Here is a 121,896-nt window from a genome sequence, read left to right on the forward strand (position 1 = left end):
CTTCAGTAATAAAAGAACTACCAAGATAAACCAAGTCCAGTTGACTTTGATCCGTACAGTCAGCCTAAATGACTATTTCTAACGATTGGCCTGAATAGAAAAAGGATCTACTTATTTGCTCCCCATGATTTTGATTTCTTCTTCCTTCTGGTGAATTAACCCTTGTGCTATCTTAGATGACCCCACCCTTACATTGACGTGTTCTCCCTACCATGACAAAGGTGGATAAAGGTGGAAAGATTTCATGTAATCCATGGACACCAGTGAAGATCACAAATCATTGAAGACAAAAGGTTCAGAGCACTGTCTAGTGGGTCTAGATGACCCCAATGTTAAAGTGCCTAGGATAGCACAAGGGCTAAAAAGTCCATCTGTTTTTTGGTGCCACACCAGGACTCACTTCCAAGCTAATGAAACACAAGTGTTTCAGACATTTCTGGGTTTTGTTCCTTGGTCCACATTCTTCTCCTGAAGGTCTGGCAGTCCAGCTCTAAATTTCTTTGTGCATTAACCACCAAATGCTGGTCCCTTAGTTTATTGATCTTGTTTCTGTTCCTAAGGTCGTCACTGACGGTTCTCATTCATCCAGGTGACGTTCTGAAATTGTTTCCATGGTTGTTTGTTCAGACCCTTGTAGGTTCATCCTTCCGTCCAAGGTTCAAGCGGAAAACCATCCAAGGACTTATCCGACTCCCACCACCTGCTTGGTAGGGCTCATCCTCACTGTTAAGAGTTTTCTCTACACTGAGAGGGGAGTATCTGGTATTTGTTAGTTTAAGAGTACTGTGGAGGCTTTCTGTACCATTTCACTTGATCTTAAGGCCGTGTCAAACAGCCACAACGTATATTTTGCGCATTTTCCACGTGTGAAATTTCTGTATTTCGTGTTTCATGCACGATGCACGTAATTCCTAAGTGTTTCTTGCACTCGTCATTCGTTGATATGCACAGATTTGTTTTTTTTTTAGCTGTTCAAATTTTTGGGTTGTTTATGAATGACACAGTTTATGCATATTTTACATAAATCTTACGCAATTGTGCGTGATTTTTGCGAGATGCATTTGCAAGTTTGTGGCTTTATCGCTTTCATTGTCATCCATGCGATTTAACGAAGTAAAAAGATTTTGACAGGTAAGACGTTGCACGACTCCTGCAGGAGGAGCCTGAACAAATACTTTGAAGTAATTAATGAACACACAAGTAAACAGGCGGTGACATTTTTTTAGATGTGATTGCATATACTTCCTGAAAAGTCTTTTCTCTCAGAAGGATCTCCTGAAAGAATTAACATCTGAACAGGTGAAGTAAAACAGTGATTTCCACAAGTCTCAAATGCTTCTAATAACTTCATTAAGCATTAGAAAATAACAAGCCTAAAAGTTCCACCTTTTTTTTTTTTTTACTTTTTTGATTGTCAATTACCTGAGGACAGTTGGGTAGAGCTCAGCTGAGTAGAGGAACGCAGTGGTGAATGCCCCCTCAGAGAAACCTTTTGCCACCACGGCAACAACTGTACGAACAACTGTGTAATCTGCAAATCAAATCAAATCAAATCAAACTTTATTTGTAAAGCACTTTTCATATAAAAATATAACACAAAGTGCTTTACATTAAAACACAACAAAATATAAAAACAAGCATGATGATTAAAAAATAAATAAATAAAAATAAATAAATAGGACCCCCCTCCCAGTACCTAGCCCCCCACTCCTTCCACATCTCCCACCCCCTAACTGATGGGAAAAGACAATGAGAAATAGGCTGAGCACAAAAACAAGATGCTGGAAACGCTGATAATTGGAACCTCCCCCTCTGTGAACAGCCGCATAGACAGCCAAATGCAGCATCCCAGGTGGGGACCGCTCCACCACAGCTGAGCAGTGATATAGGTTCCCATCTAGAGCCGTAGTGGCTTAACAGCAGCCGACCCAGAGGGAGAGGTTCCAGCTGAGGAAGCACCGGAAATAAGAAAATGAATACAAACGAGAATCAAAAAGTAAACATATTAATAAAAACAATAAAACATTGAAATAAGGTAAATTAAAATAAGGCGTTAAAAATCTAGTTCAAGTTCATAAAACAAGATAAAAATGGATAAATAAATAAATATAAATAAATAATTAAATACATACATATAAATAAATAACTGAATAAATAGATAAATAAAAGTAGTGAAAAAATTGACTAAAAGCCAGGTTAAAAAGATGGGTCTGTAGCCTTTTCTTAAAAGCATTAATGCAAGCAAGAGGGACAGCGTCAGGTTTTTAGGCTCTAAATGGAACGTCTGACCATCGATTGTGTGAGAGCTGGACTGCGTGACTCCTCCCCCTGTCTAGTTCCAAACAGGAAGTACCCGCTGGTTCCAAGAAGCTAAAATCTCACAGACTTCAACAGAGAAACAAGCAGCTACTCAATAATTCTCTTTTTTCCATCATATTTTTGTGTGTCCTGTTTTTCAAATTATAAACGGTCCAATCAGGTGCCTTAATAACAGTAAGTGGAGCCTGCTGGCCCCCACATCAAATGGTCAAAATGTTTATTTGACCGATTTCATGCAGCCCGCTGTCCAGTGGTAGGGATCGCTCCTGATTGGTGAGAGTGGTTGCCATAGAAATGTTGACTCAGACCAATCACTGCTTCCTGACGGCCTCTGGATCAAACATGGCTGCGTCCATATTCCCCCAAAAAGACGATCAAATTGACTTTTTGTCAAAGGTTAGCCATGAGTGATTTCACACTCACTCGGTCCAGTTCTAATTTACAGTCAATGGTCCTGACCTTCGGAACCAAACCCACCTAGAGGTACTGCTGTGTTAATTCCAATCAGAACACCTGTTGAGATCAGAAACAATGCCTGGCCGTTACGCCGGCCTATCCAATCAACAAGAAAGAAAGCCAGGATTTTGGCGGGAACTTCAACTGCTCCGTAGATGAACTGGGTGAGGTAGATGTTCACACCAAAACCCGAGATCCTAAAACTGATCCCGTAGTAAAGGAAGGCGACTGCAAACCTGGAGGTGCAGAAAAGTAGTTAGAATGAAAACAGGAAGCAGTTTTAGATCCACAGAGCAGACAGAAGTTCATAAAGGGAGATCTGGTACCAGAAAAACCCGGAGCAGAGAGTGATCTTCCTCAGTTGAGGAGTTTTTACCAAATCCAGGTACGTGTGCTTCTTTTTAGCAACTTCTGACACGGTTATTTTGGCCAAAGTCTGAAACACAGAAAGTAATAGCTGCAGGAAACTGACAGTGATGCTGCAGAAAGACAGATTATTGATCACTTTTCTAATTGGATTTGGTAAGATGAGGAGTGACATGGCTAGATGTTTAACTCTTATTAAGGAAAGTATAAAACTGAATGAGTGTCACAGCATTTTTGTCAGAAAAAAAACGTAATTTAAACGACAATTGGTCAAACTAACAAAACAAAACAAAATATCATCCAAAGGAAATCCCTCAGGCACTTAGAAACAAAAACACAAGAGCAATGTCCTCAACCCCCTCACCAATGACTGGTATGAGTGCTTGGGACAGTTCGTAATGGGCCACAGAATAAAAAAGAAATAAAAAGCGACCTTCATTATTATTTTGGTTTTATTTCTGATCCAAGAAAGTTTCTCTCCACCACATCTGACTTATTCTCATGTAAAGTCGCACGGGAACGTGTGGAAAATCGTGGTGTACCGAGCAGTTTAAGGCAAGGATAGCAGAAATTGTATCAAAAATCCTTAAATTTATTTTCAAAAAGCATCTAGGAGAACAAATGGGGGATCCGGGGGATCATCATTTTATTCCCAGATTTCTGCTTTTATCGTGAAATTCAGCAAAATTGAAATTTCATTTGACTGGAATCTCATCATTTGAGCTTTACCATTGAAATGTTTTTTTCATTCTTCTGCTTCTCATTATCACATCTTGCTCCTCGATACTCAAACTGTTGTCCAGTTTCCACCTTCGATAGTACTGGTTGGTGGTTCTTGTTAACTCAGACGAATCCAATAGGATTTGGTTCTGGTTTGGCTGCCATTACTGAGAAAACTCTCATTATTTACCAGATTTTGGCAAACAAGAGCACTGGATTGTGCCCCCTTGTGGTACCTGAAATAAAAGCGAAGTTATTTGTACAGAACAAGATTCACTGACTGCACCTCTGTATCCAGTTTGGCGGTGTCCTCTTTCCTCCCATTCATTTTGGCACACTGAACCAGATACTTCTTTGCTTCCTCGGTTCTGCCATGAGTCAGCAGCCAGCGCGCTGATTCAGGCAGCCACCTGCAGGCAAACACCAGAGCCTGTTTCCCCAAAACAACAACCGTCTGTGGTGTTTTTATTGAACAGCTTGATCCGTCTTACCACCAGGAGATGATGGTGAGAACGATGGGGGCCGTCACCACCAATGTTAGATGCCTCCAGTCTCGTATGAAGAAGGCCAAAAGGGCCAGAAGCATGTTCCCTACACTCCATGACAGACCAGTGATGATGGTGGTGAACGTCCGATGCTTTATGTCAGTCCACTCGATACCTGGAGAGATGTTTGATTTTTCGTTTTGATAAAAATTCAACCTTTGATCTCAATTATTTCTAAAATACCTAAGGTCAAAATTACCCAGAACGACACTAATGATGGACATCCCACTGAGGGCCATGCCACAGAGGGCTCTGGAGACGGCAAACATGACGTAAGAGGTGGAGAAGGCTGAGGTGGCTCCAAGCAAGGTGGAGGAAATAAAAGCCACCAGAATCATCGACTTACGTCCAAATCTGCAACACAAAAAAATAACTGAAGTTTTAGCAGAATCAGTTTCACTATGAGATGGGTAGGCTAATTTGTTTTGTCGGTTGTTTATTTGGTGTTCAGATCTGATGTGAAGCTGCGCTGAAAAGATAGAACAGAGCCGGAAAACAACTGTGCTTTTGGTGATCTTTATATCAAAAGAATAGATAGTTTGTTTTACGAATGCAAACATTTTTGAGAGGATTGTTCCTGTTGCTGTACAATTAGAAAAAACACCAAATTATTTTATGAGTACCGTATTTTATGGACTATAAGCCTCTAATTTTTTCGTAGGTTTTGAAATATGCGGCTAATACACAGGTGCAGCTATTCTGGGAATGTTTTCCTTCCGCCGCTAGGGGGCGCTCTAACCAGAGTTAAAAAGAAAAGATAATAGACAAAAAAATATATATGCAAAGGAGAACAGACTATGCTTTTTCTTTAGCAGATAGAACATGCAGATATCTGCGGCTTATAGCCCGGTGCGGCTTGTATTTCTTTTTTCAACATTTAAATATATTTAAATAGAGTGGATGTGGCTTATACACAGGTGCGCTCTATGGTCTGGTAATCTCAGGTGACATTTGCTTTAGTGCATAATGTTTCATTTAATACTTGGGAAATGTTCACAAAAGCAGGTTTTTGAAAATCAAATTCCTTTTTATTACTTTTCACAAGGACATTTTCCCTCACCTGAGTTCATGAAAGTAAAAATACAAGAACAATTTCCCCTTTTGTTCATGATAGGCTAATGTGTTATGATTTCATCTGTTCCCGTCTGTTCTCTGTCTGCAGGGGTTGGGTGGAGAGCTGCTGTCTTTGCTCCTACCCTGATCCCACCTTCTATGAACACTGCTGCAGTTTAAATACCCAGCTCATTCCCTGACACCATGGCAGATCGTCCAATGTTCATTCTCTGTGCCCGCCCGCCATACATTTCATCAACATTTTAATGTAATTTCAGCCTTTAAATGCTGATCTAAAGATTTGGATTCTTAAAATTGATGTTGTCTAAATTTAGGAAGTTATTCAACATTTTACCCTTTAGTTAAGGATTTAAAAAACAACAACATTTTTTTTTAATTAATACAACTGCTGCAGAGGGCCCCATGTTATTGTTTACCTGCCAGACTGCTAAGTGCGCCACAGATATTAATGAAATGCATTGAAATTACTCTGTGGTATGAGGGGCCGTATAAGACATTATTTATTCTGAACCATTCACATTCATACATTCTTGCTCTCACAGTCATATATACTCTCTTTCGCATACATATATTCTCTTACGCATCCATATATTCTCTCTCTCACATTCATACATTCTTGCTCTCACAGTCATATATACTCTCTTTCGCATACATATATTCTCTTACGCATCCATATATTCTCTCTCTCACATTCATACATTCTTGCTCTCACAGTCATATATACTCTCTTTCGCATACATATATTCTCACTTGCACATCCATATATTCTCTCTCTCGCATGCATATATATTCTCTTACGCATTCATATATTCTCACTTGCACATCCATATATTCTCTCTCTCGCATGCATATATATTACTTTACACATACATACATTCTCACTCTCATTGTCACTCTTAAAAAAGAATGTATGTATGTGAAAGACAAGTATATATGAACGTGTGAGGAAGAGTTTATATGTGTGTGTGAGAGAGGAGTATGCATGAAACGGAAGTTACTTTGCATGAAAAGGAAGGCACTTTGAATGAAAAGGAAGGCACTTTGAATGAAACGGAAGGCAGATGATTTCTCGTGCTCTGATTGGACGAGAGGCCGCCACCTCCCATTTTGAACACACTCTAAACCCTATCACTTGTACTGACTCATAACTATTAAGGTTACACAACTTAAATGTCATTTTGTAGTTGATTCAACTATAAAGTATTAAGCTCTATCAAGATTTTTTCAAATTTAACTTAACAGTGCTAAATATTTTAAAGCTTATTTGTATCTGGCACTCAAAAATTTTAAGATCCGTGAAGTAGCGTCATGACGTCATCACGTACTGGTGGGAGGGTCTTTCGTTTTCTCTACGTTAGCTCAGGTGGCCATGTTGGATTTGCCGAATGCGAGTATGCGACGTTTGAAATTGAAAGTCGAGCATTTTATTATTCTGCAAAGCGTTGCGATTTCGTCCCGCTTCAAGACGCCCCAACCTCGGGTTTTTTATTTCATCCGCCTCATCGCTGATGGTGCCGTCTTGTCTTCAGCCCTGATTTAATTTGGTAAGTATCGTTCATGGTTTATTTTGAATGAATGCTTTAAAAATGCTCTTATACTACCGTAAATGTGGTTTACTGTTGTTTAAACATATGTGTGTTATGATTGTTTTAGAGATTAATGTGGAAATGTATACATGATTAGTTTGTCATAGCAGACGTATGGCGAGCCAAACCCAAACTGCATTTCTGCCCGTAAGTTACGACAGTGATGAGGTTTTTTTTTTTTTCAGAGGTAGAAATGATCTGTTATGCTGCAATCACACTAAACATGATCCGCGTGTGAAATTCGCGTTGGAGGCCTCTGTCTGTGGCTAAAGTTTGCTGCTGGACATTTGTCCAAAAATGTCACTCAAAGCCTCTAACGGTTGTGTGGGAGGAGCTACCGCCAACAGTTTTAAGCCTGGTTGCTACATGGAAGCATTGGGTTTTGAATGCAGCTTTAAGCTTTTATAAATCACTGATCTCCGTTATAAAAAAGGTTTTTGTAAAAATAAATTAATCAACGTGCTCGTGTTGTGTTCAGGTACCGAACTACAGAGTGTTCAGTGTTTCACCTCCAGGTAGACGCCAAGGCCAGCGAGGTAACTTGTCTCAGTTATTTGTCTAGAGCTATTTTAAAAAAACAAAAAATGCAATAGGTTGTGTAGTGCAATAAATGTTTTTTGATCAGAATATAATTGAAACATTTTTTAACATTGAAAAATCTCTTTTGGACTTTTTCAGATACTGAACTTCAGAAAGTTCACCAGAAAGTCACCATTTCACCAGAAAAGAGCCGTCAAGTGGGGGAGTTTTATACTTATTTAATACATTCATCCTGAACTATTACCATTATTAGATTTATACGGCAGCATGGAAACATTTATGCACATTTTAACTAGCCAAAGGTCTAAATAGAGCTGAAATTATTTACATTTGAACTAAACATATTTAGATTGCAGGCTGAAGGTGGCACAATGGAATGGAGGTGCAAGTTGTGTTCTGTTACTTTGGCACTATGCAGTACTACATATAATACTGCAGTACTACATAGCCAATATTCCAAAGTGTTTCCACTGCCATGTATGTGGAGACACTTTGGAATATTGTCATGTCTTTATGACAGTATATTACAATAATAAAATGATGTTGCATTAGCACCATTCCATCATTTGAAACCATGAAAACTCATCTGTCAAGATCTGAAATGGATTTATGTAGAGTAGATGCAGTCAGAGGAAATTGTGCAGTTTTTACATGTTTGTGTAACTTAAAGCTGCCCTTTTCTGAGACTAAGTCCACCAAAACAGACAGGAACTGGCCAGCTTGGTTAGGATTTATGACCTCCAGGTGAATTTCTAATGTGCATAATTCAAAAACGGATAACAAATCATTTGTAAACAGCTGTAAGAAGCCACGGTGTAACTTGCCTTCAAATGACTTTGGGTCTTTGACCTGAGGTGGATCATGACATAAACACTGTATTGTCCTCTTACTAGAAATAGACATCTAGAAAAGGTATCATTTTATTATTTCTTAAAGTTCCTTAAGTAAATATTGGAAGTGTTTGCTCTGCATTTGCTTCAAAGGTAATGGATATTTCTTTTTATTCTTTTAGGACCAGCGTGACGTGAACATGAGACGGGCACTTGTCCTCCTTGCACTTCCTGTTTATCTGCATGAAGATGCCTCCAACTTCTTCAAGACCTGTACAGTAAGTGCACACGACTCCCTGTCAATGGTTTTCACTAATCCTTTAATATTGATTGAGATTTTATTGAGTGACATAATAAATAGGGCAATTGTTTGTAGTTTGTAAACTGAGTGATATTTTTAAATGGTTTTAAAAATGAGACGGAAGATGAAAGGCGAACATCAGGGACTCCTGATTGGAAGGAGTGGGAACCTTTTCGTTTACCTTTTCTGCTCCTGATCCATCATTATTTGAATAAAGAAAAATGAAGCTTTAGTCTTAAATTATTTTATAAATGTCCTCCTTCAGAAAAATGCTAAAGAACTTTTTAAAAACACAATTTTAATTGGAGTTGGTCCTTAAAACATCATAGCCAGTTGATTAAAAGCTAACAGAATGTTAGCATGAAAAGATTCCTATTGACAGATGGCAGGAATGTCAGTTTTGTACATTAGTGTGATGAATATCTTTGAGGGTCTGAACTCATCTGTGTTTTTTGTTTTGTATTTTCCAGAATACCAGACCTCACAGACACTTCTGTGGGTATCTTCTCAGTTGTCGTGGTGACGCTCCGGATGCTGCCGTCAGTGGTCCCACAGATCTGGCTGACTAATCTCTTCTAACTCTTCGGGGACATCTATGCTCTGGACCTACAGCACCCCAAAAAACTTGAACTTGCCTTCATATTTATTCAGAATGCTGTCTTGAGCCTTGAGGACAGCAAACCACTGAAAGGACATTTATTGACGCTGAAGAATGTTTCGTTGAGTGAGTCTTCCAGAATGGAATATTTGTTGGTTTAAGTGTTATGTAACTAATGTGTTTTGTTGTGATCATTTGCTTTTTCTGCCGTAAAATACAAAACCAACTCTTTTTGTCAATATGTTGTGTGGCACTCTTATAATGCAGTTTTATTGCACTTATTGTTTCTTCATCCTCTTGATATTTGTGCTTTTTTTTAAAGAGCAATTAAAAAAAGTGTATTAAGCAATCACTATTGTGTGGCCTTCACGTTTGTTGGTTTTTATCAATGTTAGCCTTTAAAATGTAGTGGGGCAGTATCAATATCTCTGTTTAGAATACATTTTAAGATGAAGAATTTTAAATATTTTCAATGCTACACATTTAATGAGTTAGAGAATTTATAAAGCATTTGAGTGAATTTTACATATTTTATGAGTTGAGTAATATAAAAATATAGTTAGTTAAAGCGTTTTTTAGTTGGAAAATATTAAAAACTTTAAGTAAATAATCTCTCTTTTATAAGTTGAGGAATCTTAATATTTTTTATATGAAATAATACAAATGTAAGCCAACTGACAATATGAATTTTAATAAATGTTAACTTAAAAGTTTTAATAATATAACTTAACTGTTGCGTAATCTGTTACAAAATAATTTTTAAGTTCAGTCAACTCGCTAGGGATTACAGTGCAGACGCTAACATGAACAAGCAAGAAATCCCAAATTAACAGACTTGTGGTGTGGAAAGGTATGTTTTTCAGCTAGCAGGAATAATCAAAGTATCTGTTCTCTGTTTCAAAATGAGATTGCCACAAAACCGTATGTTATCTCATACTGGAACAGCTTTGGATGTAGAATTCAGTGGGAAAAGGTTTGGACCCTGCCACAAAAGTATTTCATCACCAATAAAATCAGAGAAATTTCTTTCAAAATTCTTCACAAATTTTATCCAGTGAAACATTTCTTTACTAAGTTTAAAAAAGATCTGGACATAAACTGTTCATTCTGTCATTCCTCACCAGAAACTGTGCCTCATCTTTTTTGGTTTTGCTCTTTCACTCAACTATTTTGGAAAGATGTGATACATTTTATAAGAACTCATCTATGTGAAGATTATAGATTATTTTACGAGCATATTATTTTTGGATATTTTACACAAGAAAGACTTAATGCAGAAAAAATATATGTAGTTAATTTACTTATAATTATGGCTAAATACTTTATACACAAGTGTAAATATGCCAACAAAAAAACCGTGTTTTATGTTTTTCAGAAAGAAATGGTTTTGTATGTGAACAGTATTAAATCTTCCACTAACAAAAAAGCTGTCAGAACAGTTGAAACATGGTCTCTCCTGAAACTTTAACAGATTCCTTTGCCTTATTATTTTTGTTTTCTTTTTGCATAACCTGTTTTACATGGTTATCATTATGTTTTTTTGTTCATTCTCATGGCGAACGTGAAGATTGTATTTTGCACAAAGTGGAGTTTTGTGTTTGGTATTGTGTATGTGCAAGATATTGTTAATAAAGTTTATTTTTAAAAAAAAACGAACCGGCAAGAAGTAGCCACGGGGGTCCTGCAGCCATCGGAACCTTAACACATATTTCATCTCCACCTCACCGTTGCCTTTTTTAAGAAATGACAGCTGGTTTTCCCACATTTATATGTAGTTATGGATCGAAAACAAGAGGAATTTGTTTTAATGTAAATGCGTGTTCCAGCGTCTACAGGAAGTGTCGCCCATAATTCACGCAAAGGCTCATGGGGGCTAGGAATAAGGTGGATACGGATTTTCTGTTTCGGTGGCACTTCTATTACCATTATTGGTATTTGAGACATTCCTTTGTGTCTCTAGAGATGCAGACAGATTTGTGACCACTTGAGGTGAAGATAAAATATTTCTTAAGGTTCCGATGGCCTTCTTATTGGTTCATGTTAGCGTCTGTTCAAAATGGGAGGTGGCGGCCTCTCGTCCAATCAGAGCACGAGAAATCATCTGCCTTCCGTTTCATTCAAAGTGCCTTCCTTTTCATTCAAAGTGCCTTCCTTTTCATGCAAAGTAACTTCCGTTTCATGCATACTCCTCTCTCACACACACATATAAACTCTTCCTCACACGTTCATATATACTTGTCTTTCACATACATACATTCTTTTTTAAGAGTGACAATGAGAGTGAGAATGTATGTATGTGTAAAGTAATATATATGCATGCGAGAGAGAGAATATATGGATGTGCAAGTGAGAATATATGAATGCGTAAGAGAGTATATATGACTGTGAGAGCAAGAATGTATGAATGTGAGAGAGAGAATATATGGATGCGTAAGAGAATATATGTATGCGAAAGAGAGTATATATGACTGTGAGAGCAAGAATGTATGAATGTGAGAGAGAGAATATATGGATGCGTAAGAGAATATATGTATGCGAAAGAGAGTATATATGACTGTGAGAGCAAGAATGTATGAATGTGAATGGTTCAGAATAAATAATGTCTTATACGGCCCCTCATACTGTGGACTTGTTGTGTAACCGACATTTAGGGTTTTGTGTGTTTGCTCCGGCCTCATGGGCAAACACTGAGTAGTTTGTTGGGAGCACAGCGGCAGCTGACTGAGTAAAAGACGCAGATGAAAACACAAATCACATGACAGCAGTGTGAGGAAGGAGCCTGCTCCGTAGAAGCACATGTGAGTGGAAAGGTTTTTTTTCTTCAAAGAACCGCTTTAAAAAAATTATGATTTTGGCTCATGACTTATGACTGATGGGATTTCAAATGTTATAATGTGGTCAGTTTATCCCAACATTTGCAGATGAATTCTGAGCACCATATAAATGATACAAAAAATAATAACTTTGTTCTAAAGCTGAGGCTGAAAACAGATGGTACCAAGATCCTGTGAGGTAAAAGCTCTATAGGGACAAACAGCAGAGGACTCTGACCTGAAGAGCAAAGAATATGAATATGAGGGACTTCAAGTTCTAAAAACCTGAGCTTGGAGGTAAGAAACGGTTACTCCGATGAGCCACTTTCAGAGGACGTTGTTGAAATATTAGAGGCAAATGGAAGAAGCTTTAGATTTTTCTTTTAAAGCAAAGTGGCATGTTTCTCCTCATCCACTTTTTGGCTCGTTCTTCCATTTTCATGTTCTGTTGATTTGGTTATACCTGTAATTGTTTACATTTTTTGGGGACCTGCTCTTTGTTTGTCCAATAAAAAGCACTGAATCACACTTCATGATTCAATTGAATGAACAGTTGAGTTATGGTAACTGCAGGAGGTGTGGAACAGACGTTTTTCTCTGAGGATTTACCCACAACTCACTTGTCTGAAAGTTGTCCAAACACAATGGCTCCGAACGTGACCCCGAGGAAGAAGTAGGTGGCGAGCGCTTGATTCAGATTTTTTTCATTACACACTAGATCCCACTGTAATGAAAAGTCAGATGGACAATTAATCAGTCAAGAAAACAATGAAAAATTCAGAGAAATTAGCACCTAACTGCTTAAAGTCCCTCTCAAAAAATCTTTGGATCTGTTTTCAAAGCATTACCAGTGATCTTATAATTATATGGATGTTGTTTTTAGGCAAAAAAAAAACCCAAAACGGTTGTTTTCTAGGACGGTTTCTGAAAAAATTCACCTCTGAGTTGTGGGCGTGACCATTGGTGTGGAGGAACCCCGCCCCCTTCCCATTACCCATAACTGAGAGGTGTCTGTTTAGACTCTCTCCAGCTCCTCACACTCCCAACCTAACATTGCTGGTTCAAAAAAAAATGGCGAGCAATATTGTAGCCACCCAGCCGGACAGTCTGGATCCAGATTCCAGCTTACACGAGGAAAACAAAGACGTACATGGATGCATCAGAATGGAGCGGCGCAAAGAGCTGGCCTCCCCAGCGTGTTTTCTGTCTGAATAGTATTAATAGTAATAGTAATTATTGAATAGTATTTTTGTCTGCTCCTGATTCACGACAATTTGAAACAAAGAAACACTCAGAAATAAACAGAAAAATACCACAAGGACACATTAAAACACCATCGACACATTTTTCAACAGAGTGAGTCTTATTATATTACTGTGTTATCTAGTAAAAACACATTATTGTTTTAGTTTTACTTAGTTTTTAAAACTAAGTCCAGATGACAGCCCCTAAACCTACTACTATGATGGAATCAACCTGGATGAATGAGAGTCTTCATAGACATTATTGCATAAAACAAACAGGAAATGCAACACAATTCTTCACAAAATAATTTTATATTGTGTTAAAAAGTTTGAGAAACACACCAAAAGAGATGAATAATTTTCAAAATAAAAACCAAATCATGATAAAGTTGCTGCTGAATGTTTGAACATGAAAGTCCCTCAAAAGCTGATTTTTATGTGATATCATTGAGTTGTGTTACTAGTTGTATAGGTATATTTTGTGTATATCATGTTACTTTTTCTTCATGTATTTTAGTTTATTAATAAATTAGGCACTAAATTCCTGACTGTGATCTCAGTCTCTCACCTTTAATTCTTCAAATTGAGGATATTTGAGAAAACATAACTTCAAACTCTAAACAATTAACTCAAAATCATTTGATTGTCAAAAAAAGTGAACATTTTAGTGGTACTTTTGCTAAATTAAACATCTTTTGTCAAAATGTTGCAGTGATGGAGTTACTGTATGGCAGTCATTGGAAAACAGAAGTTGGAGGTAAGAAATGTTACCTCAGAGGAAGTGGTGGAGCTTAATTCTGTCTGATCGAAGATCCAGCCGTGTTGGCACGGCACAGTGCCGTTTGCTCGGCTCAGGTTGCTGCTCAGCGGCAGCTCAAAGGCCCTGCAGGAGCTGAAGGAGCCGTCCTCCTCCTGGGGGATCCTGAGGGCCAGCACCCCGGGGTCGGTCTCCCAGCTGCTTCCATTCCTGTCCTCTGGGCTCCCGAGGGAGCAGCGGTGAGGAGGGGTGGCAGAGATGAAGTTGTGCAGTAGGAAGTGGAGGGGAAGGATGGCGCGGGGCAAACACAGGATGCTCAGGAGGAGAAACTGAAACTTACTGAAGCCTCCAATATCATCCAGGATTTCCTCAAACCTCATAGTGACGAGATGGAGGCTGATTTGCTGCTTCTCCAATAATCTCCAGCACAATCTGATTCCTCCCTGCAGTTAATATGTGGTCTCCCCCCTCAGTATGTGTGTGTCCTGTTCCAGTCACTTCTTTTAAAGTGGAGGGGGAGGTTCTGAGGGAAGGCTTTATCTGTGAGGTGTGTTCTAACATCTAACTGACCTGGTTTTCATTGATTATTTTTACTGGTGATTTTTTGTTGTTTTGGTCATCAAACAAGCAGTTTGTTCGAAACAGAAATCTAGTAAAATTCTCTACCTTAAACTTTTAGCTCTTGTGATTTAATTTACTAAAATGTAGCTGTTCATCCTGTTAGCATCTCCTAGATTTGTCCGACAGCGGCATCCGTGCCGTCGACTGTATAGGAGAGCTGGCGATCCGAACAGGAAGTAGCCGCTGCTTCCAAGAAGCTGAAATCTATTTTCTGTTGAGCAATAAACAGTTATTATTCACTAATTCTATTGATTAAAAATAACCATTCTTCCTCTCTTTTTCCATGTTCTTAATAATCCTTTTTTATAATCCTTTTTTATAAATCCTATAGATTTTTTCTATAGCAAATGCTATTAAAGTTAGAAACGGACCAATCAAATGCCTCAATAAAAGCAGGAAGTTTTAAATCAAACATTTAAAATATTTAACTCACAGATTTTGTGAATTTGCTTACTCCTGACTGGCCACAGTCGTTGCCATGGTTGCCAGTCCCTGCCCCTGTGCAGCCCCTCCTTGCAGAAGTTTTGTTCAAAACATTTTACGAACCATTTTTGGTTAATTTAGGATGTCATGTCGAGTTTTCTCTAAAAACTGTAAAGGTTAGAAAACTCTGAGACTTGAAAATAAGAGTGGCATCTATATTGATCAAATATCACTTCATCTCCATCCCTGTAGAACGACGCAGTATTAGGGCCAATTTACAAATAAAAATTGTTTTTCTTTCTTCAAATCACAACTTTAAAGTCCTAAATGTACAAGAAAGAAGTCATAACTGTTAAATTACGAGAATAAAGTTGCATATTAATGACTTTAAAAGTCGTAGTGTCAGAAGTGAGAGCTCTGTCTCCCCCTCTGGTCAGAGTTCTAGTCTCACACTTCCTGGATGCTGCACACCTGACGCTCAATCATTCAATCATCCACAGCACACTTAAGGTCTGCACTGAGTGAAGCGCAGCTTGTTTGTGCCACTCTGCTTTCCTTAGTGTCATATTTGGAGCTCATCTTCTGTTGTCTGACTCTGTCTGCCTCAACTCTCCTCTGATTATCTAATGCCTGTTATCGACTCCTGCCTGCCTGATCCCGATTTAGCTTTGTCGACTTTTAGCTGAGCTAATAAACCTGCTGCCTGTTCTTGTGTCACATAGGTTAAATTTATGACTTTTTTTTTTTTCTAGTAAATTTTAGTCTTACGACTTTAAAGCACATTTGCGAGAAAAAAGTCATTAATTAACAAGAAAAAAAACAACAAAGTTGCCTGTTTATTGGAGCTGTGCACAAAGATGAAAGATGTGGAGAGTTTTGTGAAGCTTTATTTCCAGATGGGGTTAAAAAAACAAAACAAATTCTGAACCTTTTGGCGAGTCAAAACCAAATTATTGTTAGTGTGGCCGGCTTTGCTGGGTTCAGTGTCAGAAATGCAGAGTTTCATATGTAAAATAAGGAGCACAGAGACACATTTAGGTGTAGATGATGCCACTTTATCCTGCTCTTTTCATTCACAAACCCAGAGGTCATGTTACGTAATCCCCCTCCTTCAAAGGAAATGTCTCATTTCAACATAAAACAACAAAAAGGAATGAAAATAGTCTGGTACATCAGCATAAGAACATTGAAAATGCTGAAAACTTGGCCTCTTCAGAACTTGTGAGACCTTCTCTTTCATTGAGGAAGAAAGGATTGAAGTGGACAGCTGCAGAGATACCGATGGTTTCATTAATGGGCTGCAGAGATCTTGCAAGCCACCCATCAATTAATAAAACATTAATAAACCGTATATCAGCTTCCACACATTTGTAACTGTCCGCTCTGCTGCTGCAGTGATGCTCACTTCAACTTTTATCTTATAAATTTACTATTTTTTTTGGTGTCCCTTTTATTTGTTTTTTTTACACTTATGTTTTACCAGAATCAGCTCAAACCAAAGAAAGTAACAACCAAAGTCAATGATCACAGCAGAAAAACTTAAAGAAATGCTACTAAAGGGTTACTTGAATTGTTCACAATTGTACTACTTGTATTGTGACTTCATGACCCATGTTTAACATTTCAGCCTGACCTTCCATTCTTTAAAGCTACTGTGACTAAAGAACTGCTCAGGACTCGGTCATGTGCATTTCCTTCTTGTACAGTTTTCCAGGAATGTTAAGCTGTGCTTCCACTTTCAACAGAAAATAACATTGTTTTATGAAGAAAACAATATAATATACGGTTGGTCAAAAAAGGATTTTGTTTAATCGTGCAAGTTCTCCCACTTAAAAAGACGAGAGGGGCCTGTAATTTTCCTCATAGGTAAACATCAACTATGGGAGACAAAATGTTAAAAAAATATCCAGAAAATGATATTTTCTATATTTTAAATGATTTATTTGTAAATTATGGTGGAAAATAAGTATTTGGTCACCTACAAACAAGCCAGATATCAGTCTCTCACAGACCTGTAACTACTTCTGTAGAGGATCCTCTGTCCTCCACTCGTTACCTGTATTAATGACACCTGTTTGCACTAATTATCTTTACCTCACACAGTCACACTCCAAACCCAGCTGTGGTAAAGACCAAGGAGCTGTCTAAGGACACCAGAAACCAAACTGTTGACCTGCACCAGGCTGGGAGACTGAATCTGAAATAGGTAAGCAGCTTGGTGTGAAGAAATCAATTATTAGGATATGGAAGGCAGACACGACCACTGATGATCTCCCTCCATCTGGGGCTCCCTGCAGAATCTCACCCCGTGGGGTCAATATGATCACAAGAACGGTGAGCAAAAATCCCAGAAGCACACAGGGTTTTGTGAAAGTCACCTAAAGAAATCAAAAGAAAAGCTTGAAAAGCTAAACACAATAAGAAACCGGAAAAGGTACTACTTTAACATTTCATTTTGATTTCCAGAAGGGTTATTTTGCTTTTTACATTTTGGTTTCTGAGGTTTTGTTTTGTTTTCTAAAATTAAAAGTTGTTTTACGCTTTTTTAACCATCGTTGTATAATTTGAAAAGCTTCTGTGTTGAGTGATTTGTTGACGTGATTTGCACTTCAGGGCCACCGTAGAATTAGGGTCAAACTTCCTTCCATCCTGGAGGATTCAGTGTGGCTGGATCTTTCAGCAGGACAAAGATCCCAAACACATCCAGCCAAAAAGAAGTGACCCCATCAGAAGTATGTCTCTGTTGATTAATTATGTCTTTTTTGCCCTTCTGTTTTTCTCTCAGTACTACAGTACATCCATGCCTATTCTCTCCTAATGCTACTGCACTTCTTTATGTCTTAAGGAGAGTTAGCATGTCTGGCGTATCAGCAGACAATCACATGACGTTGCGTGTAAAGACATTTATCATGTGTTTAAGTCTTTTTTCCGGGTAGAAAACTATTTAAAAAAGCAGTTACATTGCTTAACAAAGTTGTTGGAACTCTGACCTAAACTCTGAGATTGAGCAAAGTTTGCATCTTTGACTGACATAAACCAAAAGATGTTGCCACATCTGCGATTCAGCTTTCATTTGTTGGTTGGATTAGAATAAAAAATCATCACATCTCATTTTTACTTTCTATGTTGCTCTGATAAATTGGAGCATGCAGATTGACTGTGGCAGAGGGACTTCTTGTTTTTGCCCTAATACTGATGTTGTAAACACATCGACACAGTGAGAAAAGCTTTTTCTTTGTAAATTGTGTATTTAATAGTTTTGTCCATGTATGTTTTTTTTTTTTTTTACTTTGCTGTTGTTCCCCTCTTTGTCTCCCTGCCTCTCTGTCTGGTGTCCAAGTTTCCTCCCTAAACCTGCACCTTACCTTCCGCTTCCATTCCATATTCCATCAGCTGGCAGTGCACACAAAGAAGACCTTTCAAAATAAAACGCAAAAGAAAAAAACAGCTGGGGATGGAGTCTGTGGGAGAACAAAGGGGGGCATTCAACCTGTGGACATCATATGCAACGATGGGTTCAAAAGTTGGAACTTGCTCAACATTCACCAATGACTTTGCAAATCTTGTCGTTATGCATGTGTAAGCTTGGCTTAATCATATAACCGGTTGTAACTTTAAAAACAACAGACTTTTATTGTTAAGGATAAGAATTTGTTTGGCTACTCTCACTGTAAATGTAGTGTAAAAGAAAAAAAAAAGGAGAGGAATAAGCATTTCTGAATTGATACGGCTCTGATTTGAAGTAATGGCGCTGTCCAACGTGATGTAAACAGAATCCTCACAGCCACATTTCACTCGAACAGGATAAATAAACTGCATCCACTGCTGTCTGATGTCAGAGAAAAAGAAATGACTTTGCTTTCCTTTGCAGCTAAAAGTGCTGTATATTTCACAGTGTTACTTCCTTTAACATCTGTGGCATTTTTAATCTGTAATTTAAACTTTCATGTATGCCATAAAAACAACACATAAGGGTTATAAACAAAAATTTCATTTTATAATATAATTCTTGAAGTTAGTGCTAAGCTAATGCTGCACGTTTTGCTATTTGAACCAAATATTTACAAGTACATTTATTTAATTAAAACAAATAACTTGTTAGTGGATCTGATCTTCTTACATGTATCAGTGGTAAATCTCACCATTACAAAGAGTCAGTTTGTTCCTTCTGGGCCACCGGGTGACAATCTATTTCTGTTACCTAGGCAACAGGGAAGGTTTTCTAATTAGTTGCAAAATATGGCATTGTGCAAAAAAAGTCCAAACTTCCTCTTTTTTCGTAGTGAAAATAACATAAAAAACATCTTTTCTCGTCATTTTTAGAGACAGATGTCCAACAAAAGAGGTTGCTCCATTTTTACTGAAGTAGAACTTTTGTCCTGAGAAGCAGGTTTTATTAGAAGTAGTACAAGATTTATTTCAAATCCCATAAACATTTACATTAAATGAAAGAATAAGTCTTTAACACGACTTTGAAAATAGGATTTGAAAGGGGAATGGAAGAAGCAGTTTATGCTTCTAAAAATCCAAACCCCCACTCAACAACACTCGTGACAACAATACAACAAAATTAAACAATTTGACACAACGCTAACATATGAGAAACACCTGATGAAGACGGACAGACGCGCCCTATATACTCCGACCACACACCAAATCCACAATAAAAAAGGAATGAGGAAACACGATGCCTCGGCTGAAAAAAGAACAAACCAACAACTTTCCGCAGTCCAAGAGAATACACATTCTCCTCATGATTCTTGGTACGGCATTTCTGTTTTGAAACAAAGACTGAATGTTAGTTGGCAGAGAATTTGCTGATGCTTTATACATAATTTGGGCAGTTTTAAAATCGACCTGTAATTTTAAATTAAATGTGTTAAGAAAAGGTTTTAGTTAAACTGAAGGTTTATTGTGCAATAGTTTAAATGCAAGCAGACATTCTAACACAAGAAAATCATTAATTGTTTTGTAATATTCACAAAAATGTGCAACAAGTTAAAAAAAAAAGTACGAAAGGAAGTAATTTCTTTTTTACAGCCGAAGAGTAAAGTCTGTCAGCTGATTCTCATATGAATTTTATTTAATTCATGTTTGTTAAAAAACTAATGGATCAGAAATGATTATCTGAAAATAATCGGTTGCTTAAAAACCCCTGAGTCCGCTCAAGGGGCAGATAATTCAATGACACAGTTCTCCCCACAGGACGATGGTGCAATTCCTTAAATAAACCAGAAGAGCCGGCAAACCAAATCAAAGCAGCTGACTTTTTCCGCAAATGTCATTTTTTAAGTGATATTAAAGACTGCTGTTCACATGCTTGGGTTGTCTCAACCTTCTCCTATTAGTCCCTTATTTTTGGTCGTTATCTAAAGGCCGTGTCACACAGCCACTATATATACATTTTGCGCATATTGCACAGAAAAAAAATGGATCTACGTGGAAAAATTGAGAAATGTTGTCTTCACGCAACTTTCAGGTGTATCATGAATGAACCACATTAAAACCGAGTACGAATAAACCACACAGCGAACACGCAAATCAACGTAGAACATGAACCGTGCAGGATTTTTGCGCATTTTATATGCAATTCATTGGTGATTTGTGCATCAATTACATAATTTGAACGTGATTGTGCGCCGTATACATGATGTAAAAGTTATACATCGGTGGTACATGCGTGAACTGACCATGGAACGGTCGTGGAAAGCCACAAACTTGCATATGCATCTAGACAAAAATCATACATATTTGCGTATGATTTAAGTAAGAATTGCATGTAAACTACTTGAAAATAAAAACTTTGAACGACATAAACTGAATTTACATAAAGACCCGTCGGCCAAAACCCTTGACGGACATCTGCGCACATCTGCGAATGCAAGAAACGCTCATGAATGACGTATATCACGCGTGAATCACAAAAGGCCGAAATCTCTTATGTGGAAAATGCCCATAATGTAGGTGGTGCGACACCCCCTTAAAGCATAGATGAACCTGACCCTTTTAGTGCGTTTGTTTCTACCTAACAAATTTCTTTTTGAATTTATTGTAAAAAAATGTTTGTGGTAATACGTGATATCCATCTTTTTGGTACAGTGTCACACAATCATTCCACACAAGTGGCCGGGATAGGCTCCAGCAGCCCCATCAAGATGAATGAATGAATAATTCCACAATGAACCAGAAATGTTCCTCAAAGTTAAATTACATGTAATGCATTTCTTTTTTTTAACGGCAAATAACATAAAAATTAAAGCCTTTTGGATAAGAGGTGAAACGTCTTCAACTTTAAAAACCAAGTCCAAATGACAACCTTTAAACCTACTATATGATTTCTTTGTCATGGTAAACAGATGATGTGATTGGCAAACATACCGGTTTGTTCAGAGACTCCTGTGGGTTTAGAAAGTTTAACGTTTTTGGAATAATCTGGACAGAATCTGACCATATCCTTCTTGAATTACAGGGCATTATAATGGATTCTGTTGATTCTTTAGGCTTGGATGATCTTTTGTGGCATCTTTGTGATTTCCCTTTAACCGTGTTATGGACTTGTAATCTGCAGGTTTGCTCATTGCTGTGGTACATTAAAGATCAAAAGTAAAATATAAAAACCGAACAGATCCTTAATTTAGCCGGAAATTCAAATTTTCCGGAAAATATCCAGCAAAAGACCAGAGCTTTTTCTCCAAGCTTGTCTTGTTTGAGTGCTTAGTGTGAGCCTATGTAACAGGAGGATCGTCCAGAGGACATGCAAAACTATTTACATGAATTTTAACATGTCAAGGAGTCTGTGCCTTCGCCAGGGACGTCCCACGTGTCCAGGGAATGGGGGGGGGGGGGGGGGGACCAAAGTCCAAGTTTCCAGTATCATTTTATTATTTTTTTAGGAGTTTTTTGTTCTCAAATTCCTAACTTTCAGTCATTTTTTAGCATGTTTTTAGGAACTTCCTATTTTTTTCCTTTTCATTTTGTTGCACATACCACAGCTAAAAAATAAAAGAAAACCATTCTAATTTATCACGTGTTGTCATGTTTTGATCTATTTTCTATGACAAGTACCTTTTGTTGGCTATATAATATCGGGTAAAAGATACCCCGCAGAAGTGATTATGCAACTTATTGTAGCGAAAGTGTTCTAGGGTTAATTGTGAGATTACTGCCCGGAAAATTTATGCTGAAGAAGAAAGAAAAATTGAAGTGAAAGTTATTTTTTTTGTATTTTTTATATTTCAATTTTTTTTTCTTCAATGTCCCTTTTGGGGCTCCGTAGAATCACACCAAGAGTGGAGAGAATATGTTTAAAATGCAATATATAAATCACATATAGCATTTCTCACAAACCTTTTTATCATTATTTAATTTTTTTATAGATATTTTGTCTCTTTTGATTTTATACTTGAAATGCACAGCTTGGCTTGCTTCATATATGCAGTTTGGTGTGGAGGTCTGTGTTCACACTGACTATATTCACACCACAAACACTTACATCTCCACACTGACCAGAGTACAGTGGGTTTCAACACCTGCCTGATCGAAGCTGACAGCCAGGGAAAAGCAGATTCAACCACTCATTTCCTTGAAGAAAGACAGAAACCCAACAAAACAGCTGTTACTATTTCACAAATCACAATTATTTACTAACTTATCTTAATCTTTTGACAAAATGTGCAGCTTTACAGACCGGTGGATGCTGTTAGGTTTTAAATATTTTTACCCGATCTTTTCTGAAGATTTTTCTTTCATCAAATGTGGAACAACAACAATTTTATCCACAAGTTAGAGATCACTCAAAATCGGATGTGAAACGGGACGATGTCGCCCCCTGGAGGCTGCGGCCTGCACTGCAGACTCCCCTCTGAAAACATCATCACTGCGCATTTTGGTTTTCAGCTCCTTTTTCTTTTTCCATCATAATGATCGTCACCTCTCAGGATTTTAATAAAACAGATTAACGTTGGCGCTGATGACATTCAACAAAACGACACATTTGATTGTTTTTGAACAAAAATATGAATTAATCTTTGCTTTAGGTCATCGATGCAGAAATAAAACATAATGCGTAATTAGTACTGGAACTAATTCAGCTATACTTTATCAAAATCAGAGTTCAGACTTTTCAAATCGCTGTTTGAGGCAGAGTTGAAGGTGTGACTTAAAGCAAAAAAAAATCAACCAGAGAGAGGGAGGGGAGAACCTGCCAAACAAAGATTTCCAGGCGACAGAGGCATCACTCCGATGTAAAAAAAAATAAATAAAAAAAATCACAGTTCCGTCTTTGACCGTGATTGCGCAACACCAGGCCTGGCAGGTGAGCAAACATTCAGCAGCTTTGCATCAACTTGCAGCTTTCTTTGTAGAAACAGTTCAGCGCTGTAGCACATATATTAGAGTTGATAAAACAAAGAACCATGATTTTTTAAAGCAATTTTTAAAGCAACATGAAGAAACAAATAAATCAAAGCTTCTAAATGGAGGTCGTACAAAAAGAACAAAATGACACATGCATCTTCTTTAGAAGATTTAAAGTGTTTTTATTGTCTCTGCTTCTGTTGGTGTATTTTAGCAGAAGCCTATTGGAGTTTCAGAATAAACATTTTGAGTTGGTTCGCCTTAAGCAGTTGCATGAGTCACCATGAGTGCAGTAAGTGTTTTTAACCGTTTTGTGCAGTTGGAAACACATAGACGTGTCTTTTTAGACAAAGGTCCTGATCAGACCACTAACAGGTGACAGCCTGACTTTGGAGTCACTTACAGTGGAGGCAGACGTCAGACTGCATGAACAGTGAAGGAAAGCCACAGCTCTGTGACTGAACTCTGCAGCTGAAGACGACAGATTTCAGGACAGGTTTAAAATGTAGTTCATGTCACGAAGCAGCAGGTGTGTCGTTGGTCTGATAACCTGACCTCCATTCAGAGGAAACAGCTGTGGAAGACGGCACACGGAAAACAAACGCATACACGTTCTGCTGTTTTTCCTGAGTCTATATTGACAGTTTTATTGAGGTTTTAGGAGGAGTTGGGGTTTTACTTTTTGGGGTCATCTGTCAGTCAACAAAGCTGCAAAGCAGAGGTTGAAGCTTCTCTTTAAATCCCAATTCTGATGCTGTTTTTGGCGTATTTTTCTGATGATGGAGAACATATTTAAAGAAAATAACACTTAAAATTGCATTTCTGAGGATTTCTTTGTTCAAATTCTTGTAAATGAGGAGCAGATGAAAAAAATGCAATTTAAAAGAGGTCGTATTTGTGACGTATAAAAACAAAACAAAACAAAAAAAACATGCTGGGTGGGCCACAACCTCCCCGTAAGTTAGTGGGAGAGCGTGTAAACAGAGAGCTCTCAGCAGCGGCTCTCAGTGCTCTGCAGAAAGTATATGTCCTAGAAAAAAGATTGAAAGGCCGCTGGGAACGATTTGAAAATAGATTAAAAGATGATTGAAGCAGGGCTTCAACTTCTCCATGGGCACGGACAAGACAAAACACATCCAATGTTGCTAAAAAAAACAATTTTCTATCATTTCTCTGTAACCAATTCATGCTCTGAAGATCAAAAAGCTCCACACTATTATGAAAAATTGTTTATTTGACCACTTCTTAAGCATTTTGTTTAGTTAGCAACGTTTTGACAACAAATTGGGACCAAGGTAAGAGATGGATGTGAGATATGAGAGAACAACCATCTTATAAGTGGTTCTGTGCTTAAGTGAGAGCATTTTGCCACACCGGTGGTTTGGCCAAAACATCCCAGGTTATGCAGAATTTTAGCGTGCTGCAAATGTAAACAGTTCTCTGAAAAAACCCAGCTCATCCCATTGACTTGTGGTTGTGTCAAGCATAATTATAAAGACATGTTTTAAGGATTGAATCTAGTCTAATGCATCCTATTTTATATTATCCTTCATTCTAATAAATGTATTCAAGTTTCCAAGACCTCAAGTGCTCTGACTTCTTTCCAAAACACATTTTTTTCTTTTTTTTTTCCATGATCATGAATATCTATAATTATATGTGAGCAGATCACTTTCACTCAGATGGATGTTAACATTTATCCTCTTAATTAGGAGTGTAACTATAATAATTGACTTAATTAATACAATCCTAAGATCCAATCAGATCGATCCATTTGAGGCAAGTAGTTAATCCAATCGACTAAAACTAATATCAACTATGAATCTGATCATCAACCACAAGTCGAATCGTTCAAACGAATCGTTACTCCCCAACTTTTAAGATTATTACCACAGTTGTTATTTCTGCTTAGCTGGGGCTCTTCGATTCTGTGTGTAGAGCTCATAGATTAGCTCAGGTCTTTGTAGGTCAAAATGATCATGTACTCGTTGCTAGTTGAAAAACGTCAGTCTGTCTTCCAGCTTGACACAGAAGCTCAGAGTGAGACGTTGCTCAGTTCACACGATCTTCGCAGAAAAACAAGCGCAGGCTGCAAAGGAAGAGAGAGAGAGAGAGCGACGGGAAGAGGGGGAGCTTCGCGTCTGCCAGGTGTCATCGTCTCTCCTTCATTTTGGTCGAACATCGATTGAAGATGGAGGAGAAAGAAGACGGAGGTGAAGGAGGAGGAGGAGGAGATTACCATCGCCCGGCTAAACGGCTCCGGACGGAGGAAGGCGCCGCTGTTCCCCGAGAGCTGGAAGACGGCGAGGAGGAGGATGAAGAGGAGGAGGAGGGGGAGGAGAGGGAGGAGGACTCCGCCGGTGAGGAGGCGGTGAGGAGCGCGCGCGTTGTGAGCCGCAGCCGGAGAAGCGGCGGAAAGGTGAGCCAACATGTCAGCTGTCCGCACAAAGATGGGGCGAAAAGACAGGAGCGAAGCATCACCCAGGATTTGTTTATTTATTTAGCGAAGGCTCCATCATTTATTCATGCCATCCCCGTACTGTAATGACTGCAGGATGGAGGATCATTAAGGAGGGGCGTCAGGAGAATTGGGAGCGTTACATCAGCTCTCCTCCCTCTGGGCTCCTCTCATGGGCATTCTACTTGTTGGAAGTGCCTCATGAGGAGGTTTCATGCCGAACTCATGTCCTCACAGCAAAGGGCAGCAATACACCCACAAACCACAGAGTTCCAATTTTGATCTTCAGCTCACAGCTCTGTGAGATGCAAACTCACAGCACAAGCTGAGCATTTATGAGATCAACCCACCCAAACTCCTCACATCCTGAGCCTCAAAACCATGCAGAAAAAAGTCACTTTTTTTTTGGTCTTCCAGTCAGTGACCTGTTTGGCATTAAACTCTGCAGGATTGTTGCCGATCTTGTTTGTGCAGCAGCAGAGTTCCTGTTGAAGATCCTTATCAGACCGAATGAGCAGAAACACATCAGGAAAGACGAGTTACAAATGCAACTGCCCGACACTGATTTGAAAACTGCTTAGATCAGCAAACAGAAGGAACCTCATATGTCACTTCTCTGTCTGGGAGGGGGAAAAAAACAAACACACACACACTTGGAAATAGATTCAGCGTTTCTGCTGTAAGCCAGACATTGTGTTTGTAGTTTAAAGCCGGTGGAGCTGACAGGAGATCCAAAGAAGTGTGAAGCATCACGTTTGTCTGCAGCTGAAACTAAGTGGGGGCTTTTTGACGGAGTCCCAGTTTTGCACACGTCTGTTGGAGGATCTTAAAGTCCCACTCTGATCATCTTGTGATCTTTTGTAAAAGCGTTTGGTCTTTTAGTTATGATCTTGTCATTTTTAGCAAAAAAAAAAAAAAACCCAGTGTCGTTTCATAGGACATAGTTTCTGCAGAGCAGGACTGTTGGCACGGAGCAAGCCCGCCCCCACTTCCCATCACCCATCTGTTTACTGGCTCTCCCACTGCCTTTCAGCCCCTCACACCCCTAACTTAACAATGTCGACTAAGATTCTGCTCTGAGGTTCTTACGGCTTCCAACAGTAGTATCTACGAGACTCTAAGGGAAATATACAAAATATAAAGTATTTTGTATATTCCTGTACAAAAATGAAGAATCACCCCATAAATAAAGTGTAGATTTGGATTTTCTTTGCCAGCCATCCTTTTTTGTTGTTGTTGCTTTCATTCTCTTAAGTTTTATCATTTTCTCTTTCCACTCTTTCCCGTAGTACAAGACAATCCTGTCATGGAAGTTGAAATGCATTTTACCCTCTCCAGAAAAATTGCTGGGTTGCATGTTGACACAAGAACACTTCATTCCTGTCGCCAAACAGAGCAAACGCCGTGTCAGAATGACCCCTTCTGCCCCCAAACCCCTGAATGACCACATACTATACAGCAGTGTTTTTCAACCTTTTTTGAGCCACGGCACACTTTAACCCTGAAAAAAATCCCGCGGCACACCATCATCCAAAAAAAAAAAAAAAAAAGCAGAAATTCATGGTCTGTATTGATCGACAGCGCCCCCCCCCCCCCCCCCCGCAATCTCACGTGAATTTTTGTGATAATTGTGGCAGAAAAAGCAGGAAGTTGCGGCTGTTTTTTTCTAAAAGATGAACCACCAGCTAAAGCTCGTCTTTAGCTGGTGTTTGTAATATTTGTTAGAACTGAGCGACTTTATCAGCAGAATTAAGAACAAGGAAGTGAAGACTTTAAGCACTTCTGATTGGTCAGACTGATGACATGTGATTAAGCCTTCAAGAATGATTGGTGGAGACAGTTAAAGGGGCGGGACTTTTCCTTACACAGTTACAGCTGCAGCTAAATAGCGGTACCGTCATTCTTATCAAAATGTCTTTAATAGAATTAAATAAACACAAAGAAAAAGTAATTTTAAGATCTTTTATATTCCTAACTACTCAGTGTTTTATCAGGGCCTGTTTGAATGAACAAAGAGCTGATTTCCTGGAGATGGAAAATGTTTTTAGATCAGTTAATGAGGGCAATTTCTCCACGGCGCACTTGACCATCTCCCGCGGCACACTGGTTGAAAAACACTGCTATACAGTGTCGTGGATTTTAATGCGTTGCTCATCACTCATTTGCTGAAGCAAAACTTAATAAATTTGGACAGTTTACGAAGACTATTTATGAACTAACTGTGTTCTGATGATGATTATTTATAATAATAATACATTTGCAAATATTTCTGTTTAAATGACAAACTGCGTAGTATTTATCTGTCATGAGGATCGCTGCACTTCTTGCAAAGACTTCTGGGAAATTTCCAGGAGACTGGATTTTGTAATTGTAGGCTGTGTCCGAATTCCCTAACTACTAAAAAACTTTATAGTGCGGTACTATCTAGTGCCCTGTATTTTGAAAGCAATTCGGACACCATGCTCACTACTATTTTTTAAACGGCAGATATGACGTCATCCATTTCACAAAGTTATAATCTAATAAATATGAGCGTTTTGCAACGATTATTTATGAGTCCACTGTCTTCTGAAGATAAAAATGTTGATTGTTTATTAAAATAATACATTTAAAAACTTTATTTTTAACAAAAACTCTTCTGACACAATGCATTGTGGTCTATATTCGCCCATCTAGTGAGCATCGATGCGCACTGGCTTTTTGCAGAGACTTCTGGGAAATATCAAGGGCACTTGTTTTTGAGACACCACCACAAAATGGCGAACGCACTATATAGTGAGTGGTGAAGGAATTCGCACACAACCGTAGAGTCGGCCCCCCCGAACACAATGGCGAACGCCCCGATATCGTGCACTAAAAAGTCAGTGGGGAGGGAATTTGGAGAAAGCCGCAATCTAATCTACACAAAAAAGATGAAGGTTTCCCGAGAAAAGGGAAGCTGAACCTAATAGAGAAAAAAGGAAATCAGTTTCTCACGAAATAGATTCAAAACATTTCCACATTCTGTTCTAGTCTCTCTGTGTGACTTTAAAATGTTCCTGATTTCTTATCATGTGTAAGATCTGCTAATTAAAAGCTAATATTGCACTAAAATGTGACACCCGGAGTAATCTGTCCCCATTTTAAGCTTGTATAATTAGACAAATTAGGCCGCATTGAAATACATTTATTCATGTTTTGGGGTCACAGTGAGTGGATTTGTCATCATATGAGAGAGTTTATTTAGTTGTTTTATTCACAGTGAGCAAAAAGGTTGTTTTTAAAGTTAAGAAGAAGCAAAGACACCAATATATATCTAAAAAAGGGTATTTAAAAAAATATACAAATATTGAAAATAGATCAAAATAATAATAATAGTTTTTATTGAAATTTTTATAATGGAATTTAAATGCCAAATTCAAAGTGAAATATTCTGACCAACCAAGTAAATATTATGGCCTCTAATTAGGTTAAAACAGAAAGTGTTTTTATTTTTGAGCACTTCAGCAGTTGTCGGTGTTGCTGGCCCGACGCCTCGGCTCGGTGACAATATGGCATCTCAGTGAGGTTGAAGCGACGGCAGGAAGTGCTGGGACGCCGTCGGAGGAAAGGCCATCTGTCTGCATTAATAAAATCCATCGTTTTCTGGCTTTAGTACTTAGGTTAGCTCAGAGTAATTACTGCAATCTGATCGGACAGGAAGCTTCAAAGACAAATGTGTTCAGCACTGAGTGTGGGCCACGTTAACAAACAGATCCGGTAAATGGCGGTGCTATTGTCTGTTGCTCCTGAATGGATTACAGTTCCTTTTACCCTTTATCAAATTATTGGTCTCATTCGTTCTCGATCTTCTTCATCTTTGTTCCTCTATGGCTACTTTTTGACAAGACAGAAGATTTTCAGGAACCTTAATTATTGACTTTTTTCTTTTTTTAGGGGGGCTCTTTGCATTTAAGTAAAATTTATTGCTCTGCAATGCAAAAATGAAATATGAGTTAATTTTGCAGCTTATTTTCCTACTTTGAAGTGAGACGACTAGATCTCTGAAGCTCCGCCTTTCTCCCCTTGTGGTTGCCGCCCGTTTCATGACGTCATCCTAGAGCCGGCCTCGGCAGCGATTCTCCCATAAAAAACAAACAACTGAACTTTTCCAAAGATGGATCTGTATATAAAATGAAAGCGTTTAGCCGATCACCACTAGCTCTACGGAGAAAGTGTGTGTGTGTGTGTTAGCCTGGGGGTGGAGCTGGCAGCGCTGACTCTTCCTGGAAGGGGCGGTTCCTCACTTTGTGACATCATAATTTGAGAATCCGGTTGTTTTTGTGGGTTGGGAGGGGCTGGTGTTCAGCGCACAGGTTTGTAAAAGGATTGTTTAGAACGGATCAGAATACCATTTTGGGGTAGTTTTTTGTGAGGAATTAACTTTTCAATACTCCTAAAAACTCAAAAAGTTGATTTTTGGATGATATAGGCCCCTTAAACACCACAGATGCAGCATGACGTAGCATGCTAGTGCTCATTGACTGAAAATGAGAGGTGAAGCTAGAACCATAGAAAGTTTACTTTTGATCCGACCAATTTAAGTCAATTCAGCCACCATTGTTTCGCAATATAGACGCCGCCATGTTGGAGCTAGATGTTGTCAGGAAAGCAGTGATTGGTCTGGGTTGGTCTGAGTCAACATTTCCATGGCAACCACTCTTGCCAATCAGGACTGAGCTTGTTGGAAGGCCACACCCCTGTCACTTGAAACAGGGCGACACAAAACCTGTCACACATTTTGAACGTTGGATGGGAGACCACCTACTTTTATGGAGGCATCTGATTGGCCAGTTTATAAATGGAATAACTTGCAGTACAGAAAAAAAAATACCATGAAAGGATTATCAAGAACATGTTAAAAAAAAGTTAGTAAAGCCTGAAATATTATGCTGACCAATAGAATGACTGATTAATAGCTGTTTATTTCTCTATAGAAGTCAATGGGATTTTTGCTTCTTGGAACCAGCGAGTACTTCCTGTTTGGAACGCCAGGGGGGAGGAGTCAGTCAGTCCAGTTCTCTCTCTATATAAACAGTTAATTCTATCACGTCACCCTTAACTTTTTTCCCGTTAGCTGCAGTTTTTTTGCTTTGAGAAAGACACATGTTGAACAAAAATAAAATTATAAAATTAAGTAAATCTAGAAACTAATGTGATTTGATCAGTTTTTTTTCTACATATTGAACTGATTTAAATGAAGACTAATGTGCTCAATTGATCTTAATCAATGAATCAATGTTGACAACATTTTTCTTGAATGAAACATGCTAAATCTGTGCAGACCTCTGTGTAAATTTAACAGTAGAATGGATTACTTGAGCACTTTCCGTGTTTTCATCTGTTCCACCACTGAGGTTCTCATAGAGGAAATTCAATACATTAAAATAACTATTTTCCCCTCAGATGAAATTTTTTTCCTTTAAGTCATCAGTTGTGCAGCACTGATCCAGAATCTGGAAACGTCGAAGCAAATTTAAACTCACATTTTTTTTATTTTTTTTTGTTAGAGACTAAATAGACACGACCAATTTAGAGGTGAAACTGACCTCAATGCAACATCCTGTTGTTAACTGCCACATCTGCTGCCTCACATCTTTTTAAGCCCTCGTCACACTTGCCCTCAGGAGGGGATATGGGCGGTAAGAAAAAATGGGCAAATCTGCACAAAATGTCAACGTTGCGGATTGCTTGATGATCCCGTAGAGAGAATTGCACTGCTTTTTCTGCAACCTGGATGCGACAGGTCACAGCGACTTGTGGTTTGTGAAACCAGTATAGTTCCTGTTACGCCACAGTGGGGGAAGGCTTTAGTCAAAGTCTTGAAACGTACCTGTTCAGAAAAGCACCTGATGACACACTAAAACAATTTGTGACAAAATAAGCCACACATCCATAACCACGAGTTTTAAAAATTCAGTGCACCACTAAACCATATTTTCCTGTCTCTGCAGAACAATTAGATTTTCTTTGATGTCATCTGGAGTTCAGCTAAGACAAGCTCTAAAGCTGCAGATGTTACAATGATGCAGACCAACTTCAAGCGTCTTTAACCCTTGTGCTATCCTAGGCACTTTAACATTGGGAGTCGGGTCATCTAGACCCACTAGACAGTGCGCTGAACCTTTTTTCTTCAATGATTTGTGATCTTCACTGGTGTCCATGGATTACATGAAATCTTCCCACCTTTATCCACCTTTGTCATGGTAGGGAGAACACGTCAATGTAAGGGTGGGGTCATCTAAGATAGCACAAGGGTTACAGATGTTTTTTTATCTTGTTCATGTGGCATTTTTTTCTGATGACGACATCCATGAAGAAAATCGAGGTTAAAATTGCCTTTCTGAGTATTTCTTTATTCAAATCGTGATCAATGAGGAGAAGACGGAAAAAAAAAACGCTGTTGGAAAAAGATTGTAGTTGTGACGTAGAAGCTTCACCTGCTACAAGCTCCCTGCTCCGCTCCATTCTGATGCATCCACTTGCAGACAAATAGATCCTCGTCTTAGCTGGCATTTGGCTCAAAACTGAACTCCTGCCTCTCTGTAGAAACTGTAGAAAGTGACACAGGTTTTTTGATTCAGTCTAAAAACAGCAATATCATAATTGAAAGACCACTGGGAACGCCTTTAAGGTAGATTAACAGACGATTGGTGTGGGAAGTATTTGAACACACTTTGAAAACACTTCATAATATCTGTTTTTCTAAACTAACGCAGGAAGAAATTGGGCTTGCAACTTAGTTTTTTAAAGAAAACAAGTTAAAAAAAACAGCACACGTTAGTAACCTTCAGAGCTTTTCCTGAATTCGTGTGCTAGAAAGATTCATGTCTGTCACATCACTGCAAAAAGAAATGACCAAATCTTAAAAAAAAAAAAAAAAGAACTCCTAATAATAATCACTCAAAGAGCCATGATCAGGGCAGACATCAGAGCAGAGATCTAAACTTTGATCCAGTTATGAGGTTTTTCTAACTTGGTGCAGACTTTTTGTGAACCCCACACGTCATCCTTCTTCCAATGTGAAAATGCAAAAATGTTAAGCTTTTCAAGCACAAACCCCCACACAGATGACGTCTGCACCTCCAGCATCCGGCCTGTGGATGATGGCTGCATAAATGATGCATCATTCTGTCTCATTAGTCCATTTAAAAACTCATCCTGCTCAGCTGCTGATGTGGTAAATGTTAGCGGGGAAGCATGTGACCCAGAGAGGAGCTGAGTAAGATGAACATAGCAGAAAGAGGAGGATGGAGCTGGAATGATGTAGATGCAGACAGGAAGGGCGGTGCGTTAGCAAACTCCCAGCCTGGGGGGTTCGTGCATGCAAAAAACTAAAAAAATCAAAATAAAAATAAAAAAGCCAAAAAAGCACAGGTTTGGTTTCAATGACGACAGAGCGTGCACTGCATCTCCCCCACCATCGTGCACACGGCGCGGAAAGTTTCCAAACCCAAAAGTGGTGCTGAAATAACCATGGCAACAGCATTCCATCGCACTCGCCAACACAATCCGAGGCTCACACGTACACGGGTAACACCTTTACCCCTTGCCAACGTCTATGGTTGCCATGGAGACTCACCCTGGCACAGGCAAAGCAGAGAGGGATTTTTGTGACTGGGAGTAAAAAATAAAATCTGAAAACACTTGTTTCTAACAGCCAAACTGGAGCAGAACTATTTTTCTTTCCTTTAAGGATGCTTAGAAATACTTATGCACACAGAAATTCCGGCTGAAACAAACCAAATCTACATAAACCATCTTATGTGAGGGTAAATTAAAGGACATTAAGTCCTTTCATAATTTTCTTTTTTTTTTTACTTTAGAACAGGCATTTGGAACCTAACGAGTCTTGTAACTGAGAAAAATAATGGCAAAAGGTTTAACCAGCTCTCTGCATGGTTTATCATTAGAATCAGCTTAATGCACACATTCACAACAGTTCGACAGTGTCAAGTTGCTGTTCAGAGGCAAAATACTCTTATTAGTACTCATTTAATAATAAATGAGGACTCCTACTGCTGCAGTAGGAAGATCTTACTGGATACATGATGTATTTTATTTTGAAAGGAACTTGTATGTGCTACTGTCAAAAGAAAACAAAATTCAATTAATTCAATTGTTGGAAATATTGAAAAAGCTACATTTTATGAATGAATGGCTTAGTGATTGCAAAAAGCATAAATCAAGTTTGTTTTCTAAATCATGTAAATAAGGAAATGGACCCAATTGACTTTTTAGCATTTAAACTGGCAGAGTAAGGAGGATCTGAAATATGTCAAACTCTGCATCCCATCTTTATTCGTTGTTTGTAATATTTTAATTTTTCAGAATGTTTAAAGTATTTGACGCTGGTTTGGTGTTTAATTATTGTAAGTTGGGAGAAGATGATCACTTTATGGGTTTCTTCACTTGTCTTTACATCTCCACAGTTTTGATTTAACCGTCCATTACAAAGTTTGCCTTTCTGTCTTTTTACTCCTTTTATTGGGCATTTTCAGCCCACTTTGATGCCATTTCTCTCATTCCTCAGCCTGTATCTGCTTTAGTCAGTATCCTCAACTCTTTTCTGTAGTCCAAATGATAAAGCTTGAAATTATTTGAAACCTTGACGTTGCTTTTGTGGCTCCAAATCTTCTAAATTTAGGTTAACAGCACATTTGGATCTTACTTGCTGCAGCTCCTGTTAGTATCTCCAGTGCATCAATTGAAACCTTAACAGATGCTTACACACCCATGTTTTGGGAAATAAAAATAATACTATTAAACCTTTTTCTTCATCTCAAATACATTTTAGAGTTGAGAAGGCATTTAAATGTTTTTGATCAAGTCTATTTTTGGTGAAAAAAAATGGGTTATATTTGAAATATATAAACTTTGGTCATGGTTTTCAATTATGGCAAACTGAGAGGGTGAACACACCAAGCTTGTATTTTGTATTGTATTTTTACGAAATATTATCATTCTTGAAAATCGTAGAAGTGGTTTTCATCAAACCCTCATGAAGTATTTTTTAAGCCCTGTTTTTACGATCGTGCCAAAGCAAATCCGACAACTGTCCCACGCTAGCTGCAAACTAACCTGCAACTGCTGCAAAGGATGCAGAGCATACTTCCTGCAAAGGTTGATGTAAAGCGGTTGAACCAGCACGCTCAAGTAACTGTTACACAAATAAAAACCCAGAAAGGTATGGTGATGATCAACGGAGATGGCTTTTGCTCAACCCCAGGTTTTCTTAACCGTCATTATTAGAAAAGTTTCCAATTGTAAACGTAGTGAGTTTTTTTTTATTCTTTTCAAACTGATTCTCTGAGTTCTTCTAACCAAAAGACAAACGCTGCTTTCTGTCTGCCTCTGCATTTTAGACATTATAAAAACGTCATTGCTTGTTTCATCATCATTAAAGTTAAACGTTTTAAACATCCTCTCCAAGGAGGGTTGTGGATCTTTCCCTCTCACACGATTCAATAGGCATCTCTATACATTAAAAATGTAAATAATTTTGTGGCAATACGATGAATTCAATCTAGTTATTAATGATTTAATTGGCATTTAAAACTGTAAATGAAGATGTCTTTTAACAGAGAAGCGTTTTTGGACTGTTTTATTTGAGCAACAAAAACAAAAAGACTAACATAGCAGCTTTAAACATTAAATACTTAACATTTTGGGTCTTTTAGGCTGATTTGCAGTCAAACAAAAGTGTTTCATTTTAATTTCTTCAGGTGTTGTTTGCAGTGCTTTTGTAAAAAAAAAGAATTTTCATCCCTCACCCTCAGCCAATTGGAATTGAGCTGACTTGGTAGAAACCAGCTTGTGATTGGACGTCTTTTTGTTTGGATCACATGTGTAGAAAAAGACAAAAACAGTAGAGAGAAGAGGAAGAAAAAATGACAGTTTGCCAGAAACCACATTTTTACTTCCCGATTTGATTCTGTACCTTCTTACCAACACGATCTTGTCCATATCTGTGGTTTTCAATCAATACGGTGTCCTTTACATCCCTAAAATATAACCTAACTAATATAAACTATGACACAAAAAAAATAATTGAATGTTTTGTAGTTGACTTGTTTCCTACAGTTGGGAAGTTTATGTCAACACCATGACATTATAGCATTGACTTATGTGGTAGATGAAATTATCATATTTCTCAGACTATAAGCCGCTCAGGGGTATAAATTGCAGACACCAAAACATGCATGATAAAGAAGAAAACAAAATCACATATGACTCACACTTTTGGGAGGAACATATTTGAGAAAATACGGGACAAGGAACCCACATTTCATCTTGAAAGGCAAATCCTGTTAACCCTTTGACACCAGAGCTTTAGCTCCAGTGTTCGATGTTGTTTGACTTACCGGTACATTCAACCCTTTACGCTATTAATGTAAATTAATAGCGTAAAGGGTTAATGCGCCACTTTTCTCAACTCAAGAATCTGCTAGAATTACATTGATGTTTGAAAAGTTGAAAGGTTCGGGTATGTCAAGAAATGTATGTTATTTCGGTGACACCGGCGAAATCTCAAACATCAAAGGGTTGAAGGAATAGATAATAATACACTTGTGTAACACATTGATGCTTATTTTGTTTCATAAAATCTAAGAGGAATCTATTGTATTATATATAAACTATTATTCAGATAACCATAGCATGAAAAACATGCTAATAAATCTACTGAACTTCTTACATCACTAAATCTGGTGAATTCTTCATGGTTTGTCAAATCAAATCAAATCAAACTTTATTTATAAAATAGCGCTTCTCATGCACTTTGTGCAGCTCGAAGCGCTTTAACACTAAAAACAGTAAACACACAACATTACAATAAAAACCCCAACCCACCCTTCACCCTTCCCACTCCCCTCCATTAAACCACATGACCCATGGCTCCCACGTACAATGAATTATGACTATGTAACTGTAAAATAAATAAATAAATAAATAAATAAATAAATAAACAAACAAACAAACAAGTGTGGCTTGTTGTGTCGCTTTTGAGGCAGACGATTCTTCCTCTGTGTTGCCGCCAGTGGCAAATACTGAGCCACACACTTATAGTGCCTTCTAGTGGTTGTTAGTGGGAAAATAATAATCACATGAGGTCGTTTTTAAAACAAATCATGTATAAGTGGCACCTCCAGCTAAACTATGAAAAGAAATGTCGGAAAAATACGGGAATGCTTTTTTTTTGTTGTTTTTGAGGTGAATAGATAAGTAAAGATGTAAATGTGCATAATGTATTGATTGTCTTGCTGTCTGAGAACTACGATTTTAATGATGGATCTGCATTTTCACGCTTTTGTGAATCACCAGGTCCAAAGACCAATTGAAAAAAAAAGGTTGCTTTTTATCAGAATAATAGCTCCCTTTCACCCACAATAGCTTCGAGAACTTATATATCTGTGACATAAAGACTTTTCACTAAAAGGAGAGAGCGCAAAGAGAGAAACAAATACCTTGATGTAAAAAAAAAGTGAATATATAAAAAGTGCGTTAAAGAAAAACAGAACACCACTTTTTGTGAATTTAGTCTAAATATAAATGGATTCTCACAAAAGGAGCAGATCATATCATTTGTCTCTGTGTCAGATTCCCCTCATGGAGCTCTTCTGCCGTGTTTGTGCTTTGGTGAGAGGTGACGCAGGCTTTACTCCTTTGCAGGACGGGGCAGAGGACAGTCACCACATCCCGCCGTCTCCGGTCGTCCACGTCCGAGGACTGTGTGATGCCGTGGTGGAGGCCGACCTGGTGGAGGCGCTTGAAAAGTTTGGCACCATCTGGTACATATTACTACATGATCAATTTTCCATTTTTTAGAATTGACACAAAGTCCACTTATCGTGAAATGTACGGTGGCCCTGAGGTGCCAATGACATCAACAAATCATTCAATGCATATCAATGATCCCACTGAGACTGTAAAAAAGCAAAATAAAAAGGAACACGTTTCCTTCTTAATGTTTTTGTTACGTTTTAAAATTTTAATGTTGTTTTTATTTTTGTGTTGCCTCTTTAATTGCCTTTGTGGTCTTTAATATGCTTTTTGCGTTGAGTGATGTGTTGGTGTGATTTGCGATTCAGGGCAGCTGTTGTGACATCACTTTTTAAACGTTGTTCAGTGACAGCTGATGAAAAAATGTTAAATCTTATCGAACAGGAAAAGTGAAGCATTTCCTTGGTGTGAAAGAGAAGGGGGTCGGACTTATTTGTTTTTTTGTTTGGTTTGGTTTTTGGGGTTGTTTTTTTCAAAGTTGGAGTTGTAGATCTTAGTATTTGATAAACTGCAGCAGTCAGGTGTCAGATTGTGCAGCGCCTGTCTTGTTTTTGTCCACTGTAATCACATCATTCTGAAACTCGCCCCGCAGCAGCTTCCTGTTTCACGTGAAGCTTTCATGCTTGTCATTTCCTTTGGGTCTCCTGTAACGTCCCATGCAGACTGTGGTCAAACTTCCACAGATGCTCTCTGACTCATAAGCTTCTTTAAAACAGTCTTGCAGAGCTGAAAAGCTTTTCTGCTAATAATATCTCATTTTATTTTGCAGCAAAGTTTACGTTAAGCCTGTGTGTCTGTGAAATAATAGCATCAAATACTGTCAAAAAGTTGCTGCAACACGCGTGTAAATGTTGCCTGACCATGAGTCACGGAGAGAACAGGAAAGAGAATCTATTTGGGTAAGAGCATGTAGAAACAGAAAAAAACCCAGACACAGATAGGTATTCAAAGCTCTCAACAGATAAAAATCTAGTTATTACCCTTCTTTACAAATGCTGCAAGATATTTATGTCTTTCGAGACTTAAAAACAGCCACTATGCACAGTTTTGCAGACAACTGATAAAACCCCTTAACATAAACTCTAATCTTTGTGTTTTTGCAAATTCTAAATTAATTACACAATACTTCAAATGGAAAATGAATGGCTTCTTCGGCTTTTAAGCCTGGGTTTAATTGTCAGCCTTCAGATACTGATCATTTGTGAATGCACACCTTTTCAAAAATGAACAACAGAAAGCAGAATAAAAATATACAACAGTGACACATCGGCCCACATTTACTTCCTGACCAGTTTTGTCCATTCTCAACATGTGTGTGATCAGTACTAAAGATGACTTGGTGGCGGTTTGGACGACAACATGACATCCTTCTTGGTTGAGGTCACTGCTCTTTTCATCAAGTTTTTATCAGGACCAACCGGAAACTTTGGTTCAGCAGCGGCGCCGTCTCCCCCTGCGCTGAATTCCGCTCAGGTTATGTTTGTTTGTGAACGTTTTCTTGAGGTTACAAAGATTTACATTTTGAATGGAGTAGTAGTGCGGCTTGTTTTTTTGCTCTCAGGAAGTTTGAAGTGAAAATACAGGTGTGGACATTTCACGAGACTTTCTTCCTCTTTCAGGTTGTACTTTTCTGCACGCAGTGAGTCACTTTGTGAAATTTCAAACGGTGCTCACGAAGAACTGGAGGAATTTGTTGGAACTTCTTTTTTTGGTCGATGCAGGGAAATAGCAGAAGTACACGACAGCTGAAGCGCTCTGACATCTGCTCACGTTAGAGGCCGGCATGTGCACCAAACTGAGTCACGCTGCTTCTTCAGTCCGTCAGACCAGGAGTAAATTAACTTTATAGGAGTTTAGTCTTACCCATGTTTATGTTTTAACCTGTTTGCACCAACATCAGACTTCTTTTAAAATAGAGTTTTTATGTTTTTATAAAAAGAAAAATCACAATTTAAAAGTCAAATTCAATTATGTATTTTGTCTTGAACTAATCAGAGTAAAGATCTACCAACCCCAGGGCATCTATTATATGTATTGTACTGTAAATCTCTGCTAGACATCTTGGACAAGTCTGTTTAGTTACTTTATTAGAGTAACACGGGCTGCTGGAGCCTATCCCAGCTACTTTTGGTTACTAGTCTTGCTCACAGGCTCACCTAGAGACAATTTAGAGACACCAGTCAACCTGTGAAGCATGTTTTTGGACGGAGGAAACTGGAGAAAAGCCACACATGCACAAAAAGAACATGCAAACTCCACATGGAAGGAACCGAGCTGAGGTTTGTTCCGGGGCCTTCTCGCTGCAAATGCGAGAGAGTACCAACCACTACACCGCCGTGCAGCTCACAGCCTTAAAACAAATTGTATTTCTGATTTTGTTCACAGACAAAATAGTAATCACAAAACTCTACATTTCAAGAAGTAGCAAACATTTCTGCTGAAATCTGCCAGGGCTCAAAAGGTCTCAGAAACTACAACCCAACACAGATGATCAGAACAGTCGTTCAGAAGAATCAAATCGGCCCTTCTTAAAATTTCAACAATCTAAAAAATAAATAAAAAACAACTTCAGACATTTTTAAGAACCACTCTGTATTTTTCTGATGGTAGAGGACATTTATAAACGAAAAAATATGCTTAAAATTGCATTTCTGAGTATTTCTTTTTGTTAGTCATAGTGAATGTCCAAACTGCTGCGACTCTATAGAAACTATGTCCCAGAAAATGACAGTTTTTTTATTTTATTTTTTATTTTGACTAAAAATTGTATCATCATACTTTAAAAAACCTGCTAGGAAAGGTTTACAATAGATCAAAGAGAATCTGTCTTTAAACACACAGTTTCCCTCAAATAGCAACAGAAACTGGGTGCAGTAACCTCTGCTAAATTAATAATGGTTTATTTCAAGCAATTAAAACGAAAGGAAAACAAACCAAAAACAGATATGGTTGTTTCTTGTATACTTTGGACAGTGAGTTTCACCGATGCACTGATACAAGTTTAAAAGACGGCTTCTTAATAATCACCCAAAACCACAGTCAATGTGCCTTATTTAAATTATCCTTCGTGTTATGAAACTATAGTTAACCCTAACCTTCTGCAGGAAAAGTGGCAGTTTGTTTACAACGGGCAAGACAGGGACACGATGTGGGAAAGTCGTCTGGTAGAGATCTGCAATAAACCTCTGTGATCCGATGTATGATGGATATCTGTGGATATTTGTGCCGGGTTTTCTTCTGTTGATTCTCATACCAGTTTTTAAATATTTTTCCAATAAAAATATTTTTCATTTGTATTTCAGATAGCAACATATCTTAAAAAAAATAAATAAATATTGTCTAAAAGGTTTAAATATAACCTGCTCTATACTGAAAGTGAACAACACAGCTCCACCTGTCTGAGTAAAGCCCCGCCCCCCTCTCACCTCCTGTCTGCAGTTACGTGATGATGATGCCGTTTAAGCGGCAGGCCTTGGTGGAGTTCGACAGCGTGGAGAGCGCAGAGCGCTGCGTGACCTGCGGAGGCCGAGAGCCGGTCTACATCGCAGACCAGCAGGCCTTCTTCAACTTCTCCACCAGTCAGAGAATCACCAGACCCACCAATGCAGACGACCCCACCAGCAAAAACAAAGTCCTGCTGCTGTCCATCCAGAACCCGCTGTACCCCATCACAACTGTGAGTGCCCACCTCCAACTCTGCTCTATAAAAATTCATTTGAATTTCTACTAAATGTGTTTGATTTAAAAAGTATTTACTTAAATAACAAATAAATTCTCCTTCTGGAGTTGTTTTTACATGGTTTTTATTTTTTCACAAATCAAATCCCAGCTTACATAGATTTTAAACAAACTGCAGCTCCTATGCCTTTGTTATTCCAATTACATTACTTTGAAGCTTCATTTTGATCAAATCCTAGAAAGAAGTCATAGAGAAAGAATCTCTTTTCAGTCCCAGATTAATTTATAAAATCATTTTTGAGACTTTGATACAACGTTAATTAGAAATCCTATAACAGGGAATAAAAATGTAGAAACAATAAGTTCCATTTAAGCATTCAGAAAGGCGTAAAATAAGCTCAAAAAGATAACTGTTCCTTCTAACTGAATGCTAAAGTCCAATAATAGATATTTTTTGCTTGTTCTCAGCAAACGGTTTGTATTTTTGGAGGTTTTTTTAACCTGATTGTACAGATTAGTGACAAAAAAAAAATTCAAAACAAAATGTGAACTTGGTACCTGAAAGAGGAAGAGAGTCTCGTGTTATGAATATTGCCCATCTTTATAAATTCTCCTAAAATCTGCAACTAGCAGGTATTTTAAGAACACAAATCTACATTGTTGTTTTCCAAAATGATGACAATGAATACCAGTTTATTTAATTTTAAATAATATCCTTAAGTAGAACCATAAAATAGAGTGAAATTAAAGGGGATTTGTGAGTCTTGAATCAAATTTTTTATATAATCAAGATGATGCAGCAAAAGGATTTTAACTCATTTTAATACAAATGTCTATATTTATAGAGCCTAGCTTTTAATGAGACAAAAAATCTCGACTGAGCTGATTTGGAGAAAAGCTTCGAAAGGTGTAAAGCAAAGATGGTGATTTTGGTGTTTACATTTGAAAATATGTATTCCGTTATTATTTTTGTATTAAATTAATTGTTTACAATTATGAACAATATGTTGCAAACTTCAGGATGATAACAATAATAATAAATATAACAACATAATACAAAATGTGTTTAACATGGCAGTGGCTTAGCTTATTGAAGCCTGCCCCTAAAAACAATGTATGCATTCATTCAGTGTGACGAATGATCTGTTTTCTCAAATTAAGATGAATTTTTTTACCAAAAAACAATTGTTGATAAGATTATTTTTATTTCATGACAGAAAATCTGACATTTCATCTCGAAAAAAGAGTATTTTAACTTTCTCTAGATTCCGTTTTTGCGGTGTGCCCTAAAACAATGACTATATTTCATGTTTGTGAGACAGATTTGTTAGCACAGTGGAATTTCTTTTAACGATGTGACCTCTGTGTTTCTTACAGGATGTGTTGTACACCGTCTGCAACCCTGTTGGTAACGTTCTGCGCATCGTCATCTTCAAGCGCAACGGCATCCAGGCCATGGTGGAATATCCTGACAGTTTGTCTGCATTCACATGCCGTGACATTCTGTTGATTCTACAAATGTAATGCAACAGGATGACGATGATGAGGAGGAGGAGGAAGAGTCAGGCTGGCTGTCAATGTCAGATCAAATTTAGACCCAGCAGAGCTGACTCGCTCCTCTGTGGTTTTGTGTACTTCTTGTGTCTTTCCTCTGCTTGTTGTGTTGTGTGAGTCATCCTTAACCCGCTTGTTAACATTTGAGTCGGTGGAGGACGCTCAGAAGGCCAAGCTCGCCCTGAACGGCGCCGATATTTACTCGGGTTGCTGCACGCTGAAGATCGAATATGCTCGGGTAAGCACAAACACACACACACACACACATATCTATATATAGACATTCTCTAACAAGCACACACTCAGGTGCACGCACACACAAGCATCCTCATTCTCATGCCCACGCACACACACCCACCCAGAGGTGCTGTGCTCTGTCGCCCCCTGCAGCCCAACAGACTGAACGTCGTCCGCAATGACAACACCAGCTGGGATTACACCAAACCCTTCCTCCTGCACCGAGGTAGGACAGCCCTCTCACGCTCTGCTCACACACACTAACATGCACACAGACAAACACACACACACAGGTATGCTTGCACCCTTGACTGGATAAGATTACTGGACATGGTTTACAACCACATGAAGTCCATCCAGTCGCCATTTAATGGCGGTTACTGACCCCGCCATGATGGAGCCAGACGTCGTCAGTAAGGAGTGATCGGTCATAGTCGGTATGAGTAAGCGTTGCTATGGCAACCACTTTTGGCCATCAGGAGTGAGTTTCTTCGGGACGGCCACACCTGTAATTTGTCTAACATTGTGAAAATTGGACATGAGACTACATTACTTTTATGAGGCATCTGATTGGTCAATGACTTGAATAACTTGCACTACAGAACAAAAAAGATATGGAAAAAGGGAGATTATCAAGAAAGTTAAAAAAAATGTAGCAAAGCAAAACAAGGATTTGCTGTTTCTCTGTTTAGGTCTATGGGATTTTGGCTTCTCTGAACCACTGGGTTCTTCCTATTTGGAACGCTGGGAGGGAGGGGTCACTCAGTCCAGTTCTTGTATAAAGTCAATCCCGCAAAGCAGCAGCAGACATTCAAACATTTATTGTAGCGCCAATGAGCTGTTTAATGTAGTGGGTTTTTTATTTTTATTTTAGTACTCTCCTCTAAGAGCAACAAGGCTCTTGATAAATTCCCAGCTGGGTCTTCTCTGTGTGGAGTTTGCATGTTCTCTCCGTGCTATCGTGGGTTTTCTGGAAACTCCGGCTTCCTCCCACAGTCCAAAAGCATGTCTCATAGGTTAATTAGTATCTTCCAAAGAAAAGTCCAAGTAAACGTGTGTAAAAATATGTTTGGGCTTTCGTGTTTAAAAGTCTCGGAGTTGCATACTTTTAAGACCTTTGTCAGGCTCTACGGACAAAAAGCGCGGCCATTGAACATGTGTTGAAAGTTAAACTTGGTTGATCTTTGACCAATCAGGGACTTGGATTTGGTAGTGATGTAAAGATAGAAAATATGGATAGAAAGTGGCACAACCTGGCTTAATTCATGGAAGCCCGGTTGTGCCCGGCTGAAATTATACGTCACCAAGTCTTTCGGGTATCGGAATAGAGCTGTGAAAGACAAAACCTGAAGCAAGATTTGCACCACTACGACATATTACACTAAGCCTCTTCTAGCTGTCGATGGTGGACATTCGCTAGTATCAGGTAGTGATGTAAACACTGTGGGCTAAATGTGAATGCGCGTTTGTGAACATACCCAGCATGAACTTAGCGTAAGTGTGAGGCCCCACAACAGACTGGTGACCTGTTTAGGGTATACCCCGCCTTCACCCGACAGTAGCTTGGTTGGCTCCAGCAGCCCTGTGACCCCAAAAGGGACTCAGATGGATGGATGGGTGGATGGATGGGTGGGTGGGTGGATGGATGGGTGGGTGGGTGGATGGATGGGTGGATGGATGGATGGGTGGGTGGATGGATGGGTGGATGGATGGAGGGATGGATGGATGGGTGGATGGATGGATGGGGCTTTCAGCTGCTAAAAGAACCATCCAAGTATTGGAAACATATATTGTGAACTGTCTAAATACCACATGAAACAAATAATACGATTAAAGACTAAATAATCCCCCAAACCCTTCAGACAGGCATCACTCCTTCAGCCACTTTAACACATCCACAGCTAACAGAAGACAAAGCGTTGACTTCGGGGTGCTAATTTACTCGCATCTATTAGACTATGTCACAACAGAAACGATCTGCAGAGATTCTCACCTCCCTCTGGCAGAGCTGCCAGTTTGTCTGCTTTGGCTGTAGATCAAATATCCCATCAAATTCCATTCTTCCAAGAGTGTTTATTTTTTATATATATTTTATTCCAGAGGAGAGTTGGACATAATTTGCTGCCTAATATAAAAAATGTGTAGCTGTTTAACTAAGTGGTTTACAAAGTCAAACGTGTGGCCACAGCTTGTGTGTGGCTGCTTACTTTGCTAAAACTCGTTCTGGTTCATGAGTTTTACAAATGTTCGGAGAGCATCGACCCAGAGTGATGACTTTGTTTTCATTGCTCCTGTTCCTGAAATGTCCTTTGTGAGGGAACTCCCTCGGGTCAATGAGATATTTTTGGATGATTGTCATGTTGTGAGGTAAACTAGGTTCAGTAAGTGCTGGTCAGGGCCCGTTTAGGAGTCTCAGAAACAAGACCTCTAATGTGTTCCGTGTCCATCTAAAATAGCTGCTGACACACAGTCCTGGTTGTGATGGCGCCACAGGCTGTACCCTTCCTGTCAGCTCTTATCTGCCTTCAATTTCTGCACTAATGTGTGTTACAGAGCGGGGCAAGGGAAGGCAGCGTCAAGCAATCCTAGGAGAGCATCCGTCAAATGGCTATGGTACTACTTGTCTGTCTGATTTTTTTATCTGTCTGCTTGTCTGCCCTATCATTCCTTCTTCTCTTTCTCTCTCAAATCGACCTTTTTTTTAATTGGAATGTGTGTTTGTGTGTCTGCAGGCCCACACTGCCCCCTGCTGACTCTGCCTACTAACAGCAGGTATAGAAGGAGCAGCGAACAGGTACAGGACATGATCTCCTACCCACCACTCCTCCCGAAGACCTTCCCCTCAACGTCCTCATCCTCACTTTTGGGCTCCAGCTCGGTCGCCATGGTGAGCGGCCTCCACCCCTCCAAGATGAACTGCAGCCGCATCTTCAACCTCTTCTGTCTCTATGGCAACGTTGAGAAGGTGTGTGTGGAGACATATTTATTTATTTCTGCAACCCAAGTATAACAGAGCAAACTTAGTCTGTGTTCGGCTTTATAAAACAAAACAACTGACTGTTCGGGAAACAGTTTGGGCTTTAAACATACTTTTAAACAAAGCTATAAATAAAAATCCGAAATTATCAAAGAGTCTGGGGTCGGACGGCCTTATCCTGGTCCTTAAACAGGATATTATCCCCTTCCTGCTGGTTACCTGGATCCGATGTTTTTCAGTCCGTCTGCCTTTGGAAACCTCCTAATCCAATTTACCAGCAACATGTAGGGCAGAGATGGCCAGAAAATTTGATGAGTGGGAAAAAATTCTACTGTAAGTGAGGTCGTGCAAGATGTGCAAAGGTGAAAACATAAAACCAGAAACAACAAAGCTTTGTTTTGTTGTTATATTTCTTTATACAAAAGGTGTTTAGCTGGTGGCTCACGTATCATCTCCTTGTTTCAGGGATTCTTGAGATGGCCACATCTTGTTTCTTTCAATCATTTCCCACAACAGTTCTGCTCTCAGAGATTTCAGAGGACGTTTGAGGATCATTGCAGCATTTATAACTGAAGGTGTTTGTGTTGACAGGTAAAGTTCATGAAGAGTGTCCCTGGTACAGCTTTGGTGGAGATGGGTGACGAGTACGCCGTGGACCGAGCAGTGACTCATCTCAATGGAATTAAAGTGTTTGGCAAGAAGCTCAACGTCTGGTAAGAACATCTAACCACAGGGCTGCGTGTCACATGGGTCAGAAAAGTCCCAAATGTCATATCATCAGATCAAAATCACATGATGCCGGTCGGGATGTCGGTGTCTTTGGGAGAAGTTTGGGTTTCTGAAGTCCTCAAGCTAAAAAGAAAAAAACATTGACACCGTTCACAGAAAAACTAGCAAATAAACAGAATGAAGAGTTTCTCCGTCACGCCGTTTTGCTGATGTCAAAGATCAAATCATTGCATGTTTGCAGTTTGAATGTCTTCTTAACAAATGTGCAAAGCAGACTAAACCTGTGGAGGCAAATAGTGTGGAGTTCAGCAGAAATTTCTGATGAGACCTGAAATTTCCATTGTGTCGGTTTAACTGTTGTACATATTTGTCTAAAATTGTTTAATCTTTATTTCAATAAGGAAATATCTTAGGAGTGGGAATAAAGGTTTACTTGTGATACAAAAATGTTCATGACAGCTTTTTGGTGGTTAGGCTGTGGGGTCGAGGGCGTCTCTATTCCGGATCAGCTTGGACCATCGATGGATAAACCTCAGAGCCCAGACTCTGACGATGGTAGAGGCCACTCCAGGTGGAGAATGGGGGCGGAGGAGGGCCGCAAAACCGTCTGGAATGTAGAGATAAACAGCAGTAACATTTAAATATGATTGTGATTGGCTGAGAAAAAAAGGCAGGGTTTTTTAGTGAAGGCTTCATGGATGAGAACAGAAGAACCCTATAGAAGTTCCGCCGAAACTTCCCTGATTCTGAAGATGCAGCTTCAGATTCTCTGACTTCCAGGTTAACAGTGATACAGAGAATTTAAATCAAAACAAACTTCGGTTTCTTTGATCTGATGGTGTTTTTCACATGTTATTGTAGCATTTTTCTGATGATGGAGGACATATATAACAAAAATTAAGCTTACAATTGCATATCTGAGTAATTATTTTTTTCCCATCTTTTATAAAGTATTACTTTATTCAAAATTATGTTTGAATGCTCCATTCTTTCAGTAATGGGGAGGGGAAGGGGGGCGATGTTGCTCCCTTCACAACTCAATAAAGCAATTCTAATGAACTCCTGTCGCTCTGCAGAAACTATGTCCTAGAACACAACACAGTTTTTGCTTGTTTTTTTGGTGAAAAGGGGCATAATCATTGTTAAAAGCTCACTGGGAAAGCTTTGACAAAGATCAAATTGATCATTCTTTAACTGCTCATTATTTAGTCTTTTATTCAGTCTCCATATTCTGTTTATTGGGATTTAACTTTCCCCAGCATTCAGGTCAAACATCACATTTTTGGGTTTTGTTTTGGTTTGATGTATGACTTGTTTATTACAAAACGACAAGAAAAAATCAGAAAAATCCCGTTTTTACATTTGCTTACAAGCACGTAACAGTGGTAACATAGTTAGTAATGTAATAAAACAAGTAACAATAAATTCTTCTTAAATTTAGTATGTGTTTTTGACATTATCAACGAATACATACTGGTATGCAGTTGGAACACAACCATTCACCTTCCTCATCATTTAGTTCAGTTTTATAACATACAGTTTGATTTTTGACCATAAACTGTAGCATCCCTACTGCCTCCACTTGTTTATTTATATCTGGTCCCATTTGTTGATTGCCAAACAGCCTTTTTTTTTATTTTGAAGGGCTCTTTCTGTATCTGCTTCCTGTTTTTGCTGGTAATTTTATCTGATTATTGCTGGAAATTTAGGCCGTTTTATGGCAGATGTTATGAAAAAAATATAAGTTGCTTGTTATCAAAAGGAAAATTCCATATAAAAAAAACACCTATAAACTAAACTTTACTTGTGGTTCGTTAACCTAGTGTTGGCCGGTGGTGCTCCAACATAAATGACCGCCCATTTTTGATGTTTTTGTCATTCTTATCATTCCATTCTGTCCTCCTCAGCGTGTCCAAACAGCAGGCTGTGATTCCCAGCCAAGTGTTTGAGCTGGCCGACTGCAGCAGCAGCTATCAGGACTTCAGTCTGACCAGAAACAATCGCTTCAGCAGCGCGCACAGCAGCAGGAACATCATCCAACCGCCTGCCGCCGTGCTGCACTTCTACAACGGCCCGCCCACTCTCACCCAGCACCAGCTGCTCAAAGTAAGCTCACACTCGCAGGACATTATGTGTTTGGTCGTTTTTGTTTTCGGAAACCAGTTTAGCCTGTCAAAAATGTACAAGTGAATAGAAAAAAAGGCACAGTCTTATCCATTAAATCTCTGCAGCTCTGCTCTGAACACAGCGTCCCGTCCTTCATCAAGTTCAAGGTCTTTGATGCCAAACGTGAGTTCACCATCCTTCTTTGCAACACTTTCTGCCATCTTTCCTGTTTTTTTCTTTGACTCTTTTGCTCTATCTGTGCAGCGAGCTCAAAGACTCTGTCTGGTCTGCTGGAGTTTGACAGTAAAACTGAAGCCATTGAAGCTTTGACTGTCCTCAATCACCATCAGATCAGGATACCCGGTGAGTAGGAACTGTAGCCGATGGGAAGGACGATACTCCACTGCATTGTTCATTTGAAAGATAGGGGATATTTTTGTTTTTTTTTAAAGATTTGTAAGGAATTTTTGTCTTTTCATAAATTAGGGAACTTTATTACCTGACGGTTCAACCTTTTCTTTGACCTGCAGGCATATCCAACCCCTTCACCCTGAAACTCTGTTTCTCCACATCATCCCATCTGTGATCTGGAAACAAAGATGGCAGCCTCAAATATGAAGCCTTGCAGGATGCACTTGAAAAACCAAGTTTGTTGACATAAAAAAAAAAAGGTGAGAAGGACAGACGACGTTTTCCCTACGATCATTTTGAATGGATGTGCATGTTTCATGATGAGTGGGTCAGAGGAAGATGTTTATTTTAAAATAATTGCCGTAAACTTTAGACATATATTTATTTAGCTTTTATTTTAGATTAAAAAAAACATCTTGTTTACAGGGAATAACTTGATTACAACACAAGAAAACAGAAGGTTTAAGTTTTCTTATAAGAATAGGGAATTTTAGGTATTTCCACTGAGTAAATGCAATTTTTCTTTTTTATTCAAGACAAAAACAATCAGAATAATTATATGTTATTATATGCAAAACACCTTACAAAACAGATTCCTTGCAGTTTTGTGAATATAAAGAAGTAAATATGGGTTAGAAACTGTGCATACTTCATTACATCCACACCCTCTGTTAAGATATTAGACCATTTATCTGCTAAAAAGTTCAACTTTTCAGATAAATTTTCCACCCGTCAGAAGTTTGATCTAAATATTTAAACTGGCAGCTGCTGTTCTCTGCTCACGTGCTTAATGAGTAAGCAGGCACTTATGTGCAAATACTAAACGCGTGTTAACACAGTTCAAACTGGCTAAAGGCAACTTTTTAAACTCAAACTGGCTGAAACACGTGCATGAGCTCATTATGCAGTTTTGTGTTCTTAAAAAAATCCTTAGACTTTATAGTTTGTTTTAGGGAATTAAAATAAACAAAATAAAATATCAAGCTGGCTCAATGCTCCAGGGGATAAGCACATATTTTAATGTTAAACCAGGGAGAAATGTTTTATGCAGCATGACAGAATCTCTAGAAAATCCTTATGTATAAGGAATCAAATGGGCTCAAAAGCTGAAAAAATTTTGCTTTTAAAGAGCCGTACAAATCAAACTCTTTCTCTTTGCTGCAAAACAGAAATTCATCAAACAGTAAAAAGCCGGTAAAGCAGAAAACTAAATTTTTAGTATAATTTGACAATAGTTCTAAAGTGAATTTAAACATTTATATTTCTAAATCTGAGAAAAGTTAAGAAAAACAAAAGCAGGTGGTGACAGTCAGGGATGTCTCTGCACGGATCAACCTGACTTCTTATTTTGATTTGAGATTAAACGTTTTAGGTTTTACTTTGCTTAATTTAAAAAGGACCGATTAAATCTTTATTAATTTAGTATTATACTCTATTTATATGCTAAAACAATAAACTTTGTTTATATTTGAATGAGAATTATAGACATTGTTTTGTTTACAGAACGTAATTCAGTTACAGTACCTCACAAAAAATTCAAATTTACGTTTTTTTTTAATTCTCCATTTTTTGTTGATTGGATGCAGCAGTTAAAAACACACTGGTGATTTCCTCATTTGGATTGAATTCAAACAAATAATTTATTCATACTCTGTGTGATTACACAACCAGATGAGTTGAACTGCGGCCTTCGGTGGTTTTGCCGTCAGATACGAACCCTGTAGGTACAGAAAAAAGGTCTTCACTTCACCTTTGTTTACTTTTAAAGGCGCAAAAAACTGACAACTGAAGGGCATAATTATCTGACAAGTGTAGACGAATAGGCAGAGCTTTTGATAAGTTATTATGCGCTTTACAACTCCTCTATCAAACTAAATGTTAGGACATAGTTTAATGTAAATAGTATAACAGAGTTAACAGTAAATGCTTCCTCTAGCAGCCATTTTCACCTTTGACTTGTTTTTGTATTTTCTTTTTAAAAGTAAATCTAGATGTTGATCATTTGGGGTTTTGTGAGTTTGTGGGTTATTTTTTGAGTGTTAGTGCAGTGGTTAACACTGCTGCATCACAGTAAAAGAGTTCCCGGTTTGAATCCCAGTCGGGTTCTTTCTGTCTGAAGTTTACACGTATTCTTTGCCTGTACGGTACTAAAGCTTTTATTTTTATTTTTATTTTGAGTATTTAAAAATAAAAGTGTAAATTTAGCTATTTTATTGTTTATAGGCAAACTCAAGTGGCTCAGTAATTATGATATTGTGTCTTTATTGAATGAGGTTTTGAATTTATAGTGAAAGAAGGAAAGAAAAGACATTGTTGAAATTCTGCTTAAGTTGTTTTGTTTAAAAAATGTGTTTGTTTTCATTATAAATGCTTATTTGAAACAGAAGGAGAAGACTCCATACCTTTTTTTTTTCTTTAGTTGATAATGATATAGAAGCTAAATCATTGTTATGTGTACTAAAACCCTGGACTGCTTATCAAATATTGATTTCAGGGTTGTTGTTTTTTTCTGTGATTGAACTGTGACTTAAATCCCCAAACTTCTGTTCTTTTTTTTAGGTGTGTGGTATTATCAGTCAAACAAGAGATATTCTGTAGATTATTTTAGTTATTCCTTTGGGTATTTTATAATTTACTGACTTTTTTTTCTCCTGAAAATAAAGAAATACTTTGTCATCAACATCTGTTATTTTGTCTTACAGTTTGCAATAAGTCTTTCTGACAGTCATGTGGTAGTTCTGTTTATGTAAATCCTATTACAAATACATTTTTATGTGACAGTGGACTAGAAATTCTTTCTCTAAAAAAAAATAATAATAATGCTGTTATTATGTCAATGTGACCCATCGGGCCCTTCTCTTCTATCTGGTGCAGTTTTAGTCAGAAAGCAAAAAAAAAGATCATGCTAGCAAGACAGAAAATATACCTGCATTCAGGAGGATCAACTCCAAGTCATTCATGGTGAAAACCAAGTTAAACATTGTGTTAGTTATCAAGCAGGGTGAAGGAGGAGTAATGATATGGGCTTGTGAGCACAAGGCCATGTAAATAAAAGCTACTGCTAAACTAAAAGGGGATCATGTATTAAGATAAAACAGGTAAAAAGAAAATCAATGTACAAATATGTAACAAAAGAACGTTACAATGCAAAGTCCACAGCTCAACCTGCATCATATTTTGACAAATGTCAGAGGAGTTTCTGCAAAATAAAGAGAATTAATCTTCATCCATTGTAGAGAAACAAAAGCTTTCAGAAAATGATTGTTTCACTTATGAGACACTTTTAATCAGTATCAAATACACTGCTTCTGCATTTTAGACCAATGTTTGTAAAAAAAAATATGACAGCTTGTAAGGACCAGATGATATTTTTTGGGGGGAAACCTTTTATGTGCAAAATAAATAAAATATCCTTCTTTATGACTTAACATTGTGTTAACTGACAATTCATTTCACTGCACTTTAAAATGTTAGGGTCGAAAAAAGGAACCATGAGAACTGGACTGAGCGACCCCTCCCCCCTGGCGTTCCAAACAGGAAGTACCCGCTGGCTCCAAGAAATAAACAGCTGTTACTCAGTCATTCTATTTGTAAGAATAACCATTCTTGCTCTGATTCTTATATAAACTGGCCAGTTGCCTCGTTAATGGTATGTGGCACTTGCTAGGCCCCCACGTCCGGCGAAATATTGACTCAGACCAACTAATCTCTGCTTACTGACGATTTCTGTTACCAACATGGCGGCATCCGTATCGCAAAAAATGGCGACTGAATTGACTTCTTTTTGGTTGGAGCCAAAAGTAAACCATTCTCCGTGGGTGATGTCACACTTACTCAGTCCAGTTCTCACATACAGTCAATTAAAGGAACCAAATGATGACATCAGATCAAATACTTGGTGACGACTGGGAGGAGCAGAATTGTTTATTATCTGCTTTACTTTTGGGCTAAACATTAAAAGCAAAGTAAATAAATTGTTTTATCTCAATCGCATAATGTATTAATTTATTTATTTTAAAACATACATCAACTAGTGATGCAGGCGACCAAGCTGGGATTGATCAGATCGCTTGCTGGCCCCAGTGATGCTCAGGTTGTTTGATGCCTTGCAAATGCGCCAGGCTTATGAAACCCCTGCATCCCACCTCAAAAGGCTCATGCCTTTCTCTCCAACCATTGCCCCAACCAATCCTCTACTAAGTCACCTGACTTTGCCCTCTTCCTCTTATTTGTCTCATCCATCCGGTCTTCTGAAGGGACAGTCAACTCCAGGAGAACGATCTGTTTAGAAGATTCCGAGATGATCAGCATATCTGACCTGCACTGATCAAATGCAGCGTCAAGCATCACAGTTATACTGACATGAAGTGAATTCATTCAAATAAAATCTCAGCCGGCAACTTGGCAGGGATTCATGGGCGGGGGCCTTCTGGGCAGTGCGGCTGACCGGGAATGGCGGCCGGGTGCCGTGCTGGGTGGCTGGTCGCCGTGGCGGGGGCTGGGGGGGGGGCTTGGGCCTCTGGGGCCTGGGGTCGTCTGCCCATGGCCGGTGTTTCGCCCGTGGCCTGGCCCCCCGGGGGTCGACGCCCCAGTCACAGCAGGGGTTAAGGGGTTCACTTGGGTGGGTTTATTTCATTATTATTATTATTATTATTATTATTATTATTATTATTATTATTATTATTATTATTATTTCTTTATTTCTTTATTTTATTATTATTATTATTTAATATTTTTTTTATATTTTTTTTGGGGGGGTGCTGGGGGGGCGGTGTGCTAGTCCTTAGGGAGGCCAGGGTATGAATGGTGGGGCTGGACCCCCTGCCCCTCCGTTCTGGCGCCGGGACCCTTCCTTGCTGGCTGTCTCTCGGCGCTATGGGGCTCTGGCCTGCAACTGCGGCTGGCTTGCCGTTTCTGGCTGCCTGGCCGCTCTGGGAGGGTGGACGCCTACCGCGGCCGGCTGGGGGGCCGGTCGCTCGGGGGAACCTTCTCCCCCGGTTGTGCCCATCCGCCCGCTCCTCCCCGCTTTCACCCAAACAAATATTGCACACAGGGACATAATGATACGTGGTGAGTTTCTGCTTCGTGCAGGCGTTGAGACTTTAAACGTGATCTTAGGTAAGTCTGAATGTTCTGTAGATGTGAGACAGACTGATCACATGCAGACGGGGAGCCAAACACACACTCACGCTGCAGTGAGTGACGGGCAGCGGGTTTACGTTTTTACCATTCCTGCGCGATTCACCTGCTGCCCCCCCCCCCCCCTTCTTCCTCACACGTCCCGTCCCCGCAACTGCGCGCTCTTCCTCAGAGACGGGAGCGCGCCGTTTTAGGCACGGCAATTCACAGGTTTCCGGGTGGTACAAACTCTGTGAAATAATAGATGATAGTAAACTGATAGTTTTCTCTCCAAGCACCGCTACTACTGCGCGCCTCTGGCATCGCATCGCGCCCGAGAAGGACTGGTCCAATGAAAAAAAAAAGTATAATTAAAGATTTGTCTGCGAGCCACATGTGACCATCAAAAGAGCCATATATGGCTCGCGAGCCATAGGTTCCCGACCCCTGATCTAGAGCCTTGTGGAGAGAGTCTGGTGGAGGGGGGCACGGTGAAACATCCGTGCTCACCTTTCGCTGGCCCCCCCCACAATTTTAACTTCCTCTGTAGACACACACTGCATGCTAGCAGCACACACACAGCAAATACACACCTCTCACAGAGGGACCCCGGAGTGGGGGGCTTTGCGGCTTGGCAGCGGTGGAGCCCCCCACACTGGGGACCTCCTATTTTACCTGCAGCACACACAGCACTCCCACACCTCCATACATGGGAGGGGTCGGGGGGGGGCGGCCGGTCTTCACCCGCCTGGTCCTCTCAGGGCGGCCGGGCTTATGGGTATCCTGTCGGCTGCGGGAATGGTCGGGCATACGGCACTGGGGGTCGGCCGGCTGGGGGGGGGGGGGTTACTGTGTGGCGGCGGGGTAGGGAGGGTAACCAGATGATTGTGAGTATGTGTGCGTGAGTGCATGGGTAGGATGGACCTGGGGGCTGGTTCGCTGGGACCCTCTGGGGCTTTCCCTCCCCATCCCATCACAGAGAGGGGAGGGCACTGAGAGGGTTGGGGAGGGGGGCTCAGATATTATGGCGGGGGGGGGGGGTGTAGTGTGTAGGGTTGTAGGGTTATGGGGGGTGGCTGTGGGTGCGTGCCGATCCCTGGGTTGCTTAGGTCGCGTGCCTGGGTTGGCTTGCGGAGACGGGGCGCCGGTCGGGTGGTGGCCGGCTCATGGGTTCCGGGGGCCCTGGCTTCGTCCCTGGCCTTTGTCTCGGTGTCCGGCGCCCGATGGCCCCCATGGCTGCCGCCTGGTACGGCTAAGCGCTCCTGTCTTGTGGCCTGGGGGCCGGACACTGGGTTCGCTTGTGCCTCTGGGCATTGGGGGGGCCCCTGTAGGGGGGCCCTCCTGTTTTCTTCCAATGTGCTTCTACAGAAACCAGACAACCTACTTGTTGCTGCCAAAGAAGCTACATTGGCGTACGACAGAGTTTTAGGGCCAGTTTAAAACTTCTTTTTTTTTTAATTACGACTTTTAAGTTGTAAATTTACGAGTTTATTTTTGTCATAAATTTACGACTTAAAATCTCGTAAATTTACGTGGAAAAATCCCCAAAGTTTTCTGTTTAAAAAACAAAAAACAAAGAGATTCAGAACCCTTTGGCGACTCAAAATCAGAAATATTGTCACTGAGTGTAGCCGGCTTTCCGGGGTTCAGTGTCAGTAAAGCTGAGTTTCATCTGTAAAATAAGGAGCTCAGAGACCCATTTGGGTGTAGAGGACCGCTGCAGCCTTTATTTTCCTTTTCATTCACAAACCCTGAAGTTCATGTGTCACCTTACGTCATGAACCTGTCATCCGAACACCAATGCGGTACGTTGAAAATGGCAGAAGTGCTGCTCCTCAGACGGAAGTATCACACAAACGTAGAGATCTGGGTTTATTGGAGGAAGAAAGGATTCAAGTGGACAGGTGGAGGGACACAATGGCTTCATCGGCTGCAGAGACCCTGCAAACCACCCATAGATAAATAAAAAATGTATAAACCGTAAAAAAAAAAAAAAATTGAGCTTCCAAACATTTGGAACGATCAATAAAAAATCAGCTCACCTCACCTGTTCAATTGAGTTTAGAAGAGCAGCTCTGGTGCTGTGCAGCGTTCACTTGCTGCTGCAGTGTATGCTCACTTCCACTTTAATTTCGTAAAATTACAAGTTTTTTTTCTCAGAAATTTACGACTTAAAATCTCGTAATTTTACCTTTTTTTTTGGTGGCCCTGAAACTCCGTCGTAACCGAGAGCCACCATTGCAGCAAAAAAAGAGCAGCTGCAAACAAAAAAAGCAACCCTTTAAAAGTACACACTTCAGGCTTCAGGCATGTCCAATAACAATAGACAAAGAGGACAGACTACTCGAGATTAGATATAAATCATTAATGGATGACAGCATTGAAGAAACAATTTCAATCTGTTTTATTTTTATTTGTAAAACTTTCAAAAACAAACAAGTCGACTCGGGAAATCTGAGAGTTCTTTAACAATTTCTCACAGTCTGACCTTTCATTAGATCTTTTAGTAACTCACATATCTTCACAATGCGGACTCGTACCTTCATAATATGTATCACATGACATTTTAGGTACCGAGTTTTGCCATGGCTCGACATGCAAACCTTTATTCACTTCAGCTTCGATTAATTGTTGTTATCTTGTGTTTTTTTACTGCCACATCTTTTAGCTTTTGGTACATTTCCTGTACTGGTTCTCTTTTTTATCTGTCACTCAGGGAAGATTAGTGCAAAGTCAAAATAAAACGATCATAATAAAGCTGATGTGTGTTCTCATCAGTTTCTGTCATATGCAAAACAGAGCTCAAGTGTCTGAAACTACCAGGTTTTATCTTGTAAAATAAAACAATTTCACCTCATAACATATTAGAATTTCAGGATAATTTGTTCCTGCTTTTTTCTGCATTTAGCTAATAACCCTCTGCACTGCCGTCTGATTTATTTTCCAAATATTTATGACAAAAAGTCCCAAACATTTAAGACAGAGGCATCTAATTTCCTCAATTTCTAAAATGCTTAGATTATTTATTATGACTTATCAATAGAAAAACAGATAATTCGTCCAGTTTCTTCAAACTTCATTCTTACCAGAACCAGACTAGAGTATTATGACAATTTGTGAATCAGCTATAAAAAAATAAAATAAAAACAGCAAATATAACTTGACTGCACGGCTAGCGCTCTTGCCTCACAGCAAGAAGGCCCCCAGTTCAAGTCCTGGCTGGGGGACCTGAAACAGAACATCAATGGGGGACCTTTCTGTGTGGACTTTGCATGTTCTCCCCGCGCATGTGTGGGTTCTCTCTGGGGTCTCTGGCTTCCTCCCACTGTCCAAAAACATGCACAACGTAGGTTAATTGGCGTGGGATTGTGACCCTGTGACAGGAAACAGTGTGTCCCCTGCCTTCGCCCATAAGTGGCCGGGATAGGCTCCAGCAGCCCCGTGATCCAAAATGGAAGAAGACGAATGAATGAAAAACTTGACATGTGATTTCTTTTCTCCTTTAAAAAATGTGTAAACAACCATTTTTAGTGCTTACAAAATAGTAAAAACCAAAAGAAATCCTTCTTATTTCATTAAAGTTTTTCACATGTACAGTATTTAAAAAAAAGATTCTTGATGAAAACCTATGGATAGAATTAGTTGAATTACTTGAAAAATTTTCACTGACAACCATTTCTTTAAAAAACGTTTTAGAGTTGCATTTTGTACACAGTCTGCAGACGCCACACCTACATTACACACATTACACAAGATATGCTGATGCAGTCACAAAGACAAAACAGGTTTCAATAAGTAAAAGAGGAAGTGGCAGTTGAAATAGTTTTGTTTGTTCAATTATTTTTAACTGTTTGGATGATGGTAAATGCAGCTCATGTTATCAGGCTGCAGTGCTTCACTGCAGGCAGGAAACCAGCACAGAGGCTGTCTGACTGGACTACCATCAGCCGCACTGACTAACAGGTGTTTGTGCAGATTAGCATCTGAACTGTGGTTGATGCACACAAGAAAGGAGATCGGAGCTTAAAGCTGTTGCAAACTCTTCTTCTACATGACAAGAACCGACTCTGCTGTTTCCAAAAGCATGAAAAACACTGAAGTCAACTGAGGACGAAGTCAGGATGATTGAGGACGAAGTCAGGATGATTCCACTTTCACATGGGGATAATTTGTATCTACATTTTCACTGAGAGAAACCAAAGGACTGCAAAGTCTTTTTTATGAACTAAACTGGACATATAGGCAGAACCTTTGTGGTTTTGAATTGACATACATCCTTCTCTGTTAAGAAATTGTTTAACAATTATTAATAAAAAATAAAGACTAAACTAAAACTGCTCAGTTTTAGTTTTGAACCCTCAACCACAACCATGGGAGAAACACCATGTACAAGAAATGAACAAACAAAGATTCTTTTTACTTTGTGTTTACTCTTAAAAACAGTAGCTGTCCTTTCAGCGCTCAGCTGTCCATTTGGACTGTCCCTTTAAAACAGTTGTTTTCTTTGCTGCTGCTTCTTAGCAGCAAGTACTTTATGGGTTGGGATCGCATGACCATGACGATGCTACGTGACCATCCTCACCACATTGGAGACAATACCGCAGCTTTGGTGTGACAGTCAGTGTACAACCCTCAGATGGGTTCAAAAATGGCTCAAAATAAATGTTAGCGAAACCCCAAAATGAGCGTAACTCCTTTAGGTTCTTAAAAGTTAGCCGGGTTTTAAGGGCCTCCACTTTCTCTGGATCAGTTTCAACAATGCTGAGACACAATGTGTGTCTTTTACTGACTTTGGAAACAAATTTACATTTTTCCAGAGTTAACCTTAACCCATCTTCCTATAGGCGGTTCACCGCTCTTAAAGTTGCTCTCCAATCATTTTGAATGTTTTGTAAAAGTTTCTAGTGGTCTTTTAATTATGATTATGGCATTTAAAGCCTTGTTTTTCTTTTTTTAAAGTGTCGTTTTCTATGTCATAGTTTCTGCCGAGCGGCAGGAGTGTGGTGAGCCTGTACTCACTTCCCATCATCCTTTCTCTCCTTCTAGCTTACAGACCCTCACACCCCAACCTAACGTTAGCGGTGTAACAAAAATGACAAGCATTATAGGAGCTGTCCAGTTTTCCAGCTGAGACGAGGAAAACAAGGACATCCATGGATCTGTTTGTCTTCAAGTGGATGCATCAGAATGGAGCAGAGCAGGGAGCTTGTGGCCCTACATACTTTTCCCATGCAGATTCAGACTTCTGGCTGGGAGCTTATTCCATAAAAACAGGGGCTTGGTGGTTAAAGGCTCTACCTCCAACTGTAGCTTTAGAAAGTACGCCAAATATGACACCATCTGTTTACTACAGTAAAAACCTAATAACTGAACATTTTAAAAAGACTATTTATGAATCAGTGACGTGCAGTCAGGAGAGGCAGGTGAGGCTGTGCCTCACCTGTCATTATGGGAAGAAAAGAGAAAAAATAAATTCAATTATTATATTTAATCAGTAATTTGTGCTTTGCAGTCATTTTCCATTTTAAATGTACCATTTTTTGGTGTTTTTCCTTTTCAAAATCGCTGAATTTCCGCATCTGCCATTCAGATACTAAGTGACGTGCGATGAGGCACCAGCCCGCTGAGCCTCACCTTGGATTGCGCAATACCTATGCAGTCAGACGGTACTGCTGTCTCTCTGTATGTCGGTTCAATCACTTGTACTATATCAGCTGAGTTTACATAATTTAGCAGCTGTATATGATGTACAGTGTTTGTTTTTATAAATAACTGTATGTGAGGGACGTGTTTCTTGTGCTGAGCGCTAAACGCCGGCGAAAAAGCCGCTGGGTGAGGCCCGACATTATCGTGCCTCATGTTAGGGGGCGCCGGTGAGCCCTGAGATTATGAAGAAAAAAAAATAATGGAACAAGTGATAGCAAGCGGCAAGTCATTTTCTTCAGAAGGAGCGGCGTATGGACTTTATTTACAAGTAAAGGTAAGACGATAATAAGGTTTGTGCTTTTTTCTATGCTGCAGTTTATATATGAAAAAAACACATGTTGAAATGATATTTTAAACAAAACACGTTAACTGTTGTCAATCAAATGGTGAATAAGTTACTCAGTATGGTTCCTATGTTTGTAAATCTGACTGATGACGTCAGTGCCTCACCAGCCATTAACCTCACCGCACGTCACTGTTATGAATCCACTTTGTAGTGCGATTCAATGCAGTCTATATTCATTACCTTTTGCAAAAAGTAGTCTATTTAAATGTACAAGTAAGCATACTTGAAGTTTACTTTTTAGATATTATCTATATTTTGTAAACTTCAAACACTAATCTGAGGAAATATTCAGTTAGTTTACTTCCTGCATAACATGTACATGGTCAAGTGCATGGGTCTGCTATAGATCATGAGTAGCAACCTTTAGACCACTTTCTTACTCACCAAAACCCAGCGACAGCCACAAAGTCCCAAAAAAATACACTTTATCTGTTTTTTTCTGGCCATTAACCAACCATTTGCATTAAATGGCTTTTAAATATTACAATAATTGAATAATAACACTGTTATATTGTTCTTTAGTTAATCATTTTAACTTCCTTTACTTTGGCAGCAGCACATTTGAGTTCCTTTCTAAATAAAGTACACCCCGTGTCAAATAGGATCCTCCCACTGAACTAAAACTGTAAGAGAGCAAAGTCAAACATGGGGTTTTCTGTCATTATGACTTTGATGAGCTGTCATCCTCTCTCGAATTTTGCTATGAATTATAAGTATGATAAAATAATTCACATTTTAAAAACCTCATGAACATAAAACAAAATGTGTGTTAAAAACAATAGTAAACCACTCTGAAACTAATTTCAATCTTTTCAGTTATCTTTAATGTGAAATATCTAAACAGAAGTAAAAATTAAACGAATTGAATCACAGCAAAATAACCAACATTACAAACCTATTTTTTAATTCAATTCATTTGTCTTTATATCCAACAAGCCACAATAGAGGGATAAAAAAGCAGCACATGGCTCCATGTTTCATGGTCTAAAGTGTACTTGCTATAGTGATACGTATACTCTTGTGTATTAAATTAAAATAACCTTCAAGTATATCACTCGTTTTTCATACTTTTGGGAAAGTTCTAGCAAAAAGCACTGGATTACAGAATTGTATATTTGGACACCCCGAAACACTGGGAAACACCCTATACACTGTAATAAAAAGTATTTAGGGAGTAAATTCAGGCGCAGCCTCAGTAAACAAATACAAATAAATGTATTATAAATTTAGGGTTCAACTCAACTCAAATCTTATGTAATTTTGCCACCACTTTTTAAAAATTAATTTTGTAAATATGCTGCAAAGCATAGTGACACAGTTTCTCTTCCTTATTAATATTATAATTATTTTTATTATTAATTCATAAGGATTTTTCTGCACACAAAGCATATTTTGAGCAGTTTCTACCACTTCCCGTTACAGGACAGTTCTGTTTGTTCTTTTGGGTGCCCTAACCTTTATTCTCACTGCACAACTTTAGAAAAAAAAAAGTTGAACTAAAAAGAGCTTCATGTCTTTTTTTAAATAATTATTATTTTTTAAAAGATGCCATTGTTACAGTCGGCGAAAACCATGCCCAGGGGCGGGGCATCACCTGGCCTTTTAAAGTCACGTGGTACGTGTCTTCGTTTGGTCACGTCATCGGGGGGCTGCGTGCTGCTAGCAGCGGGTAAGGAAAGATGGCTGCAGAGGAGAGCAGGTTGAAGCAGCGGCATCACAAAAGCAGCGTCTTCAGAGGAGGTACTTCAGCTTTTATCTTGACGGGTTTTTTTTTTTTTTTTTTCCGAGGTCACGTTTAACATTTTGGTTCTTTGTGATTGACATTGTATTGTAGTCACATTGTTTCTGGATTTTAGACGGTACCCTATAATAATAACACTCCGCCTCGCCATCGTTTTGCTGCGATGCGAAGCGGGTCAGAAGCCGAATTGGTAAAAAATGTCAATAAAAACTGGTCTAAAAAAGCAGTGGGAGGTCACGTGCCCTCACGTGGACTCATATCGTGCGTTGGGTATCGTTTTCCTTTTTAAAAAAAAATATATTTTCTATTTTTTAATGGTCTCTGACTTGTGACTCCAGCTGTCCACACATGCAGCTGAATGTTTGTTGTTAGCGGTTTAGCTAACATGGCTAACAGCCTAATCAAGGTAATTCCTCCCTAATGAAATTACATTGTGCTGTGACAATAAACACTGCTATTGAATTGTTCTCGCATATACATGTCCATTGTGTTTTAATACAAATGGGGGGGGGGGGGGTACACGTGGGTACAAAATTATGAAGGTAACGTTTTTACCAAATTATTTGCTTTTTCATGCCTCAAATGTTAGCTTGAGTGTTTTTTTTTTGTATGAAACTTTATTTAAAAGCATTTTAGCTTTTCTTAGATGTTTCTTGTTGAGTTTTTAAATTTGCCTCCTTAAACGTTCAAAACAATTTCTTTAAACCTAAATGAAGTTTTCCTGAATTAAGCGTATGCTTTGAGTTCATTATATGGATGTAGGCATGTGTCTTTTTCTAGATGTAAACTACTACTACCTAACTGCATATCTGTTTATGTGGTAGAATGTCTAGTATTACTTGTGGACTAGGAACATAGAAAATCTGCAAGTGGCCTAAATATCTTTTCCCCCTAGGAAACACGACGCAGAAGTAATGTGGATCTGAATATTTAAAACCTTTTCAAACTAGCTTTCTGAATCAGAATACCTTTATTTGGGGGGTAGTTGCTGTGTCTCAGTCTTTTTTTATTCTTGTCCGTAATGACCTTTATTGCCTCCGAGAGGGCAACAGGTCGAAGGACATTTGATGCTTCACCTCTGTTTTTGCGCCTGTCCAAAAATGTTCTGATTGATTTTAGCCATAACAATTTAGTAACCCGAGAAAATGAGCTCAACACCATAACACTGCTTTTGCCTTTAGACACACCACTATATCTGTAGTGGGACATTCAGATGGCTGCTTTTGGGTTTCGAAGGTGTCAGTTGGGCAAAACCTTTTTTCAGGAGTTTAACTCATTCATACGACTCTTCCCGTCCTCTGCCAACAAACGACTGCAGGAGGCCTGTGCACAACTTGGCATAAGATCATTAGCTAAACTCCTTGACTCTATCATCATCACTGTTATGAGCTGTTCAACTTTACACTTGCACCGGAAATTCAAACAAAATCCTATAGACTAGGCTCATTTAACCCTTGTGCTATCCTAGGCACTTTAACATTGGGAGTCGGGTCATCTAGACCCACTAGACAGAGCTCTGAACCTTTTTTCTTCAGTGATTTTTGATCTTCACTGGTGTCCATGGATTACATGAAATCTTTCCACCTTTATCCACCTTTGTCATGGTAGGGAGAACACGTCAATGGAAGGGTGGGGTCATAGGATAGCACAAGGGTTAAAGCTTCCAGTGCACAGAAAGGACAAGCTAACAAACAACAAAGTATTCAAAGTATATTTAAAGTAATCCTGATTTAAAGAATTTCTGTACTTTCTCCTTGATATTACTTATGGCCAAGACAGGTGTTAAGTAGGTCAGTTGTGTTTGTTATATGCAGCCTTTGTACGTTTCTGTGGACAAATATTTGCTAGAAGTGAATGTAACTCTATCCACCAGAGAACGTCATCAGTGTATCTAAGAGTCATTTATGATAATATAATTTGTAAGGAGGGAATAACTAAAACATCAGTACTTCTACACTTTGTACACTGTAAGAATTCATTCATTGTATCCCAAAAGTCTCACAACTCAGTTCAAATGTGTGACTCCTAATGAGTCTTAGTTGTGTGATATATTAGTACAAACTAGATTAGGGAGAGAACATTTAGGGGTATTAAAAAAAGAGGAAAACAAATCAACATGGTGCAGACGAGGAACTATGGGAAATCGAGTCTTGGAATTGTGTCTTTCGTGTTTAACCTCAACGGATTCCTTGGAAGGCAGATGAGATGATGTAGAAACTTTACTCAGTAGACGGTAATTTAGTATTTAAGGAGAGCCATTCATGTATCCTTCTGTTTAATTACATTTTTGTCAATCCTAATTCAGTTTAAAATAAAAAAAATAGATAACAATTAATATAAAGTAGCTATAAATATTGAAATTGGTTAATAGTTTTCTTTTTTACGCTGCGTTCTAGTGTTGCTTATTTTCTGTAAGTGATGCATTTGCTATGAACAGAACTGTGGATAAATGCATTTTCTGGATCATTGGTTCTTGTAAGGGCTCCAGTCCACTACAGTCTCTACATGCACTCATGCATTTTTAACATTTTTCCCAGTGATGACGTACGATCGTGTCTCTTAGTGGTACAGTTTGTTACACTGATGCGGGGTCATCCTCTTCTTCATCACTTGCTTGTATGAGGACGTCGCCTCCTGTGAGGCTGCATGCTGCTCACTCTTTCTGCCAGAAAGATCTCACTCCAAACAGCACAATTATTAAATAAAACTGACACTAGTTTGTGTTCTTGGCATTTAAAATTTCCAAATTTTTAGTAACTTTGTTTTACAGCACTTGTTAAAGTTGAGTTGGTATCATACTTAGTATCTTTCCATAAAAAGTGTTTTTCCTTCCAAAACTGTTACCCGTTTTATGACACAATAAATAAATGAACTAATATATTTCTAATATTCTATTTCTGGAAAGTAGACTTTACACGCATGACTGTAGCAGCCTACTTTTTAAATGTGCCATGTCCACTTTTTTTTGTGTGTGTGTGTGTCTGTGTGTGCTTGTTGTGCCAATATTGCTAATTGGATAAAATCTTTTAATAAAACTTAGTGACTTGTGCTCTTCTAACTGTTCATATTTCAAGGAAAAAAACAACTTTTTCCCTTTTTTCTTTGTCTTTCATAAAGTATGATGGGAATAAATCCAGATTTAGAGGAATGCTTGAAGCGTGAACATTTCCTTTCAAGGAGGGTTAAAACCGACTCAACAGTTCAACTGTGTTTACTGTAAATCTTAATGTTACTGTGTCGTCCTGCAATTTGAAGGCTTTTTCTTTTCTTTTTCCAGGCTTCTCTAACTTAAAACTGTCACGGTCAAATCCCATCTGCTTGTGGGTCTGCAACAGTAGTGCTCTAGTGTAGAAATAAGGTCTCCTGACTGGCTACAAGCAGAATTCTTTGCACTGAAAGTTGTTGAGGTTTCTTTAAAAAATGTCATCCTTTCTAGCTGTCTTTTGTGGCGTCTTCTCTCTCTGTGGTATCTTCCTTCTTCCTCATTTTCTGCGTGAAGCGACCTCACAACAGAGCGCTTTCTTTGTGTCTCTTACTCAGTTGAAGATGTTTGTATAGAGTAAGGAACCGTGTGTTGCTTCGGCTGTATATGTCCAGCAAATGAAACGTTTGTTACTGACCTACATAAAATACATGAAGTAAATCTGAACAATGCCTTTGGAGATGGTCTGTAGCTTTCCTGTTTTTCTCTGCATGCAGGCGTTCCTGTATGTCAACTACAAATGTAAGAGACACAGATGGAAGTAACAGCAGTATTGGTTAAAAACCACACATATAAACAAGAATATGTTGGTAAAAAGGTTAATAACCCGTTTCTGACAACCTCTGTCATTTTCTCTTCTTGTTGTCTCTCTACTGTTTTTGCCTTTTTATGTACGTGATGTAAACAAAAAGACGCCCAATCACAAGCTTGCTCCTACCACACACTTTGGTCACATGTCTTTGCAAAATTCAAAGTGTTTCCACACATTGGAGTGTCATGATGGCTTGATCATCATGCTGTTTTTACATTATAGTAAAATAAACCAACTGTGTCTCAATCCAAATGGTATCTTCCAATATCCATTGCAAACGATTTATTTTATTTTAAAACATTTTTTAATCGTATGGTAAATGGCGTATACTTATATAGCGCTTTCTACCCTCTTTTGAAGGCTCAAAGCGCTTTACAGTCACAGTCCCATTTACCCAGTCACACACTGATGGCGGCTCTGCTGCCGAACACTGGCGCCAACCACCCACTAGAGGCAATGTGGGGTTCAGTGTCTTGCCCACTTCGACACATGGGCGTGCAAGGCGGGACTCAAATCTGCAATATTACGATCGTGGGTCGACCGCCCTGCCGCTGCACCACGGCTGCCCATTCTATTCAATTAACAACTTGCTTCAGACGGATCAATCTGGTTGGATCGTAAGAATATAAATCCAGTCATTGATTAAGCTGATTCATAGTTATACCCCAACAACTTTCCTTTTCTCTCTTCATGGAAGAGATTCTGCCTAAAGCAGTGACCAGTCACGATAAAAACGACACAAACAATTGAGTACGTGTTTACCACAAACACATGGTGTTCTAGAAGTCTGCCGCACGCCTGAAGGCCGACGCAAAGATCCCTTTTATTTTAAAGTACACATAATTTAATTTTAAGTAAAAGGTTTTGGGTAATGTTGGCAAACTGGAACAGTAAAGATGTTATATTCTTCTGTTATAAGGGCTTACTCTCTATATTCTATTTTCCTAATGATGTTCCCAAAGGAATTGTGGTAAAATGTGTATAAAATTAAACTCTTCTTAAACAAACATTGTCATCACAAAGAAAGGAAGCGCTGACATTTAAGTTCACATTTTGTGAATTTTTAAATCCAAAATAGTTCAAAACTAATCCCCCAAACAAAATGAGCAATTTAATGAGCCACTCCAATCATATTCTGATCTATTTTGAAGGTGTAAAATGTAAAAAATGTTGTTTTCTGGTTCTTCAGAGCGGCAGTAGTTTATAAGAAATTCACATCTGAGTTGTTGGTGTTGTGTAAGCCTACCCACTCTTCCCATCCCTTTGTTTACACCTTCTCCCACTATCTTACAGCCCCCTCACACCCTCAACCTAACATTAGCGGTGCAACAAAAATGGTCAGCAATATCGTAGCTATCCAGCCGTACAGTTTGGAACCAGATGTCAGCTCAGACGAGGACAACAAAGACGTACACAAATCTATATGTCTGCAAGTGTATATGCATCAGAATGGAGCAGAACAGGAAGCTTGTGGCCCGCTGATTCTACATCACTGAACAAACCTTTTCCACACTGAATTTGTGTTTTTCTGATTCACAAGGATTCAGTCACAGATACACAATTTTTAATCTTAACTTTTTTTATACATGTCCTCCATTGTGGTACAAGAACAGGTTAAAAACACAATTTTCATTGAAGCGTGTCTTTAGCTGTAATATCTCTTCCACATTTGTGCACACGGTTACAATTATTTTCATTCATAGCCGCTCTTGGCCTGCTCCACTGTTTACCATCACTGAGATGAATGAAAATTGTTCTCTGTGAATCCCTCTCCTCCATTAGCGTTGAAAGGCGGCTGTTACTGAGGCTTTTGCTGCTTTCATTCAGTCTTTCATGGTGTTCACTTCCAGTAATGTAACCAGAATCGTCTTCAACACATGTTCTCCTCTCTGATCCAAATATAGGAATGGAATCTCTGTTTTCTCCTTAGGGCATAGGACATTTCACTATCTATTGCTTTGATTTGATTCCAGTTGCATTTTATCAGAAATTTTTGTACTTGGAGGTTAGAACGGTCGACCTCTGATCAGAAGATTGAAGGTTCCGTTCTCGCCTTTCCTGTCCATGCACACAGACACACTGGACCTCACTTTGCTCTTGGTGGTTGTAGGTTGGTGCCATTATTTGTATCGGAGAACTGGACTGAGTGTGACGTCATCATAGAAAATGGTTTTAACAAAATAAAGTTAATTTGGTCGCATTTTTTTCGCGATAGACCATTCCATGTTGGAACAAGACATTGTCAGGAAGCAGTGTTTGGTCGGTGGGTTTAAGTCCATGTTTCACTCTCACCAATCAGGAGTGAGCATAGTTGGAAGACCACACGCCTACCGAATTAAAATGGGCTACATGATGAAGTCTGTCAAATGTTTTGACCATTGGACGTGGGGGCCAGCGGGCTCCACTTACTTTTATTGAGGCATCTCTTTGGTCAGTTTATAACTTGAACTATTGAAAAGAAAAAGATTATTAAGAACACAGGAGAAAAAAAAAGAACAATGGTTATTCTGACAAATAGAGTAACAGCTGTTTATTTCTCTATAACAAGTCTATGGGATTTTGACTTCTTGGAGCCAGGAGGTACTTCCTGTTTGGAACACAAGGAGGGAGGAGTCACTCAGTCCAGTTCTCTGTCAACGGTTGGCACCAGTGTTAGTCAGCAGAGCTTCCATCCATGTGTTAATTTGTGTGCGTGTTCATGGGTGTATGGGACTGTAAACGGCTTTGGGCCTTAAAGCAAGCAAGAAAAGTGTCATATAAATATACATAATCGACAATTTGTGGCATATTTCTTGCCGACTTATAAGTCAGGATATTTTCTTTAGAGATTGAGATTTCACAAGTCTTTAAGTTAGATAAAGATAAATTTTATTACATAGATTTTTCACTCACAAGAAATTATGTTGATCCAATAAATGTTTTTCATTCGATTTTGAATCAAATCAAACTCATGAATCTAAATCAAATCGATTCATAAAATGTTTTGTTCCTGTTGTCGCAGGTGATGATGGATTCAAATTGGACAAATCTCACCTAAGACACAAAGAGGACGAGGATGATCTGCTAGATGAAGAGGAAGAAGAGGAGGAGGATGTGGGCACAGCTCGGCCGCTGCAGATTGTGGTGGCGAATGAGGAGGAGCACTCCTTCTCCCTGCAGGAGGCGGCGCTGGAGCAGCTGCTGCTGCAGAAGGAGGTGCAGGACCTCCACGTGGTCGTGGTCTCGGTGGCCGGAGCTTTCCGCAAGGGCAAGTCCTTCCTGCTGGACTTCATGCTACGCTACATGTACAAAAAGGTACTGTTCAGGTGGATAGATGTTAAGTCAGTTGATCGGGGAATAACTTTTCTATTTCTATGGGGCTTTTTTTTTCATCATCACTGATGTTTTTATTTTTTAATCTTTTGTACTATTCTTTTAACTGTTCCAAATGAAGAAAAAACTTAATAAATTTCTTTGCATCAGAAACAAAAAGTAGTATTTAGACTGTAGCAGCATAGGAGATTATACTGTTAGGGCTGTAATGAGTATCCGAATTAGGGCTGCAGCTATCGATTCTTTTTGTAATCGATTAATCTAGCACTTAATCGATCGATTAATCGAGTAATCGGATAAAACGACTTGTGTGTGTTTTTGAACGACCAAAACAAATAATGCATAACGAAAATGATGTGGCTGTAAAATGAACAATCATTTGATTTCAAAGATCCGCTCTGATGCAAATGTTACTTTTGGTGTTTTTAAGTTGGTCTTGAGAAGTGGCGGAGCTAGAACATTTTGCATGGGGGGGGGGGGGGGGGGGGGGCACAGAAGACTGTGAAAGGGTGGCACAACACCAAAATGGAAGGCCATTAAAAATAAAAGAATCAGAAAAACATATGATCATTATCATTGTTTATATTTTGTGTAAAAATAATGCTTTTGTTATTTTTGCAATGCTTAAAGAAGCCTCGCGGTCCTCCGAAAGGCGAGCTACCGCCTGTCCCAGCCCCTGCCTCTCGGCGCCCCCTCCGCGGCCCGCGCTGGTCGGGGTTCCAGCGGCGCGCAGATGTCTTCTGTTCAGATGCTGAATAGAAGATGTGCTGTTGTGGTGTGCCAGCTCCATTTTTCCGTAGAGACACTGCACCTTGTTCTCTTCTTTATTAAGTGTGTAATGATCCCACACTTTAGACAATTTCTGCCGTTTATTTATAGATCTGTTCTCCGCCATCGCGCCAACTAAATTCAAAAGGTCCATGTGAATAAAAGGTCTGTGTGACACAATCAAATCCCTGCGCCGCGCGTATAGTGCGCGTCACAGGAATTTAACGAGGCTTCGAGGCAGAGTTTTTGCCTCGAGGAATTTTTGTAATCGAGAAACTCGAGTAACTCGAGGAATCGTTTCAGCCCTAATCCGAATATTCGTAAATTCGCAAACTGTTCTTCAAAAATTGAGTATGAATATTTGTGATGTCAAAGATCAGGATACACAATCTTTACATGATCTTCTGAACTCATTTTGTGCCTTCCGGGGCCGCTGCTGCCGCCGCCTACCCGGGCCAATCTTTACAGATATGATATAGTAAAACATACGCTTCAGACAATGTAATCATCAGGGATGCATCAATTCACTTTCCCTACAATTTGGTTCAAACCTAAAAAAAATTTTGTCACAGTTTTGTGTTGGTTATATATGTCTAAAAAAACAACAACAACAAAAACTCAAACTTTTATTCCCTAGTAACTATTACTCTGAACTTAAATGTGCTCCACGTTGGACCACATTGCAAGTCCTTCATCTAATAAAACTGAGTAGAACTTTGTTTGAAGCAGTAGTAACATTGCCAACAGGATTGTTAAGCAGGGTTTTATTTGTGAGATGTTAGACTGTTCACTAATCTTCTTTTCAATCAAAAAACAAATTTTATTTCTTCTTTTAATGGGACGATTTTGGTTTTAATATAGATGTTTGTATGAAAATGACCTAACTTGAGTCAGATCATTTAGAAAAGGGAGTCAGTCCTCGTTCACTCTAGTACAGTGATTTAAATTTACCACAAAAATAAACAGACTTACAGTCTGCATTTTCACCTCTGTGGGGAGATTTAATATCTGTCATAATTGTTTTTTTTTGTATTATTAATTTGATCATTTTTCTTTTTTAATTGACATTAAAATGTAGAAAAACAGAAGCCTTGTCTCGAGCCTTTTTGTATCCGATGTCTTTAAATTTCAGGTTGAGGTAAGATAGAGAAGCTGAAAAACCTGGTTTTAAATCAATCTAATACAAATTATCTACTCACTGCAGCTATTATATTTTATATATTGTTTTTTATTGTTGACATTTTAGAGTTCTCACTACTTATTCTTTTGTCAAACCTAAGCTAACGTGAATTTGTGAGGAACTGTTATGAGGTGTTATGTTGTTGTTAGGCTTTCCTTTTTATTAAAGCAAAACAAAAAAAACAGTCCTCTGTTTTCTTCACCATTAGTGTTTCATTTGTGATTTAAAAAACGACAAAGTTCTGCTTTAGGTTTGTTCATTTCCGCTTAATGAACTGGATCCCTGCTCCGTTTAGCTGCATGTCAGATCATGTTATCAGTGGGAGGGAGAGTTGTGTGTGGAACAGCCTTTAACCATGTTAATGTCCAACGAGCACCGAGGAACAATCTGGAGGGTTTGGTGAGGCTTTAAAGAGGATTTTAGTCTGGCACAATGCTGGCTGTGTGGCTGGGCCTCTGAAGCTCTCTGCTGCTTATCCCACACATAAAAGCTATCTTTGTGTGTTGAAAAGGCCTGATCTGACCATGCCAGGTCATGCTAAGGTTGCTGTTAGCTCTACCTCCACAGATCTGATCCAAAAAAAACAGCAACATTACAGTCATTTCTCTTATCTTAACTAACAACATAAATGGATTTTATTACATTTGAGCGATTTTCTTCAAAGATTCATCTCTGCTGTTGTCTCTCCGTGTTGCTCATTGTAACAGAAAGGAGACCAGCTGTCATGTTCATGTGGTCCTCTCACCCGCCTTTATTTTTGGCAAAGAAGTGTCACGTCTTAGGTTTTCAACTGTGTGGTCACACATTCATTCTAGTTATTTTCAGCCTAGTCTCAAATCAAGAATAGCAGAAAATACAAGGCAGCATTTGGTACATTGAATCTGTTTTTTTAAACTGGCTTCAAACTGGCTCTGACATAACTAGACTTAATTTATGACTGAAGTAGCTGTAAATGTGTTTTATTCTTTATTGAAGTCACTAAAACTTGACACCTTAAGGATGATGATGTTGAGGGGGGTTTGACAAGGAAAATGTCCACGATGAGGGCTAAGCTCCGGCTTCTCAGTCCAAACTTCTGCCTCGCTGCACAGTATTTCTTTCCTTCGTCTGCAGGTTTCCCAGGCCAAACAAAGGATAAATCAAATACTCTAGCAGTGACAAACTTCCAATTGCACACAAATGACGCCGTCAACAACTTATGTGACCACGGCGGGCTCACCCCCCCTCCCTCCTCATCCGTTCGTTTTACGTCACCAGTGAGCACCTTTCACAGTGACACGCCCACAGGTGATGACGCCGCGCTTCACCTGTGCCACCTCCATTATGGCTCCGTCAGTCCAGATCATTTCTGGCTTTTTACGTTTGCGTTCTTGTTTTTGGAGTTTCTGACTTCCAAAAGTTCGGGGTTTGTGCGATCAGGGGTTTCTCAGTCTAACTTTATGGTCTCCGACCTTTTTCAGGCCACAGGTCGGTTTAATGTCGGACAATATTTTCAGGTCCCGGTGGATGTCTGATTTTTATTCATTTGTTTATTTGTAGCCTCCAGTTTCCCTTAACTTTTATCTCCAATTCGTCTTCTGTAAAATATCTGCAGCTGGTTTAAACTTTATTTGTACACTAGATTTTGGCGTAGAAACCCTTAAAACATGAAAGTTTTCCCTTAACCCCAAAATGGAAGCTTAGAAAAAGGGTCAGGGTTTTAAGGTGCAATGATCACAAAAAAAAAAAAAAAAACAGTCCACAAGCCTGATATTTTTTAAATATAATATTAAATTTGTGAACATCTTTATTGGCAGCATTCGTGTAACAGCCGGCTGCTCCATTGTTATTATTATTATGGTCTGTGGGAACGACAGTCACGATAAATCCATATTTGGATTGGTGGGGGGTTTTCATTTGGTGGTCAATGCAGCCGCTTAAAGAAAGTCGTGGATGCATTTTTGATACAAGCGACTGAGAATGAGTTGGGTGTTGCGGATGGAATCCAATCGTTTTCCTAAATAAAACTTGAATCTGAATCCAATTGTTTAAAAAAAAACATTTTTTTCTTTGCCCTCTGCGGACCGGTACCAAGTGTCCCTCAGACCAGTACCCGTCCGCAGCCTGGGAGTTGATGACCACTGGCCTCAAAATGACGGCAGATCTCATCCAGATGTTTGTCATGTTGCCTGGATCACGCATGAAGCTCAAGTTTGTTCAAACTGCTGCAACCATGAGTCCAATCCAGTGCATTGACTTTTACCTCTTTTGATGAAATGTATATATTTTTTTTTAGTTGACAAATCTGTTTCCTCCATATTCTAGTCGGAGGACTGGTGGATCGGTGGGGAGAATGACCCTCTGACTGGGTTTACCTGGCGGGGCGGCTGTGAGCGGGAGACCACGGGCATCCTGGCCTGGAGCGAGGTGTTCGTGGTGGAGAAACCAGACGGTCAAAAGGTTAGAGCTCCAGCCAATGTTCAGAGTATCTCTTGACGTTATTTTGAGTTTGAAGGTTAAAGTTCTGCTTTTTAAATAATTGGAAAAAACAATGTTGTAGGTTGCAGTTCTACTGATTGACACACAGGGGGCGTTTGACAGCCAATCCACCATTAAAGACTGCGCCACACTGTTTGCCCTGAGCACCATGACCAGCTCTGTTCAGGTAAGACGTTACAGAGAAGAACAAGGGTTGATGCCTCCTTCACTTATTTTGAAGCTGATGTTTCTTCATCTCATCTCTCGAAATGATAAAATCTCTTTAGGAACAGGAAAAACAAACCTACAAATAATACACTTTTTGTTCTTTCTTGTAGTTTCTACAGAAAAATAAAACGCATTATTGAGTGTTTTAGGTGTACCGGTAATAAGCAGGTTGACGGGTTGATTGGTTTGTTTTTTCTTCCCAGGTGTACAACCTCTCCCAGAATGTGCAGGAAGATGATCTGCAGCATCTTCAGGTCAGTTGATGTTTTGACCCACATTTAATTAAAAAGTAGAATAACGAGACAAGTCTAAGGTTTATTGCTCATTAAAGGCTAAATGAGTTTCTGAGTTTAGCTCTTTTCACACTAGACCTGCTTTACAAAGGTTTCAGCTCAAATGAAAAATAGATGCTGACAATAAAATTGCATTTGTTTATTTCAAGCAATATAACAAAAAATGAAATAAAAAGATTTATTGGACCTGTTACAGATGTTAATTCATGAATTAATTGGAAAATAAATGAAGTGGATGCTGTCTTCTATACCTCATAATTACTCTTAATCATAGACGTATTTGGACTTGCAGAACAGTATATGAAACATTTGAATCCATTCTTTATAATGATTATCAAAATAGGTTAATTTATTGTTTGAAAGAGAGTGGGACCTAATTAATTTGAACAAAGACGGCAGAAAAGACTGTTGAGTTTTGTCTTAAATGCAGCTTTATCCTTTCTGGTTCAGACTCGGTTCTACCAGCTAATAGCTTCCAGCAGATCCAAAGAGTTCTGTTGGGTTTGTGAACCACATATAGATCAGAAAATGAGTTCTACACCGTTTAGGGAATTTGTGTGCACAGCTTCTCCACTAAACATTACAAAAACATGACAAACGTTGTAGCCTTTTTAAAGCAATCGTCTGCTGGGAGTTTCTCCAAAACAGATGTGTGGTTTGGCTCCCAAACTGAACCCAACAGGCAAAAGTAGAAGAAAAAAAGATGCAATTGAGAAAATGGAACTTGTATTTTCTGTCCTAATAATTTACAGCATATTCAAAATTAAATAAAAGAAACTGAAAGGAATCAACACTCCAATAATAGGAGAGGACACTCACACTACAGGCAGATTACAAGAAAACAGTCAAATCTGCTTTCCATCTGGATCGGTTTATTTAGTTTATTTAATTGTTTATTTCATTCATAATTTTAAGTTTTGTTTAGAAAAGAAAAAGTTAAAGCCTACATCTTTTAAAAATAAATGTGTTTGTTTGGCTCAAACAAATGAAGCAATAACAGAAAAAAGCTGTATGGGATTTGAAATGCATTTTAATTTTGTTCTCAGTAACGTTTATCAGTAGAATTTTTTTTTTCTTTTCTTTTTTTTTTAACTAAGTCAGTATTTGGAATCGTGCATCAACTGTAACGATTAAAAAATGTGATTTGTTTGCTGCCCTTCAGCTCTTCACTGAATATGGAAGGCTTGCCATGGAGGAAGTCTACGAGAAACCCTTCCAGGTCTGCAGAACTCTCTGTTACCTTCAAACTGGGACATGGAAAGGCCAGTTTGACTAACTAAAGAGAGCTGCTCAGTGAATTTCTTTATTTTCACTTTAAAGAAATCTAAAACCGTTTTTTTTTAAACAGATGAAGCTAGAGAGGACAATAAAATGTCCGTGTCATTATTTTCTCCTTTCAGACTCTGATGTTTCTGATCCGAGACTGGTGTTACCCCTACGAGCACCAGTACGGTTTGGAGGGAGGCCAAAGTTTCCTAGAGAAGCGGCTGCAGGTGAGTTTTACCCCAGAAGGTTTTCTGGAAGACACTTCCCAGATTCCACTCATTTTTTCCACAAGACTTAGGAACTAACAGCCCTCCAAACTAATCCACATGGAAATAAAATGTCTGCACACCAAACATTAACGAGGTTTTCTTGCGTTGAAATGATCAGGTGAAACAGAATCAACACGAGGAACTGCAAAATGTCCGCAAACACATTCACTCCTGCTTCTCCAACATCAGCTGCTTCTTGCTCCCACATCCAGGCCTCAAGGTGGCCACCAACCCTCACTTTGACGGCCGGCTCAGAGGTAAAACCTTAATGAAAGCTCAGCAGCTAGGGAGACTTTTAAATGCAGCTTGCTATTAAAATATAATTCACGTTTCTGAAGCCTTTTGGGGCATTTTCCCTGAATGTTAGTTTAAAAACTAGCAGAAGTTGAAAGATGCTGCTTCTTCTGATGCACTGACTGCCTCACAGATATTGATGATGAATTTAAGAGGGCGCTGCAGGATCTCATCCCGACGCTCCTTTCTCCTGAAAACCTGGTGGAAAAGGAAATTGGAGGAGTCAAAATCACATGCAGAGACTTGCTGCACTACTTCAAGGTGAATTATAGTTTACTCTCTAGGAAGAAGTACTTTATACTGTTAACCTGCTAAATATTGGATCTAAAATCCAATATTTTGATGAAGAAAAAGTAATTTGTGTGCAAAAATAGAAAAAATCCAGAGTGGGAAAAAATAATTTGAAGTTTTGTTTTTCTAGGGGTATCTGCATTGAAATGTTTAGTTTCTAAGGTAGTAGATGTGTCACATTTAGGAGCCATTAACAGTTTATAATTACAATTGAAAGTTTTTCTCAGCTGTTTTATCTTTTTTTTCTTTTTTTTGGAACGAAAAAAAAAGATTTTAAATTAAATAATTCTCTTGTTTTTAAGCAAAGCCTGTCTGCCCACTGATTTTCTTATTTTAATAAGTCAAAATAAAGCTCACACAGCCCTCTGCAGCACACGATCAAGTGTTTTGTTTGTTTTGTAGGCTTTCCTCTAAGCTTCTTATCTATCTTGTTTTTGGTTTAAAAAAAAAAAGTGTCCCATCAATGGTTGTTTGTTCATCTCCAGGCCTACATGAAGATCTACCAGGGAGAGGAACTTCCTCACCCTAAGTCAATGCTGCAGGTCAGTTCATACAACCTTACTGTTGGTGCGACAAGTTCAGAACCAGACCATGAAAATCCCTTTTAGTAAATCTGATGTGATTGTTTTTGCGCAAATCAACGTCTGTAAATATTCACAAAAGACTATTTATACTTCGTTGTTGAGTAAAATATTGGGCTGAATAGATTCTGTTTTGAAACATAAGCAGTATCTGTAGGGTTAAAGTGTTTAATTTGCTTTTAGATGGTATTATAATTTTTTTTCTATAATTCCATTTAAGAGTAATGAGCCTCATTTCCACGGAGCGTGATGATCGGGTCCAGTCCGGTCCTGTATTTTGAGTGTTTCCATTATGAAATACACCAATTTAGCCAGATTAAACCCTATTATTTATTGGCTCCTGTTGTAGGTACATAGAAAAATGGAACGGACCGGTTAGGGCGGAGCTTCTGTCGTCACACGTGGAAATCGGCGGAAGGTCGTCACGACAGTAGAAAGCGCCAAACCAGCTACAACATTTCCAAACATTCACTAGTCGTTTTTGAGTAAAAGATGAGGAAAAAGACGTATTTGACGTTGTTCGCTTTGGCTGTAGCCGACGAAATGCCTGAATATGAAAAATGGACTGAGTGACCCCCCCCCCCCCCCCCCCCCCCCCCCGACGTTCCAAACAGGAAGTACCCAGTGTCTTCAAGAAGACAAAATCCCATAGACTTCTGTATAGAAACAAACAGCTTTCATTCTATTGGTCAGAATAACCATTCTTGCTCCAATACCGTCTTCTAACGTGTTCTTGATAATACTCGTGTTTTTTTCATATTTTTTTCTGTAGTTCAAGTCATTCAAGTTGTAAACTGACCAATCAGGTCAGTTTACAATGTAAGTAGGCGGAGCCTCTGGCCCGGGTGTCCATTGTTCAAAGCGTTTGACAGATTTTGTGTAGCCCAGTTTCAAGTTGTAGTGATGTCGTCTTCCAGTAAGCTCATTTGGTTGGAGCCAGAGGTGAACCATTTTCTATGTATGGGTGACATCAGACACTCAGTCCAGTTCTCACGTACAGTCAATGGTTCTCAATGCCCTTCAGAAAAACAATGGCGTCATAAATCTGAGTACAAATTGAGGATTCATTGTGGTTTACGTTGTTACTTTCATATATTTTTTTAATTTTACTCAATTTGGGATTTTCTGTTTCTGTCTTTTTAAGGCAACAGCAGAAGCTAATAACCTTGCTGCTGTGGCAGGAGCCAAAGATTTATATAACAAAAGCATGGAGCAGGTAAGAGCAGCTCTATTTGACGCCCAGACTTTTCCCAAAAACATTTTTACCTCACTTCCCCCCCCCTCCTTTTCTCAGATCTGTGGTGGAGACAAACCCTACATTTCTCCAGCAGAGCTGGAGCGCCGACACACGGAGTTGCTGCAAACATCCGTGCGACATTTCCGCTCGGTCAAGAAGATGGGCGGCGAGGATTTCTGCCGGCGCTACCAGGAGCAGCTGGAGGCGGAGCTCAATGAGAGCTACACCAATTTCACCAAGCACAACGACGGCAAAAACATCTTCTTTGCCGCACGGACCCCGGCCATGCTGTTCGCCGTCATGTTCGTCATGTACGTGGTGTCGCTGGTCACCGGCTTTGTGGGCATCAGTTACGTGGCCGTGCTGTGTAATCTGGTGATGGGCGTGGCTCTGACCGCCCTCTGCATCTGGGCGTATGTCAAATACTCCGGAAAGTTTCGCGACGTTGGAAGAGTCATCGACATCGTGGCTGAAACTCTCTGGGAACAGGTGAGATGGAACGTGAAGTCCTTGATCTGCTTTATCGTTGCACTCAACGTTAAACCAACGGCATTTACAGGTAACCTGGCAGAGGATCGCCTCAGTTTAGCACCCAAACGTCCTCAGTGTTTTAGATGTAAAATTACTCGAGTAGTTCAGCTCTTTGAGCAGGTTTTGCCAGTAGCTGCTTGAAAGGGTGGATCTTTAGGCGGCGATCCAATTCTGCTCCTGAATCAGACCAACAATTTTCACAGATCAAACCACGGTTCTTACTATTTCGGTTGTTTCTAAATGTTTGTCAATATTTAAAATATGTTATTTCATCACAATCATTTAAACCTTTATTTAGAACAGGAGATCAGAATCAACAAAACATAAAAACACAAAGATTTAGAAGGAAAAATGGACGCACTGAAACGTTTTTCTGTCTACTTTCTGGTAACTTCAGCCGCAAACAAAACAGAGACATCACTGAAAATGTTCGCCACTGTTTTTCCATCCTAAAAGTTCCAGTAAAAAGATGACAAGAAGACGGTAAAAAACAATGGAACAGCTAGAAAACTCTCACATTCCTGTCATCAAAACTGACAACAGGGTTTCCAATAGAAACATGTTGTACCAACTGACTTTTTTCATCTTTAGTGGAAATACCTAAAAAAAACGTCGCCATTCTAACAGAAAAGCACAGGATTTTGTCCTTTTTTTCATTTTCATTATATTTTATTCACATTTTTGAGAATGCAACTTATTTCACTAAACTACAAAAACCACTTTACTTTGAAAATGTATTTACTTCCTATGACGATGGCACAAAAATTTAGTTTATGTACTTAAAATCCAACATTCTGCAATTTTACAGTGATAATTCCATCACCTGAAGTGTTTTTTATTTTTTTACTATATTCTATTTATAAAGAGCACAAATTGGCAATCTCTGACATCACCAACATTCATACTTGCTTTTTCTGGAACAGATGGAATATCCGAGTATTCCGATACTTGTTCCTAGCAGCTGAATAACTTTAACGTCATGTCTCTAATGGTTTCTACTTTTCATTAAATGCTTTCAGAGGACTCCTCGAAAGGTGAGCATGACTCCAAACAGACACCTTTAAACATCTTAAAGAAGTTTTGTCTTATGTTTTGTAAAACTTTATTCCGCTTTGCTCTGACGTTGAGTCTGTTTACATGCACACAAAATCAGTTAAAGTGACTGTAGAAATGTGATCATTAGGATGTCCTGATCTTTTGCTTAAGCTCCCATCTATTTATGAATGGACATAATTTTCAGTCTAGGCTTCACGGTGCTGTACTGGTTACCACTGTTGTCTCACAGTGAGAAGGCCCTGGTTCAAATCCCTTCTGTGTGTCCAGTCCAGTTTCCCCCTACCGTCCATAATCAGGGTTTATAGGTGATTCTTAATTGTTCTTAGGTGTATATGTGAGAGTGTGTGGCCCTGCAACAGACCGGAAGGATTCAGGGTGAACCCCGCCATCGCCTAGTAGTTGCTAGGATAGGCTCCAGCAACTCTGAAAGGGATTCAGTGGGTTCAGATGATGAATAGATGGCATAAATTTCTTGTCGTTCAAAAACGACAAAAAAAACCAACCCACTAACCTGTTTTTGGTGAAAATTGTTGTGGTACCTTACTCTCGTAAGGTAGAAGTTACGCACTATATAGACATATATACACAAGGTAAAGGTGGAGACATGTCTAGAAGTGTCTGCTTTTGGGATAAATAATCTCATTTTAGGATAACTCCTGTTATGGCAGTTAGGACATCTTGACTGATATTTGAGGAATTGCACATCTGAAGAAATGATCAGATATGGATGCGTGCATATAAGCTAGCTTTTAATATTTATGGTGAAAGTTCATTGTTTGCTGTGACCCTTTAACACTGACCCTTTAGCTCCCGCGTTGACTGTCTTTGGCTGCCAGAACTCTTCAACAGTTTACACAGTTAAGCTAATACCAGTGAATTCTCACACGGAGAAAAAGCAGCTTTTTGCTGATATTCAGCAATTTACAGTTGTAAATTGCTCACGATATCCGGGTAACTCAACTAATTCTATCGCAAATCCTGTATGAAAAGCTGCCTTTTTGCACATCGGAATCGGCAGTTTCACGTTGATGGCATGAACGGTTGAAAGAGTTGCAGTGTGTCAAAGAGCATAGAAGCTTCTTCCAGCTCTGTATTTTAAAATACTCTCTTGTAGCGGTTCCTGGCCTTTGTCACTGTTCACCCCCGGTTAACCTTTCTTCTTCCAGGTTTTCTCCAAACTCTTCGAGGTGGCTCGAAGTCGGATTCCGTTGGGTAGCCTGATTCCAGTACCGCGACCCCGGCTCGCCTCAAACAACAACGTCAAGAAGAAAAACTAGCGGAGCGCCGACTCGACTCCTTGTTCATTCTCTTCCCCTTCTGACCAGTTTCGGAACACTTTGCGAGACACACAGTTCTTTTTGACTGTAAATCATGGCTCCTCATCATGCAGCCGGTTGGTTTGGAGGGACCTGCTTCCAATCCGGGCGTAGCGGTTTGTCGTCTAAAAATGTATCACGAGTTCAGCTATTTACGAAAGATAAGAGATATTAGTCTGTCACTGTCATTCCAGATGTGATTATCTGCCGGACAATGTCGCATTGATTCCCGTTCATGTGAATGTACAAATGAGCGCATGACCTCTGACCCTCTCTCATGGCTCCTCCCCTTCCTCTGGAGATCACTTTCTCAATCCCTGGATGGCATCATGAGGAGCCGCAGCCAAAGTTTACAGCTTTACGTGTAGATGCTCACTTGCCAGGAGGACTGATGTGGAAAATTTCTGGACTTTTAAGGAAAGTTTGACTCGGATGAAGGGTTTTTGTTGTTGTTCACTTTTCTCGGGGTTTTAAACTGTCAAATGCCTTTTTTGCAGATGGAAGCGATGCTTGAAAAGTCCACTTTAGCTCAGTCACCAGATGCTGTGACTGTGACACCTTCGCTCCATCTGGTGTTTCAAACTTCTCTTTTCTTTTTCTTTCCTTTTTTGGTTTGCATTCCACTTAGTTTACATGTGACGGACACGAACGTAGCACTTAAATCTAACGCTTGCACAGATTTCCGTGGTCTTGTTCTGCATCCCGCCGGCTCAGAGCAAACGGTCAACTGAAGGTCCGACATCCAGCAAAACTCACAACGCCTCCGGGTTTTTAAAAATCCATTTTGTCATCTTTTTATCTAAATATTTTGATAGTTAGTTATGACTTGTCGTGTCACTAGAGAATTTTAAAGTTTAGTTTTGCATGATTTCAAACTACTGTAGGTTGATGCTGGATTTGGCAGGAATTAAACACACACATTTTTTTATTTTAATATGACGAGGAATAGGAAGAGACCAAATGAGATTTTGGGAGTTTTGACCCCGTAAAGAAGACAAAAGTGGTGGTTTAATATCTGAAAAACATTTATGTATTAATTAATGCCAGTTTCCTCTTTGAATCAGAGCTAGCTTGTTTATTTTGATTCACTTCATTGTCTACCCTCCTTCTTTCTCTCTCAACAGTGAATTTCAACACTGGTTTGTCATAAAAGCTGATGTTCCTTTAAGTTTCAACAGTCTTAAATGCAAACAGCTGGAATTAAATGTGACCTGGAGGCTGTTTATAGAGAAATGATGCACTTACAAGTAGTTTTTAGATTTTTTTTTGTCTAAAATCTGACTTTTAAAGATCTCTACCATAAAGACAGTGTTTGTTCATTTAAATATATTTAAAAAAAAATCCAGCTCACCTCAGGTGTAGATGATCTAGAGCTTTCAAAAGTAAATAATTCCCGTTTTTAAACGCACTAGATGTCTCATAAAACACAGAGAATATTTAACTGTTGTGTTCTTGCTGTGATTTCTGTTGTGGCGTCACTCATCCGATCACTAGAAGACTCCGGGTCATAGCTGTGAAGTTTACTGAATCCTTCCCTTCCCTTATGTAATCATTCCATCCACATCACCACAATGTGCTCTTTGCTTTGTACAGTTTTTTTTTTTCTTCTTACAGCCTCATCCACACTTAATGCATGGGTATGAAAACTATTCATATATAAATATACACTTTTCTAGACCTTTTTGTAGCTGGAAGACCAGTTGGTTTGCAGACCAGACTCGGTGAAGGAATGCGTTTGTGACTTTCTGCATATGTTCAATCTTTTAATTTTTTTTTCTTTTACTTTTTATTTTAAAGCATAAATATATATGTAAATTTAATCTTAAACACTGCTGTTCCACCTTCTGCTGGCAAAGAATGTTTATAATCAGTTTTGTTTCCTTCCTCCTGTTGCATTTTAAAGTTATTTTCATTAATTTATTTTCAATATAATATTAAAGAAACTCAATGAAAGAGGGAGCATTGTATGTCTTTATTTTCACATGGGCAGCTTCTATCGCGTCCTCTGGAGGGTAAAACTTACCCGTGAGAAATCTAAAAGCGGCGTTTCTGTTAGGATCCTCAATACTTTCTTCAATAAGTAGTCGAGAAGAATTAAAAAATAAATAAAAGGTGGAAATTAAGGCACTGAAAACAAATGTTAAAGCTCTTGTGAAGAAACAACCTTTGATTTTAGTATCAAACTTCACCAAACATTTATTTCTTGCAAATGTTACTCGTCACCTGGACTCCAAGGTGCCCCTGCAGGATGGCAGTTAAGCCATGGGGTGGCAGTAAAACAGTACCAGAGATTCGGTCTCAAGCTTTCAATAATACCAGGGCAGATCTAAAAAATGCATGGAAAGGATATTTAAACTTCTCTAACCCTTGTGCTATCTTAGATGACCCCACCCTTACATTGACGTCTTCTCCCTACCATGACAAAGGTGGATAAAGGTGGAAAGATTTCATGTAATCCATGGACACCAGTGAAGATCACAAACCATTGAAGAAAAAAGGTTCAAAGCACTGTCTAGTGGGTCTAGATGACCCAACTCCCAATGTTAAAGTGCCTAGGATAGCACAGGATATATCCCTTATGTGAAAATAAAAAAACAGTTGCTGAAGCCACTAAGACCTGCTCAGTCTGGCCAAAAGCACTAGAAAAACATTGCAAATGAATGAAACTTTTCAATAAATATTAGAAAGAAGAGGTTTAGTTTGGAGGACAGAAGGTGCCATCTGTTTTTGACATGCGTATATAGTTTATATTTGTAGAAAATAGGATAAAGGTAAATACAAAAACAGTTATTGAGTCTAAATATTTAAGTGCATTATAGGTACATAATTTCCATGCAGCGGTGTACCAATTTATTTTGACGATTTGACATTTTAGTATACATTTTATTTTTTAATAAACATATTTTAAATGTGTGTAAAATCTTTATTTTTGTATTAAAATAAAGTTTGCAGTCTCAACAGAAACATTTACTTCAAATTAGGCTGATTTCACCCAAAAAGTTCAAGTTGAAGACACTATTAATAGCAATCGGGGTTTATTTATTATTAATTTACAATTTATTTGAAGTTGGCTCATTAAGGCTCAGTGTTGATAAGAAAAAGGGCGGCTGCTGAGGATGATGGGATATTTGGAGGATGACGCGCAGTGAGATGAAGATGAGGAGGAGGAGGAGCTCTGACGCTGTCCTTTCCTCCTGAACTCCGCAGTGTGCTCCCGTCTGACCTGATAAACGACAGGAAGCCGCGAGGAATTGGACTTTTCCCTCACTCTCCTCTTCTTCCTCCTCCTCCTCTTCGTCGCTCCTCTCTGTCTTTGTTTCATTCCGTCTTTCTGTGCGGCTCAGACGCCCGGCCCCTCCCTGGCCGCCGCCCCGGAGCCCCCCCCCCTCCCATCATCAGCCGGTGAGGCTCCGCAGCTGATCCCCTCCTCGGCGACCTCCATCCAGGCAGAGATGCTGTAGAGCGGCCCGGCCGGCCGGCGCGCGCGCGGGATGCTGGTCCCGGTCTGAAGGCAGCGGAGAGGCGCGCGGGCAGACGGAAGATCATGTCGGGCAGGACGCCTCTGACCCCCGTCAACGAGTCTGAGCAGGTGAGGCCGCTTCCCGCTCTCCAGGTTCAGAGGAAACGCAAGTTTTAGGCGCTGATGCTTCAGGTTTTCACGTCAGTCTGAACTTATCTACCGATGATTCACCAAAAGTTCTTTTCTGACACTGTAATCATCCTCTACTATTAATCATTGGGGCAGATTTGAACTATCAGTTGCTTTTAGGCTGGACTTCTGTTATTGGATGAGACGAGATGATCCATCAAATCTACCGGTACATGTGACTCCCATATGGTGTCCAGGTCCAGACCGGTCTGCTTACGGACCCTGGCAGCATTACAACACTGTCGAAGCTCTTTTTCTTTTTTCTATTTATTTATTTATTTATTTATTTATTTATTTATTTATTTATTTATTTAACTCCTGTCCAACAGCTGATCAAGCAGATGAGAGCTCTTGTGTTGGAGATATTTTATGGTTACAGCATGGGGTTATGAATCTTCTGACACACTAGGTGTATATTTGAATAAACTCCTTTTGTAATTTAGACTAAACTTTATTCATATTCATCATGTGTGTACGAGTTTTTTGTTGGACCGGACGGATAAGGAAAAGGAGGGAAGAAGAGAGAGGGGGGGGTGTTAGGAGGGTGATTAGTTATGGAGGGGGGGGGGGGTAAAATCATAAAGCATACTAAATCATTGCGGTCAGGTTTAGATGTGTAACATATCTAAAAGGGGCGGGGCCATACCTTTTGGCTCCAATAATGTTTACACACAAACAGGTAAACATGGACATAGCGTAACTCATGTTCACACACACATACTTATGCCTTCAGACTAACACACCTGAAACATTTCATTCCGTCACGCAAACACCATCAAAGCTCTTGACGAGAAATTATAATATAATAATAATAAAGTCCTTTTTCATGTGGTGAACTGATGACTTCATTGATATTTTCTTCTTACACCTTACCATAGAGCTCTCAGTTATGGGCGATGGGAAGGGGGAGTGGGGTTGCTCTGCACCAGTGATCCCGCCCCCCAACTCAGCGGTGAATTTCTGATGCACTCCTGCTGCTCTGCAGAAACTGATAGAAAACGACGACACCTTTTGATTTGGGATAAAAACGGCATAATCATGATATAGTCATAGTGCGTCTTTAAGAAGATGACGTCCGATGCCAATTGCTTGATTTTCAGAATTGTATTTTTCTAATTGCTTTTGTGATTTATTCTGGTGTCCGTTGTGTTTTGTTGAGCGGTAATGTCAACTATTTTGTTGACCCGTGTTTGTAGTTCAGCCTGGTTTCTGTTTGACTTTGTAGTTTTTCCTTCCGACAGAGTCGAAAGGTAACGGTGGATGAAAGTGTTGGTGCAGGTCAAAGTGCTAAAAATAAGTTTACAAGGGTAACCACATCTCTGTGGCCTCAGAGTTCCCACAATCCTTCACTCTGCATCAGATGAGAGCTATGTAGGTGAATACGAACACCTACATAGCTTTACAGGGACGCTCTCCTTCAGGTCAAGCTTCTTTAAACAAATAAAAAAGATTCAGTGAGTTGTTGTAATTGCTGTTCTGGAGATTCTAAGGGCTTTTTTTTTTATAAGTCTATGGTAACCGTCTGAGGTGACCTCCTCTGTGTGTGTCTGCATGTATTAGTGGCTCCTACATGTGAGAATATACTGCTATGTATTTTTTTTACACTGAGGTTAAATTACTCAATGTAACCTCAATACTCTTAAAATACACTAAATCCAATTTTTAGGGAAATTGTCCCAAAAATGTTAGCAGTCCTCTACTTGGTTGGGACTCCCACCTTTTCCTTTTATTTTTATTTGGTTATTTCCAGCATTTATTAATCATCAAGTAACATCAGACAAATACAGTTAAGCTTCATTTTATGCATGTATATACACAGTACACTAGGCGTGTAACGATTCATTTTAGCAATTCAGATCATAATTTCTGGTTGCTGATACAATTCAATGTTGGTTCTTTTTGAACGATCCGATTCACTGAACTAAAATCATCCCAGGACATCTTTAGCCAAAAACTCCAGTTTAAAAATTATACTTCAAATGACCCTCGTCGACATAGGAGGCGAACATCTAACACAACGACGTGAAGGTGACAAGGCAGAACACAGGACTGGACTCAGATGCAGAGCTTAAGGGTTTAATTTCTTGAATCAAGAGAGAAGCTAGCTTTGGCAGGTGAAAGCACATGACAAACAGGCACAGGACAAAGGGAAACACAGGCTATAAATACATGAGGAGGGGAGGCACAGGTGGGAATGATCAGGGATGATGAGGCAGACACAGGTGTGGGGAGCAGACACAGCAGGAAGGGGAAGGTCTGGAACGAGAGGTAGGTTAGACTTTCAAAACAAAACAGGAACCCCACACGAGACAACAGGAAACTTGACGAGACATGACAGAACCCCCCCCTTAAGGACCGACTCCTGACGGTCCAGGAGCCCCAGACCTAAAGAAATCCGTCAGGAGCGACTTGTCCACAATAAAGCGTTCCGGAATCCACTGTCGCTCCTCCGGCCCGTATCCCTTCCAGTCCACCAGAAACTGGCGACCCCGGCCCCGCTTCCGGACAGCCAGAATCTTCTCCACCGTGTACACCGGACCACCCCCCACCATTCTGGGCGGAGGGGGTGGCTCCGAGGGAGGCATCAGGGAACTGTCCACCACCGGCTTCACCTTGCTGACATGGAATGTGGGATGGACCCGGAGGGACCGGGGCAGCCGAAGACGGACCGCTGCTGGGTTGATGACCTTGGAGACAGGAAACGGACCCACGAACCTTGGAGCCAATTTCCGACTTGGAACGTGCAGGTTGAGGTCCTTGGTCGAGAGCCAGACCTTCTGACCGGGACGGTAGGTGGGAGCGGGACGCCTTCGGCGGTCAGCGGCTGCCTTGACCCTGTCCTGTTGCCGAACCAGGACCTGCCGGGCAGCCTCCCAGATGCGACGGCAGCGGCGGACCAGGGCGTGGACCGACGGAACTGCAACATCGGGTTCCAAGGCTGCAAACAGGGGTGGCTCGTAACCGAAGACACACTTGAAGGGCGAGATGCCGGTAGCTGAGGTGGGCAGGGTGTTGTGCGCATACTCAACCCAGATCAAGTGCCTGCTCCATGTTGAGGGGTTCTGAGAGACCAAGCACCGGAGGCCGGTTTCCAGCTGTTGATTGAGACGTTCAGTCTGGCCATTGGATTCGGGATGGTAACCCGAGGTCAAGCTGACCGTGGCACCGATGAGCCGGCAGAACTCCTTCCAGAACCGGGACACGAATTGAGGTCCCCGGTCTGACACAATGTCCTTCGGGAAACCGTGGTACCTCACAATTTGGTTCATGATGATCTCTGCCGTGCCTTTAGCTGAAGGCAGTCTAGGCAGGGCGATGAACCTGACCATCTTTGAGAACCTGTCCACGACCGTAAGAACAGTTGTGTGACCACGTGAGACAGGAAGGCCGGTGACGAAGTCCATGGAGATGTCCGCCCACGGTCTGGAAGGTACAGGAAGGGGTTGTAGGAGCCCCATGCGACGACTGGTGGAAGACTTGTTCCTGGCACAGACTGAACAGGCAGAAACGTACTCCCGGACCTCCGGCTCCATGCGAGGCCACCAGAACCTCCGAGAGATGGCGTGCATGGTCCGCCTAACTCCCGGATGACAGGAAAGCAGTGAGGTGTGGGCCCAGTGGATCACCCTAGAGCGCAGTGTCGGGGGTACAAATAGGCGATTCCTTGGGCAACCACTGGGCGTTTGCACCCCACTGTTAGCCTGCATTACCTCAGATTCTATCTGCCAAGACACCGCTCCAACCACACAAGTCAGTGGAAGAATAGGTTCAGGTTCTTTGGCAACAGGCGCGGGGTCGAACTGACGAGACAGGGCATCCGGCTTCACGTTCTTGGACCCCGGCCTGTAAGAAAGGGAAAAAGAAAAACGATCAAAAAAGAGTCTCCATCGGGCCTGGCGAGCATTAAGTCTCTTGGCAGTCCTGATATACTCAAGGTTTCTATGATCGGTCCAGACAATGAAAGGGTGCTCCGCACCCTCCAGCCAGTGCCGCCACTCCTCCAGAGCCACCTTGACCACCAACAGCTCCCGGTTGCCGATGTCGTAGTTGCGTTCAGCCTGCGAGAGGCGCCGGGACAGGAACAAACAGGGATGGACCTTCCCATCCAGCTCCGACCGCTGTGATAGGACGGCCCCCAACCCTTCATTGGAGGCGTCAACCTCCACGATGAACTGACGGTGTGGATCAGGCATAATGAGCAGTGGAGCTGATGTGAAGCGGCGTTTCAACGCCCGGAAAGCGGTCTCAGCCGCAGGCGTCCACCGGTACTGCACCCGTGGGGACGTGAGGGCATGGAGGGGTGCTGCAATGGAGCTAAAACCCCGGATAAAGCGTCTATAAAAGTTCGCAAAGCCTAGGAACTGCTGCAGCTTCTTTCGGCTGTCAGGTGTCGGCCAGTCCCTGACTGCGCTGACCTTGGCTGGATCCATCTTTACCGCCCCTGCTGACACAACAAAACCTAGGAAGGTGACGGTGGAAACGTGGAACTCACTCTTTTCGGCTTTGACGTAAAGGTGGTTATCTAGAAGTCGCTGGAGGACTGCGGAGACATGGGAGACATGAGAGTCCAGGTCCGGGGAGTAAATCAAGATGTCATCCAAATAAACATACACAAAATGATCCAAGAAGTCCCTGAGGACATCATTGATCATGGCCTGGAAAATGGCGGGGGCGTTAGTGAGTCCAAAGGGCATGACCAGGTATTCATAGTGGCCTCTTGGGGTGTTGAACCCTGTTTTCCACTCGTCCCCCTCTCTGATCCTGACCAAATGATAGGCGTTACGGAGATCGAGCTTAGTAAACACCCTGGCCTGCTGGAGCTGGTCGAAAACAGAGGACATGAGCGGCAACGGATATCTGTTTTTGACGGTTATGTTGTTGAGCGCGCTGTAATCTATGCAGGGTCGAAGGGTCCCATCCTTCTTTCCGACAAAGAAGAACCCGGCACCAGCTGCGGATGAGGATGGACGAATGAGACCCGCTGCCAGAGATTCGTCAATGTATTTATTAAGCGCCTGGCGTTCCGAAGCTGAGATTGAATACAGGTGTCCTTTAGGAATGATGGATCCCGGAACCAGGTCGATGGCGCAGTCGTAGGGGCGATGGGGTGGAAGGCTCAGAGCCCGGGATTTATTGAAGACCTCAGACAGATGATGGTAACATGAGGGTATTGTGCTCAGGTCAGGGGCCTCTGGACCTGGAGCAGAACGAACAGGAACAGGGTTATTGTCTATGATTGTTCGTTTACCTGCAGCATGGGGACTTTTGTGTCCGTCACATCCTGGCCCCCATTCTAGTATTTTCCCGGTCGCCCAGTCCACCCGGGGATTGTGCTCGCGCAGCCAAGGAAATCCCAGAACCAGCTTCCTAGAGGAGCCCTCAAACAGGTGGAAAGACATGATTTCTGAATGGTTTCCTATGGACAGTTTGAGGGGTTCTGAGACATGAGTGATATTAAAAAGACCCCTCCCATGGAGGCCCCGGGCCTGGATGGGTCTGTCCAGAGGCTGTGGCTTAAGACCTAAGCTGACTGCCAGCTTCCAGTCCATTAGGCTGACATCAGCCCCGGAGTCAATGAGAGCTACGAGAGCTGTGGAGGAGCCGTGGTGGGTCACCACTAATGACGTGAGGCTCCGTGTGCGTCCGTCCATAGCGGAGATCTGACTCACCGTTGCTGTTTTTTTTACGGGGCAGGAGAAAACGGGATGACCAATCTCCCCACAGTAGAAGCACCGGCCCTCCTGCAGGCGTCGCTGTCGTTCCTCCGCCGAAAGTCGTGTCCTTCCCACCTGCATGGGCTCTTCACAGCTGTCCGCCGTGACGGAGGGATGCGGGTCGGCTGAGAATCGGCGGTGGTTTCGTCTTTCCGCGGATTCAGCCCCGCGAGAAGACCCGCCTCCTGATGATCCGCTGCCGCGTCGGGAGACGAGTTCACGGAGTCGGTTATCCGTGCGGATGGCGAGAGCGATCAGAGAGTCGAGACCCTGAGGTAAATCCAACGGAATGAGCTGCTCCTGAATGCGCGGAGCCAGCCCTTTCATGAAGACATCATACAGCGCCACCGAGTTCCACCCGCTCTCGGCTGCTAGGGTGCGGAATCGGATGGCGTAATCGCAGACAGAGTCCCCCCCTTGGCGTATGATGGTGAGCTCACGGGCTTTATCCCGGCTGGTTGACACCGGGACGAAAGTGTTCTGAAGCGCCTCCTGGAAGGCGATGAGAGATGAGCAGAGCGGGGAGTCACGAGCCCACTCAGCCATGGCCCATGCACGAGCCCTCCCCGCTAGATGGGAGATCATGAAGGCGATTCTGGCTCTGTCAGAAACGAAGGCATGGGGTGAATGTTCATAATGAATAGAACAATCAGTGAGGAAGGGCTTACACAGTCCAGGTTCTCCAGAGTAACGATCGGGAGGGGCGAGCTTGATTTCCTGGCTCCTGACAGGCATGGAGGTAGGAGGGACTGGGATGGAAGCAGAGGGTCCTGGAGGAGGGATTGTCCAGGGGGAACTTGAACGGAGGTCTTGAACTTGGGTAGAGACCTGAACCATATGAGACGCCAGGGCCTTCTGGAAGTCCTCCTGTTGAGAAAGGCGGGCTTCCAGGCGTTGCAGGATGGATGTTAAACTACTGCTCTCTGCTGAGTCCATTCTGGCCTGTTTGTACTGACAAGGCAGAACACAGGACTGGACTCAGATGCAGAGCTTAAGGGTTTAATTTCTTGAATCAAGAGAGAAGCTAGCTTTGGCAGGTGAAAGCACATGACAAACAGGCACAGGACAAAGGGAAACACAGGCTATAAATACATGAGGAGGGGAGGCACAGGTGGGAATGATCAGGGATGATGAGGCAGACACAGGTGTGGGGAGCAGACACAGCAGGAAGGGGAAGGTCTGGAACGAGAGGTAGGTTAGACTTTCAAAACAAAACAGGAACCCCACACGAGACAACAGGAAACTTGACGAGACATGACAGAAGGGATCCATCCGATTGGTCAAATGCATAAGGGGATTTATTTGATTCGTCAAATGCTTCAAGTTTGTTTTAGCACATTTGAGGTAACTATTTATTGGAGTTTTCGCTGTATATTGTGCAGGTCTAGTTTTAAGTCAGACTTACAGATATTCACACTAACTTTAGGTCTAAAATCGTTGCAGAGGCAGTAGAGGACAATTACTCCTTACTGGCAACATCTGGCTCCAACATGGCAGCGTCCATGTCATGAAAAAAAAATGGCGACTGAATTGACTTCATGCGGTTGGAGGTGGAAGGTCACCATTTTCTATGGGTCATGTCAAACTCACGCAGTCCATTTCTCAGAAACGGACAATGGTAACAACAGATGCTCTTTTTTCCGTCGTATTGGTTGAAGGCGTTGATGTCGGACACGGCTCAACCAAATGGAAAACGGCTCCAGCTCGTTGGACGGGGTTTGCTGCAGTCTTGTCAGGTTGTGTCTCTTTCGTGGAAATGCAGGTTGATGTTGTGTTTGTGCTTTTCCACTTCTCCTGTGAATGTTGTTTGGGTTTTTTGGATGTTCTCCAGGCTCCTGAACCCTGAAGGAATTCAGGGCAAATGCATTGTCATGCTAATTGTTGGAATACTCTCATTGAGCTGCTCTCTGCTCGAGCTGCACTCACACTCAAAGGATCCTTAAATTCTGTTTTTATAAACCGGGGTCTCGATGGATCGGCATGGAAAATGTTTCAGCCAAAATCTGCAAAAGGAAGAACTGTGGTTAAAACATGAGCGTAGCTGATTAAATGTGAGGGTCAAAGATCTGCTGGCATGTTTTCATCTCAGAGAAAAAAAGCTCCAACACAAAAAGAAATAAAAATGTTTTCGCTACTACATTGTCCTTAGTTTCCAGATTCTCAGCAGTTTTGATTACTTTTAGCATCTGTCAGGCAGACGGCAGCTACAGCTGCCTCCTCCTGTCTGTTTAGTATTGATTTTTCTCCAAATACACTGCAGGGCTTCAAGGAGCTCTATGGTGTGTGTGTATTAGCATCAGTGCTCTCTGAAAGTCACAGTCAGAATTCTCCAACACCAGGATTGCTGTCACAGTTTTGAAATGTGTCATTTGGTTGTTGGTTCATGTCAAACGACAGAGACAGTCACTCCAGAACCGTCATGGACTTCCTCTGAAAAGCAGGTTGTGGTAGATTTTGATATGCCTCCTTACAGATGACATGGTATTTCATCTTACCTCTTTTTACGGTTTATCGGATTGATTTGACATCAGTAATGCTCTATTACTCCACAAACCAACTCCTAACCTTAACTTGAAGGTGTTTGGTGTAGTTATGCAAATTCTCTTCTTCTTTGCTACAGTTTCTTTTAATTAAAAAGTGAGACATCAAAACAGAACCACAGGACCCAACACCCTTCTGTGAGGTTTATTTGGTTCCATTCCCACTGTTTTATTGGAGGTGATTGCCTTTGTCTGAGGCTCCATAAGTTGGTGATCCACCTCGTTTCCATCCCATGAACCTTTGCTGCGCCACATTCAGATTAGATCCTAAACAGACGTTGGGTGATTCATCGCATCCCTTTTGTCCCTTTGGTTTTGCTGAGCTGTGAAATCAGCTGCTGAGGGTCTCTGGTCACCATGGCAACCCCTGTTTACAATGAAATTCGCCCTCTCTGAATGGATATCCCTCCAGCTCTCCGGTGAATGAGACGGGAAGTCACAGAACTGATAAGTGCATCAATGCTGATGAGGTGAAGTTCACACCAAATGTTCCCATCATGCCCTGGAGTCTGACCTTCTAATATCTTTTCCTTTTAAATCTTTAACGAGTTGTTAGATGTTGTAAAATATGTATTTGGAAAGTGTCTTTTCATGTCCAACTTGAGCGACTATCGTTATGACAACCAATGACCTACTGTGGCCTAATGTGATAAATGACACTGTGCCTTCATTAATTCACTTGAACTCCATATCTGCGCTGATTTTTTTATCATTATCATGAATTTTGATACGTTTCAGTTGTTGTCTGTATCTAAGAAACTGGACTGAGTGAGTGTGACATCACCCATAGGAAATGTTTACTTCCAGCTCCAACCAAATGAAGTAAAATCACTCACCATTTTATTCATGACATGGAGGCCGCCATGTAGGAGCCAGACGCCGTCATTTAGCAGGCGCTCGGTCGGAATAATTGTTTCTATGGTAACCACTATCACCAATCAGGAGTGAGCATTTTGAAAGTCCACACCCTACCGCTTGAAAGCTATCCATCAAACATTTCGTACCTTGGCTAGGGGGGGCCACCATGCTCCACTTACCTTTATTGAGGCATCTGATTTGTCAGTTTATAACTTAAATAATTTGCACTGTAGGAAAAAGAATCATGAAAAAAAAATGAGTATCTTAAAAAGGGATCGAGAATGATTATTTTGACCAATAGAATGACTGGGTAACAGCTGCTTATTTCTCATTTCTCTTTTTGGAACCAGCAGGTACTTCCTGTTTGGAATGCAGGGGGGGGGGGGGGGGGGTCACTCAATCCAGTTCTCTTATACGGTCAATGAGTCTAAGCCAGATCCTACATATGGATTAACATGTTAACTGACAAACTGCTACACGTCTGCAGGTTCCTCATGAACATATACAGAGCAACAAGTTGTTGCAATTGTTGCTACCTAAAATGAGAAGAACCATTACGTCTATACGGTCTGCTGCTATTTAGATGTCGGCTTATGCTATTGACAGAATGTTTTCCTGGAACTATAGAAGGATAATTCAATTAAAATGTGTTTCAAAATGGAGTTCTAACTTAAAAATGCTTATCAGGTGATTGAATGAAGGTTGGCACACTGTGATGATCAAAATGAGAGATTTGAGCTGGGCTAAAAATGGTCTTATGGTTGCAGTCTTGTGGTTATCAGAGCACCCTGACAGCTTGACCCTGTTACATGTCTTTACATTTTAAATAAAGCATCCATATTTAAATTTTCCGAGCCGTCACAACCTTTTTGTTGTGGATGAGTTGACCCTCAAAGACGGATTTCACTTCTACATGTCTCAGATCGAGGCGTTTTGTAATTGCTGTAATTTTTTCCTCCAGCCAAAATCTTCGGACGGTCTTCCAGAACCTCCAGCTCCGCCCGTCAAGTCTTCAAGTTGCCACAGTTTGGTGCCGTGCCGTAGCTCTTTGGCAGCCATCACAGATGAGCAGCCGCACGTAGGAAACTACCGGCTGCTGAAGACCATCGGCAAGGGGAACTTTGCCAAAGTCAAACTGGCCAAACACACCCTGACTGGCAGAGAGGTGAGGACAGAAATGTAGTGTTGATCTAATTATGCACTCCAACTGTAAACTCTCAAAATACAGAAAAAAATACCAAACTTTTTAAATCTTATTTCTGATCAAAAGTCTACCATTTTCATTGCACTGAATGAATGCAGGCCATTACGACCTAAAGCCTCAGTCACAACTACCTCTATGGGTGGAAACGGGTAAAAAGGTCGTAGAGCGCTTGATAAATCCATAGAATGAAAATATTCATGCACTTTTTTTCTACAGGTATGCTGTGAGCGAACACTTATACCACACGCAGTGGTAAATAAGGGTTACTGTTTTTTCAGCCCCCACAAATCCTTTGTAAGGAGTCTGTTGGCGCTGTTCAAGTGATAAGTGTGTGCTCCTTGTGTGCATCCTGACTATTAGAGGAAAGTAGACGGGGTGTAGTTTGTGTGGACATCCTACGGGCACTTACGTATCACGTGGAGACCCTGTGCGTGTGACGTTGGCATGCAGTCAGTAAGGAGCCAGTACTCGCTCCTTAACCCTTGTGCTATCCTAGGCACTTTAACATTGGGAGTTGGGTCATCTAGACCCACTAGACAGTGCTCTGAACCTTTTTTCTTCAATGATTTGTGATCTTCACTGGTGTCCATGGATTACATGAAATCTTTCCACCTTTATCCACCTTTGTCATGGTAGGGAGAACAAGTCAATGGAAGGGTGGGGTCATCTAAGGAAGCACGAGGGTTACGAAGGACTAGAGCAATGGTGTCAAACTCCAGGCGTTGAGGGCCGGTCTCCTGCCGGTTTTCCAAAAATTCTGCCTTATCAGCTGCTGATTACCTGGATCAGGTGTGTTTAGCCAATAAGGAGTTTCATTGGCAGGTTGGTTGGAAAACATGTTGGACACCGGCCCCCGGCTTGGATTCTGACTCCCCTGGACCAGAGTGTCTCGACAGCATCAACCCTACGTCATAAGTTTGTCTAACTTTTTTGTCCTTATCAAATACTTCACGATACCCTTACCACACGCACAATAATTTATGCCGTCTCTTGAAGCGGCCATACAAGCTTCAAGGGAACTACAAGACACACCTGTGCTCCCTTTAGGATGCAGCTGCTCCTCCCTACGACCCTCCACGGACACTTGTACGGGTCAACTCCCTGCATGGGTGCATGTGAATAGGGCTTAAAAAGAAGGTAATGGAGTTTGACTTCAGACTTGGTACTCAGAAAATGAGCAGTTTACATTTCCCTCCATTTGCTTTTAATGCTCCTAAATTCTTTATCAGAGAACAATAAACAGTTTCGGATTGGATCCTTGAGGGTTGTTGAGGTTATCCTTGAGGGTAGTCGGTAGTCATCTCTGCATCTTCTTAGAGGATGGCAGTGACTGTCAGTGCCAGTTCTTGGGAAGTTCTCTGGACCATCACCTTCATTTCAATACAGTCCTGGATTTGGACGTTAAAATTAAATGTAGCTTGAAGAACAAAAGTGCCACTCTGTTGTGCTTCAGTTCATACTGAGTTTTGCTAAAAGGATCGTGTTGTTGGCTGAAGCTGCGGTTGTTGGATCAATTATTTATGTAGCTGACGTCAGCAGCTCAACGCCGGTTGGCCAGAGCGTCATAGGGAGTGTGACGCTATCCTTCCCTGTGCTTATTTTAAGGTCCATTTCTGAGTGGAGGCGTTGCATTTGTCCAATCAGCTGCTCTGTTCATCTCTGAAGATGACACACTTGAAACAGAGAAGGACGGGTGAAGTAAAACAGAAAACAGAAGGAGCACTTATCTCTTAAAATCTTGTCATCACCTGTGAACGGTGGTGTTGTGGAGGAAATCTGCCATCCTGCTGTTGTTGCTTCAGTTCATCGAGTTTTATGAGTGTTTGTTTGTTTTGTTTTTTGACGTTTGTGTGTTAATAGTGACGCTTTCAGATATTTATTTTACCTCCTGGCTCAGTGTCTTCTCTAAACTAGGTTTCATATTTATTTATTGCACTTTAGGATTTCTGTCTGTGACTGCATGATGCTCTGACCAAACAATTGCAAACCATAAGTTCTCCACCTCCGTGCTTAACAGTTGGTGTGTTTGTACCCAGTTTTTCTCAGATGTTTCTGAATAATGTCTGTAGGACTGAGTCAATGCAATCCTTTCCTTTTTGTTCTCTTCTTTTGAGGCTGAATGTCCCCCCCCCCCCCCCCCATTTTCTTGATCTCTCCTATAACTGAGGAGTGGATGATTGAACTTTTTAAAGTATTTCCTTTTTTTAAAGCTGAAAAAAAATCTATTCATCGTCAAAGTTTAATAGGGTATTTTTATGCTTCAAAGAAAGAGACATTAAGTTCTCCACAATAAAAATGTGGCCACATTTGAGATACACGCCTTACTTAATCAGTGCGCAAACAACTAAAAGATCTGATTTAATAAAGCAAAGTCTTAGTTGAATATTTTTTTTATATGTACAATTTAACATATTTCATATAACTTATTTATTCTGTACAACAGTTGGTAATTGGGCTTTTTTTTAGGATGACCTGGCTGTCCAATCATAAATATATCATTATTATTATTTTTTAATCTTTCTGGAACATTAAGCTGCTGGTTTGACCTGTTTTCTCCCTTTGTTTTCTCCTTTAGGTTGCAATCAAAATCATTGACAAAACTCAGCTGAATCCCACCAGCATGCAGAAGGTAAAACTTTAACCCTGAAGTATACCCCCCCCCCCCCTTTTATTCCTACAAGCTTTGTGTTGATGTTTATAATTCCATTTGTCTCGTTAGCTTTTCCGAGAAGTCAGTGTGATGAAGATGCTGAATCACCCAAACATCGGTGAGTTCTCTCCCCACAGGGAAGCACAAACCCGTCTGTCTTCCTGCGTTTGGATCAGCAGTTTACCCGAGGATTCAGCTGCTATAACCTCTGCTGCACCTTTTTCAGTCAAGCTGTTTGAAGTGATCGAGACCGAGAAGACTCTGTACCTGGTGATGGAGTACGCCAGCGGAGGTAAGAGACACCAGCTTCATAAATAATGAAGAGGTCTGCTCAAGGCCTGCTGACCCTGTCTGTGTTTTACAAAGTGCTTTCAAAGCATATTCTCACTCATGCATCTTTTCATAAATCTTCTCGGTTGGCTTTTTCTCTGCAGTCAAAGGTCATATTGCCAAGGTCATATTTCAGATCTTGCATTTTTATTATTTTGAACTTGTCCTATCTAACAGCTGACCAAACCGATGAGAGCTGAAGGCCTCTTGTGTTGGACATATTTTACTGTTACAACATGGGGTTATGAATGAATCTTCAGACACATGAGGTGTATATTTGAATAAACCCCTTTTGTAATTTAGCCTAAACTTTATTTAATACCGTTTTTTGTGGGACTGGACAGAAAAGAAGAACAGGGAAGAAGAAAGAGGGATGTTGGGGGGGGGGGTTGACAAAAGAAAGGGGGGGTTAGGAAATAGAAGGATGATTATAGAAGTGAAGGGGGGAGGATCATAAAGCAACAAGCAACAAGCTGCTGGAAGTTTATAGTCATTACTGTCAGCTGTAAATGTTAGTCTAAAAGGGGCGGGGCCTGTCCACACACACTCAAATGTTACAAACATACCTGTTGACTCCAAAAATGTTCCCATACAAACAACAGCGATGGGTCGTTGTGAACACTTACACAATAAATAAAGATGAAGCAGGAGAGGCGTGTCTTAGGGGTTGTGCAAGGCTCCCGTTAGTGCTGTTCACATGACAAGTGTGCGCTCCTTGTTCTCATCCTGACTGTTAGAAATGAGGAGATTAAACAAACATATTGTAGTTTGTGTGGACATCCTACAGGCTCCTATGCGTCACGTGCACACCCCGCGCATGCTGCATTCAGGCGCAGTCAGCAAGGAAACAGTACTCGCACTTTACTAACGACTGGAGTGTGGCGTAAGGACACTGGACGACATCTCTGTAGGTCACAAGTGCCTTCAACTTATATGAATATTTCATGATACACTTACCACACGCACGATAATGGTACGTTCCATTTTCATGACGCTGTAGGAGCCTCAAGGGCACGTATGGGTGTATGTGACCAAGCCTTTAGTGGCGGTTGTGGTTTATAATGCCAGTGAAGGTGGTTGTTGGTTCTGGTGGGTTTTAGCCATTTTTCTGTCCGTAATTGGGTTTCTTTAAGCTCCTCTATATTCTATCTCATTTACCTGTTTTTCTGGGAGTTTGCAGGGTGGAAAGGTGAAGAGGAAATGTAAACTCATAGCTTTGAAACATGTAAAGGACTTTGTGCTCTGAGTGATTTGACATGAAAAAAAGCTCAAAAGTGCGACATTTCAGTTGATCACTAGGTAACTTTGTCTTCCAATCAGAGACTGGGGATGGATGGTCTCACCTGTGGGTTTGCTTCTCAGGTGAAGTTTTCGACTACCTGGTGGCTCATGGACGAATGAAGGAGAAGGAGGCCCGAGCTAAGTTCCGTCAGGTGAGGTCTGGGTTCTGTTATGCAACCGCGGAGAGGCATTCAAACCTCTGTTGGCTTCTGGTTCTTGTGTTTTTCAGCACATAAAATATCAACTTCGATTCAAAACACTGAACTCCTTCAGTATGCGCTAAGACCTTTGATTTTATTTGTATCTAGCACAAATGAGAAGTTTAATGTCTTTGAAAAACCTTTGTGTTCTTTAAGTTCTAAGAACATTATTAGGCTTTCAGGAGAAGCAAGAAATCTTTACTATTCATCTTTTATCATTTACACTTAGACATTTTTTGCAGTTTTGACCGGTAATATCACCTTTTTAATTAATTGTTTTAATAAATTGCATTCCACTTTTTCCGCTATATAAACATGAAGATATTTTAAAGTTTAGGCTATCATTGCTTCTTTTTCTTTAGTTTGTAAACACCCTTCATCATCCTTAGTGCCGGGCTTGAGTCGTCGGCATTCACACATGCATTTATTTCACTAAAATGTTTATTGGCTTAACCAACACAAAATGAGAGCAAAGTTCTAAAAGCATTTTGACATTTATTCCTAAATTCATCCATGAATTTACCAAAATAAAGCTTTTCGATGAGCCATTCGTCGTAATAAACTTGACTGATTTGTCATTTTTTGGGAACAAAGTGACATTTTCGTCACAGATCAGGGAACAGATGTGAAGGAAAGGATCCTGTCATCCACATCTGTTAGCTCAGAGACATTTTTAAAGCTTTTTAAAAAAAAAAGTTTTTGTATATCATTAAAAATGTTTCGGGAAGCGAGAAGCAGCTCTCCAAATTCTCGGAGAATAAACGGTTAAAAGGCTAAAGAGCAAACATCAGCTGATTAGATTTGATTTATTTCCTGTTGTTTTTGTGAAGTGCTGTCATTATTCATGAAACTTAGCATCAGTTTGCACAAAAAACCATGAATATAAACCACAAAAGGACATGCAGTCTTACGTTTGGATTGTCCTGAATGCATCTGGAAGCAAGTCAGAAACCACCACGTTCACAGTAGACCACAGCTTGTCCCCTTAGGATGACTCAGACGCTTTTCCTGGAACCACAAATAAACAGGTCAATAAAGCCGTTGAAGGATCTGTTTAAAGAGAAGTTCTCCTCTGTTCTAAACATGCAGCTCTGACTTGCACTATCTAAGCTGCGTCTCTAATATTTAGTCAGATTTTTAGGGAGGAATTTAAATAAACATAGTTTATTGCTCAATCAAGAACTATAAATATATTTTCCGTCTTCTCATGCCGTTTTTTTAGGCAAAATCCAAAAATCTGTTGTTTTCTAGGACATATTTGCAGGAGTGCAATAGGACTCACCTCCGGGTTGTGGGGCAGGACTGTTGGGATGGAATAAGTCTGCCCTGACTTCCCATCATCCATTTGTTTACACCTTCTCCCGCTAGCTTACAGCCCCCAGACCTCCAACCTAATGTTAGCAGTGCAACAAAAATGGCGAGTAATATCAGCGCTGCTCAGCCGTGCAGTTTGGATCCAGATGCCAGCTCAAATGAGGAAAACAAAGACCTTCATGGATCCATTTGTCTGCAAGTTGATGCATCCGAATGGAGCGGGGCAGGAAGCTATTGGCCTGCCGACTTTAGCACCCACACGGCCCCTACAGGCCTTTTTCAACCGCATTTAGATTCAGAACAATAGGAATAAATAAATTATATATACAGTAAATGCAATTTTGAGCTTAATTTTCTTTTTTTTTTCATTGGAGTGGGTCTCAAAAGGGGATGTATTTTGGATTTATGGTCATGTGACGTTACTCTAGCATATAACAGTTGGGAGTTAAGCCCCCAATCTTCCTTTTTTTTCCTCTCATCAACTTAAAAAAGTCTCTCAACTGTTGTTTTCATAATTATTGTTTTTTTGGTTTTTTTTATAATTCTTTTCTGTGTTTGTCAGATTGTGTCGGCAGTGGAATACTGTCACCAGAAGAGGATCGTTCACCGGGATCTAAAGGTAAAACAAAATCCCAGTAAAATACTCTGGATTTCTGTGTTTCCTCTCTGTTTCCTTTTCTAGAAAAAGTATTTTAAACAAAGAATACACAAATAAAACGCAGAAGCAGTTGAAACACCTCAATTAAACTAATATTCTCTTTTTTTATGTAAACAAATATTTAAACAGGTTTTTTAACTTTTGGTTCCCAAAGTTCATGAATTTCTTCCTATTTTTTTGTCAAACACAATTTATTGGATTTTACTATCTTCGACTTGAAATAATGACTTGGATTATTCTAAAACTTTGGACTGATGGTCTTCATCTTTTTTTGTTTGGTTACATTTTTTTTTTTGGTAACAGAATGATTTATATTTAAAACTTTGCATCTTTGATGGCAGCAAAACTGCTGTAGCTCCTTGGGCAAGACCGTCATGCTTGTTTCAGGAAGGGCATCCGGCATAAAAATCTCTGCCGGACCAATATGTGCGTCCATTCAACGTGCATTTAAATGAAAACCAGGTTAAACTTTGACCAATAAAGGACTCTCCTGACGTATGGACGGTGTCCCTTTAACTCGTACCAAGCCTCTTCCAACTGTAGGTAGTGGACATTCGCTAGCAAACAATAGAAAAAGAAGAAGAAGCCGCTCCCTGCTTTTCCAGTGTGAACACCATGGGCTAAACGTGTGGTTTTGAACACACGTCACATGCCCAGTGTGTCCATAGATTTAGTTTTTGGTGTTGTTTTGACTGTTTCTAAGCAACATCGGGTTTTTCTTTTTACAAATGTTCTCTTTCAGGCAGAGAACCTCCTGCTGGACGCTGACATGAACATCAAAATCGCTGACTTTGGCTTCAGTAACGAGTTCACCTTGGGCAGTAAGCTGGACACGTTCTGCGGATCTCCTCCTTACGCTGCACCTGAGCTCTTCCAGGTAAGTTGGCTCCTCCCTCCTGATCTCCATAGCAACGCTCCGTTTCTCAAACGCCGTCGTCTCTGTCTTTAGATCTGCGTTACTATTTAGGAGGCAAAGGACATTTTTAAAATTAATCCAAAAGTGTATTAAAGCAAACTGTTTTCTCTCACAAAAGTCAGAGAAAAATAGGCGATACATTTCAAGCCTGTTTGAGCATTGAATTAAAAAAGTTCTAAGAGGAAGCCGCCAAATTAAACTGGGTGATTTCACACAGTTAAATCTTAAATCATAATTCTTGTCTACTCTTTGTTTAACTTCGAAGTCTCTGCTTAGTGAGACAATTCTGTCATTCTTTTTTTAATGCTAAGGAGTATGGATTATTAGGTAAAAACAAAACAAATGATGTTTGCTGATAGCAGTTGGCCTCTGGGTAATGTAGTTCTGGACTCTTGCAGGGTAAAAAGTACGATGGGCCGGAGGTGGACATCTGGAGTTTGGGAGTGATCCTGTACACGCTGGTCAGTGGCTCGCTGCCCTTCGATGGACAGAACCTCAAGGTTTGAACAAACAAGTCACAGTTAAAGTGGCTCATGTATATTTACCCTCAATGATCTTTTCCCACATAAACTACTGGACCACTACTTGATGGTTTGCTGGTTCCTCTGTTCTTGAATTTTGCTACAAAAGAGCTCTTAAGGTCCTGGAGTTTTTAGTTTTTAAAGTTAAAGGCCCATTAGCTGCCCCATCCACTGAGGGAGAGGTGAGCTGCAGACACAGCCACGTTCGGGAACCCCCAATAATGCTGAGTGTCAAGCAGGGAGGCATTAGGTCCCATTTTTAGAGTCTTTGGTATGACTCAGCCTGGATTTGAACTCACGACCAGTCACAAGGTGGACACTCTCCCACAAGGCCACTGAGCCGGTTTTTACCAGCAGTCTTCACAAACACTTGTCTAAAAACTTGTCTATAAAGTCATACATGGTTCACCCCCCCCCACCACCACCACCACTGACGTCACTCAGCGGTTCCTCCAGAGGAACTCGGGCTGTTATTAGAAGTGACTGTGAGGTCCCATTTAGACAAACGTCTTACTCACAAAATCCATCATCATTCTAGGGCTCAACTTTGGAACAGAAGACCAATAAAAATAAAAAAGAGTGCAAAATCTGTCATAAAAAAAAAACAGCTAAAACTGTGGCTTTTGGAATATCAAATGTGCAATGACAAATGGCAAGAAAGAAGGTAAAAAAATGTATTATAAAACAGGCACTGACTTTAAAAATGATTTATCTGTTCAAAATGTATCCAGTGTTTCATTTTGTATACTGTCCTTTACCTGTGTTTTATTAATTGTATGTGTGCTCTCTGTTTCTTAAACAGTTTCTTTTAACATCAATGGACTCCAGATGGAAATTGGCCTGTGACTATAATCTGGCATATTTATATTTGTTTTAATGTTCATTAATATGCATTGTCCCTTTCTCAATAAAGTCACTTAAGTCGCAGTTTTTCTGCTTGACAAAAGTATTTTTAAGTGATGTTTATGTCATAAAAGCAGTGTTCAAACATCCACAGTCCTCCAGCGAGAACCAACCTTTATAGAGCAGCGACATCTATCCATGTTTGTGCGTGCAGGAACTGAGGGAGCGTGTTCTCAGAGGAAAGTACCGAATCCCCTTCTACATGTCAACCGACTGTGAAAATCTACTGAAGAAGCTGCTGGTTCTAAACCCAGGAAAACGGGGCAGCATGCCGGTAAAACTACTAAAGGAGTGTAACTAACAGTCTGCAAAGTTCACCCTCTTCCCCTCTTTTTAAAAGTTGCATTTAAATAGATTAAGATGAATCTAGATTTTATTTTTTATTGTAAAAGTAAAATTTGTTACATAGATTGGATCTGAGTTTGTTTTTCTTCTCAGCAAATCATGAAGGATCCATGGATGAATGCGGGTTATGAGGACGCAGAGCTGAAGCCCTTCTCTGAACCAGAACAAGACTATGGTGACCTCAAGCGCATAGGTCAGACACGGGCACTCATTCTCTGAAGCAGATGTTCGCAGCTGTTTGCGCTCCTTCCACCTGTAAACATTTGTATTATTCCAATAAAAGTGCTACAATTAGATTACAATATTATTTTGTGTAAATGCAAATACATTTTCATGAGGACAGATTATTGCAGTTGTTTTCACCAAAGGAGCGGTAAAGCTGAATGTCATCAGCATACAAATGATATATAAATGTGACTAAATGTGCTGATGAATCTCCCAAGAGGGATCATATAAGGACTGAATAAAATGGGGCCCAGAACAGAACTTTGAGGAACACCACTGTTTTGGCTACACCATCTACAACTATCCTCTCTAATGTGTGGCCTTGTTGCTGTAGAGGCTGTGAGCTTCTGTTGTGTTTTGTCAAACAAATTTGAGTGTTTGTGTGTCTTCAGAGCTGATGGAGACCATGGGCTTCTCCCAGAATGAAGTGAAGAAGGCGCTGGATGGTCAGAAATACAACGAAGCCACTGCAATTTATCTGCTGTTGGGGATGAAGTCTTCAGAGGTTTTTGATGTTTTTATGTTGGAATTTTTTTCAACAGTTTGGTCAGGAGTTCAAAACCCGGCCAGAACACTGCTTGAGCAATAGGATCAAATTGGTCCACATAATAATGTCTGTCTTGGAGTTGAGTCATAGCAACTGGACTTAATTCTTCCTTCAAACGTTTCGCCGAGCTGCAAAATGTTTCAAGGAAGAAGTAAATATACAACTTTTTTCTTGTAAATTTATGACTTTAAAGTTTTAAATAAATAAACCTCTTTTGTGAACTGGTCCTAGTACTCCGTTGTAGTTTAGGAAAGTAAAGAGGAGAAAAAAAGAATTGATTAAAACCAGAATATTTTTATTCTATATGACCCAGCCCTACAATAATTTGATTCTGTTTGTGTCTCACTACAAGTTTGAAGTCTCCAGTGAGCCTTTGTGTAACATCCAGAGGACCCGGCCCATCAGTGACTTTAATGGCTCCAGCCATTCACCTGCGCACCTCCGCAGTGTGACGACCGCTCAGAAACAGCGCCGTTTCAGCGACCATGGTGACTGAATGATCTGACATTTAATGCTTGTGAATTTTTCTCAAAACTGCAGTAAAATATTTCCAAAACTTGTATTTTAACTTGCTTTTTCTAGTGGCCCCCTCTATCCCCCCACCCGTATCGCACACCAAGCGCTCTCATGCTAACAGCGTTGACAGCGAGAAGAAGGACGATCCGGCGTCGCCTATGGGAGCTCAGGACCGCAGGAAGTCAGCCACAGCCTCAGGGGTGAGATGGTCTGATGACCAGATTCAGGAGTGAAGTCGCAAAACCATAAAAATCTAAGAAATGGAAAAATATAAAACCTCCATCCATAATCTTTCAACCATCCATCATCCAGGACAGGGGTCGCAGAGACAAAAATGCCCAGACTTCCATCACTACAGTCACTTTCTCCAGCTCCTCTGGGGGGACCCCCGAGACGTTCTCGGGCCAGCCGAGAGACATGGTCTCTCAAGCGTGTCCTGGGTCTTCCCCGGGACCTCCGCCCAGTGGGACATCCCAAAAACACCTCCCCAGGGAGGTGTCCAGGAGGCATCCAGACCAGATGCTGATCTTTCCGTTTCTTCTCATAAATGGATTCAGAACCGCTCTTGGTCTGGCTGGTCATTCAGGACCTGCTTGCCATGGGAGACCCTGCCAGGGGCATAAGCCCCCGAATAGCCCAACTCCTGGGATCACTTAAGCTTCTTGAAGCACTCCATCATGTTAAGGTGGCAGTTCACAAGCAGCTTCCTCTGCAGGGCGGCTGGCCACCTTGGGAAGGTGTTTTTGGGATGTCCCACTGGGCTGAGGCCCCAGGGAAGACCCAGGACACGCTTGAGAGACTACGTCTCTTGACTCGCCTGGGAACGTCTCGGGGGTCCCCCCAGAGGAGCTGGAGAAAGTGACTATAGAGATGGAAGTCTGGGCATATTTGTTTAGACTACTGCCTCTGCGACCCCGGTCCTGGATGAGCGGAAGAAGATGGATGGATGGATGTTTTGATTAGTGCAGCCCATAGGGGGCGATGCAAACTTCTGTCTTCATGTTGCAGAGCATAATTCGGAGAAATACTTATGTTTATGAGAGGAACAGCTCGGATCGACACTCAGCTGTTATACCAAGCGTGAAGGACAACAGGTGAGAAGCATTCTGGGAGTTTCTGTTTCTGTTTTAGACAGTCTCTTAATTTTCTTGTTGTGTTTCAGTCTACCTGAAGTACCTGCTGCATCCCCTGTCCCATCGCCAGGGGGAGCCGTCTCCTCCATACGGCCTCGACACGTCAAGTCCATGTCAGCTTCTGGACATCCCATAAAGTCCAGCCTGCCTCCTATTGACGACAACGCTGAGTATCAGAGGTAACCGGGCTCCTTGCTGGTAACCAAACCAGTTATTTTTGTCACTATGCTAACCAATCTCTGTCCGGCTACACCTAGTTCCCAACATCCGGCCCCGTCGTCGCCCTCAGCCTTCAGCGTCACGAGTAGCAGCAGCACAACCCCAGACCGAGGCCGCTTCTCCCGTGGCTCTTCCAGTCGCTCCACCTTCCACGGAGCCCAGCTCAGAGAGCGACGACCTGCCACGTACAACGGGCCGCCGGCCTCGCCCAGCCTGCTACAGCACACCCCTGCCTCGGGGGCCACGCCCCATCGTGGTAACTCCTCCTCCATCATCGGCAAGTTCACCTCAAAGTTTGCACGAAGGTCAGTAACAGCTGTGAAACATCTGACCTCCGACCTTACCGCATACTGTCTCGTATGAGTTTGTTTTTAACCCTTTAACACTGGAAATGTCACCGGCGACGGAAAAATAAAAAACGCTCTTCAAATGTCATCTTGGCGCCAACATGCAACACTTTACGTTAGTAAAGTCGTTAGTGTTGGAAAAAGTCGCAAAACGTCTGGAATTAACTGATTCACATTGATTGCATAAATTGCCTATACCCGCTTTTCTACCTTCCTCGAAGGCCCAAAGCACTTTACAGTCACAGTCCCACCTACACAGTCACACACACACAGCCACACACTGATGGCTGCCGAACACCGGCGCCAACCTCCCACCAGAGGGAAGGTGGGATTCAGTGTCTTCCCCAAGGACACTTCGACACATGGGCGCGCAAAGGCGGGAATCTAACCTGCAATTTACGACAGAGGTTGACTGCCCTACCACTGCACCACGGCCGCCCAAAGAAGAGCGTAAAGAAGAGTTACGGTACGTCACAGAGTGTGTGTTATTTCGGTTTCTCCGGTGACATCTCTGGTGTTAAAGGGCAAGAAACGGATTCTTCTATCCATCTTTTAGGATACTTTTAAGTTCTTTTACTTATTTGAAAGAGGTCTTATCTCATAAAACAGCTTGTTTCTATTAGGCCTGCACAATAAATCGCAAATTTATCGTTATCGCAATATCAAGCGTATCGCAAAAGACGGCGAAAATCGCAATAAATGGTTACCTTGAATATGCTTAAACAATCTTATGCAGCTTGAAGTATTTAACGAACCAAACAAATCCCTTTTTGTATTTGACCAATCGAATGGACTCCTTTACATCGTAGACCAATCGGATTGAGCCCTTTTATGTTAGATGTTTGTCTCCTATGTAGATGTGGGTCATTTGAAATGTGATTTTTAAACTGTTGCAGTGAAATGGAAATTATGTTCTTGATTGTTTTGCTATATGTTCATGTACCGCAAGTTATATTGTCATCGCAATATTAATCACTAATATCGCATATCGCAAGTTTTCCCTCATATCCTGCAGCCCTAGTATAAAATAGTTTTGCTCCAAAGGTAAAAGTCAAAGTCTCATTAGCTGTCACGCACCTAGGTGTGTGAAATTTGTACTCAGCATTTGACCTTTGGGGAACATTGAGCTGCAGACACCGTGGCGATCAGGAACCATTTGGTGGTTCAATTCCCCAATTCAACTCCTTAATGCTGAGTGTCAAGCAGGGAAGCAGTAGGTCGCATTTTTAGTCTTTTGTATGGCTCGGCCTGGGTCTCAAGGCGGACACTCTACTACTGAGCGCCTTGTGTCATTATACAATGCCTCTTTAACCAATATATAGTCTGTTATACTGTATTTGTAGATTTTTTTTTTGTTTTTTTTACAATTTATTCTAAAATAAGGTGAAATTTATGATGTAAACTGCTACTCATAAAATGTATTTTCTAAATGAAATGGAGTTCATTTCTTTACAGCCCATTTTAACTTTATGATTTTTTTGTTCTAAATCATTAAAACTGTCTTAGACTGATTTCTTTGTTATTTCTGAGCAAAGCTGCACATCTTGCGTTAAAAGCTCACTGTGGGGTGGGGGTGGGGGGGCCGGGGGATATGTTAATCTAACTGAACATGTCATTCCTCCTCCTAACACTGTGGGAGTTTCTTCCTGCAGGAGTTCCACAGGCGAGCCCAAAGACGAGGGTCGGGAGTCCAAACCTCGGTCTCTGCGCTTCACCTGGAGCATGAAGACCACGTCCTCCATGGAGGCCGGGGACATGATGAAGGAGATCCGAAGGGTTCTGGACGCCAACAACTGCGACTATGAGCAGCGCGAGCGCTATCTGCTGTTCTGCGTGCACGGAGATGCTCGTCAGGAAAGTCTGGTCCAATGGGAAATGGAGGTGTGCAAACTGCCCCGCCTGTCACTCAACGGCGTGCGCTTCAAAAGAATCTCTGGAACGTCCATAGCCTTCAAAAACATTGCCTCCAAAGTAGCCAACGAGCTCAGACTGTAAGCAATCTCCTGCTATGAACATGTCCTTCTTTACCTCGACAAAGGGGAAAGCTCCAGTGGAGAGCGGCGGTTAGACCCAGAGGAGCTTCAGCTTCTTATACCCAACTAGACTTGTTTCTTGTTGATGCAGCGGAAACCAAATCCGGCTATGGCTGGGTCGCACAGATATGCAGCTGATTCTTAATTCATCAGAACTCCTATCCCTCTTCACCTTTATGCTTAAAGATCCGCTCTGATCCTCATCTGATCTATTTTTAAGGCGTTACCAGTGATCTTTTAATTACAATAATGCCTTTTTTAGCCAAAATCCAAACAACGTTTTTTTTTTTTTTAGGACATACAGAAGTTTCTGTTTGTAGAGCTGCTGTAGATCATCAAAAATTCACCTCTAAGTTGTGGGCTGGACCATTGGCCCCAAGTAAGCCTGCCTCTACATCCCTAGATCCATCTGTTTACATTCTCTTCAGCTAGCTTCCAGCCCCTCACTCCCCCAACCTAACATAACTACGGCGGGCAAAATTGGAGCAATGCAGCCGGACAGTTTTGAGCCCAGACGTGGAAAACAAAGACTGTCGTATTTCCCAAAAACAGGACAATTGGGTGCTTCCGCCCATGTGCCCACAGCTTTCTGACACTCCAAATGCTCAATATCTTTAGCCAAAAAAAGTCATCTATGAATTTAGTCAGGCTTAGCCAACCAAAGACCATTTCAATCCAAACTGTTATGCTTTAATTCTCTAGTAGCAGCTTCACAAAAACATTTGCTTATGACAATAATCCATTATCATTGTCTCATAATCATTCATTTACACAAACTTTTACTTACTTTGCTTAAGAAATAGGAACAAAGCAGTGCAACTTAGCATGACAAATGCAAACAGATGTAGCTGAGTAAATATTCTGGGTTCTGAAGTTAATAATACAGAGGCTGACCATGTGAACGTGCATGAAGACGTTTTTCACTGCCGTCCCCTAATAACTCCACTCATTTTTTTTGGGGGGGGGGGGATTGGTGGATTGTTCGTTATTGGTTTTTTAATGTATTCTCCACATTGCAGTCAATCATTTAGAAACCACTAAAAATGTTTGTTTTGTCGTCCCCAGGCGCTTCAGGCAGATAATTCCTGATTAGAAAAGTCAGTACATGTTATATTATTAATGCTACAAAATAACATTTGTACCAGCTGCCACTGACGTTTGATGGACAGTTTTTTAATCTCCCTTAAAATTTTCTTTTTTCTTAATTTCAGAACATCTTTATCTCATTTTTACATTTGCTTCTAAAACTGAAGCTGCAACATTTAAGAACCTTTAAGGAAACTAAAACAAAAACTTGTAAATAATAGTCAAATTAACACTTGACAGACGAGTATTTGTTTATTATTTTTGCTGCTGATCTAACACAGGATCCATATGACTTTTGTTGAAATTCTTTTGTTTTTCCATCTTTTTCCGTTCTTAATGACATATTTGGTCGGCCATACTTAAAGGAAAATTTGTTTCTTAGACTTTCAGTCTTATTTTTTATCTTGTAATAATAAGATCCTTCTGTGTAGATGAACTGCATCCATCAGTTAGAACAGGACATAAAGATGGAGGAAAATATCACCTTCAATATGTAACTCGTCAAAATTCAGTTTTTTCTGCACTAATCTGAGGAATTACAAAGCAGCGCTTCTTTTAATGATTGGTAGTTATACTCATTCTTTATGTAACTTTTGCTGACACAATGGAGATCCATGAATATAGTTACTAAAGATTTTTCGGTGTCCTACCTGCAGCCGATGGTGAAAATCCTTCTTTAGGCTAAGAAAATAATATATTTCTGCTGAAAGCATCGGCACAAATACTAAGACAATAGTAGAATCTTGTCGTAGTGGTTTTGGTTGAGATGCTTTTTATTTAGGAGAACATTTACAAAACATGCTTTAATCGTAACTCATATTTTTTTTTATGTTTTTTTTTTTTTAAATCCTTTCGTCTTCCTTCATCTGTGGTGCTGCTTCTAAGAGAAACTCCTGCTTGCTCGTGCAAACTAGTACGCCAAGCTTTCAAAACTGTAGAAGCGGCTACCAGTCGATCGCAGCACTGAAACATTTCTGTTGCATCTTTTTTCTGTGTCTTCATTGCTTTAGTCCCTTAAGCAGATCTGAACCGACAACCCTCAGGTCTCTTAATGAAAGACGGTAGATTCTGGACAGAAGAAGTGGATTGTTTTGAAACACCAGCTTGTTGTAGCTTTTAATTGAACCTTACAGGATGACACGGATGCACTCGTTCAGTTTCATTTAAAATGCTAAAGGTGCTAAATTTGGTTTTCCAGTTTTTTGTCGTAGATTCTTGCAACTCTGTGACCCCCCCCCCCCTCCAGGTTTCTCTGCGTTCAGTTGCACTATAACTTATTAAAATGGTCATTTTCTTTTTTATATTTCTCCTGGTCTTGTTGATTCTTGTGTGTACACGGATTGTGCAGCAGCCAGATGTTTGCCTCTGTAGTGGTTCATGGTGCAATGCCTCTTCAGCGTTTCTGCATTCAGAAAATGTTCGTACTGTTGTGCTTTTTCACCCAGTATGTGGACAGGAGCAAAGAGAAGTGTTTGTCAGGATGTATATTTGTCACCATGTGCAGTTTGTGTCCAACTGTAACTCTGAGCCTCTAACTTTAATGTAGCGTTCACCTGAGTTTAGAGATGAAGCTGCCAGGCGACTGACTCACCGTCAGACCCGGCAGCAGCTGGACTGTAGCAGAAGTGAAGTCGTCATTGGTTTCATTTGGAATAAAGACGAACAGTGGGAAACATTTTACAGCACGAGTTATCATTACTGTGGTTTGACCGCTTCATTAGCAGGTCATCGCCCTTCTCAGGAGCCCAGACTGCAGCACAGGAGGTCATTTAGATTCAGTTATCACAATAATGTTTAAAAATCTATCAAGACGATGCTTTCAGTCTGCAGGTAAGAACAAACAAAAGCTCCTCCCGTCGCCTGGGGTGCTCCCGGCCTGCCCCCCCCCCCCCCCCCCCCCCGGTCTGGCTGGGGAGGATCTGGTTCCCTTATGAACACACGGTTTACTTCAGCAGGGTGCATGTATCTCCACCCCCACGTGCACACTATCACACTGCTCCCTCTCTGCTTCATCCCTCCTCCTAACCCACAGTGTATTGATGGACAGACATTTTCTGCTCATCTTCATGTCAGAATTTCACCTTTGATGTAATATTTGTCGTCTCAGCAGATCTGGTATAATTGTTATACAGCTTAAAATATTAACTTATGAACTTCCGGTTATGGCGGCCATGTGAAAAGTCGTGTTTTCTGCCGCTCTGCAGCTCGTGCTATACCAAGAACTTTACTTGCTGCTATCCAAAACTAAATTACAAGAGGAATGAAGGAATAATGCATAAAAAACCTAAAACTGGAAAAGAAACAACTGAAAATTCTAAGCAACCCAAGTTAACGGAGTTTCGTCTTCGAGGGGAAGCGCAGAAGGCTAACGCTGCCACTGTCCAAATGGCGGAGACGCGCGAGGAGGAAAGCAGCAAGGTGGATAAAATACTGTCTGTTGTGACCTCCATGAAGACAGACTTTTCTACAAGATTTGACAAACTTTTATTGGCAGTCGAAGACATAAAACAGGAACTGAATGATTGCGCTGAACGAGTGACACAAACGGAGGTGCGCATTTCCAACACGGAGGACGACATCAGCGTTTTGCAGGCCAAGGTGAGCGCACTGGAAGCAAAAGGAAAAGTTCTGGAGGACAAAGTCTTAGATTTGGAATCAAGATCAAGGCGGAACAATTTAAGACTTGTCAATTTGCCAGAAGGAGCTGAACAGGACCCGTGCCTGTTCTTGGAAAAGTGGCTTCCGCAGAGGATGGGGCCAGAGTAGTGCAACAGTCCACGTTCAACGTAGACGATCTCCGCTCCCATTGGTCGAGTCTGCGTCCAACATGGACAATTCTCGACGCTCATTGTTCCAGACTTGACGCCCATGGATGTGAACGAGCAATCAGAGGCGCGTTGTGCCCAACCTAGAGAAGCAATCAGATCGCGAGCATTGACACGCTGCACGCGGACCAGGTGAGCCACTTTCCCAGCAATACCTGCTTCATCAAAAATGGCCTTTGATTTAGTTAGGACAAGTTTTTTTCTTTATTCAAGCATTTACTATCCCTAATTACGTGTTTTCATTGTTGTCTGAGCTGCCATTCGCACGCACAGTTTACATTGTTTTGCAAAAAAGGAATGATCGCTTCCACCTAGCAGTCCCTGTACTACTAGCATTTTTCCGACATTTTGAAAGGTGCTTTGTTTTATTCTTCTTCATATTAAATGTTGTCATTGTTCAAATCGCTCCGATCGCTAAGATTTGACGTTTTTCCTGGTCTGCAAACAGGTCCGAGCGAGCTAGCTAGCTAGCGATCTTTTCAAATTAGCGTTCGTTGTACTAACGTCCCTTTTACGGACGATTTTGAGAATAGTGCTTTGTTTTTCCTCTTCAAATTAAACGTTTTGATCGTTCAAATCGCCCCGATCGCTGAGATTTGACGGTTTTCCTGGTCTGCCAACAGGTCCTCCTAGCTAGCTAGCTAGCGAACTTTTCAAATTAGCGTTCGTTGTAAAAGCATGCCTTTTACGGACGATTTTGCGAATAGCACTTTGTTTTTCCTCTTCAGATTAAACGTTTAACTGGTCAAACTGCTCCGATCGCTGAGATTTGACCTTTATTCTGGTCTGTAAACAGGTCCTAGCTAGCTAGCTAGCGATTTTTTCGAATTAGCATTCGTTTTTAGTAGCATACATTTTAGGGAGTAAATAAACACAAACATCTTTTTTTCCTAACTAGACAACGTCATTGTGGGTTTTAGCTTTTTAAGTGAACAAGTCTCTCTGCAACGTTGGATTTTTCTAACAGTCAATTTTTAAAACTATGTTGAGTGATGCATGCACATGCGTGTGCATGTGCACATGCATCATTGTATCTGCACGTCATTGTATGTGCATGTACGTACATGCATGCACATGCACATACAATGACGTGCAGATATACGTACATGCATGCCCATGCACATACAATGACGTGCAGATGTACGTACATGCATGCACATACAATGACGTGCACATGCACGTACATGCATGCCCATGCACATACAATGACGTGCACATGCACGTACATGCATGCACATGCACGTACATGCATGCACATGCACGTACATGCATGCACATACAATGACGTGCACATACAATGATGCACGTCATCGTATGCATCATGACATGCACATACAATGATGCATGTGGACGTGCATGCATGCACGTGCACATGCGTGTACGTCATTGTATATTCATGTGCATGCTTTTAAAGGCCTAGATGAGGATTTAAAAAAGAATACTAACATTGAATATACAATATAGATTTTGCCAAGATATTTGAATTAAACACACTTTGAAGTCTTGCCAGCACTCTGTGTAACCACCTATTACTCTTCTATGACACAGACTATCACAAGCAAAGATGGCAACTTTCATCCGGGTCACAAACCCAAACGCCCCAGCGCATCGCCAGCAGGCCATTATTGTGGCTTCAAAAGAGGCCCGCTTGTATCGGGAGAACAAAAAAATCTTCCCTCAACCTCCACCAGAGCTGCTCCATCAGTTCACCGCCCTAGGCCATGCAGAAAAACTGCTGCGGGCTGAAGGGATCTCTTCACCATCCCATCAGCAGTGTCTGGGAAGGCTGGTGTTGCCTTTTGGGCAGTACAAGAACGCCCCTTTCCACTGGCTTGTGGCCAATGATGTTGGATACCTGAAATTGTAAGTATTTAACATAAAAATGACCTTTTATGTACTACACAACCTAACGCATGCAATGCTAAATATGAATGACACAAATATGTCTGCATTAAACTAAACTGATCAAAATATCCACCTGCAGCCTAGTTGACAAACACAGAGCGGAGGTGATTAACCCGGCTCGAAAAGGTGAAATTGGGAACCAGTGGATAAAAGACTGCCTGACGGAATACGCAGAGAGCTTCCCTCAAGTCTCCATTCTCCTCGAGGCCAACATAGATCGGTGCATCTATGGCCAGAAAGGGTTTGAAGACCATACCTTTCAGGAGATGTGGGAGCTCCACCGGCAGTATGCAGCCCAAAAAGACAGGCCAGAGACATTTAGCATGAAGGAGAGGGAGATGATTCAAAAAGCAAACAGCTCGGTGAGGAGATGGTTGAACACACCGCTGACCCACATCACCAGCGTGCAGATGAAGAGGTTCCGAAAATACATATCAGAAAAGGAACAAGTAAGTGTTGTGGCCATAAACACCCCAAAAGCAAAGAGCGTGTTTGATTTGCACATTGATAATGTTTCATGACTGAACTTTACAGAATTTAATGAATTAAAACGTTTTCTTTCCTACTGCAGCAACAGCTGAAAATGGGCAATCCATCTTCAATGTCTGCTGCTGCTGATGATGCTGAGCTGATGGCTGCATGTCAGGCTGTGGAAGGTAAGAGACTAACAGAGTTAATTAAAAATACGTACATGTCTTTCTTAATCCCAAAATTTTTACTTTCTTAGATTTAGTGACGTCTCAGGAGTCCGCTAGTGCAAGCCAAGGCAGTAGTCGGCTTACTGAGATTGTTTCTAAAGAATCCCAGCCTACAAAAAAGAAGTCAGCCAGCCGGGTCAAGTCATCCTCATTTTCCCCTCGGAAAGAGATGACTGCCTCAACCGCATCTTCCTCCCAGCCTCAGATATCCTCATCTGCCCCCCTTCATCCAGAGAGGACCTCCCCATCTGCATCCTCCCAGCCTCAGATATCCTCATCTGCCCCCCTTCATCCAGAGAGGACCTCACCATCTGCATCCTCCCAGCCTCAGATATCCTTATCTGCCCCCCTTCATCCAGAGAGGACCTCCCCATCTGCATCCTCCCAGCCTAAAATCAGTAAGAGGCCCGTTCTGTCTGGAACCATTGCACAGCACTCTGCATCTGTTCTTCAGACCAGTGCGTTGGCCTCCACATCCCAGAGTCGCGTCACTCCTGTGGAACTGCCTCAGAGTGACTCACCTGTAAGTTAGTAAATATGACTACTTTAAATCTCTTACATTTAATTAAAACTCATCACATGTTCTGTATATAATTTGCAATGCAGGTGGAATTAGAGGGTTGGGTGCGTCTGTGGGAAGACCCCAATGGCATCCCGCCTGCTGACGTCAATTGGCTGAAGGAGGACACAGAGAGAGGACTCTTCACAGCTGTTCAAACATATAAAGATGTTTCTGGCCATCTCAAGAGGAGGCGAGTGATGAAATCAGACCGGATGTGGTTTTACCCTCCGGAGCCTCCTGGTTTCATCAGCGCTGGTCTACCGGCTCCACACCTCTTTTTCCGGAGCCGCGTCTTTGTCTGGCGTCCTGTGGGAGTTTGGAGGTACTCTCTCAAGTGTCCTCGGGGTGACACCTGTGCAGGTGCAGGGCGAGATGTGCACCTCTACAAGTCTGGCTACCATCATCGGGTACGACTCACCTTTTTTTTCTTCTTTTTTTGTAAATTTCTTTTTTAAGCAGAAGTGTTCAGGACAGAAGATCCAATACTAATGTCTTTTAGAGGCTTTCCATACAGCTTTAATTTTGTTCTGTTTAGTAGTTAAATATAGCCTCAGAGATGAACACATCACACGTTGCTCAGCTTTGCTTCACTGTTTCTGATCTCTGCAGGTACGGCACATATGTGACGTGCCCAGCTGGTACACAATGCTGACTGAGGTTTTGTGTTGTGGACCATGCACGAAGGCAGCCAGAAACAAGGAGGGGGGCACAGTGGGGCGCTGGCTTGCATGGGATCGTGTCATTCTGTCTCAGCTCAGTGAGGCCCATCAAGCCATGTTCCCTGCAGTTCTCACCTGCAAGTGAGTGTTACCAGCAGCATGTGGATGAATTTTAAATGAATCATCTGATGACTCTCTCTTCTCCAAGGCGCGGCGTGGACAAGAATGTTGTTCGCCTTCTGCGGGACAGAACAGAGGGCAACACCATGGTGAAGGTGTGGCGGCAGGTCCAGGAAAACCACCATGAAGAATATCTTCATCGTAAGGACCTGTACACCACCCTTCTGATGGGCACCCTGGAGCCGGGTGGCATTGTTTCCGCTTTGGGGCACACCTTCCGCCCTCCCCCCCCCTCCAGAGAGTTACCCTCCGCGCGACTGCTGCGGCACGCCTTTCTGCTGGCAGAGGCCGACAATGTGCAGGACTACAGGAACCAGATCCTCTCCAACTTTGGCACTGTGCTGAAAATGGATTCCACCAAAAAAGTATTTCAAAGTTTCATTGTATTATCATTTCAGACATATTGCAGTCATTTTCACAACTTGAGATGAAATGCACCTCATATTGCTGGGGTTTGATGACAAATGATGGTATGTTTCAGGTGGTTAAGAAGCTGTCTGGAGAGGCTCATGGGTCAGCCGAGTGGTTCACCAGTGTTGGAAACGAGCACTCCCAAATTGTGACCTTCGTGCTGACCTGCGAGGAATCCACAGACAAGCTTCGGCCCATGTGTCAAGGACTGATGGAGAGGTTTGAGCAGGCCAATCAACCGGCTCCGAAGATCCTGTACGTTGATCGGGGGTGCTGCCGCGCTCAAGGCCCAACAGCGGTGGAGACTTTGTTTCAGCCTTGGGTTGACCGTGGGATGGTGGTTCGGCTGGACATCTTCCATTGGATCCACCGGTTCGACGCAGCCATCCGGACTGATAGCCACTCCAAATGCGCTGCATTCAAGTCTGCACTGGCTGGGGCAGTGCTGGCTTACAATAAAGGCGACCTGGATCTGCTGATAAAGGCTGTCAGGGCTAAGGGGGAAGCCTTGAAGTCTTTGTCGGATGACTGCGTCATCCAGCAGCACATCTCCAGGGAGCAGCTGAAGCACCACGTGCGGAGGGTGACTCTGGGACCACAGGAAACATTCCAGCTCATCCAGGGGGCGATCGAGGAGCTGAAAGGTCCAGCTGGTCTGGATGAAAGTGGAGTGAGCCTCTTCAAGACACCAGGTAAACGGAAAGCTTTCTTAGTGAACTATCCAATTACTATATAACTAAGTGTTGAATGTTTGTCAGCAGTTAAAAGATTCTCTGAGAACCAAACAACTAAACACACTGAGGATCATTAACTCAAAGGAAAGGCAGCTATTTGGACTGACAACCTGAAAACAGAGCTTAAATTAAAACAAACTAAAACAAAAAGTTCACAATCATCCCTGTATGTGTCAAAAATGTGTTGACTGAACTGCCTTATTTCTGAATTCCTTTATTTATTTATAGAAGCCATCGATGAGGTGTGGGCGTGCCAGCAGCGGCATCTGGGCTGCATTCAGGATCCACCTGACATGTGCATGTACAGGGTGGCTCGTGTTACCAACATCAACGGTGTGGATGTGCCTTTTTATAAATGCCTTCGAGGAAGCAACAGCTTGGAGGGTTTCCACAAAGTGCTGCCACACATGATTCCAGGTAGAACACTCTGGCGTGCACAGAAGCAGCACATGAAAGGTTATTAAAAATGAGGTTTCTGAAAAATCTTGTCACCACACAGGGCCACACTGTGCTGCACGTCCATATCAGGTTTACCTGATAAGCGGTATTGCTCGCTGGAACTCCGACAGGAGCGCAGATGCCGTGTTTGGAGGCAGAGGGCGGAGACACCGGACGTACTCTGCTCCGCTGATTGACAGGCTCAACAGACGCTGTCAGCAGCTGTTTGGAGAGACTGTGGAAGAAAACTTCCAAACTCCCGCTGATGTGGCCTCAAAGGAGCTCCTGGGTTTGGAGTACCTCTTCAGCCAGAGCACAGGGGAATCTGGACCTTTTTCCCTTCAGGACATCATGTCAGATGGACCTGGTCCAGAAGAGGAGGTGGTTCCACCTGAGCAGCTGGATCCAGAAGTGGAAGATGAGGCCTACCACAGCGACAGCGAGGAGCAGAGTGATGTTCTCCACGCCACCCCAGCCCACATCAACATCACCAGCCACGACACCTCCACTCCTCACCCGCCAGCCTTTGTGAGTAGCCTCTTTTTAAATATTTCAAACGGCACAGACAGTCTCCTGTGTGCAAGTCTTTTTATTCTCTGAAACCTTTTTAACTTTTGTTCTTTAAAACAGGAGGATGTCTGTAGTCCGAATCCTCTTCCTGGATTCCAGAGGCTGGAGAGATTCTGCTCTCTGCTCGTGGAGATTGGCGTGAGGGAGAACAAGCTGTCCCTCACCACAGAGCAGAGGAGCCAGGTTGTGGAAGCCTGGAACGCCGTGGAGGAACATGATAAGCAGCCGCAGAAGTTTCACCAGCTGTACAGGACACACTGGGGCAACACCTTGTACTGCAGGACCAAAAGGGATGATCTTGTTGAAGCTGCCGTTATCCAGAAGGTGAAAATGGCTAAACGGTACGCTCCAGCTCAGCAAGACATCACCGCCCAAAACAACAGGCTGATGTACACGCTGGTGAAACTGTTGTGGCTGCGGACTCCTCACGGCTCTCAAAGCAGCCCGGAGAAGACCAACATTCTTAAAGCGTATGAACGCATCCAGCATTGTCTTCTGGTGGAGGACCCAATCCTGTCCAGGGCGGGGATCCCTCTACCAAAGATAAACAGCAAGACGGTGAGAGACTTTATTCGCTTTCAGGAGAGGCTGCTGAACCTCCGTGCCACCAAGCAGCCGTCCACCATCACAAAGACCACCTCCATCTCCTCCTCGGAGCTACCTCCAGCACCACATCAGCCAGCTGTGCTGCCCCCACAAGACTACCCTGTGCTTACATATGTACCAATACCAAGCACTGCTGGAACAAAAAAGCTGAAAAAGAGAACAGACATCCCTCTGCCCTCTTCCACCTCCTTCCCAAAACCACCAAGCAGAACTCTGATTAAACCTGTCATCCATAGCCAAACGCAGCCTGCAGCTGCTTCCTCATCCATCCAGGGCGTCTATTTCGTTCCCATACGACCTGCCCCTGACAACACCAGCACTACTTCCAGCATCAGCACCGCTTCCAGCATCAGCACCGCTTCCAGCATCAGCGCCGCCTCCATGCAAAGCACACACACCAGCATCAGCACACCCTCCTGGGCAAAAGCTACCATCTATAAAAGGAAGCTCCAAGGACAAAGCTCAGGAGGGGACAGTAAAGTGTCAAGAGTGCACAATCTCCCCGTTTGTAGTCTCTGTGGCCAAGCTCTCCAGGGACACAAAAAATACAAAAAGAAAACTTTTTGCCCAGTGACCAAGATGTCAACTTCAAAGGGTCTTCAAAACAGAGTTTTTGAGAGCTTTGAACATTTTAGCTCTGTTGTCGATGACATTTGTTGACAGATATGTTTGTGTTACAATAAAAAAGAATTTGTGTTTTTACAGATTTGCATCATTCATTTTCTTCAGAAATCAGGTCACAAGGGCAGCAGTCTGAGCAAAGAAGGTCAGATTTTCCTCTTCAAAGGCCACTTCCTCAGGGGGAATCCCAAGGCATTCCAGACAGTCACTGCAGTGTTTTCTGAGCCTTCCCTCATCACACGCAATCTTGATCTGTTCTTTGATTTGTAAGCACCTAACAGATCATATCATTAAAAAGGGAGACAGCAAATACTAAAAAGTAAATAAGACACAACAAAAACTTAGATTTACCTGAATGTTTATTCAAAATAATCTCAAATACATTCTTAAGTGAAAATTAGAATTTCACTACAACATGTGTGGGAAAAAAAGTAAAGCTGGCTTAGTCTTTATTTTGTCAGCTTGTCATCTAATGGGAGTTCCTCCAGAGTAAGGAAGCAAATGCTGGTCAACTCCTTGACCACACTGTTGTCCATCTGGAGTGTTGTCTAACGGAGTATATCCAAATACCTTCTTTGCAACTCCAATAAAAAGACCTCGTATGTTCAAGAGTTGAGTATAAGGAGCTCTGCAGTTCACTTTTCAGGTCAGATCACCTGGATCATTTGGCACAGCTTCCAGCTTGGTTCTATGGACACATGACAGGAAATGTATCAGAGGAGATTTTCTATAATTCAAATCAAATTTAAGACATGACAAGAATTAACTTGAAACTACTGTCATTACTGTAAGGTTTTCAATAACTTGTTTACATAAACATGTGGATTTAGCAATTTGATCAACTGAACACTAGATGGCGCCAATTAGTGCCATACAGGCAACAGGACACTTTAGTGGAGGTTTTGCTTCATTCAAATAAACTTCAAGATATCAATAGATTTACTTCCAAATGAACCATCTTCATAAGTCAGCCGTCTCAAGAATTTAGGGGTACTTTTGGGTTGGACAATTTAATGGGAAGGTTAACATGGATTATTAATGTTTTCTGCATTTATTTACAATGACTGGGTAGCAGCGACCATTTTTCTCTGCAATTTCATCCATCTACCACAAGATGGCTCCACTGGGAGAAAACGTCAACACCTGTACGTCAAGGGTTGGCCAATCCTAACACATCTCAATTGCACTTCTGTCCAGCGCATCGCCCTTCCGCAGAG

The 121,896-nt window shown here is 40.9% G+C and overlaps 5 protein-coding genes and 1 long non-coding RNA gene across 7 annotated transcripts in view; 5 read left to right on the forward strand and 1 right to left on the reverse strand.

Annotated features, from left to right (window-relative positions):
- The window catches only part of LOC111947386, a 4,714-nt gene extending 4,684 nt beyond the window's left edge, over nucleotides 1-30 (forward strand). Inside the window, exon 2 of the long non-coding RNA XR_002873195.1 lies at nucleotides 1-30. This exon is cut by the window's left edge and continues 255 nt beyond it. This is a non-coding gene — a long non-coding RNA (uncharacterized LOC111947386).
- slc22a7 (solute carrier family 22 member 7) overlaps nucleotides 1-14,639 on the reverse strand; it is a 15,692-nt gene extending 1,053 nt beyond the window's left edge. Inside the window, exons 1-8 of the mRNA XM_023954345.1 lie at nucleotides 14,164-14,639; nucleotides 12,769-12,872; nucleotides 4,606-4,760; nucleotides 4,353-4,521; nucleotides 4,148-4,271; nucleotides 3,102-3,211; nucleotides 2,797-3,011; nucleotides 1,423-1,531 (exon numbers count right to left, since the gene is read on the reverse strand). Of these exons, the coding sequence (XP_023810113.1) occupies nucleotides 1,423-1,531; nucleotides 2,797-3,011; nucleotides 3,102-3,211; nucleotides 4,148-4,271; nucleotides 4,353-4,521; nucleotides 4,606-4,760; nucleotides 12,769-12,872; nucleotides 14,164-14,529 (1,352 nt within the window). The 5' untranslated portion in view covers nucleotides 14,530-14,639. The remainder of the gene's footprint in view (nucleotides 1-1,422; nucleotides 1,532-2,796; nucleotides 3,012-3,101; nucleotides 3,212-4,147; nucleotides 4,272-4,352; nucleotides 4,522-4,605; nucleotides 4,761-12,768; nucleotides 12,873-14,163) is intronic.
- A 10,535-nt stretch (nucleotides 14,640-25,174) lies between these two features.
- On the forward strand, nucleotides 25,175-52,921 carry hnrnpll (heterogeneous nuclear ribonucleoprotein L like). Its single transcript, XM_011479782.3, has 13 exons — nucleotides 25,175-25,967; nucleotides 37,695-37,813; nucleotides 41,244-41,481; nucleotides 42,861-42,946; nucleotides 43,179-43,275; nucleotides 43,428-43,500; nucleotides 45,828-45,887; nucleotides 46,007-46,239; nucleotides 46,843-46,964; nucleotides 48,888-49,086; nucleotides 49,212-49,269; nucleotides 49,351-49,449; nucleotides 49,617-52,921. Exons 1-13 carry the CDS (start codon nucleotides 25,740-25,742, stop codon nucleotides 49,670-49,672), a joined length of 1,668 nt encoding a protein of 555 aa, XP_011478084.1. The 5' UTR covers nucleotides 25,175-25,739; the 3' UTR covers nucleotides 49,673-52,921.
- A 9,292-nt stretch (nucleotides 52,922-62,213) lies between these two features.
- On the forward strand, nucleotides 62,214-83,238 carry atl2 (atlastin GTPase 2). Of its 2 annotated transcripts, XM_004065604.4 has the most exons (14): nucleotides 62,214-62,407; nucleotides 69,204-69,496; nucleotides 73,767-73,901; nucleotides 74,002-74,106; nucleotides 74,351-74,401; nucleotides 75,603-75,659; nucleotides 75,841-75,933; nucleotides 76,094-76,232; nucleotides 76,403-76,530; nucleotides 77,046-77,102; nucleotides 78,286-78,357; nucleotides 78,436-78,867; nucleotides 79,929-79,943; nucleotides 81,132-83,238. In XM_004065604.4, the coding sequence occupies exons 1-14, from the start codon at nucleotides 62,347-62,349 to the stop codon at nucleotides 81,240-81,242; spliced, it is 1,749 nt and encodes a 582-aa protein (XP_004065652.1). In that variant the 5' UTR covers nucleotides 62,214-62,346; the 3' UTR covers nucleotides 81,243-83,238. The 2 variants fall into 2 exon arrangements, with proteins under 2 accessions (XP_004065652.1, XP_011478256.1); XM_011479954.3 differs by lacking the exon at nucleotides 79,929-79,943.
- Nucleotides 83,239-84,408: 1,170 nt separating this feature from the next.
- Nucleotides 84,409-112,150, forward strand: LOC101170071 (serine/threonine-protein kinase MARK1). The gene is made up of 18 exons (XM_023954312.1): nucleotides 84,409-84,870; nucleotides 95,004-95,207; nucleotides 97,822-97,875; nucleotides 97,966-98,014; nucleotides 98,123-98,188; nucleotides 99,589-99,659; nucleotides 101,584-101,640; nucleotides 102,422-102,556; nucleotides 102,994-103,095; nucleotides 104,174-104,293; nucleotides 104,458-104,557; nucleotides 104,982-105,094; nucleotides 105,489-105,624; nucleotides 105,719-105,852; nucleotides 106,661-106,746; nucleotides 106,815-106,964; nucleotides 107,043-107,309; nucleotides 109,004-112,150. The coding sequence occupies exons 1-18, from the start codon at nucleotides 84,826-84,828 to the stop codon at nucleotides 109,344-109,346; spliced, it is 2,232 nt and encodes a 743-aa protein (XP_023810080.1). The 5' UTR covers nucleotides 84,409-84,825; the 3' UTR covers nucleotides 109,347-112,150.
- Nucleotides 112,151-113,202: 1,052 nt separating this feature from the next.
- On the forward strand, nucleotides 113,203-120,762 carry LOC111947362. The gene is made up of 12 exons (XM_023954253.1): nucleotides 113,203-113,427; nucleotides 114,844-115,158; nucleotides 115,280-115,649; nucleotides 115,772-115,856; nucleotides 115,928-116,421; nucleotides 116,505-116,867; nucleotides 117,070-117,260; nucleotides 117,328-117,664; nucleotides 117,781-118,402; nucleotides 118,673-118,861; nucleotides 118,944-119,410; nucleotides 119,513-120,762. Exons 1-12 carry the CDS (start codon nucleotides 113,339-113,341, stop codon nucleotides 120,716-120,718), a joined length of 4,728 nt encoding a protein of 1,575 aa, XP_023810021.1. The 5' UTR covers nucleotides 113,203-113,338; the 3' UTR covers nucleotides 120,719-120,762.
- The last annotated feature ends 1,134 nt before the right edge of the window (nucleotides 120,763-121,896 follow it).

Source organism: Oryzias latipes, chromosome 1 (genome assembly GCF_002234675.1).
Source record: "Oryzias latipes chromosome 1, ASM223467v1".
In the NCBI taxonomy this organism is placed as follows: Eukaryota; Metazoa; Chordata; class Actinopteri; order Beloniformes; family Adrianichthyidae; genus Oryzias; species Oryzias latipes.

What these genes read in the sequence shown, in the direction of transcription:
- atl2 (XM_004065604.4), top strand. Translation starts at nt 62,347, where the DNA reads ATGGCTGCAGAGGAGAGCAGGTTGAAGCAGCGGCATCACAAAAGCAGC. An exon ending in CCATGACCAGCTCTGTTCAG is followed by an intron (nt 74,107 to 74,350) that starts GTAAGACGTTAC and finishes TTTTCTTCCCAG; the next exon opens with GTGTACAACCTCTCCCAGAA. An exon ending in TCCTAGAGAAGCGGCTGCAG is followed by an intron (nt 75,934 to 76,093) that starts GTGAGTTTTACC and finishes TGAAATGATCAG; the next exon opens with GTGAAACAGAATCAACACGA.
- LOC101170071 (XM_023954312.1), top strand. Translation starts at nt 84,826, where the DNA reads ATGTCGGGCAGGACGCCTCTGACCCCCGTCAACGAGTCTGAGCAG. An exon ending in CCAAGCGTGAAGGACAACAG is followed by an intron (nt 106,747 to 106,814) that starts GTGAGAAGCATT and finishes GTTGTGTTTCAG; the next exon opens with TCTACCTGAAGTACCTGCTG. An exon ending in ACCTCAAAGTTTGCACGAAG is followed by an intron (nt 107,310 to 109,003) that starts GTCAGTAACAGC and finishes TTCTTCCTGCAG; the next exon opens with GAGTTCCACAGGCGAGCCCA.
- LOC111947362 (XM_023954253.1), top strand. Translation starts at nt 113,339, where the DNA reads ATGGATGTGAACGAGCAATCAGAGGCGCGTTGTGCCCAACCTAGAGAA. An exon ending in AAATGGATTCCACCAAAAAA is followed by an intron (nt 117,665 to 117,780) that starts GTATTTCAAAGT and finishes GGTATGTTTCAG; the next exon opens with GTGGTTAAGAAGCTGTCTGG. An exon ending in GAGCCTCTTCAAGACACCAG is followed by an intron (nt 118,403 to 118,672) that starts GTAAACGGAAAG and finishes ATTTATTTATAG; the next exon opens with AAGCCATCGATGAGGTGTGG.
- hnrnpll (XM_011479782.3), top strand. Translation starts at nt 25,740, where the DNA reads ATGGAGGAGAAAGAAGACGGAGGTGAAGGAGGAGGAGGAGGAGATTAC. An exon ending in CCCAGCACCAGCTGCTCAAA is followed by an intron (nt 49,087 to 49,211) that starts GTAAGCTCACAC and finishes AAATCTCTGCAG; the next exon opens with CTCTGCTCTGAACACAGCGT. An exon ending in CAAGGTCTTTGATGCCAAAC is followed by an intron (nt 49,270 to 49,350) that starts GTGAGTTCACCA and finishes CTATCTGTGCAG; the next exon opens with CGAGCTCAAAGACTCTGTCT.